This window comes from Athene noctua, chromosome 3 (genome assembly GCF_965140245.1).
Source record: "Athene noctua chromosome 3, bAthNoc1.hap1.1, whole genome shotgun sequence".
In the NCBI taxonomy this organism is placed as follows: Eukaryota; Metazoa; Chordata; class Aves; order Strigiformes; family Strigidae; genus Athene; species Athene noctua.
The window spans coordinates 7,731,722-7,853,617 of record NC_134039.1 but is presented as its reverse complement, the minus strand read 5'-3'; the positions used below and the strand labels follow the sequence as shown (position 1 = coordinate 7,853,617).

Below are 121,896 nucleotides of genomic sequence, written 5' to 3'. Positions count from 1 at the left end.
AGGTTTTCAGAGTTTGCATTCCCTGTTCTTAGACCCTGGGGTTCAGAAGTGTGTGTGTGGGGGGGGTTCCCAAACCCTTGCTCAAACTCCTGCTCCCAGTTTGAAGGAAATCAAACTGCTCCTGCTCCTGCAGCAGCTTCCATGACCAGTGCCATGGTCAGCTCCATACAGGGAGCCCTGCCAGAATTGGAGGCCTTGCCCTTAACTTCTGCTGTTAGCCCTTCTTTTCTTTCGCCACCACCTTTCTTCCTCTGCTGCCTGCTGCCCTGCCCCAAAAGACAGACAGCTCCAGCCTGCTGGACACCCTCCCCTTCCTCTCCCCCTCAGCGCCTGGCCTTCTGCCCAGACTCAGAGCTGCTGGTTCCAGCTCCTCCTTACCGCCTCCCTGTTTCCTGATGGGTCCTGGCCCCCAGCCCTTATCTCCTCCAGCCCCTGGGCTGTTTGCAGAGAGGAGTATAAAGGGGTGGACTCGGAGGGCAGAGGGGGAGTACAAGCAGCACTGGACCAGGCTGGGTGTCTGCTTGACTCACCACGACCTGCTCTGCACCATGGGGAAGGACAGGCTGCTCATCAAACCAATCTTCCTCCTCCTCCTCTTCTTCCTTCCTGGAGACACCTCGCCCGCCACAGAGCCGTAAGCTATGCAGGGGGGTCTCTGGGCAGGCAGGAGACCTGGGTTGGGTTCCGTTGTCTGTTGCTTTGCCTCTTATCTTCTGCCTACTTTCTTTCACCCAGGAATAAAGATAAAATACCAGGGCTGGGTAAAGTGTCTTCTACAAGCAGCAACTCTAGTGCTTCAGGGAGACCTGAAAGAGTCTGTGAAACGAGATATCAGTAAAACTTCAGGAAAAAAAAGATAAGGGGAAAAAAAAAAGGAAAAAAGAGGGAAAGGTCTATGAGAATACTTTTTACTGCTTCAGTGAGCTGACAAAATTTCAACAAGATTTTCAGCACAAAATTGGTTCTTTTGAAAGGCAACTTTTTATCACTGTTTACACATTCAGTTTTTCTTAAGAGACAGACCTTTTTGAAAAAGACAATGAAAGATTTCATTTTGGGTTGACTACCCTACTCCCAGGCTAAAATGCCCAGGAGATGGGAGTGGTTTTGTGGTTGATAATGACAAACCAAAAGGCACAAATAACAGATCTCGCATGACCAGAAATGGATTTATTTTTTAGTTCACATTTTTCAGCTCAGCCAATGGAATGAAAATTCCCTTCACACCCAGGGTTGTGTGGCACTGTAAGACTGTGACTTTTAAGGTCTGTGAGGGTATATTGTGTTGCATCCCTTCCTCACCCCCTTTTGCCCTTTTCGCATGCAAAGGGTGTGTGTGTTGTGTGCCTGTATGGCAGGGGCAGCACACGAGAGGTCATGACACCCAGAGACTTTGGTGTCTCCTTTGGCTTTTTGGCAAGGTCTTTTCCTCCCCAGCAAAGTGAGGCTGTGCTGCAGTACCTTCATCAAATGCAGGGTAAGCAGACAGAAGGGATGGGATCTGAGGGGCCAGGGCTTTCTCCCTGCAGACCAGCTGATGGACCTAAAGCTGTCAGAGCCTCTCCTAACCCTAAAGGGAATACCCTGCCTTACTGCTGAGGTGTTGAGGGCTCTTCTCCCAGCTGCTCGCTGCTCTGGGGATGCCTGTCAGAGGCCAGGCCTCACCCACCCAAAGGGAGCACTGTTGCCACTAGAAGGATCAGGTTTGATTCCCAGTTGCAGTGCTGGGCACCAGTCGCTCTGCTGGGAAGGAGGCTATGCAGGGCTGAGCAGGGCCCCCCTGCTTGGGCTGAGACAGAGGGGCTTGCTTCCCTGAAAACCTGAAATTTACTCCAATGTTTTTGCTTAAGATCTGGCACCACTCTGTGGCAGCTTTGGGTCTCTGCGAGGAATGACACTAGTGCTACAGTTTGCAGCGTGTAGTCAGTGGCGTTTATTCACTGGGTACCAGCACTTGTGTGGCTTCTGAGTCCTATTAACAGCGTCTAGCAACTAGCAATCTAGTGACAACTGACTTTTCCTCACAGGTATTATTCAGGCTCCCAGGAGGAAGTGCTGCTGTTGTGCCAAAACCTGGAAAAACATATCCGTTCCAGACATACGAGTTGAGGATTTCCTGCAGTATTTTATTTTTGAGACTGCCCTCTCCTGCTGTTACAGACATGCTGGAAGTCTGGTTACGCTCCTAGAAAAGGCACCTCTCTCCCCATACACCAAAGGCAGTAGTCATCATCTGATCGATTTATTTGTTCTTTCTGTACGGCTCCTGATCTTCTGACGTGTCCTTTTCCCCTCTTCCTAGGCAGTATATGGTGCTACTGCCCTTTCTGATACACACCGATTCTCCTGAGCAAGTCTGTGTTCAGCTGACCCACCTGAACGAGTCCGTGACGCTGAGTGCCACACTTGAGTATCAAGGGGAAAACAGGAGCTTGATTGATGACGTGGTGTCCGAGAAGGATGTGTTCACCTGCATCCCTTTCTCTGTGAGTGCCCATCCTTCGGGGTGATGATCCCTTTTGCCTGGGATGAACTGTAAGGGCACTGAGTAGTAATGACCAGTGTCCTGTGTAGGTATTTACTTTCCTCTTGGACAAAGGTATATTCATGTCCGTCCTCAACACCTTGCACTGCTGAGATCTCCTTAGCATGCTGCTTGAATAGGAAACACTGTGTCCTGGAAAGCCAGTCCCTCTCTAGGACAGGAGGAAGAGAGGCCAGGAGGAAGAAGTGGTTTTAGTATTGACACTCCTGATGGCTATTTGCTGAACAGCTTCTTCAAATGGCTCTCCACATCATCCTTCAACAGCCACAGATTGCCACTTGAGTGCCTTCAAATTGGGGTAGAGCTTTTGGACATCAGATGCTTTTTGCCTTGTAGATATAGTACACTGAATTTATGTAAGAACATAGGCCTATGGTAGACTGTGTCTGAAAAAGAGAGTGAAGGGGGGAAATTCATAGCTTAATGTAACTAATAGCTCCAGGGACTATAAGAAGTCCTAGGCAACTAGGAAAGTTGGTCACCTGGCTCAGAGCATAGATTACGTCTTTGGCCTCAAAGTTGAAGATCTGGCCTTAATGACACTGAACAGGTTGGCATCTGTGTCTGGGTTTGCCAGATAGAGGCTGAAGATTGAATTTTGTCACTTGGAGAGAGATGTATAGTGATCTGGCGTGTCTGGTTTGGAAAAGTTCTGCAAGGACTAGGGACGTTATCCGAAAGAGAAGGGGGATCATTCCATTGCCCCTGTGAATGTCAAAAGGAAAAATATGGAAAGATTTTGGTCAGGGTGATAAGAATTTCTTGAAATTGGATGACAGAGCTGGGAGTTCCTTTGCTGCACAATACTTGCACAATCACTGCACAGCAGTAGGAATAAGTAGGAATATGGGACAAGTAAAGATCCGTCCCTTGTTCCTGATTAAAGTTCCCCTCACCTCTGTGTTGGGTCCATCAGGATTATATTAGATCTCTTACCTCGTGAAGGCTGATTCAGTTCAGGAAGTCTTTAAAGGTGGTCCCTAACATAGTTGCATTCTTACTCTCCAGCTTCCAAAATCAAATAGCACATCCCCAGTCACATTTATCACTGTGACGGTGAAGGGGGCAACGCTGCAGTTCAGGAGCCGCAAGTCAGTGCTGGTCAAGAATTCTGAGAGCCTGGTCTTCGTCCAGACAGACAAACCCATCTACAAGCCAGGACAAACAGGTACTGGGGAAGGGGTGGAGATTTGCATTTGAAGAAAAAATTCGTACTAAAACTGTTGGACTGTGCTGGCCAGATGTTGACTGTTTTCAGTGGGGTCAGAACTGCAGCTCATGGCTGAGGCTTATGTTTTTCATGCTCTGTGTAGGAACAACCTGGGGAACCTTAAGATACATGCAGGTGTCTGGGGCACCTGCACACACTCCCTCTGTCACTGCAGGCTCTGTTGTTGTGGTCTATGCGGTTAGAGTCCACATTAAAATCAGAGAAAGATTGATATTTGCCTTATAGAGAAAAGGGCCAAAACTCAGACTAAGTAATGAAATAGCTTTCAAAGTGGCAGCTGATTTTGCTCAATGAAGACAGAGACAACTATATAAGCCATTTATTTCTTCTGGGCCATTGATCTCCTAAATTTGGTCTGGACAGGAATGAATGTCCTAAAAGAGGCACTGAATTCTCTATCCATTCAGAGCCAACACAGACTTGCAGCCAAGTGCTGAAATAATTTGCTTGCATTCAACCTCCCTAAGAAGCCAGTCTAGTTACAACAAAATTAGAAGACCCATGTGAATTCCAGTGTAAAAATGTATCCTTGCAAAGTAGACAAAGGCAACTTAAATTTAGCTTTTGTCCCAATTAGTGAGATTCTGATGCCCATGATCAGTAAGATGTTCACACTGCCATGGATTTGCTCTTAACATCCTCTTATTCGTGTAATTTCTTACATGGGTAACCTTCTAGCATGACTTAACTTTCTAGTGCGTAGAATTTCTTTAGAAGAGAACAGCTCTGTGCTCTGTTGTACCATTTGCTTTTGCAACTGCTGTTATCTGGTTGGTGGCTGCACTGTGGAACCTCACTGTCTGCCTTTCTCCATCAGTCCTGTTCAGAATTGTTTCTCTGGATAAAGACTTCCGTCCCTTGAATGAGGTGGTAAGTATGATATCTCCTTTTCGTTAGTTGTTTGGCCTTAAGTCATCTATGTGGGGAAAGGGAGGAAAGAAGTGTCTTTTGGGGTGAACTCTCAGTACACTGAGATAATTGTGCAATTCCTGGGTTACCTCAGGTCTTGTTAACAAGGTCTGTTCTCCAAATTTCTGCATAAGGCTGCCTTCTGCACTCTTGGAAAGGCTTGACAAGCTGCAAATGAACAGTGCTGGTATAAACACCTCAGTGGTGAAGAAATCTGCCATTATCACAGTGTACACCTGCTCTTGATAGATGGGAAGTCTTGCAGATCATCCAGAGTCAGTCATTTCAGCTGACTTTTCTGCCTGAGACAAAGAATTGCCCCTCCTCTTGATGTACCTCAAAATGCTCTGTTGCTCCCTACCAGGAACTTTTTTCCTTATCCTACTGTGTAATCAGCTTGTTCCCTGAAATGTGGTCATAGCCCTGGTCATTTCTGATGGTATTGCTTGCACTCTGTCTAAATATGCTGTTTCCTTTCTTCTTTTTCCAGTTGCCGCTGGTGTATATCGAGGTATGTACAGGCATTCATGTTCACCTCTATTGCACCTCAACCTGGGCAAAATAACTACCAGTCACCTCAAGATGATTTTTGTCTGTTTTATGTATTAAGCAGGTCCATATAATTAAGTCAAATATACAGAGCTTTAACTCATATTGTGGCAACCATGTACTATGGGCCCAGGTTACAGCTCCTTCTATGGTCCAGCCCTGGGTTCCCCACACAGCTCTCCTAGTCCCCCCTACTCTTGCCCTGCAGCCTCCTGAGACACTGGGGCTGGGCCTCCCCTCACTGCTTTTGCTAGTGATTTGTAGTTCTCATTGCAGACTCCCACTGTTCTCACAATCTCCCTGTGATCACATTATCCGTAGGACCCAAAGAGAAACCGTCTGTACCAGTGGACAAAGGCAGAGTTAAAGAGGGGATTAATCCAGCTGTCCTTCAGCCTCACCTCTGAGCCTATGCAAGGGACCTACGCAGTGGTGGCACAGAAGGCCTCTGGGAAGACAGTTCGGCATCATTTCTCTGTGGAGGAGTATGGTAACTGTCCCTGTCCTCTGGGGAATAAAAGCTTAACAGAGCAGGGTGGTAGATCTGACCAGGATGTCTGCCATGGCTGTAAAAATATCTCCATGTCCTCTCCCTCCCAAGCATCATCCCTTTCTGAGGAGTGAAGACTGAAGGTCTTGAGCTGCCTGTCTCCACTCCTCCTTGAGTCCCAGGCCATGCAGTGCAGCTCTCCTGACTGCCCACCTCAGCAAGGCTCCCATCATGTGCTTGGATCAGTCTGTGCTGGCAACCACGAGCCTCACCACCTTTTAACAGTGATTTCAGCAACAGCCCCATCTCCAGTTGGCTACACACCTGCCAAGTGTCATGCCATTAGTCTGGGGGACCCCTGCCTGAGGCCCAAAGTCCCTAGATTTCTCATTCATTTTGGGGTCTCAGGCACTTTTGGTGTAGGCTGGGGCTGTCTGTAAATTCAGATCTTACCTTTCCTTCCCCACAAGCTAAGCCTGTAACTAGCATGACACTTTAGTGCCTTAACCTCTCTCTGCTGCTCTTACCCCTACGCCAGTTCCATCTGCTTGGCTAGAAAATGGTATCCCCATACACACCTGCACACAGTCACAACCAGCACGACTTCCCAGCCCAGCAAGGTAGCTGCAGCTCTTGTTACGTGGTCTGACATGATCTGGCTCATGCAGCAGAGACAAGTCCCGGAAGATGAGTCTGGAAGTCTTTGACCTCTTTCAACTGCAAGACTCTTCTTGTGCCCTGTGCCCTGAGTCCTTCCTTGTTCTCCCAAGACAGTCACCACCCATTCCCCTCCTGCAGCTGGGTTTGGAAGCAATGTCACCCTCTGCTAAGTCACCAGGGAAGCTATGGGGTTTCCCTTTTTTGAAAATTGGTAAAATCTACATGCTTTGGAAATGCAGAGACCAGGCTGCAGTCCCAGCTCTGTATGACTGTGGGAGACCTCTCTTCACTTAACTCTCTATTTTACTGTATCCTACTGCTGTGGGACTGATAACCCATGTGTGATCTAAGATCTGCTGTATTTTAATAGCCAGTGTAATAATCCTGTCTTCTTACCTGGCACAGTGGTCGGCTGTGTGCCTGTGGTTTTCACTGACTTCAGTGGGATATGCAGATGGCAGAAGCCTCGAATATGTGACCATTTAGATGCAAAAGGGTTTCAAGTCATTTATAAGAATAGCCTTTGAGCAGCCTTTATGTCTCATTCTTATGTTACTTCCTACCACATAGATTGTTTTCCTTTGGTTCTGCTGCAGTGCTGCCAAAATTCGAAGTAACAGTGAAAATGCCCAAGGTGATCACCATTCTTGATGAGAAGCTGACAGTGACAGTTTGTGGTTTGTGAGTGTCATTCTTTCAAGTCTTTCTGGGTTTCAGGTTTTTCTTCAGCTGAAAGTCCGTTTGGGACACTGAGATATAATACTTCACCATATTCCTCAATCATTTTGGGGTCCCAGGACCAAACAGACTACATCTACCATTAGACAAAAGGCAATAACTATTGCTTGGGGCACTTCATATGTAACATGTAGAAAAGTACTATTCTTCTGGTTTTTTGGTAGGGTGGTTTTTTTGCTTTTTTTTTTTTTTTTTTTGAGTTATAGGATTTCAGACCAGCTACAGTGTTAGGGAAGAGTTCTTCAATGTAGTGTACCTGGGGATGATGTTTTAACCATGGCTTCTACTTGTCATTGCCAAGAGGAAACTGTAAATGATGCATCTGCCCTTTTTCCTTCGGGCCACCTCATTAAATTCAGCATAACAATGTTCAGGCATCCTGCAGGGAGAGCCACAGCTCGGGCTGAAGAACAAGCCAAAAAAGCCAGTGCACGTACATACACAAAACTGTTCCATCAGAATTGGGTGGTGGGGTAGATACTTGCAATGCGTTCTCCAAGATGAGGGGTACTCTCAACTAAATCAGTGTTAGGGTAAATGAAGACTGAAGACGTGTGTGTTATTCCCAGGAATTCAGTCAGGACTATAAGATTCAGTGCTTCTGCCCCATTGCCAAGCTTGATCCTAAAATGTTACCAAATTTCTTTCTGCTTTTTATTTCCTGTGATGACCCTGCTGTATCCTGGAGGCAGCTCTAGGGAAGAGTCCTGGCTCCAGCAGGGGTGAGCTAGTAATTTTTCTCCATCCCACTTCCATTCCTAATGGCTCTCTTTTTTTTTCAATCCTCTCTGCTGGTAGATACACATTCGGGAAACCTGTTCCTGGCCTCGTGAGCTTCCGTGTCTGCCGGAAGTTTGAACGTGCAGCCACCACCTGCTATGGTGAAGAGGCTAGAGGAGTGTGTGATGAATTCTCTGGACGGGTGAGTCATAACTATTTTTGTGGGTAGAGTGGTAGGAGAAAGTGTGGTTTATTGAGCATGCCTTGTAGGTACAGGCTTGCTCTGATTATGTACAAGCACAGTGTGAAGAGGAAAGAGACTCCCATGTATTTTAAGGAAGCCCAAAGGAGAGAAGATTCGGTGCAAGATGAAATGTGAAAGATTAAAACAAGGTGAAGGTCTGTGCAGTTAGCAAGTGTGTGTAAAGGCAAGAAGCTGATGGAGAAGGAAGAGATGGAAGAGACCTAAAAAAGATCAGATTGAGTGTAGAGAGTATAAGAGAAGTGAGATAGGAAAGGCACAAGCGATGAGAGCAGAGTTGGGGTTGGCTTACACTGGAGACTGTGTAGGATCAGAAGCAGGAAAGGAGCAGAAACCAGGGGAGGGGTGATTAAGTCTGAGCAAGAAGTAAAGGAATATGAGTTTAGCAGCAGTGGTTAAGACAGACAGAAAAAAAACCTCCATGTTTTTCACTCTTCAGACTGTCAAGTCTACAAGTGAATAGTGTTTGGAGCATGGACAGGTCAGATGGTGCTAGCTTAACTGACAGAAGCTGAGGTAATAGCAATTGTGGAAATATTCCAGGACAAGAAAGCAAGCAGAAGACATTCTTATGGTCCTTGGGGTCTGCTACAGCATGTTCCCCACAATTCCCTCTGCCACTGCTGTTGTTATCCGTGTTAAAAGAAAATACGAACACTCCGGTGCTCAGCTCTGTTTCAGGCATTCTGTGGTGACCTGCCTCATACATGAAGATGCTGAAGAGAGGTGGCAAGCTTTGGAAATACTTTTCCAGCTGTCATCTTCTTTCTACACATACACAGGCTTTGGTTTATGTACCACTTATATGGCTTGTGCATTTTAAGTAAGTCAGCAGCTATATTCTAATGTGCCTGATGCCTGGCAAACATTTCCTGCGTGGCGTACATTTGAATAATTCCCTGTGTTTCTGTATCAAGTGTTTGCAATTTCAAATTTCACACACACATACACAGAAATCTTCTGGGTTGCAAAATCTTTGCTCTGATGTTGCTGCAAGTACTTCAAAATGCTCCTAGCCAAGTTATTTATGCGATTTTCCAGTTTTGATAAAAACAACAGAGGGCATGATCTGTGAAGTTGTGGGCTTCTCTTCCAGTTCAGAGAAATGCACAGTTATGGATTAATTAAGTTGGATAAACATTATATAAATTAGACCATAATGGTTTTCTGTTTTCCTCCAACAGACAGACAACTATGGCTGCATTTCTGAAACAGTAAAGACCAAGTTATTCCAGCTCAAGAGAAGTGGATATGAGAATAAGCTCCACGTGGAGGCTAAGATTAAAGAAGAAGAGACAGGTAGGAAACATCTGGACCAAAGAGCTGTGTAATAAGCCCAGGAGAGACCAACAGAGGGGCCTGCCACGTAGGAATGAGGGAAAAAAGCAGAATGTTGTTTTTCTGGAATCCTGAAGTTTTCCTACCTGGAGGCCAGAAGCATCAACAAGCTTGTTCAGCAAGAGAGGGTTGGTCTGGAATAAAAGTAATTCTAGTCAGGCAGAGGCAAATTGATTCGTCACTATTCTTCCTGCAGGAGTGGAGTTGACTGGAACAAGCTTCTCTGAGATCACAACCACCATCAGCAAAATCACCTTTGAGCATTCAGACTCCCACTACAAACCTGGAATCCCCTTCTTTGGGCAGGTAGGGAAACCACGAGAATGGAATGCCATGAGCACCAATCATGCTACTGAGCCTCCTGGACAGATACATGCCCTCCCTCTGCAAAGATGCTGGACCTCAGTGCTGCTAATCCCTATGGGGCTCCTCTCCTCTGCAGGCTCTCAAACTGGGAAACAGCATCTGAGAGCAGAGCCCTCATTCTGCTCACCCCTCTGTCCTTCTGCTTCTGCCAGTCAAGTAGAATTCTGCTTTTCCAGTCACCTGTTTAATAGGAGGCCTAAGGGGTGTGAGTGCATGTCAATCACATTCAATCCTCTGACCCAGAGGTGGAGATAAGAAAGGTCCAAAGAAATAAGATTCAGAAAGTCTGCAGCTCTCTCTTTCAGAGAGAGGTGATACACATGTAGTGAAGGCTGCCTTGTCTGACATGAGCCCAACATCCTTACCTTGGTGGTCTATCATTCTGTTCAGGTGAGAGGCATTCCTCTCCTATACTGTTTTTCCTCTTCCAGGTGAAACTAGTGGATGGGTCTGGTGCTCCAATTGCCAATGAAGTTGTGAGGATTTCTTTACAAGGAAGCCAGACAACCAACTACACAACAGATGAAGAGGGCAGGGCACGGTTTGCTCTGAACACTTCCACATTTCACTTCAATTCTGTTGGAATTAGGGTGAGTCCTGCGGGCAGAGGAGGTGATGAAGTGATCCACAGGGCTGGAAGGGGAGTACCTCTGAAGTTTCTACTATATCTGCAAAAGCACTTTAGCTACTTCTTCCTGGTTAGTTGTGCCAAGCCTGACAACATTGTGGTAGAAGTAATCATACAACAAACCAGGCTGTCATGTCACGATTGCGCTTAGCTTGTAAGTATTGGATTTCTGCTTGGCAGTAGCAATGTAGGGTTAGAAGGAACATCAAGAAATCACAATTGTCCATTCTGCTCGAAGGATTCATCAGCCCTACCTAGACAAGTCTGTTTCAAGGGTAGGTCTAACTCCCATGGTGGAGTGCTGATAGTGCTTCGCTGTCTTTTCAATTAAATAATTTCCCAAGTATCTCATCTCAATATCCTTTGTGATCAGTTAAGGCAATCCGCATGTCTCAAGGTTTAATTTGGCATTCTGAGTTTCTAAGTGGTCCATTTTTTTTTTTTATTTTATTTTTTTTTTCTTTTCTCTTCTTCCTGCTATAAAGAGAAAAGAGTGTGAACCATTCACAGAAATTCTCTCCCTGGTATGGAATTTGTTTATCTGGGAAAAATAAGTGCTGCTGAGCATCCTTTTGTTAGTGGAAAATGAAGAATGTAATACGCACATTTCATAATATCTCACCCTGGAATAGGGCAGATTGTCTAGAATTATATTTGCTCTTCTCCCTATAATTCTTTTGTCACAGATTAAAACCATTAAAAATTATCCAGATGTTACCACTAGGTGCTTGAAGTTTTCAGAATTTTGCAGGGTAAAGTCAAAAATTCCCAAGTATAGTGAGAAAGATGAGGAAGTAAGGGTATATGAGGACATGAAATGCTGAAGTAGCACCCTTCTAAATGTGAAATATCTTCCCCTTGCTCTCATTTTTAAGAAGACCTGAACTCTCTTAAACTTCTATTCAATTCATGTTTTGAATTCTTAGGTGGAGACTCTTCTTCCTTTTCTATAGCATCCTTAACCTGATTTTGGCACTGTTAATCTCCAAACTGAACAGCACTATCCCTTCTCCAGTGGCAATTAATGAGAAGAAAAATGAAAATCAGCTTCTTTTCTCTTTAAACTAACGGAATATTAGAGAGGGCAAGGTGTTGGGATAAAGAGCCCTTGAGGTGATACTGATAGTAAACAAACAACTGATATGATTCAGCTTGTTTGAGACAAACACCAGCTTCTCTGGGAGTGAGATCATTCCCAATGATTTGCTAAGGATACCATCACCCTGTCTTGCATCTTCCTCATGTTGTCTGTTTTTTTTGTTTTTTTTTTAATATTGTTGCTTCAATACAAAAAATACCAAACCTTTAATACTAGGCCATGAATTTTGGCTCCAGTTCAGCCACCTGTGTTTGAGGATCTATGTGTGTATTTCCTCCTTTTCCAGGCAACACATAAAGTACAGCCCTACTGCTATGACCGTGCCTGGGTTGTTCCATATTATGAAGAAGGCTATCTCCATCTAAAGCGCTTTTACTCTCCTAGTAAGAGCTTCCTCAAAATTGAGCCCAAAGCTGAAACACTGACCTGTGGCTCCTCCACAGAGGTCCGCGTACACTATATCTTTACTCCAGAGGCCATAGGAGAGCAGAAGAAAATCGTCCTTTACTACCTGGTAAGCTTGCACCTGCCATACAGTGAGGTTGTCACTGCTAATTGTAGAGGGGCTGGAGATGGAAATTGTGGTTTGTGGCATCAGGCTTTAAACACTTTCCCATCATCTTTCATATGTTCTTTCCCCACAAAAAGGATAGTCTGGGTTAAGAACAGAAGAGTAAGGATGTCACAGGGCCCCCTGCTATAGGGAGGCAGAGAGCAGCTGAGCAGGGTGTGAGCAGCTCAGCAGACACACAGCTCAGTTGCTCTCCTCAGGTTCCCCCTCTTTAAGGTTTGGCTCATGCATAACCTCAATCACAGCAGACTTTATCCTTCCATTCAGGTGATGGCCAAGGGAATCATTAAGCAAGCGGGCACCCACATTCTGGATTTGGAGCAGGAAAGTGGTGAGTTCCTCTCTCCTACCACATTGTCCCTGTTCTGGGAGGGTAGGCAACCGTGGCAGACATACAGGCTGCTTCCATATAAATACAGGGATCCACATCTCCATGTCCCCTAAGATATGTGAAGAGTTTGAACTTTTTTTTCTCTGCCTCTATTTAGGCTTTGCACAGATTTTGCTCTAATCTCCTGTGCCAGCTGTCTTTCTTCTGACACTGCATTTCTGGGGCTCCAGTGCTCCTAGGAGACACAGACTGATGGTCTGGTTTTAGAAGCTGAAATAAAATTCATCATGCTTATGCACTGGAAAAGAGGACTTGAAACAGGGCTTTTCAGTCAGGCAGTGAGATTTATGCATCTTTGTGAGCACCAGTTCATCCTCCTTGGACACTTGGAGTTTCATCATGGCTAGGATTAAGTTCAGCATGAAGACAAGCCTAGAATTTTGGCTGCTCCAAGAGCAAGTTTCCTGTACCTTAACTTCTTGCTCTTATTTTTTTGTTTGCTAGCCAATGGGATCTTTTTGCTACAGCTGCCTGTACAAGCTGATATTGCTCCAGTGGCCCAAGTGCTTGTCTACACCACTGCTCCCAGCAGAGAGGTGATCGCTGATACGACCAAGTTCAATGTAGAAAAGTGTTTCAAGAACAAGGTAAGTGTCCACTTCTTTAGGGAGCAGCCATCAGACTGCACTGTGGTCAAATTCATTTATTTAGATTTAGCCTGGTTAAATTAATTTCTTTAGATTTACTAACGCTGGACAAGTCACCTATCAATTGTTCTAGGTAGCTTCACTGCTTACTGGTTTGTGCTAGCTTGGAGGAGATCAACTGTTGGAAAAAAGGTGCTAGCAGAGTGTACACTGATAAAAGTCCTCTTAGCAACTAGCCACAACCACTGATCTCACAGGTGGTCCTGGGTAAGAAAAAGGGGGTCCTCATGTCTTAGGTCATACTGCAACACATGTATTTCACTCCTCAAACTCATTCCAGCAACGAGGTGGCTGCTTCTGGGGTCACAGAGCAAAAATAAAACACAAACAGCCCCAGTCCAGTGGGCAAAGTTAATACTTGTCAGATCTTTCAAGTTCCATACATCTCATCCTGTCACTTTGATTTCTGTTGTGGATGGAGATAAACCTTGCCTGAACCTGCTGAGCAATGCACAGTGGTGCTTCAACAGCAATGGTGAGACTGAAAGTGTGCAGAAAAATAAACGTTCTTTCTGTGAGCACGTGGACCATTGTTCTCTTATAGCTCCACATATTCCCTATACAGAAGAGCAGATTGATGTATGAGCTGCCCTAAGAAGAGAACAACCTCAAAAATTCCTGTTGGGACTTCAGAATAGACAGGACACTGCTAAAGACAGTCCCCTGTCCTGCTAAAACCCAAGCTAAATGAGTTCTTGAGACTCGTGTTACTGTAGGAGCTTGGTCATCTGAATTTTGTTCATATATTTAAGGTCAGACTATTCACTGCATTGTCTGGGTGCAAGCCAAGTGCCGAGTGATTTACAACATGCTTAGGCACTGCTTTCCTCTCTGAGAGCGTCCTGAATTCAAAACTGTTGTCAGATGGGATAGGACAGACTTTGGGCTATCTCTATGCTAGACAGATTTCCTAGTTAGCAAGCTTGCTACAGCCCTTGTTCAGCCATTTCCTCAAGAATATTGTTTGTGTAGTCTCAGAATGAGGAGTCCACCCTGGAAGAGGCGGGGGGATGTCAGCAGAAGGCTTGCTGTGGTCTGGTTGGGGCATGAGGGAAGCTGGCAGCCGATGCTGCTTTGTCAGGCAGTATGTTTGCTCTGAGGATGCTTTGATCATTGCATGTTAGGGGAGGGTTTATACTGCTGAGGAGAGGGAAGATTTATGTGGGTCAGCCATCTTATTACAAAATCATGTGAGATGGTGATGACAAATTCTGCTAGCAAGAACTTCCAGGGCAGAGGTTGGTAGGGAGTGGTTTGAACAATGAGTTAGGTTTTGGGGAAGACACACAAGTCTGGCAGGCCTCAACCAACAGGCCAGTTCTTCAGAACCATTACCAGCCAGTAGATACTGCAGTATAGCTCCAGGGCATCACTGCTTCTCATGTTACCAAAGAATCTGCTAAGCAAGGTCTTTGCAAGCTTGTTTTCTCTCCACATACAACATCTGCAGCGCAGAGACTGGACCTGGTTCAAGACCATGCTCAGCTGCCTGAACAGATCTAGCCACTATGTGGGATTATCTCATCACATTCACAAAGGCCATAAAATGCAAAACTGCCTTAAAAGTTTTATGTGCAATTGCGATGCTGCCAAGAACTGTTAGTGCTGATTCTTCTGGCACCGCAGGAAGGAAGGCCAGCTCTGCAGTAGCACAGAGGGAGTGTGCACGCGCGTGTGTGTGTGTGTGTGTGTGCGCACGCATACGTGGGCTTTCTAAGGTTGGAACTGATGTGCTTAACTGGATGGAGAAGTCCTGCAAGGGCAGGGCATCTGTGACATAGCTTTTCCTGTGACTACAGGTAGACTTGAACTTTTCTGCTTCTGAAGGACTGCCTTCCTCTGATGTTCACTTGCTGTTCAGAGCCTCCCCGAACTCTCTCTGTGCTGTCCGTGCTGTGGACAAGAGTGTTCTCCTCATGAAGTCAGAAGCTGACCTGTCACCCAGCTCTGTAAGTGCTTAGTCTGTGGAGCAAGTCGGAGTCAGATTAGAGCAAGTTCAGCCCAGTGCTGGAGTAGAAACAGTGACACAGGAAAGCTGCCCTGTGCTGTTTCTTGTCTTCCTCCAGTGTGTAAAAAGATGAGAACTGGGCAGCAGTTTCTTAGGGGCTTTGCATAACTGTAGGAATGGCAGCTTTTAAAGGGCCTGCTTCTCTTGGACAGAGCCAAAACACTGTTGTGTGTTTGATGATCATTTTTCAGTTATTCTCTCCAGCCATGGATTAATTTTCTTGGAGTAACATCTGGAAGTGTCAGTTTATTCCCCTCATGCCAAGCAGCAAACAATGATCCCTGAGTATGGACAAAGTACTGCAGATGGGCTGGCCAATGTCATTTTTTATATATTTGAGCCATAATAACCAGAGTAACATGCTGTCCATAACAAGAGGCAGCGTCTCTGAATTTGGATCTCTCTTTTGACTCCCAAATTCCCATTGTGCCTACCACAGAGAGAACCATGGCAGTGTAGATGTATGTGCAGGTGTTGGGACTGTTGGGGTACTTGCATCCAATTCCCTCAGTTGTGTTTTGTGTCAGTGGACACTAAAAATGCCAAATACCCTGGCTCTTTCTGCCTAGGTGTATAGCTTGCTGCCAGTGAAGGAATTGCGTAACTATAACTATGGTCCAGACACGGTCTCAGAGGAGCCCCCGGAGAACTGCATCCCCTTGAAGAAGATAGTTGTGGATGGGATCACCTATTCTCCAGTAGTGGAGGTGAACGAAGAGGACACTTACAGCATCCTAAAGGTATATCCCTCTTGCATGGATAGGGAGTGGAGTGGGAGAAGGACTGAGAATGCTTAAGCCCTCTGTGGCATAATGGAATGTAACAAAGGAAGGGTTTGTGAATCTGAATGATCTGACACTAATTTTTATCCAGAGAAAAATTCAGTGAGGGTCATAAGCTTCAACTGTCTTGCCAGCTTTGCTCCCCACTTAGTGGAAAAGGGATCAGTCTCAAAGTTTTCTTCTTACAATAAAAGCTTTGAGGTTCACTTGAAATGAGGTTCTAATGGAAGGTAAATAATCCTGTACCATTACAATTACCCCAAATAAATGAATATGTCCTTGAGCTGCACCATAGCCACAGACATTTCCTTCTGGAGAGAAAACTCTGTATCTACTCTCTGGCTCATCCTGACCCCTAGGCTGGAATTGGACAGGAACCAGTGCCCTAGAAACAGAAACCAGAAACAGAACGGATTTATCCTTTGATCTCTGAGCCACCCAGGCACCCAGACTCAAGGTTGGGGGGATCATCTCAAGGTCCAATTACATTGGTTACAGACAGTAACAGCTTCTCCTTCTGAGGCAGTAAAATACCAACGTTAGGTCTGCTGTGGAAACCTCAACAGGAATCAGTGACAAAAACCCATGTTTGGTTTCTCTCCCACAGGAAATGGGTTTAAAGGTTTTCACAAATACCAAAGTGAGGAAGCCTTGGTACTGCAGCACTGACAATTACATGACTGCAGAAGCCCGCTTTGCATCATCTCCAGTCATGTCTGCAAGACCTATGCATGCAATGAGGACAGGCGGTAAGGGAAAGGGGGTTTGTTATCACCTCCGTTCTGAACAGAGATCCTGTCTGTATTTTGGGGTGAACGCTTAAACAAGAGCTGGGGTTGAGAACTGAACCCTTGAAAGTAGTGCTGAATTGGTGGGTTCACAGATTTCAGCTTCTGCATGTGTGGGGATTATCTCTTTTGCTTGGTTGTGAAGGTCCACAGACAGGCTTTGATAACTCCACATGAGAAATCAGCGGGACCAGGTATTTTTCAAAGACTCTGGCGGAGCAAAGGATATTATTCTGCTGATGAATTCTCTGTTCACTAGGTTTTTACAGTAGATTTCTTCTCTCAGATATCACTTAAGGGGTCTCCAATACCATTGTCAGTCTGTCCTCATTGACTCATCCAGTTTTATGTGTGGTCAAAACCAGATGAAGTGAATGACAACATTTTCAGTGACAAGTTGGCAGATTTTGGGGGCTTAGAATGGTAAGATGTGTGTGGTGGAAGTCCACTCTGAAATGGACACACCCTATTTCTAAGAGCTATCTCAACTCTTACACTGTAGCTGTTTGGGCAACAGAATTGGCTATATCATCCTCCAGAGTCTCATATTAAGGGAAATACCCTAGAAAATCTAAGTTATTCTAGCTTATTCAGAGAGTTTTTCCTCAGCCCAAGAACCTGTGCTTTTGTACATGTTCAGTTTTAAGACGATTTCAACTTCTGACACAAGTTGCTATGATGCAGGATAGTGCTTTTAAACTATTTTAAACTGAAATAGGCAGTAGTAAGAGGAATGAAATATCACGAGAGACAAATATAAGCAAGCCACCTGTCACTCTTGCTAGGAGCTGTGATACAGCTCTCATAGCATCTTTCACTCATGTCCTGAGACCTTCTCAGACTCTGGTGGTGCCTGTTGCACAGATAGTATGGATACTTGATAGCTACACAATTGTTATCCAAACATAGAAAGTAATTTAGCCAAAGTAGATGACCAAAACTAGAATTTAGTTAAGAACTTTTCTTCTTTATCTCTTGGGGTGTATTTCTCTTTCTGTTTGTAGAAGCCAAGAAAACCAAGTCCCACCTACCCCATCTTTTTTTTCCCCACTTGTTCAAAACCAAAGCAAAACAAAGGCTTAGTTTGTTTTTTTTTTTTTTTTTAACAAATTTTCATCCCAAACTCAGAATATTTTCCTGGGAATGTTTTGCATGTGAAAATTTTGTTTTAGTCAAAAAGTCTCTTTTTTTCCCTCCCAAATTCTGGCTGCATGTTTTTAGTTTGAACATCTTCAGCCTAGCCCTTGAGGAGGCCATAGATGTGGAAGGTGGTTTTCTGAGTCAAAATGACCCTACAGAAAACAGTGCAACAGAGGGATGTTCCATTGCTGGCTGGCCTGATAGGATGGAGAAGGTTGTCACATCAAGACTGTACCTGAAAGCTGCTTGCACAGAAGGTCATAAATAGCTCTGTGCTCTAACATCCTTGTTTTAACCCTCTGAAGTGCTGCCCCACAAACTCTGAGGTTCGCTGGTGACCAGCAGGAAATACTGGAAGGCTAATAAGCCCTGGCCCTGAAACTTTGCTGCTGTTGGTACCAGTCTCACTACAACCACAACAAACATTTGCTGCCAATACAGCTCCTGATTGACACATAGATGGCTGCTTTTTCAGACCAAAGCATGATGTTGATGCAGATCTTGCTTTGGAATTATCAGTAGTTGATTTCTTTTCTATCTCATCACATTCAGCTGTTCAGCCACAGGGACTTTATGCCACGGCAAGCACTCCTGAAGAGGTGACAGAGACAATCCGAAGGTACTTCCCAGAAACTTGGATTTGGAGTTTAGTATCTATAAGGTGAGGACCTTGGTCTAGTTCCTTCACTTTTAATAAAACTGGTTTTATAAGGTGAAAACGTGAATCCTCACATGTTTACCAAGCCTTTTCATGCCAAAAAGTCCTTCATTGTTTGCAAAGATCACTTGGCAGTACTCTGAGATCAAATTACCTTCAGCCGTGGTTATGTTTGTCCAATGAGTGCTTGTGGGTCTGGTAGAAGACATGGGGTGGCCCTACAGCAACAAACACACTGTGCCCCATCATTCAGAGGCAGTACTGTTCAGTAGGCCAAAAGGGGTACAGATAGTCACCAAAATGCCATCAAAATCATCCCTCTGTTCTTGCTGTCTGTGCTTCACCAGCTCGGAGGGAAATGCTGATCTAGATGTGACCATCCCTGACACCATCACCGAGTGGAAAGCCAATGCATTCTGCACTTCGGCAGACACGGGCTTTGGCCTGTCCCCGACAGTGTCCCTCAGAGCCTTCCAGCCCTTCTTTGTAGAGCTCACCCTGCCCTACTCTGTGGTGCGTGGTGAGTCCTTCACGCTGAAAGCCACCGTTTTCAACTACCTGGCTGCTTGCATCAGGGTAAGGAAGGTTTAAATCCTTCTCTGTACTTGTGTACCTTCTTGAACACCTCTTGCCTTCACCTAGCCCTCTTATCTTATCTCTGAGTGTCCCTAGACCCTTCAACCCTGAAATTCTTACATTATTCCTCCTATATACTACAAACACAGAATCCACAACTCCAGCTCCCTGCTCCTTTGCTACTGAAGAAATAGCTACTGCTATGGCTTCCTAGCTCCCTGTCCCTCATGATCACCCTTCCCTGATTGCCCCTCTCTACAACTGACAGGTCAGCGTGACTCTGGCTCAGTCTACTCATTTCCTGGCTACTCCGGTGGAAAAGGAGGAAGAATCTCATTGTCTCTGCGAGAATGGAAGGAAAACCGTGGCTTGGCTGGTGACTCCCAAATCTCTAGGTAAAGGTCTCAGGGTGCTGAAAACTGCAAGGAGGGTTTCTCTGTGCTGTTCTCCCTGTTCAGTATTGGGTGTTAGAACAACACAGTTTCCTGGGAAGCACTGCAGCTGAGTGTCTGTCTCATATGGGGTTATTTGGAAGAAAAAGGCTGGTGGACTCATAGTGTCCAAGTCTGTGTCTGGCACCATGTGCAGTACCATCAAGCCTTACAGCTCTTGGACAACATCTTCTGAAGCCAGAGAGATTGCTGGCCAGCAGGGATGCTCTGGCAACTCCGTTCCTCCCAGAGATTAGACGACCACCCTGTGGGATCTTCATACTTTGTTTTCACTGCTGTTACATGCTGTGGTAGCAGCAGTAGTGTTCATGCAGGGTAGCAGTGTGGTGAACAGCACTGGGGCCAGTGAGTCCCACCACTGTGGTGTCCCAGGTTCTGGAATAGTCACCAAAAGAGAGTCACCTTTCAATGGTAGTGCAGCTCATCTGCTCCAGGATGGCTTCTGATATAGATAGCTCTGTTCTTGTGGGAAAGAAGCAGGACCCAGGTGTGATAGAAAATCCCCATCCATGAGCCTGTGAGTTGAAATTCCTGCAAGTGGCAGTGACTCCCACCTCCTGGCTCTGCCCGGCAGGGCTGGCTGACCCCTGTTTCCTCCAGGGCAGGTGGAGTTCTCGGTGAGCACTGAGGCCCTGCAGAACCAGCAGCCTTGTGGGAACGCCATCGTGGAGACCCCTGAGAAAGGGCGGAAGGACACGGTCATCAGGCAGCTGCTGGTGGAGGTATGTGGGCTGTGGGAAGGGAGAACTGAGCTCTCCCACAGACTAGAGCAAACACTGTGATGCAGTTGGACAGAATGCTGGATAATCTCATCTAGGCTCCCTTTCCCATGACCAGATGATTTTTCGAGGTCCCTTCTAACCAACGTGGTCTATGATTCTGTGACATCACTACACAGTGTGGCAATATGATAGTCTTACATTATCTTTATATTTTCACAGGGCTGCATAAAGACTGCAGCTTAATAATGCTCTGTAATGTGTCTCCCAGTACTCCAAATCTTCCCTATCCCCTACTGTGGCAGGACTCCTACTCCAATCCATCTTTCTGTTTATTTCCTACCTGTCACCTCCTGTTTCAATACACCCTCTTTACAGCCTCTCTTCTCCTTTTGAGACACCCCCAGTAGGTTTACCAGTCAGCACATGCTGCCTCTCTGCTAGTTGAGCCAAGTAAGCTGCCTCTTAAGCTGAGTGTTAGGCAGTTCTGGTTTGCCACCGTAGCCTGGCATCAGGATGAAGGTGAGGGATTCACAGGCACCTACAGGATTTTGATGCCTGTAGAAGGGTCCCCTCAAAACTCCAGATATTAGACAAGTCCATGGAAACATTTTAAAATTTTACAGCTTATCCATTTTGTGTGGCAAGAAGGGTCGCTGATGCGATGTGGTACAGAAGGGAATATTATATGACAGTATTACATATCCTTTATAGGAAAATGGTAATTTATTATACTGGTGTGGTAATCTGGCAGGCAGATTCTATGTTCTTAGCTTTTCTCTGTATCTTGCCTACTATGTTGTATGGTATCAGTAGTGTCTCCAGGTATTACAGTAGCCAGTATCTTCCCTTTCTTTTATTAACAGACACATTTTTTTTTCCCCTAAAGTACCTGCAGCATTATGATAAATAGCACTGCAGACATTCTTCAGGACAGCCCTCTAGAGCTACTGTGAGCTTTTGCTAACAAAAGCACTTGCTGTAATGCTGCAGTCCTTTTGTTACAAGGATGTTAAGTGCTTCTGCCTGCATATAATAGTTGCAGGTCATCCATGTGATAGTCCTGCAGTGTTCTCCTCTCCCTTTCCTGTCCTTCCTCCACGTACAGCACCAGTCACTTAGGATCATATTTCTTTTACTTGCTTAAATTATTTCAGATCTCTGTGTTTCAGGGAGTGTTTGTGACTGCCTCTCCTTCTTCAGTTCACTCACTTTTCTTTTCACGTATTGTGTTCAGGATTCCCCTGTCTGTCTGTATTTCCTGTCTCACTAACTTCTCACCTCTCTTCTTTTCCTTTATCCCACCCAAGCCTGAAGGAGTCGAAAAGGAAACAGCCCAGAACTCTGTGCTCTGTGTAAAAGGTAAAGACCACTCTCCCCACCCTCTCCATTTGTTCCTGTGGGGTCTGATGGGTGGGACGTGCCTGGAGAAGGAAGACAGTGCTGCCTCTACCATATTCCAGACAGGCTGATACTTTTAGGTAATCAAAACATGCCCTAACAGTTGGGAGCCTGAGACGTAAGACATAAGGAAATCCTAGAGAATGGACCATCCTGGCTAAGTATCAGGGTATGAGCTAGGGCAGACTTAGCATGATGGTTTGTATCCATGTTCTCTCGTGTGCTGACACTGGAGTCACAAGCACTGTCTCCTGTTTTATAGCACATCCAGGAAGAAGCTGTAGAGATGCAATCTACAGTGCCTAACAGTGGCTGGGGTAGTTTCATGCAGAGATTGCCTTATCGCCATGGAAAACCGAAGTGCCTGAAGTCAGGGGATTTCTAATAGGAAATGTTCCTGTTGTTTCACTGAAGTCCCCTCTGCTTCCATTAATCATTTCTTGGGGCTGTACTGAAGCTGTCTGGGTCTTGTTTCTCCCTCAGGAGAGCCTGTGAAAGAGAAGTTTTCCCTGTTGCTACCCTCAAATGTGGTACAAGACTCGGGCAGAGCATATTTCTCAGTGCAGGGTGAGTGAGCAGCCTGGCAGAGGAACCATGTGCTGTTTCTCCCCCTCTGTGGTGGCCTCCTACCTCACAGCTTTTCCTCCTCGTTTCCGGCACACCTCAGTCCTGTCTTTAGTACCTTCTGTCTTGAGCACTTTTCCTTCCAGTCACGCTCTTCCTCTTCCCATTTCTGCATGTCCTTTTGTTCAGGGTTCTTTGCCAGTTCTCTAACCTCTCATTTCCCTCTTTTCCTTTTCTCTGCTGTTCTGTGTTTCATTCCAGGAGCTTTATCAATCCAGATTTTCTTTTGTTCTTCTCTGCCATCTCCTGCTTCTCTCTTCAGTAGCTCCCTCTGATTCTGGTAGCCAGCCCTGAGTATTGTTGATATCCCCCTGCTCCCCAGGTGACATCATGGGCACTGCCATGCAGAACCTGCACCAGCTCCTCCAGATGCCATTCGGCTGCGGGGAGCAGAACATGGTCCTGTTTGCACCCAACATCTATGTCCTGGACTATCTGAACAAGACAGAACAGCTGAGTGAGGAGGTGAAATCCAAGGCCATCGGATACTTAGTGAGCGGTGAGCTGAGACATGGCTTTTGCTTCTGCTTTGGCTTTTTTCCAGATCCTGCCTGGGGTGCTACTGTCAAATGTTGGCCAGATGTGGAAAGAGCTTCTTTCATGCACAGATGGTCTCTGCTGTATGCCTGAGAAGGCTCTTTGCTGCTTTTTCCTTTATTATTTTCTGATGCTTAAGCATCAGGGTATTTGATAATTTCACCCACTTTTCTTTGCTCCCTGATTGCATTGCAATGAAGTGCAGAGTTGTCAGGTGATCTGCTACAGTGACCTGTCCACTGTCATTAATATGTCCTGCCTTCCTTTTGAAGAAAGGTGGGTGTTGCTTCTCCTTATGCACTGCAAGCAGTGCATGGAGATGGGGATGTACCTGTACTTTTTATGGCTAGGATAGGACTGACCTACTCCTCTGTCCTTTGCCTTTGCTGATACAGGTGGTTTTCTGTTCCTCCACACCTCAGCAGGCTTTGGCATCTGAATCTTACTTTTACTCTCCATTGCAGGTTATCAGAGGCAGCTAAACTACAAACACCCAGATGGCTCTTACAGTACCTTTGGACCACGTTATGGCCAACTGGGGAACACCTGGTGAGATTTCAGTGCCACCTATGCCTCCCTTATATGCTTCTCTTTCTCACCTACTCATTTATAATAAATGCTGTGTGACAGTAAATAGGAAATGCTGTTGTAGACCATCAGCCTTTCCAGAGTGGGTGTGGTCTCTGTGCTGCCTTCTACCTGATGAAATAGGCTGCATCATCCAGTTAGGTAGCTGAAACACATCCTCCTACCAGCAGCTCTGAGGACCATGATAGATAAGAAGGAAATGGAGATCAGCTGGGGAAGAAGGGAGCAGGGGTTTCACATTCTGACTGAGGAAGGCTGAAGAGTTGCAGTGGCAGCTCTTCTAGACTAGCATCTGTGGAGAAGGCTGCTGGGAAAGGTGTTTCCATATAAGTGGAAAGGATGATAACCCAGGAGCAGTGCTGTATGTATTTTTTCAAGAGTGTTTGTGTGTTACTAAGCAAAGAGGAGTGTGTGTGTTGCCAGTGTGACTTACTGCAAAGTTTTGAGTTGATCCAGTGTATTATTGCTACACATTTTCAACTTAAGGGTAAGAATGGATGATTTCATCACCTCCAGTTTGCTTTTAGTTTCTGAAACAGGTCTTGGCTCTTGACAGCATGTTGGCTTTTCACCACATGCCTGCTTCTTTTCCATAACTGCTTGTAACAACTGTAGCAAAAACTCTTTTAATATGTGCTTCTTTACTTTAAAACTCTGGGGAGTTCTGGGAAACCCACGAGGCATGGATTTCTAGTGCAAGAGTCCTGCCAGCAGACCATGAGCTAGCAGGGATTTAATTATTCTTCCGTGTCATTTTGAGTATTACTGTTATGCAGATGTTGAGCTAACTGGCATGCAATTCCCAACTTTTTCCAAAGAGATTTTTTTTAGGTACAGATCATCAATCACTGTCCTTCAAACTGTAGTCTCAACAGAAAGGAATCACAGGGTTTTATGAGCCAAGAGAGGGACAAGAAATCAAGGTGGGAGGCATTTTTTTGACAGATATTTGAGGTGAAGATATAAAATATATGTGGTCTGACTAATTGGCCCAAAGTTCCCCAGGCCTTCTTGCCTTTTTCCAGACAGATGATTTGCACATGGTCCCTGTCACCTGAGATGGACAACAGGCCTGCTCAGGCTGTTTCATTGCTTTTTTCTCTCAGGCTCACAGCCTTTGTCCTCAAGTCCTTTGCCCAGGCCCGGCCTCACATCTTCATAGATGAGAAGCACATCCAGGATGCTTTGGTCTGGCTGTCCTACAAACAGAAGGAGAATGGCTGTTTCCGCAGTTCTGGGACACTCCTGAACAATGCTATGAAGGTAAAATGTCGGCCTGGTTGTTTTTTTGTGAGGCTAGAACTTGACCATAAGTCAGATGGGTCCAGCTGAGCTTCCTGAATGTACAGGCAGATGGGAAATTCCCATGTCAATGGCAAGAACTAGGGAGCAAGGTGCCATTCTGTATGCATGCCACAATAGGAAGGAGAATGAAGGCTAACCTGCACTTTATAAGTGGTATTGGTACCTCCACATCAGCTGCAAGGGGGAGGAGGCAAGCTAAGGGTCTACAATGCAGAATAAAGTATTCCCACTATAGTGGGAGAAAGGGCTGAAGATAAGAAGTTAGGTGTGGTCAGCTTCTACCTTTGTGTTTCCCTGCAGGGTGGAGTGGACAATGAGATCTCGCTGACAGCCTACATCACTATTGCACTGATGGAGATTCCTCTGCCTATAACTGTATGTGGCTGCACCCTAACTGAGTTGGTTATGTTGTGTCAGTCTGTGATGACAGTATTGCCCAGAATTTGCTTGATTGGACAAAATAATTGGTTGTTGAGCCTTGTGATATAATAATGATGTCCTGTCAGATTTGGAATTTCTGGAACACATTGTAGCCTACATGTACCTAGACTTCATCCTAGCAGACCCCTCCTCAAAATTCAGTGGAATGATGTGCCAAAAATAAGGCAAAAACCTCATTTCTCCTCCGCCTTCTAATCACGAGTTATCTCTCCCCAGCACTCAGTGGTGCGTAACGCTCTGTTCTGCCTGGAAACGGCAGCAGATGAGAAAGAAAACCACGTGTACACCAAGGCACTGATGGCGTACGCCTTCGCCCTGGCGGGGAAGGAGGAGAAGCGGAAGGCATTACTTGGCTCACTTGAAAAGGAAGCTGTGAAAAAGGGTGAGTGCTCCTGGTGGGACACCTCTTCCTTCTAATCCACTCGCCTTGCATCTTCCCTTGAGAAAATGGCTTTTATTGGTGGGGCAGGGGCTGCAGGAAATGGCTTCTGTGGGAGCGGAAAGGTGGAGGGAGAGGAAGGACTTGTGCAAAGGGGATGCATTCTTGAGAACTCCCTCTCAGTGCCCAGTCCTACCTCTGTGCTCCAAAGGAGTCCATCAGGAAGCACCAGGCACCATCCGCACCGGTGCTGAACTAAAGGGTAGCTCTGCCAGCGTCTCTGCTCAGCCCGCTCCTCTTGCCACACCAGGCACTGCTTAGCAAAGGCTTTGCACAGCACGTGGGACAGGAAATCAGAGGAGACCTGGATGTGCTGAGAGAGAAAATGAGCATACAGGCCATTTTGGAGGCCACAGCACAAGCTGTGAGTCTCCCAGGAAATCGTGTTATGACTCGCAAGCGTTCTGGTAAAGTCAGGCCGGACAGCGGGTTTGCCCAAGCGTTGGGTAGCAGGGCTGTGAAGGAAATACCCCCGGCACCTTCTGCCGTCTCTGCCGGCAGGGGACTCTCACGCCCTGGTCACATTCTTTGGGTTGTTTTGCCTCACAGAGCTTGTCAGTGCCCGACACCGGCACCTCTACTGAACCAGGCAAGGAATGCCAGCCTGGTGCTCTGCTCGTGCTGGAGCCCATCAACGTCCGTGTGAATCTGGAGTCTCGGACAAAGTGGTGTCCAGGCCTGGGGACTGAGCCTCAGCAGACTCAGACTAGTTGTAAACCTGCAGCGAGTCCACACCTAACCCTTCCCACTTCATCCTGCATGACAGATGCATCCTGGAGGCTCTGTCCTCCCAACTGCACCGGCGCCAGATCAACTGCTCCCTTGCAATAACTACTAATAATTGCTTCTTGTCTTGTCTCTGCGCTCCCTGCCTCCTGTGAAGATGGGTCTGTTCATTGGCAGCGGCCTGGGAAAGAGCCGGAGGTTGATCTCCCCTACTATCACTACCGAGCTCCCTCTGCTGAAGTGGAGATGACAGCCTACGTGCTCCTTGCTCACCTCACCACGCAGCCGGCACCCTCCCAGGAGGAGCTGTCCTTTGCATCTCTGATTGCAAAGTGGATCACTGCCCAGCAGAATCCCAACGGAGGCTTCTCCTCCACCCAGGTGAGCTGCTTCCCTCCTGCCACCTCACACATCAGCGGCACAGATGGGGGGTGTCAGCGACCCAGGTGGGAGCACACTGAGGCTCGCCAGGGCAAGCACTAGCCCCACAGCATACCCCGGGTTGACAAGTTCCCCAGGGGCTCGAGGCAACTATGTCAGGCACTGCCTCGGGGAATGGCCGGTACTTTGATTAATGACCTGATTTCCTCGACACAGTGGGGCAGAACAGTAGGGACGCAAGGGATGTGTGTCTGTGCTTTGGGGAGGGCTCCCGCTGCAATTTGTTTGTGCATGTGAAGTTGTTGCTTCACCCTGTGGAGAGTGAATGAAGGCTGCGCAGAGCTCCACACCAGGGAGCTCAGGGAACATGCAACCGCTGCGCAGAGGATGTGGGAAGGGAATGGAAACGTGCAAAAGCTGCTCTTTCCCTCTGTCCTTGCTGCTTAACCCCAGAGAAAGTGAAGAATGGAGGGGAGGGTGCCTGCCGACAGCGAAGGGCAGGCTGTGGGAGGACGGGCTGTGGAAGGCTCACTGCATCCCCCTGGGTGCTGGGACCCGTCTCTTTCAGGACACAGTGGTGGCTCTCCAGGCCCTGTCCCTGTACGGAGCTGCCACCTACGCCAAGAGCGGAGCAGCTTCCACAGTGACCCTGCAATCTGGAGGGGACTTCCAGCAACACTTCCAAGTGGATTCCACAAACCGGCTGCTGCTCCAGCGCGTGGCCCTGCCCCAGGTGCCAGGGGAGTACAGCACGGAGGTGTCTGGACAAGGATGCGTCTACGTGCAGGTGAGGGGGTGGGGGCAGGTGCCACCCTGGCAGGGGAGCCCCTTGCCAGGCAGAAGCCAGGAAGGGGGCCACAGGGACAGGGGAGAGGGGAGAAGTGGGGGGGAAGGCTCTGGGGAAGGGACGACGAGAAGAAGAGTAGAGGTGTGTGGGGGAGAAAGAGTGTGTGGGAAGGAGGGAAGGATCCACAACGTGGAGGAGCTGTGGGAATGAGGGAAGTGGGGAGGCTGGATGGGGAGAGGGTCGTCTCTCTCCCGCGCTGAGCACACACACACACACACACACACGCTCACACAGAGCTGCTGGCTCTCCCCTAGACAAGCCTGAGGTACAACGTGCAGCCCACACAGGAGGATGCACCCTTCATGCTTCACGTGTACACAATCCCACAGACATGTGCCGACTCCAAGGCTCACAAGGTCTTTGACATAGGCGTAAACGTCAGGTGAGTCTGCGTTTGGGTCTCAACCTTCCTGAGAAGCCACGGGAGCTGCAGGGGGTCTGGTTGTCCAGGGTGAGTCAGTCTTGGAAGCCCTGGAGGAGCGGTGCATCTCCTGGAAAAGTGGGCATGAAGCAGCTGTGCTGGGAGGAGAGGCTGTGGAGGAAAGACTTGTCCTGCAGTGCTGGAGCTCTGTGGATGGCCCTGGGCTGGGCTAGCGAGAGGCTGCACGGCTCACCAGGAGACCCTGGCATAGCTGGAGAAGAAGGTGCTGGACTGCCAGGACTTGGTGGGGTGCCGGGTGTTATGGAAAAGATGGAAGTGCCCCCAGCTTGGACTTGAGGTGTGCTCAATCTTTGTTGCTTGCTTCCTTAGTTACACTGGGGAGCGCAATGGCTCCAACATGGTGATTGTTGATGTGAAGATGCTGTCAGGATTCATCCCTGTGAAGTCCTCCGTGAGGAAGGTAGGAACCTGTTTGTTAAACAAGCAACATCCACCTTTTTATCTTCATGACCACTTCCAATTTTCTGTAGTAATCTAGAGGGCTTCAGCGGTTGAATCATCACCTTGACCTTGCCATTATCATCTGCACATTTTCCCTGTACAGATTATCTTTTCATACCTGGTTTAAGCCCAGCCCAAGGGGAGACAATGTGGTGAATCTAGGAAAAACAGACTGAATAATTTTTTCTTTGGAGTGGTGATGGGCACCTTCCACTGTGTCCTGATAGCTCCCTAAAAGCACTGGGTGCAGAGGACATTCAAAAGTAAGCACTGATTCCTTTTTCCCTCTGCTGATCTGACAATACCTTATAGCAATGTTACTGTTTAGATCTTGGGTCACTGAGATGCTGAGCAGATTCATGCTCTGGAAAAGGAAGTTGATGATAAGATGCTGCAGAACTGGCAAGCCAGAAGGAATGTATTTTCATTGAAGTGTTCCATTACTGTGCTTGAACCAGTGCCCAGTCCCTGCTGGCACCTGCTGTATGTCACCAGCCAGGCTGGCGAAGGGAAGGCCCAGGGACTGTGATACCCACCGAGGTAGTTCCATGCTGCTAACAGTGCCCTGAGTGTTTCACCCGCAGTCCATCCCATCATAGGGCTGTCCAAGGGGCACGGGGAGACCAGCTTCAACGCAGTAACATCCTACTCTTCTTCCTTCAGCTGGAAGGCCGCCGTGCTATTGAGCGCACAGAGTTCAGTACCAACCACGTCCTAGTGTATCTCGAAAAGGTGAGTATCCATCTGGGGCGAGGACAGGTCAGGAACGGAGGCACTGAGCTATTTGGCCACACAGGACAAAAGATCTGGGACTCAAAATCACCATGGCTCTGACAAGAATAGGACTGAATCTTTCAGATTTAGTGGTACCCTCCTCCCAGCCCTGCGCAGGCCCCGGCGCTCCGCCCGCCCTGCAGCCCCGCACCCCCCGCGGCCCGGCAACGGGCGCCAGGGCCGAGCCGGGGAGCCCGGGGGCAGCGCGGAGCCGGCCCTGAGCCTCCCGCGCTTCCCTCCCGCAGCTGGGCAGCGAGACCTTGGGCTTCTCCTTCGCGGTGGAGCGGGACGTCCCCGTGCGCGGCCTGAGGCCGGCTCAGGTCAAGGTCTACGACTACTACGAGACGGGTGAGCGCGGGGCCGGGGTGCCCCGGGAGCGAGGGCGGGCGGGGGGACGCGCCGAGGGCCGGGGGGGCCCGCAGCTGCTGGGTAGGCAGGCATCCTGCTCTGCCCCCGGCCTCCCCGGGGAGCGCAGCCACCCCGCGGGCAGAGCCGCGGCCCCAGAGCGCCTGCCGGCGGTCCCGCCGCCCCCCGGGCCTCCGCTGGCCCGGCTGCTGCGCCCGGGGGCAGCGACGGAGCCGGCCGCAGCCCCCCGGCGTGCCGGGAGAAGGGGCCGCAGCAGCCCCGGGGGACGCGCGGGCGGCGCCTGCGGGGGCTGCCTGTGCCGGGGGGCTCTGCCTGGCTGCCGCGGGCCCTGCCAGGGCCGGCGCTGGGGCTCCCCCCCGCCCAGCGGGGATCCCCGGGGGCACCCGCGGGTGCCGGCAGCGGCCTGCGGCGGCGCCTGGCAGAGGCGTCTCTCGGGCACCCGCCCCGCTGCCGGCGGCGCTGACAGACCGCTCCTCCCTCCCTTCTCTTTTCCAGACGAGTTTGCCACACAGGAGTACAGCGCTCCCTGCGCCACAGGTAGGATGCGCCGGAACAACTGAGATGCTCCAGCACGGGCTTTTGCAGGTTGTCTCGAATGAGCGGCTTTGCAGAGCTCGGCTTTCCTCAGCCGGGTTGGACCAACAGCATTTACCTTGCTGTGCCTACCGCAGTCTCTAGCCATGCCTCGGTACAGAGATGAAAGGCAATGCTGCCACCCGATGTCCCCTGTAAGCCTGGCTACAGCTGTCATTTTGGTTCACTGAGAGTAGTAGTCCCGGCGTTACTGCCTCCTTTTGCACACTTCGCGCACGTGTCACTCCGTACAACAAATAAGATTGAAATCTCCCTTGGGACTGAAAACCACACTCTTGTGTCTCTGCCCTTTTCAGGGCCACATGTGCCATGCCGCAAACACAGAAGGGTACTGAGGAATTGCCTCCCAAAGATCAGTGAAATCTTGTCATTATTCACATGTCTTTGTTGGGGACCTTTCAGACTCTGCCCTTTATTTTTTGCCTTCCTTTGAGAAATCCAGGTGCTGAGAGAAAATGTGTGTTAGGATAGCTCATGTATGTCCAAGATAAATCTGAACTCACATCGCCACCAGAATACAGAGAAGATGTCCAGGGCTCTGGACACTGCTTCACTGGGATACCTGTCTCACTCTGCTCTTTTCCCACCCCCAGCTGAGGCTGAACAGGGAAACGCCTGAAGAGCACACCTTGTCTGAACCTGGCTGGATCAGCTTGCGTGTCTCTGTCCCTAGAAGATCTTGTTGAGGGGGGGCTACTGAAATGCTAGAGGAGGACACGTCAACACCAAAAAGGAAGTAACGCTATAAATAAATTAAGTCTTGATTCTCATCAGATGCCTTCGGCTTTACTTTTTGTTACTGTGTCTTGTCTCTTCTCCCAGCCATAGCTCAGACTGTGTAATGGCCTGAGATTTAAATCCAGAGCCATTGGCAAGGTGGTGTTTGGCAAATCCTCAGGAACACCAGAATGCAGACAGCTTTTGGCAGTGGGAAGGTTCATTTCCATACTTGCCAGTTCTCCAGGAGGAGAGGAAATCCTACCTCATCCATTATGCACTGAAAACTTGGCTTCCTGCCTCTAAAAGCAGGTGTTTTCTGCAAGATAATCCTCAGACATAACCCTCTGATCACATATCACCTTTGATCCCGCTGTGAAATCACTGCTGTGAGGTGGAAGGATGGTGTGAATCTGTCCAGTCTGATCTTTCACAGCAGGCCAGATAGAAGTGAAGAGCTGTGGACTTTCCCAGTCTAGCAGTGAAGACATGGTCTGCTTGTTCCTAAACAGTTGAAGTGAAAGCAGAGGGGAATCAGGAACTTAACAATGTCATTAGAATTTCAACCAAGAACCACCTTATGAGCTAAACCCCTTGTGTTTTTCATGAGGACTTTATCCTCTTCCCCTCAGTGGAGGCCCTGTAGGCCTCTGGGGTTTTTTGAGTAATTTTAATACAGGTTTTTTTTTCCCTCACAACTAGACTTACAGTGCTTTGGAATTCAGAGGGGCGGCCCTGGGTTCCCATGTGGTAGTTTGGGTTAAACTTTTTGCATGTCAGTTTTCCAAATGATCTTGTTCTCTCTAATCTAGATCTCTCCCAGAGATGCAGAGGCAATCAGCTCTAGTTCAGTGGGTTGTATATACCCTATTTTATTTACGTGGTTCTGTGTGCAGAGGTGGCTTTGACCCTGTAAGCTTGAGCAAACACACCTGTAGGAGTCCCTCACGGAGCTTCTTTTACACACACAGACACAGGTTGTCAAAAATGTAAGTCACCAATGCAGCAAAGAACTCGTTTCAGTGACGCTGAAGCTCTTAGCATTGTCATCGTCCACATGAGTGTCTCAAGACCCTCTTTCCCCTCCATGAGCTGGCATTCCTCACTGTGTGAGGAAAATAGTTTGCTCTGGCCCCTTTTATAGCTGTGCCCTGCTATGGGGTCATGAGAGACTGATGGTACTGGAGACACAGTCCCAGCTGAGACTGTGACTTAGGGGCAAGCAGATTCCAAAGTGCCAGGTCTGCAAACTTGTGCATACACCCACAGGGCTGCAAATAGACTCTCCTGTAGATGGAGAGCAACAGCTCCTTCATTTTCATTTACTTTCTGGAGAGTACTCTACACGTCTATGGTGTTGGATCTTTCCTGCTCAAATGAAACAAAGTTATCATCATGATAATTTAATTTAAAAGTCTGTAAAATCACTGGAGTGTGTTCCATTCACAAAATTTGGATAATGGCTTTCTACCATGGAAAGAGTTAACACAAAGTTTTTCTGCCACCTGTTTTTAAAAAAGACACCACCTAACTGTTGCCCATGGGCAGCCACATGCTTGTCATATGGGACTCCCTGGCCAGCGCGTATCTGTAAGGCAGTTTAACATCTCTCCGCTTGACTAGGCTGTAAATTGTCAAAGGCTTGTACTTGCAGGTCCTCCACAGCATACTGTGTAAGAAACTTTAGCAAGGCTACCTTAAGGAAGTACAGGAATGTCTGAACATTGAATTTCTATGCCCATGGAGCATGCATGGCATGCCTCAGAAGCAAATCACAATGGTCTAAAATCAAAACAGTTTAATTCAGCAACAAAAAACTATGTTGCTTTGAGAACTTGGAAAAGTAATTGACTCATGGTAGGAAATTAGATGGTTTTACTATTTCTAAATCAAAACAAAATGCAATTAGTATTCATGCTTGATTAGAAATTTTGCTCAGCTTTCACTGAAGCTAGTTCATTCCATAGACTTCTCTGAATATGAGGTGTCAAAAAGGTCTTGAGTAATCACCAAACACCACAGGAGACAAAGTGATGTAATATTAATATCTAGCAAAATAGTTGAAGAACTTTATTTGTTCTCGATAACACTGTTTGGACAGGCACACTAAAAAAACCTGGATGGAACAACTAGCTGTGTATACTTTGGATACACAATAAGCTGTGAAACCTAACAGTAAGCATCTCATGAGAATAAACACATCAGATCCTTCTGCCATTCAAAAGTTAAAACTGGAAATTAAAGGGACAAAACCAAGAAAAGGGGAGCATACCTGGAGATATCTAAGAGGACAGTTTCACCAAAGCAACTCTATGATTTATATAAGTGTGCCATTTAAATTAGCTCTCGGTAGGTAGGTTACTGGCAAACGCCATTAGCTTCTCCTTGGGAATCTCCCAGAAGCAGCAGGCACAAGATAGGGAAGTTTCCACAAACAGGCCCAGCTTCAGCTGGAGAACAGGCCATTATAAGTTAGCAGCTGAAGGCACAAGGCTGGCACACATCCCTCCTGCACCCCCATGCACACTCTGATCTTAGAAGGCGACAGACTGTGGATCTCCTCCCACTCTTACACAAATAAGAAACAATCCTGGAAGGGCTGTCTGTGGGGCACATCACAGAGGTTGAATTTCATGTAATGTTAGCTGATCATCTAGGCTGCCTACCACTGGGAGACATGGACAGATACCTGCAGAGACCAATGCAATCAAGGTTGTGGTTTCTAAGCCAAGGGAGAGAAATGGTTCTTAAGAAGTACCTGCCCTTATTCATTGATTAGACAGGATCTTGGATGACAAGTTCAGAGTATGTAATGCTGAGAGGGTTACATTAGAAAGGCTGACCTCAACTTAAATCATTCTGTCTTTTTTTTTTTTTTCTTACTTGTCGGCTTTGTTGCCCTGCACACAGCATGGCTGGATAGGATGCTCTTCAACCTAAGAAGTTGGGGGGATTAAAGCTGTGACTGGAGGCTGAGCAGGAAAAAACACAAGTGGGAATAAACTGTTCAAAAATCATTGGTGACTACAGTTAATTTATTTGTAAAGTTCACTTCCCGTTCCTTGCAGGCACTATTCATCTCTTACTCCGTAGATGGTGGTGGTGGTAGTGAGGCAGGAGGGTTCCAGCAGCTGGGAGTGTTCTTCATACATTGCCCTGGTCTACTTCCTCTGCAAGGATGGAAGAAGAAGGGTACGTACAGGAGTTAGAAAGATATATGCCAGTTCCCTCTCTCAGGCCGAGACAGAGAGAGAAAAATGTGGGTTTGGGAAGCCAGGTTGTGTGTGAAGCAGAGCACAGGAGAGTGAATTGCTGTTTGACCGGAGTTGAGGGCCATCCATAGCACTCAACACTCAAGTCACCTTCAAAGCTGTGTGAGGTTGGGAGAGGGCTCAGACTCTTTCTGACCCACTGGGACAGATAAACAGGCTGGGATTTGTCACCGCTGGGATGGACACGGGAGCACAATGCAAACTGGCAGCAAGGATGTTCACTGAAGCAATGAGACATGCTCTTAAAGTGTATTTATTTCCCTGCAGAAAGTGGAAGGAATCTGCTGCAACCAGTACTGTTCAGGGCAGGGAAGAAAGCTTTCTGCTTTGTAACCAAGATCTGCCTTTTAGTCAGTGCAGACCACCTTTGGACACCTAGACCAGTGTACACACCTCTTAACTAGCAACTTCCCATCTTCCTTTCCAAGGAAAATAAAATCTCTGCCTTTTAATGGACACGGGGAAGAGTAGCCTAAAATCTAAAGCCTACCTACTAGTCTAAGACTGGATAATCAGACCACACCAAATTATCCTTTGGAAATGCTTTACTGTCCACTCTGTGTCTGTCTTCTGCCTTAGGACTTATGCATCTTTCTTCCATTAAGGGAGGCTGTAGGCCTCAGCAGAACACAGCTATACCTATGGACACAGTTCAGGTTATCAAGCAGTATGGAGTAAAAGCTTGGGAGTTCAGGCTTTTTTCCAAGACACCACATAAGAACACAAAAGGAGATAAATTTCACCATTTACCACCATCAAGAGACAAAGCTTTTGCCTCTCCCAAGTCCAAATCACTTTTTCTCTGCTCTCAGATGCCACAGTCAGGCCCTGTGAAAAACCAGTTCCCAGGGTCTCAGTGCTTCCCAGAAGCCTCCATAGTCTAAACACCTGAAACCGCAACTGATGGGAAGCTAGACCTGCCAGTCTTCATACTGGAAGATTCCATATACAGGAGAAGTATACCTGGTCAGGGCCTTCCACTGAAGCTCCTAAATTACCTCCCAAACACTTACCTCTTCAATAGCAAGGGTTGGGAGGGATTCCTCTGCAACGAGGCCTCCCTACTGCAGGTATGGCTCCATGCTCACAGTAGGAAGCGAGAGGCTAGGAGCAGCACCGCATTACAGCTTTAGTGAAAAGGAACGCCAGGCTTGGGCAGGAGGTGCTGGAACATGGCATGAAACGGCATGGCATGAAATCACCGTAGGTCAGACCATGACATGCTGCTTTATGGGTTATCTTTTGGAGGTCCCCGATTTGTTCCATTGCTCCAGACAGAGCGCTTTTGGGGAGGAGCGTGCCGGGTGGTTTGAAAGAGCCACGTCCTCTCAGCATGATCCATAGCTACACTAGCTGGAGTTGGGAAGGATACCCCAAATCTGAGACAGTGAGAACGATGTAAGAAATTTGAACTCGGTAAGTCCAAGGGGCAGTAACAGAGCAATAGGGACGCAACCTTCACTCAAACCAGGAGAACCTGACTATGAGAAACACTTTGAGAATTCAGGGCCGGTGGATTTTGAATGAGACAACATTGTGCCTCCCGTGCTCTCAGTTTTGTGTACAAAATGTGTGCCTGTGTGTTGGGCCAATCTCAATTCAAATCACCCATCGAGCAGAAAGACACAAGCACAGTCTGAAACACCAAAAATACAGTGAAGGAGATGTACAGACTGTGGAGAAAGGAAGGGCTCTCAGTAGCCTACCTGTGGCGCAGGGAGCGCTGTACTCCTGTGTGGCAAACTCGTCTGGAAAAGAGAAGGGAGGGAGGAGCGGTCTGTCAGCGCCGCCGGCAGCGGGGCGGGTGCCCGAGAGACGCCTCTGCCAGGCGCCGCCGCAGGCCGCTGCCGGCACCCGCGGGTGCCCCCGGGGATCCCCGCTGGGCGGGGGGGAGCCCCAGCGCCGGCCCTGGCAGGGCCCGCGGCAGCCAGGCAGAGCCCCCCGGCACAGGCAGCCCCCGCAGGCGCCGCCCGCGCGTCCCCCGGGGCTGCTGCGGCCCCTTCTCCCGGCACGCCGGGGGGCTGCGGCCGGCTCCGTCGCTGCCCCCGGGCGCAGCAGCCGGGCCAGCGGAGGCCCGGGGGGCGGCGGGACCGCCGGCAGGCGCTCTGGGGCCGCGGCTCTGCCCGCGGGGTGGCTGCGCTCCCCGGGGAGGCCGGGGGCAGAGCAGGATGCCTGCCTACCCAGCAGCTGCGGGCCCCCCCGGCCCTCGGCGCGTCCCCCCGCCCGCCCTCGCTCCCGGGGCACCCCGGCCCCGCGCTCACCCGTCTCGTAGTAGTCGTAGACCTTGACCTGAGCCGGCCTCAGGCCGCGCACGGGGACGTCCCGCTCCACCGCGAAGGAGAAGCCCAGGGTCTCGCTGCCCAGCTGCGGGAGGGAAGCGCGGGAGGCTCAGGGCCGGCTCCGCGCTGCCCCCGGGCTCCCCGGCTCGGCCCTGGCGCCCGTTGCCGGGCCGCGGGGGGTGCGGGGCTGCGGGCCGGGCTGCGGGGCGGGGGGAGCGCCGGGGCCTTTCCCCACGCCGGGGGAGGCTCTGCCCGGTGGGGAGGTGCGGGCCGGTCAGTGCGCGGGGCGCAGGGGAGCCTGCGCAGGGCTGGGACAGAGGCGTCTCTATGAGGTAGAGACAAAGTTTATGTTTCAGGTTTAGGTTTCGTTTTTCGAAGCCCCTCCGAGCGTTGCTCTCCACCTCTGCGCACGATGTTGCCGTAGCCAGCTGCAGAGCTCACCGAGTGCCACACGGCCGCCCCGGGTCAGTCCTCACCTGCTCGATGTACAGGAGAACGTGGTTTGTGCTCACTTCTGTCCGTTGGATCTGGTGAAACCAAGTGTTTGAGAGCTGGAAAGAGCAAACATGAAGGAGGTTGCTGATCTGAAGGGAACTTTGTCAACCTCCTTCAACTCATCTAACCTTCCTCCAACACCCAGGGCCTCAGCAGGTGAGTGCTGAGAGGCAAAGCACAGGGAGAGTCGGTCTGTGTGAAGCCCTGCACAGTAAGTCTTCCCCCAGATCCCACATCTCATGCTTTTACACTTCCTCAACACAAAAATGGAATGAGGCACCAGCATTATGACAACTGCCCTACATCTCCCAGGGCTCCCGAGTCCTTGAACTTAGACTTTACGGTCTCATTCCAGCTCTTGGACTCGGGGCCAAACCAGATGCATTTCAGCTACTGCAAACTACCACAGGTGCTTGAGGAGTGGGAAGAGAGTGCTGCTGCTGGCATCCCTCATTCACCCCTGCTCCACAGCTGAGGGGTGGAAGACCTGGAAGGAAAAGCATGACAGGAGTAACAGTGGAGAAGATAAGAAGAGAAGAATTAGATGCCCCTTTAAACAAAGAAATCGATGCCCCTGATAAAGGAGAGATATACACAAATAAGTGCTTCACACAGGATCCTACCTTCCTCACGGAGGACTTCACAGGGGTGAATCCTGACAGCATCTTCACATCAACAATCACCATGTTGGAGCCATTGCGCTCCCCAGTGTAACTAAGGAAGCAAGCAACAAAGATTGAGCACACCTCAAGTCCAAGCTGGGGGCACTTCCATCTTTTCCATAACACCCGGCACCCCACCAAGTCCTGGCAGTCCAGCACCTTCTTCTCCAGCTATGCCAGGGTCTCCTGGTGAACTGTGCAGCCTCTCGCTAGCCCAGCCCAGGGCCATCCACAGAGTTCCAGCACTGCAGGACAAGTCTTTCCTCCACAGCCTCTCCTCCCAGCACAGCTGCTTCATGCCCACTTTTCCAGGAGATGCACCACTCCTCCAGGGCTTCCAAGACTGACTCACCCTGGACAACCAGACCCCCTGCAGCTCCCGTGGCTTCTCAGGAAGGTTGAGACCCAAACGCAGACTCACCTGACGTTTACGCCTATGTCAAAGACCTTGTGAGCCTTGGAGTCGGCACATGTCTGTGGGATTGTGTACACGTGAAGCATGAAGGGTGCATCCTCCTGTGTGGGCTGCACGTTGTACCTCAGGCTTGTCTAGGGGAGAGCCAGCAGCTCTGTGTGAGCGTGTGTGTGTGTGTGTGTGTGTGCTCAGCGCGGGAGAGAGACGACCCTCTCCCCATCCAGCCTCCCCACTTCCCCCATTCCCACAGCTCCTCCACGTTGTGGATCCTTCCCTCCTTCCCACACACTCTTTCTCCCCCACACACCTCTACTCTTCTTCTCGTCCTCCCTTCCCCAGAGCCTTCCCCCCCCACTTCTCCCCTCTCCCCTGTCCCTGTGTCCCCCTTCCTGGCTTCTGCCTGGCAAGGGGCTCCCCTGCCAGGGTGGCACCTGCCCCCACCCCCTCACCTGCACGTAGACGCATCCTTGTCCAGACACCTCCGTGCTGTACTCCCCTGGCACCTGGGGCAGGGCCACGCGCTGGAGCAGCAGCCGGTTTGTGGAATCCACTTGGAAGTGTTGCTGGAAGTCCCCTCCAGATTGCAGGGTCACTGTGGAAGCTGCTCCGCTCTTGGCGTAGGTGGCAGCTCCGTACAGGGACAGGGCCTGGAGAGCCACCACTGTGTCCTGAAAGAGACGGGTCCCAGCACCCAGGGGGATGCAGTGAGCCTTCCACAGCCCGTCCTCCCACAGCCTGCCCTTCGCTGTCGGCAGGCACCCTCCCCTCCATTCTTCACTTTCTCTGGGGTTAAGCAGCAAGGACAGAGGGAAAGAGCAGCTTTTGCACGTTTCCATTCCCTTCCCACATCCTCTGCGCAGCGGTTGCATGTTCCCTGAGCTCCCTGGTGTGGAGCTCTGCGCAGCCTTCATTCACTCTCCACAGGGTGAAGCAACAACTTCACATGCACAAACAAATTGCAGCGGGAGCCCTCCCCAAAGCACAGACACACATCCCTTGCGTCCCTACTGTTCTGCCCCACTGTGTCGAGGAAATCAGGTCATTAATCAAAGTACCGGCCATTCCCCGAGGCAGTGCCTGACATAGTTGCCTCGAGCCCCTGGGGAACTTGTCAACCCGGGGTATGCTGTGGGGCTAGTGCTTGCCCTGGCGAGCCTCAGTGTGCTCCCACCTGGGTCGCTGACACCCCCCATCTGTGCCGTTGATGTGTGAGGTGGCAGGAGGGAAGCAGCTCACCTGGGTGGAGGAGAAGCCTCCGTTGGGATTCTGCTGGGCAGTGATCCACTTTGCAATCAGAGATGCAAAGGACAGCTCCTCCTGGGAGGGTGCCGGCTGCGTGGTGAGGTGAGCAAGGAGCACGTAGGCTGTCATCTCCACTTCAGCAGAGGGAGCTCGGTAGTGATAGTAGGGGAGATCAACCTCCGGCTCTTTCCCAGGCCGCTGCCAATGAACAGACCCATCTTCACAGGAGGCAGGGAGCGCAGAGACAAGACAAGAAGCAATTATTAGTAGTTATTGCAAGGGAGCAGTTGATCTGGCGCCGGTGCAGTTGGGAGGACAGAGCCTCCAGGATGCATCTGTCATGCAGGATGAAGTGGGAAGGGTTAGGTGTGGACTCGCTGCAGGTTTACAACTAGTCTGAGTCTGCTGAGGCTCAGTCCCCAGGCCTGGACACCACTTTGTCCGAGACTCCAGATTCACACGGACGTTGATGGGCTCCAGCACGAGCAGAGCACCAGGCTGGCATTCCTTGCCTGGTTCAGTAGAGGTGCCGGTGTCGGGCACTGACAAGCTCTGTGAGGCAAAACAACCCAAAGAATGTGACCAGGGCGTGAGAGTCCCCTGCCGGCAGAGACGGCAGAAGGTGCCGGGGGTATTTCCTTCACAGCCCTGCTACCCAACGCTTGGGCAAACCCGCTGTCCGGCCTGACTTTACCAGAACGCTTGCGAGTCATAACACGATTTCCTGGGAGACTCACAGCTTGTGCTGTGGCCTCCAAAATGGCCTGTATGCTCGTTTTCTCTCTCAGCGCATCCAGGTCTCCTCTGATTTCCTGTCCCACGTGCTGTGCAAAGCCTTTGCTAAGCAGTGCCTGGTGTGGCAAGAGGAGCGGGCTGAGCAGAGACGCTGGCAGAGCTACCCTTTAGTTCAGCACCGGTGCGGATGGTGCCTGGTGCTTCCTGATGGACTCCTTTGGAGCACAGAGGTAGGACTGGGCACTGAGAGGGAGTTCTCAAGAATGCATCCCCTTTGCACAAGTCCTTCCTCTCCCTCCACCTTTCCGCTCCCACGGAAGCCATTTCCTGCAGCCCCTGCCCCACCAATAAAAGCCATTTTCTCAAGGGAAGATGCAAGGCGAGTGGATTAGAAGGAAGAGGTGTCCCACCAGGAGCACTCACCCTTTTTCACAGCTTCCTTTTCAAGTGAGCCAAGTAATGCCTTCCGCTTCTCCTCCTTCCCCGCCAGGGCGAAGGCGTACGCCATCAGTGCCTTGGTGTACACGTGGTTTTCTTTCTCATCTGCTGCCGTTTCCAGGCAGAACAGAGCGTTACGCACCACTGAGTGCTGGGTTGAGAGAGGGAGAGACTGAGCTGGAACATCCAGAGCTCACACTGAGGTCCATCCATTCAATACTGGATTCCATTCAATAGGAATTGAATGTTACCTATGGACCCTTGATGTCCCCACTGTCCTGTCTGCCAAAGATTGTGCCATTGTGTACTCCTCAAATTCAGGTCCAGTACCCCCTGGAATGAATGGGCAGCCAAAGGCTCTTCCTTATCTTGTATATGATTTTCTTTAATACATCTTGCTGTAATGTTTTATCCCATTCTGATTTAAAGACTGTGAATCTTGGCTCTAATCCTTCTGCCTTGAGAATAGCTGCTGACCTGATTGTGTCTCAGTGCAGTGGGAGCTCTCTGACGTACTTCCCCTCTGTAGATGTACTGGATACTTGCTTTCCTCCTCTAACTATCACCCTGAGACTGCTCTGTGCTTTCACCTTCTGCTCTATCCTTTCCTTTTGAATGTTTAATTTTTCAGGGCCTTCATTTTGCTGGAGCTTGATGACATAGCTTCTAGTTTGGAGGTAAATTCTATCTCTGTACAAGGAAGAATATTTTTTTTCTAATTTCTGGGATATTTTTTGTGACACATTAACATCAACAATGCATGTCTTTTTGAAGCCAGATTCTCCAGTATGGTTTAAGAGTGCAATCGCCACAGCAAATCAAAATGTAGCTACTTTACATAGCTAGACAGTGTCTGTTACTTAACAGTTACTTAACAGACACCGTGACTCCACATCCTTTCTGCAAGACACGTGACTGTTTCTCATTTGTGATAGAAAAACTGATATAAAACTGAAGCAATAACACTGTTGGGGCAGGGGGCATGCCATGATCTGAAGCCTAACAGCAGATTTACAGTTTAATCAATGGTCGAGAAGGAAAAGACTTATTTTTCATTGGCTTTGTACTTTGACTTCAGTGGGTGTCTACTAGAAGATGAAATCTTCTGTGGTCACTTTTGGAGAAACAGTTAAACTGCTTTTGAGAAATCAAAGAATAAAACTGAAATTGGTTGGGTCTATGCCTCACCTAATGGTTCCAATGCTTACTACTGTTTGTAAGATAAGTGTTGGGGAGGAATTCAGTCTAATGATAGGATGTGGCAGTAAATACACATGCTTAGGACAGCACTAATAAGTTTTATATGAAGGGTCTAATATGGCTTATTTTACTTACAGAAATACTCTGTATGCTTGCCTGTAGCATTAAATACCTAAGGGCTGTGCTATGCTCAGGAGTTCTTACAGCTTAACTTGAAATGCACCGATATCCCAATCAGATTCTGCCCCGTCACATTCAGTGACACATTTAGTCTCAGACAGAGAGATGAAAACCATCCTTGTTACCCAGTACAGTTCTGCCTGAGAACTAGCCTTCTAAAAACAACACATACCAAAGAAAGAATACCCTTTTGGTGAAGTTAATGTCATCCATGTCACCCTTCTGACAAAAGAATTCCTTCTGCTGCTTCTTACTATACAGGCAAAAGACTTTCAACACAAATAGACCATACTCCATTTGGAGCAGAGGGATTACAGCAGCCCAGCAACCATCCTGGCTCAGCAGTCCTTCTGCTGCAATTCACACCCCAATTTTACCTGCACCAGGAGCTTGTCTCACAGTGAGAGGATCACAGACTCGGGGATCAGAATGACCATATCCACATCACTTTTAAATAGGCCTCAGGCTTTTCACAGACTACCATTTATGATATTCTCTATAGGTATACCTTACTACCTATAGGTATAGTTTATTCCCCAAGTGTTAAGAATGAGGATTTCCCATAAAGCAAGCTAGAAGAGGCAGAGAAAATGAGAATGAATCCTTGAGCATGCCACTTTTTTTACAGACCTGTGCTGTTGTGTCAACACAATGGTCCCATACAGGTGGTTCAACAGGAGTTTACTATTCCAACAGAAAAAAAGGGGTTTTTTTCAGGTGTAGAAAACCTGTTTGGCTCATTTCAGAGATTTAAATATATAAATATTTAAATATTATCCAACTCACTGTTAATCCAAGCTGTACTCTTTTAAAGGAGCAAAAGCATGATTCTCCACAAAAGAACTCATAAAAAGGTTAAGTGAAATGTGTATATGGGAGACAGGATTGGACAGGGGAGAAAAATGGAGGAAAAGTGTTATTCCAGTCTAGGCTTGAATGGAAGGAATATTCAGACAGGATTTCTTCTTTCAAAAGGTAAAGAGACCTGATAATCTAGCGGGCCACTAGTAGGGCAGGCTAGTACCACCTGTGACTCGGTCTAGGGTGCAGACACGTACGGTTACAGGCAGAGGAATCTCCAGCAATGCAATAATAATGTAGGCCGTCAGCGTGATCTCGTCGTTCACCCCACCCTGCAGGAAACCACAAAAGTAGATGTTGATCCCGCACAGCACCACTGGTTTCTTCATGTGCTACATATCCTAACTGTAGGAGTTTCAATGAGGCCAAATGCCGGGGGCTGCCCTTGGGCCACAACAACCCCCAGCAGCGCTACAGGCTTGGGGAGGAGTGGCTGGAGAGCTGCCAGTCAGAGAGGGACCTGGGGGTGTTGATTGACAGCCGGCTGAACAGGAGCCAGCAGTGTGCCCAGGGGGCCAAGAAGGCCAATGGCATCCTGGCTTGTGTCAGCAATAGCGTGGCCAGCAGGGACAGGGAAGGGATCTCACCCCTGTACTCGGCACTGGTGAGGCCGCCCCTCGATTCCTGTGTTCAGTTTTGGGCCCCTCACTACAAAAAGGACATTGAATGACTCGAGCGTGTCCAGAGAAGGGCAACGGAGCTGGTGCAGGGTCTGGAGCACAGGTCTGATGGGAGCGGCTGAGGGAACTGGGCGGGTTTAGTCTGGAGAAGAGGAGGCTGAGGGGAGATCTCATCGCCCTCTACAGCTACCTGAAAGGAGGGTGCAGAGAGGGGGGATGAGTCTCTTTAACCAAGGAACCAGCGATAGGACAAGAGGTAATGGCTTCAAGTTGCACCAGGGAAGGTTTAGACTAGATATTATGAAGCATTTATTTCCAGAACAGGTTGTTAGGCATTGGAATGGGCTGCCCAGGGAGGTGATGGAGTCCCCATCGCTGGAGGTGTGTTTAAGAGTAGGGTTGACACAGTGCTGAGGGATCTGGTGTACTTGGGAACTGTCAGTGTTAGGTCAATGGTTGGACTGGATGATCTTCAAGGTCTTTTCCAACCTACATGATTCTGTGGTATCTACATCCTGCAGGGACAAATTCTTCCTAGACTCCTTCTCATGGTAAGTCCTCAGAAGCTGCTGTTGGCTTCTTCCTGCTTCTGTGATAGCTCACATATATAACTCCCCATCCCCTCCCCAGCCCCCAAGTGCTGAAATAGCTCTGTTGGTCCCAGAGCGATTTATGGTCAAGTTCCAACTTGACAAAGCCCACGTGGAGCCAACCAGGCAGACACATTACCTTCATGGCATTGTTCAGGAGCGTCCCAGAACTGCGGAAACAGCCGTTATCCTTCTGCTTCTGAGTGAGCCAGACCAAAGCATCCTGGATGTGCTTCTCATCTATGAAGATGTGAGGCCGGGCCTGAGCAAAGGACTTGAGGACAAAGGCCGTGAGCCTGAAAGAGACAGAGGGAACTGAGACATCCTGAGATAGCCCTGTATCCATCAGAGGTCATAGGGCCCGTGTGGGCATCACTGTTCTGGAGGAAAGCAGTAGAGACTACAGGATTTGATCACAGTGGGCTGCTTGGAAACTGAGCTAGCTTAGCGACTTGGTGAGATAGGGACGAATGCTAAATGGGGCCTGCCATGCATAGCCCTGAGGGCTGCAGCTCGGTGGGACTCTGGGGATTCATCACCATCTGCTGCTAACAAGAACTAGCTAGGGCATCCTGGAGGTCACCCTCACTTAAGCTGAAGAAGTGTTTTAGGGGAGGTAAGTAGCTATCAGTGCAGCACTGCAAACCTAAAAAGCATCTCCCTTAGCATCCTTCCCTGCTCCATTATCCCACATGATTATCCTATGATGTCCTGATCGCAATTTCATCTCCACTTCTATTTTGAACTCCAGAGTGACCAAGCACAAGAGAACAGCGAGGAAAGGGAGGGCATGAAAAGCAGAAATAAAAAGCCAGTGGTACTTACCAGGTATTCCCAACTTGCCCGTAACGGGGCCCAAAGGTGCTATAAGAACCATCCCAGTGTTTGTACTTCAATTGCCTTTGATAACCTGAAATGGAGAGTGGAGGAATATCTTAGCTGTCACAGGACTTTTCAAGGAGCCATGCAAAGGAATTGTAGTAGACATGGGACACAGTGTCCCCCTTCTAATGGTAGAAGTGTGAGCTACGCTGCTCAGTGTTACAATGCAAGTTGGGGCAAACTCCCATCTTCGAGTACATCCATCCTCATGCTCCTCCTTTCTCCTAAAGCACCTGGAAACTGTGTATCTGTGGTCATTGCCACTCTCTGCCCTAGACTTGATGAGGAGAGGTAAATGTACCCCAGACTTGAGAGAAATGGTAAAACAGTTCTCAGAGAAGAACTGAATACAATGGTGAGCCCCACACAGGATGGTGATGAAGAAAGCAGGATCATTTTCATTGGAGGAAGTGCAATTTTTCTGTGAAATAGCTAAGTAAAACCAGTTCCTTGTTAGTCAGCAGATACTCACCATGTCTATATGTACCGATGTTATGTCTGCCAGCATGTCCTAGCTAGTGTGTTCACATTCTAACCTAGTCAAAGGTGAGTGACATAAGTCTACATAAGCAGCTGCCACGATTAATGGTTACAGTCTGATTTATGTATCTCATACATCCTTTCTTACGGAGAGAACTCTTGAGTTATTGACAGTCCTGGACTTTTTCTTTGTTCTTGTTTGGATGTTGTCCTCTCACCCTGCACCTCCACCTAAGCACAGGATTCTGTCTTACAGATGCTGTATTATATACACTTGACCTACCACAGTATCATATTCCCTCTAGAGACTGCACCAGGACATCCTCCCCCAGATCATACATGCCAGTGGCCAATAATGTCCTTACCCTTGCCAAGGGAAGGAATGAACAGAGAAGCAAAAGCCATGTCTCAGCTCACCGCTCACTAAGTATCCGATGGCCTTGGATTTCACCTCCTCACTCAGCTGTTCTGTCTTGTTCAGATAGTCCAGGACGTAGATGTTGGGTGCAAATAGGACCATGTTCTGCTCCCCGCAGCCGAATGGCATCTGGAGGAGCTGGTGCAGGTTCTGCATGGCAGTGCCCATGATGTCGCCTGGGGAATGGGACAATTTCTAGTGTGAATTTGCACAGTTCAGGGCTTGCCAATAGGCTGAGCACAGCCTGAAGAAACGTGACAGTGCTTCAAAATAGCATGTGACACTGTAAGAATGCTTCACTTACCTAGTACTGAGAAATATGCTCTGGCTGAGCCATCCACCACAGTCTCTGGGAGAACCAAGGAGATTGTCTCTGACATTAACTTCTCTGGGATAAAAAACAGATCAATTTGGTTAAAATTCCAGATATATCTACATGCATGGGTAGCAGCTAAGAGTGTGAGACACCTCTGCACCGGGGTTTCCTGCCTTCAACCAATTTATTTATCTGTAATTTTGTTGTGGAAGCTTCCCACGCTGCAGATTTTTTGTTGGGCCTGCAATACCCTCATACACAGACTGTCATGGACTTCTCTCACCTGGCCTTGACTAACAAATACACTTTCCAGTCTATTTTTTATCCTGCTTTGGTGCATAGACCTGGGTTACTGCAGAGTCAGGTTTGTGATTTTATACCCACTGGATAAAAGAGATAACGCTATTAAATCCCAGATATTGTCTCCCTGCAGGGACCTAGCCAGCCTCAGTTCCTGAGGGATAAGCTTCTGCCTCTGTAATTGCAGGGACCGTTACAGCCTCGGCTCTTCTCCTTTAGGAAGAGTTAGTTTCACTACCAATTGGACATTTATCTAGTTTGTTCAATTTTATCAGATCCCTACACCTTTCTTCTCATAGCAGAGCATTCACAAACCTTGTCTTCTCCCTTTGCCTTTAGTATCTACCTCAGCAAAGAAAGTCTTAGAAAGCAAAAGGCTCTTACCAGATGCACAGAGCACAGAGTTGTAGGTTGTTTCCACCTCAGTTCCTTCCGGCTTGGGGAAAAAGGCAAGAAAAAAAGCAAAAACTGAGAAACAACAGCAACAAAAAAGAAAAATAAGAAATCTCAAGAGGGAAACTAAAAGGGGCTCTAAGGAAATTAAATACTTATAAATTCTCCTGTGGTAATAACTTCATTATACTGAAAAGTCTTTAGAAATTGCTTACAAAGTTTCTTCTTCTGTATGCTAAACTGAGGATAATGAAGGACTATAATATACAAGCTTTCAAGCATGAAATTTAATACATGTTCTTTCCTTTCTTATTACTGAGGGAGGCCCTGTAGCTTCACAGGTTATGATGCAGATGGTAACATGCAAGAAAGTTGATGTTACTGACAGTGCTAATAGAGCCATGGGGCTCTGTCATCCAAGGCATCACCCACCTGGCCCAGTCCAGCAGAATTCTTCCAATTGGGATGATGGCTGAGTGCCTGGGACACCGGTAGGATACGTATGCAAGCACTTTGATAGGTGGCAACTAGAGCACTCCAGTGCACCCACAAGTAACACGTTACCACACCCAAAGTTTAAATACATGCCACGGTCAACTGGTGATTGTATCCCTCTGTTTCAAAAACTTTTAGCCTAATTTTTGAAGTCAGAAAAGAAGCCCTGGCTTTTGTTGAGCTGGTTGAACACATTCTGCAGAAAATTCAGGAATCAAATATTTACTAGAAAATGTATTTTGTCAGAGTGTATTTCAGTGAGATCCTTGTATCAATTTTTTTAACCTCAAAATAGGAGAGTTCCCATCGCTTCACTACTGGTTCCCAACTTTTGCCAGCTGAAAATTTTTTCCAGCATGTAAACAAGCAAACCTTCACTTTCTCACACAGTTAAAATACATTGTCTCTCATTCTTCAGTATGAAAAGACAAAGATTAATAGAGTAGGGGAAAAAAAAGAAAAAAGAAAACCAAAAAAGCTAAATGCTTCTGTTTGAAAAGGCACCTTCTTGTTTGTTTCAGTATGTCATTCTGAAATGCAACTGAGAGATCCATTGTTTTGTTTGATTTTGAACATATCAACAGGAAATTAAAACATACAAACTGTAACTATTTGAAAGATTTTCCTTTCCAGTCGAGACATTCCTGGGTGAAAAAACATCCTGTTTCCCAACTAGCTCTCAGCAAGGCTTGGTTTCCCAAGGGGGAAGAGGATGCCCCAGGGGCTCTGGCAAACTCCCTTCTCTCTCTCTGGGATGCACTGTCTCTGCAGGGGATATTCAGATCAATATGTTTGGGACAATACAGCTGCACCCCAAGCAAGATCACATTGTATCCACCCCTGCTAATTAATTGTTCAGCCTTGGATGCTAATCTCTGATTCTATCCAGTCAAGGTTTGCTGTAGATTAATTACCTTATTACAATAACAGGATAAAACCAGTAATCTCTCAGACACCCCAACAGAAGTAATTTTAATGCTTATTCAGTTATTTTCACTCTGCCACCATGTGGGAGGAAAGACTTGACATTTCTGATCTTTCAGTATCTTCAAAGATAAACACTCTTTTTTCTGAAGGCATATATGAAATGAAGATGCTTTCCTGAAATGTTAAACAGTTATTCATGCCCTGATGCACAAAATGCACTTTTACATTCAAATTAATTTGTAAGTAAGTGAAAGTAAAATAAAGAAAAGCAACCTAACAGAGAGGATTGTTGTTCCATCATTATGTTCAGGTTAGCAAAACATTTTCTGAAGTTACATATTACACGAATCCTAGCTCTGCCTTACCAAAAATTGGAATGTCTGCAATGTAAGGAGTTGCAATGTTATATATTACTCCTGACTTAATTTTGTTAAATGTGATTATTCCTTCCTGTCATGCATAGGATTGACAATATTATGTCATGTGATATTTTATAGATTTCACTATACGACAGGATAGTGCTCTTTGTTTGCTATTAATAATACAGGGAGTCTTCTACTGTGGATTAATTTTATGACTGGCTATTTATCATGGGAAAAGCTGTGGTTTTATCATTGCAAAACATTGCTTAAGAAAAAAAAATGTACAAAAGAACTCAAAAATTAAAAGTTAGTTTTTGAACATTCTTAGAAGTGTAATAAAACCAATTCAGAACAATGATGGTAGTTTTGTTTGGAAGTATCTGTAGATTGTGGTGGATGTTCCATATTCCGGAGTACTGGCTGTGCTTTGCTGGAGGAGATGCATAAGGTTTCTGGCAAATCTTCCATTTACAACCTATCCCTATGATTTATTAGAGGTAAAACCAAGGAGTTCTCATTTATCTCCCAGATGATGTGTCTGGGACAAACCTGTCATTATTGCCTGACTGATTATTTCTGTCCCACTGTGTAATGTAAAACCATGCTTTTACTATGACGTGGCGACATTGTGAGTTACGGGCTCTATTGGCCCGTGAGAGATTTATCAATGCTTCTTTTATAAAAGTATGCAGAAGAAGGGTCACGCAAGCCATTATTGCTGCTACTGTCATGGCTAAAACAGAAAACCTTTACTCTGCAGCAATTGTTTCTGTGGAGCGTGAAATTATTATTACTTTTCTGTGTCACCAAACTCAGCAGCCCACATACCTCCACCAGCAGCTGCCTGATGACCGTGTCCTTCCGCCCTTTCTCAGGGGTCTCCACGATGGCGTTCCCACAAGGCTGCTGGTTCTGCAGGGCCTCAGTGCTCACCGAGAACTCCACCTGCCCTGGAGGAAACAGGGGTCAGCCAGCCCTGCCGGGCAGAGCCAGGGAAACATGGGTTTGTGTTTGTGCTGGGCACACTCTGGTGTGTTAGAGAAGATCTTCCAAGAGAATGAAACTTGAGAGAGTGTTTTATCTTGATCCAGGCCACCTCCTTTGTGATGGCCACCAGAGCATGTGTTAGTCCATAAGCAAGAAGAGTAGCGGAGGGGCAGGTCTTGTAAATCAGTCTTGTTCTGGGAGGCTTCAGAGAAAGCAAGCTTTGACTGAAATATTTCAGACCCAGCCACTTCAAGCTGAAACATTCTCTGCTCCACAACAGGAATGAATGAATGCTTTGCATGCATTAAGGGAGTTTGTGATTTCTAATCAAATGTTAACAAAACTATGGCCCATAAGACTTAAACAGTCTGTTTAGGGCTTGGAAACAGCATCCCAGTGTAGTGTCTCAACCTCAGAGTTGAACTTTGACTTTTTACGCTGACAAGACCCTTCCAGACAGGTTTGGAGTCACCTAGCTCCTCACACCGAAGATCTGATGTCATCCACAGATATCTGATCCCAGTATTTTCTTGTTGTCTGGTCTCTTACCTAGAGATCTTGGTGTTACTGCCCAAGCCACAGTTTTTCTTTCATTCACGCAGATGCAGTAGGATTCTTCCTGCTTCTCTACCGGAGTAGCCAGGAAATGAGTAGATTCAGCTAGAGACACACTGACCTGCCAGTTGCACAGAGAGGTATAATGAAGGTTGGAATTGAAGAGAAGCTGGGGTTGCTGGAGACAGTGCAGGACATGAAAACAGGTAGTGGAGCTGGTTATACCATGGTACTAGGAACTTACGGATGTGGCAGAGCAAGAACTGGGTGATAAAATGGGAAAAGAATGAGATGTGTACAATTGTAAGAGATTGGGGATGTAAGTGTAGAGAACAGGACATGTATCTTTGGAAAGGAAATAAGATTCTGGGAAAATGGAGAGCATGGATCTGTTGTGTGAGTAAAGGCAAAGCAATGACTACAAATTTAACCATGAATAAAAGACCCCCCTCATGATTAGTTAGGTGAAGAGGTAAACCACTCGCAGTGGGAAAGCTACTAAGGGAACAAGGGGGAGTGGAGTAAGGACCCTAGAAATATCAAACAAAACAGGGAAATAAATGAGAGTGTATTGCAATGGCTGGATCAGTGCGCCTCTTTTCAGCTTAATTCCTTTTAGAACAGGTTTGGATTTTTTTTGTAAAAAACTGAGCAAAGTGATTGAGATTTTGTTTGAATCACCTCCCAGATTCTCTCTTCTTTGTTGGTGTAATAATGCAGATAAGGATAGTAAAGCTATATAGATCTGCTCTGAGATGTTTATGTGAGATGAGACTAAAGGCTGAACACAGGTATCCACCCTGGTGAACCTGGAGTCTGTGAATAACCCAAGTTTCACATTTCTATAGGGCAATGACATATATTTGTGATGACAAGGCCAGGGGCCTCGTCAACAGGGCTTTAGGTTCCAAGCCAAATGCAGCTTTCAAAACTTTGTAGGAGAAGCATGTTCCCCCTTTGTTAAATACACCAAGATTCCTACATACATACACCTGTATGAAATTATAGTCAGAGATCAATTGCCTGGCTTGGGAAACCGTGTTATAAGTGACTCAGTGTAGCCTTCCCTAAGCTGTCAGACCGAGCAAAGTTGTGAATGTCTCTTACCCTGATGCAAGCAGCCAGGTAGTTGAAAACGGTGGCTTTCAGCGTGAAGGACTCACCACGCACCACAGAGTAGGGCAGGGTGAGCTCTACAAAGAAGGGCTGGAAGGCTCTGAGGGACACTGTCGGGGACAGGCCAAAGCCTGTGTCTGCCGAAGTGCAGAATGCATTGGCTTTCCACTCGGTGATGGTGTCAGGGATGGTCACATCTAGATCAGCATTTCCCTCCGAGCTGACGAGGGTCAGAGAACAAGATTTCAGTTATATTCTGGTGATCGTTTACGTTTTTCTCAGCCTACTGAACAACACCTGCTGACAGTAAACTCCTGACCAGCTGGGATATGGGCACTGGCTTTTGCATATCCTCCCAAAGCATCCTATACTTAGTGACCTTAAAAAATCCCTCTGTCTACTGAAATATTGATATTTCCATTTAGGCTTAAATATCTGCTGAAGTTTTCCCAAGTGACCACACTCTACATTCCCATAAACACTTACTTCACCGAAACTATGTCCCAGATCCATGTCTCAGGGAAGTACTTCCGAACGGTCTCCATGGGATTGCCAGCACCCATATGATCTGTCATGTCATCGTCAAACTCCTCAAGCAGATTCAATGCAGTGACTAGTAAATTTGTTCAAGGATAGGAAGGAAGAAGAAGACATGTCAAACTCCATTCTAATTCAGGGCACTTTCCTTCCAGGTAGTGGTTATTCTTAGCTAAAATTTTAAAACTGAAAGAACAATTTGAAACCTTGGCCACTGGAAACAAATGTATTTCTCTGTTGTCATCTCAATATTTAATTTTTTCTAACGTTGCTGCTCTTCTTACAGAGATTGGATGGGGTTGAACATTCTTCCCCCACTGCCATCAAAGCCAGCAGTTCCAAAAGAGCCATGTATGATGATGTTATTGAGAGTACATTTTTATTGCAATACAGAGTCAAATGTGGAACTTACTGCCTCTGGATATTACAGTTGCACATAATTTATTACATTTGGTTGAAGAATTGATTGTGTATATACATGACCAGAAACAGAAGCCACACTTAACCTGCCCTTCCTCTATCTGAGATTCTTTTGAGATGAATATGGGGCTTTACATCTCTGGCTGGTTCCAGAACAGGGAGATGCTTTCTCATACTGTTGCATAGTGTTGTGCCTTATGAAAGGCTTTCCATCAGCCTTAGAAGACTTTACATCTTCTCAAAACAGCCAGCTGTCTCAGGCCATTCTCTGAAGACAAACCCTGCATTTCAAAACCAAAGACCTGATCTGTTATGAATAGAAGGCTAGAAGCTATCACCAGACCAAAAGCTATCACTTTTTAATAAGAGCTGGGATACTGCACCAGAAAAGTCAGTGACTGGAAGCGGTACAGATGAATGTTGTGTTATAGGTGAGTGTAGCTTTTCTAATCTGAGAACTATTGAGGAAAAAAAATGTATTATCATTATTCTGTCTTCACAGTCACTGAAGCTGCAGAGAAGTGATGTGACCTACCCAGCCTCTTATAGTCATGTGAGTGGGAGAGTTGGGAACAGAACCAAATCTCTCAGCCTCCAGTGGTGAAATATCTACCCATGGAATTGTACCACCTTCTTGTTTGTCTTGGCCCACTTTTGCCCTAGTTGTTCCTCCAGTTACTGCTGGAACGTGACTGCCTAGGAGTAGAGACTTCATTTTTTAGGTTTCTATAGCTGGACTCAGATCTGATGAAAAAAAAGCCACTACTTGGAGCTGGCAGGCTGTTTTAGTGCCTACAGGATCCCTGCTGTAGGAGCTGGCATGGGAGTCACCGAGCACACACGGTTCTAGTCAGGCACACCAGTCTAGCTGGGGATAAGCAGGCAGAGGCGGAGCAATTTCATATTTCAGGACTGAGTCCAGAAGGAGTGATCCTGAATTAGGTCAGATATCTGAACAAAATCTGACCTGTCTGGTGTAATTAATATTCAAAGAAGTAGGGGGAAGGAAGGAAACAGGGTGGTGAATTTTAGGTAGTTGTGGGGGAGGTAAAATGAAGGAGGTACTAGAACCACTGTAACTCCTTTCCATCACGTGTCCTGGGTAATGCTGGCAGATTTCAGGCTTATGGATCTTGCTGCTAGTGAAGACTTTTAAGCCCAATTCCTAGTAAACAAAGAGAAAGAACAAAAAATATGCAAACACACTTTTGAAAATAAACTATTTTTAGTATGTGAAGAATAGATGTACTTGTCTGGTATCGATCAGAATAACAAAGGTTTGTATGTAAATGCCAGATAGGCTGGTTCAACCCAGATGTTGAGGCTTTAGCATGTTTACACTCCTGCTAAGGCTAAATCCTGGCAAGATCAGATGGAAAGCTAAGGCCACAGGTCTGCCTTGGGGATGTCTGCCTGGGTGAAAATGACACGTGTGAAAAGCGTTAGATTGAAGGTACCCAAAAAGTCTTGTGCAGGACTCTGTAGATGGGCATAGGTGGTTTTGTGTGTTATCAAAGAAATTGGCACTTTATTAAAGACCTATCTACACCAGATAGAGAACATGCATGACTGAGAAGGGAAAGTTTCTAGTATTATGGCACCAGAGGTCACTTCTCAGGACTGTTTCCTTACTCAAGCCCATTTGCAGGTGTCTCACTAGCAACGAGGAGGCTTTCAAAGTTTTAATGGTTCAGAGAAATACTCAAGTACCATGGGCTACACAGATGCAAGACCTGGGCCTGATTATTATCTTGTGTGCAAAAGTTAGCAAGCTCACAGCAAATTTCATTAAAAAGCCCTTCAGAACAGGTGAGAAGAGGAGAGGAGACTGAATTCCCAAAAGGAATAACAAAGTAAAACTAAAGGCTGGCACTTACTTTGAGAATGTCATAGGCATCACCTTCACCGTCAGGAGAAATGGGTATGTAGACAAATCCATTTAATAATATGTTGTCAAGTGACACACAAGGATTTACGTTGTCTTCTTCCAGGTAGTAGTCCTTGAAGCTATAACCCCGGATTTCTTTCAGTGGGAGAAGATCATACACCTGGGGAAATGCAAACAACCAGGGAAAAATGTGGCAGGTTAGCACTCACAGGCACACAGACACTACCTAACACTCCATCAATAAAAGCCAACTTCTAAAAAACAAGTGTAGCGAAAGCAATTACAAAAATACATGGCCCCTTGTCTATAGCGGTGTTAACAGGTACTTGGTTGGGATTTGTACTTGCTCATTACCAGGAATAGACAAGACTTACCGAGCTGGGAGAGAGCTCATCTTCAGGCTTCATAAGGAGAACGCTCTTGTCCACGGCACGGAGGGCACACAGGGACCTTGGTGAGGTATGGAGCTGCAGGCGTGTGTTGGAGGCAGGAAGACCTTCTTTGGGTACAAAACTCAGTCTGACCTGCAACCCCGAAAAGAAGTTAAAGCAGCCACTTTTCCAGATGCTGTTGCATGCTTTTGCACTGAAGCATCTAGCCTTGTGAACTGAGCTCTGCTAGTGCCTTGCAGTTCTTCTAATATTTATTCAGCTTTGACCAATGTAATCAATAATGATCAATGATTCTTATTCTGTCTTGCTCCACTTTTTATAGTTATGGCTTTGTACCTTATTCTGGAGTTTCAGTCACTAATCCTCAGTTAACATCTCGTCAGACCATTTCATGAACCCATTGTGAATTCTGCCTCCATTTTGGAACTCGTAACTGAACTACTAGCCTCAAGAGAAACATGGGTTGCATTAAACCCTGACTTATACTCACTTTATTAGGAAGGCAACTTTCAACCTGGAAATCTGCTGAACTGGCGATGACTTCCCCACTGGGTAAAATGGTATACACAAGCATCCGTGCCAGGGGAGCAATTGTTGCCTCAACAGGGAAGGTCAACTGAAATGTCCCATAAGCTATCAGAGAAAAAAGGCTAAGCAACATACAAGAAGTTCCAGTATATACATTTGCCTTCCCCGATAAAAAAATCAAGTTCACTCATGCTGAACATTTTTAGTTAGGAGGGGCAGGAATACGTGACTGAAGTCTACGGCTGTTGCTGAAGACATGTGCATTCAAATAGTGATTGTGTAATAACCAAATGAAATGAGTTTGGGGGTCCTCTACATGCCTTCAAGATTTTCTAGCATAATTTCTTGATGTTTCCAACCCTTTTTTTTCCTCAGATCTGTAGTCTACAAAAAATAAATGAGGGAAAAAAAGTAGAAAAAAGGGACCATTGTAATGGGTGTCAGCAGTCAAAGTTGCAGGGTGGCTGGAAGAATAACTTTGTGAAGTCACTGCTAAACACTGGACTATCACTCCAATCACGATGGAAAATGTCACTCTGTGTTGAAAGACTTTCTTGCTGGGCCTGAGCTTCATGTCACAATCTGAACAGGGTGATAGAACGTGTCTTGATATGAGAGAGGGTGTTAATTTAGTTACTGCTGCTAGTAAGGATGCAGAACTTTCTGTGAACATGCAGCACCTTTTCCTTCCCTCTACTGTTTATAGCCACTGCAGTGCAATTCCTTGTCATAGAGTTCCAAAATGTCTCCCTGGTCTTATTGTTGAAAAACTTTTAAACATGAATTATAGCCAGTCTCAGTTACTGAAATGTGTAACCCTTGGACGTTTATATGAATAAAATTAAATGTATTGGGGTGTGTGTGTTTGCCTGCTTGTAAGGGAGAAACAACACCCCAAAAATGAAGGAAAGTGAGAGAGAGAAAGAAAAGGAGACATGCCCTTCTTCCTTCTCACTGTACATGTGAGTCTCACAACACTGGTAAGCATCCGCAATCTGAATAGGGTGGAGTGGCCAGCAAAAAGTGTTGGTTTGAGGAAAAAATGATCAAAGCATTATGCATGGTTTTTTTGTCTTAAAAAAAAAAAAATTCGTCAAAAAATAACATCTGACAGAACTCAGCAAAACTAACCCAAGTCACTTAATCTACAAAGATTTAATTTTGAAAATACATTTCTCTATGCCCCCCCTGACCCCAAATTATCATCGGAGAGGCTAAAAATACATAGTTCTGCTCACCATCTCCATTATTCACAGTCAGATCATAGGTGTCTTCTAATATAATGCCTCCCTTGGCCATCACCTGTGTGACAGAGAAATCTTCCTGTAATTGTTGCTACCGGTGTTGAAAGGAAGGAGAATGAACATTCACTGGGTTAAATGCAGAGTGTGTATGAATAGCACTGCCAATGGTGAGCAAACCCAAGAAGATATAAGCAAGTGCCAGACTGGACTTTAACAGGTCTTTGGAGACAGAAATATTCACTCTTAGGAGGACCGATGTTTCCTCATTGGTCAGATCTGTCTTCCCTTTTGTACCTATGGTGTATATAGATCAGGTTCTAATGCACTCAAGTTTGGGGTCATACGCGTATTTCTAACAATTTGGAACAGACTGAGGATCAAAAGTTCTTCTCATTCCACTTTCAGTTGCAAGGTGAAACAGTCTGGAGAAAAATTTAATCAGGATTAGTTTCATAACTCACAGAGTTGGAATAGAAGAGCACAGGCTGGAAATAAGAGTTTGAATAAGGTATCTGAAGTCAGGCAGTAAACAATAGCCTGAATCCTACCTTCAGTTTCCTCATTTCTAGAAAAAGTTTTCTTTTTCACAGTCAAAACCACCTTTTATACAGTTACTTTCCATGTAGGATATCTATTCCATAGCACCACATTTTAATTTCAAGGTGTGGGATCCATGCCTATAAAAATTCCCTCGCTGTTTCATTACCTGCTGTATGTATAAACTTAAGTTTCCCAGGCTACCAGGATAAACAGGAATCTTGTGCTTCAATTTATTGTTAGCAGTCTTGAAAATAAGCATATGGACATCTTTACCACAGGTTTCTGTTTTTTTTTTTTTTTGTAATCTCAGTCTAAATCCTCCCCCGATGTTCTGTACAATCCATCAGGAGTGTCTGTTCCACTTATTTCTTCTAGTTCTCCAAGGTTACTTTCACTTCTTTTGCTAGTGTCATTAGATGGGATAACCAGAAAAATAAATGTAGGGGGAAAGAAGTTCTATTTGAATATTTATCTGATCCTTCCTGTTCTCCCAAGTGAAACTGATAGATCGTTGTTCAGTCACAGCTGAATTAGTCTCTTTTCTCTGCCCTCCAGAATGAACTAATTCTCAGTTTTCAATGCCAGCATATTACAGTCTGTTCCAATTACTGCGATATCCCAAACTTTCCGTCATTGCTTGATACACAGCCTAAGCTCTAAGCTTACTGGGCTTTTCTGGTACTGTAGTTAGAGGTGTTGCTTTAGTTTCAGTGGTCAGATGACTACCAAAGGACAAAACTGAGTAGGAGACAGCTTTCCTCCTCATCTTTCATCTTCTTGTTGTGGGGTGCTGGTTTCTGAGCTGTGACCGTATATGAACCAGAATTTGGAATGGGGGAAACTGGGAGTGGAGTATTATGAAATGAGAGTCTTGGATGGCTGCGCCCAAGACAATGCACTCTCCAGCAACTTTTTGTCTCTCTTCTGTTCTTAATAAAACATGTACACCCTACTCATGTCTGCAGACAGAAGACAACATGAGAAACATTACTGAAATGTGTTTAAATCTCACTACCACAGGCCAAACTTTCTGCTTCAAACTCGCTCTATCATTACTGGCTAAGGACTGACCATGTAGCAGTGCTGTGGTTACTCATCATGTAATGTAGCTATATGTGCCATAGTGCTCTCTGGCCATAGATCAAAGTAGCCACAAATAATTCTTACCAAATAGTAAATCACAATTTTCTTCTGCTCTCCTATGGCCTCTGGTGTGAAGATATAGTGCACCTGGATCTCCGTGGGGGAACCACAAGTTAATGTCTCAGGCTTTGGCTCAATTTTGAGGAAGCTCTTACTGGGGGAGTAAAACCGATTTATTCTGCGCATGGCATGCTCATATGAAGGTGTGATCCATTCGCTGTCATAGCAGTTCAGTTCAGGTTTATGATCAGCCTGATAGAGAAGAAGAAGAAGTTCATAGCTGACCAAAACCAGGTAACAAGTCACATGAAAGTCCACAAAAGAAACTGTGTATGTTTTATGTTTCCCATTCTTAGAAGAAGGTAGAAAACATACATAGGAGACACACAGAGGAGAGGTGACCTGCCAAGAAATTTGCTTTATCTTCCAATTGGCAGAAAGACCAATAACCCATGGACAGATATTTCCCCTGCTGATCAGAAAGACAGAGGCTTACCCCAGTTCCTCTGCCCTGTCTCTGCCACTCACTCGGATTTCCAGGGAGGCTTGTGTGAAGGTGGTAGTGTCTATGGAAAACCAGGATTGTCCCTGCTCATCTGTAGTGTAATTCCCTTCCACAGAATCCACAGAAATCGTGATAGTTTCATTGGCAATTGGAGCATCAGTGCCATCTACCAGCTTCACCTAACAGAGCAAAAACAAACTTCAGATTTTAGACTAGTAACAGAAAATAATTCCCAAGTCCTAAACCCTCTTCCTTCTTTTTCTCCTTGCCAGGCAGGATGTTTCTTTACAGAGAAGAACAGAAGACATGGACATGTGTGAGGTGAGTCCCGAGTTGTGTGAGGCATCGACTGAGAAAATTCTCAGCAAAACAATCTGATCAGTCCAGGGAAATTATCTGTCAGGGTCCTAAGTTCCTCAGTAGGTTTTGATTCCCCTGGTCAGCCTCATATGGGACCTCCACCACCTGTCATTTACCTCTTGATTCAGGAACTCTAAGTTCAGGTTTGTGCCTTGCTGCAGTCCTTGTCTACAGCTACATTGGAGGTAGACCTACACCCAGCTCTTTCTCCTGCTGTTCCCATCTGGTTAACTGGACTTTCTTGGTCCAGCTCAGCCTGGACTCATCACCTCATATTGTCTGGTGGTCACTGGACTGTTGGTGGAACCTGTTACCGTCACCACCCCTGCTCTGCTCAGTCTGTTTGGGTACTGTGGGTCTGTGTCCTTGTTGATGAGGTCACTACACCTACCTGCCTTGTGGTCAGAACTGTGTCAGAAGAACAGGCCTTCTGTTCTGTGCTAGGCTGATGTCAGGAGGTTCATGTGTCTGTTAGACTGTCCCAACTATCAGTAATTCACCTGCCTGTGCAAAGGCAGAGGAAGGTTGACCGTGTCATTTACACACACTGCTATTCCATCTGATGGAATTCTGCACTTGTGGGTTTGCTAGGCCGTTCACTGTTCAGGGTTTCAGAAGCTCCCTACCTTCCCAAAGAGTGGGATCCCTGGTCTGTACAGAGAGTCCAGCAGGTCAAAGCTGATTTTGCTCATGACAGGTGTGATTCCACAGGACCCTGTTCCAGTCATCTCTATTCCTGAAAAAGAGAGCACAATAAAGAGGGATCAGTAATGAATAGCAGCATTTCTAGACATGTTACCTCACATTCCTCATCTTTGCCAGGCCCTCCTGTTATGGCCTGCCATCACTTTGGCACCTCCATGTGATACGTACCTGTGCCATCTTCTGTGATCTTGCCTCGTACCTCAATGCTCATCTCATATCCCCTCCGCTGAAGCTGAAATATCTTGGTCCTTACTACACCAGAAGCACACCCACGAGCATCTGCCTAAGCAGGGGATTGGAAAGAAAATAGGAATTCCATGAACAAATTTAGTGCCTTGTGGGACAGGAATAGATAACCCAAACCCAACATGCTTAAATTCTGTTCATGAAGTTATGTTCTAGGTTGTCTCCAAGACCAGAACTTGTTTATAGCCTGTTTCCTAGTGTTTCATCCACACATTTTCTGTGTTCTGTGAGATAGTTGACAAGTTCTTGAGGTTCTCCAAGGTACACACCAGTTTTCTTGCTAACTCCCTCCTTAGTTCTGTTTTTCTTGCTGTTTCTTCTATTGTCTTCACTCTCTTCCTTGTTGCCCTTTCTCCTTTCTCCTGTGTTTGACGCATATACAATACTGCTTTCTTGTTTTCTCCTCATCTTCTTTGCTTCTTGCTCCCTGACAGTCCCTCCCACAGTTACAAAATCATTTCACATATTCTTCTCCCAGCTGGGGATCAATAGCAGGGACCTCACAGCTGTTAACTAGAGATTTGTCACTAGTTTCAATGGAGTCAGGATTTCAGCTGTGGGGTTTTCTTCATCAGTTCTGTTTCCAGTTTAAAGACTCACCTCTTACAAATGCCTTCCTCTGAGAACATCTACTGAGAACTTTTGCCTGAACACAGTGCTATCTATTTCTGATGTTCTGCTATCTCCCAACAGTCACAGATTTGGCCTCCCTTAGCCAACCTTGCCCATTACCTATAAGAAAGCCCCTCACCTTTGGGACTCACCTGCTTAGTGAATTCTTCACAAACAGCTTCTGCTTCTTTTCCATAACAATTTGAAGCAGAATGGGAAAATTTCCGGCACACCTGGACATGCACCAAACCAGGAACAGGTTTCCCATAGGTGTACCTATGATCACAAAGTGTTAATACGTTAGATGATGAGACAATTAGTCAGTCATACTCAGACACATCTGCTTAAAGATCTCTGTGGATGACTTCCTAATATTTCTTCTTAAAAGCTGAGTAATCTGATATTTTAATGATTCTAGTGATAACATTTCCATCATTTCCATGTGAGATTCTTCCATCATCAGAATCTGTTCTAGGTGGGAGGTCTCTGCAGGAATGACAAAGATTGTCTGAAGAAAATTATTTCAGCCAGCAGTATCCTTGTATCACAGACTGCTGAAGGTTCAGTGAAGTAGAAAGACAGCCAGAAGCTCAGGAGAAACAGTTTACAAATTAAAAATGAGAACACCAGGTTTGTGCCACCTGTTTAAGTGATGTCTGATCTGACATCTCTGAGTATTTGAGGGTTCAGGATTGGCAGAGGAGCTTTAACTGAAGAAATGTTAAAGACAGAAAGAGAAAATGTATGGTAAATTGGGAGGAGAGAGCTGCAGATCGGTTTGGAATCATCTATTAAGGAACATAAGACCCTTCACTTTGCCTGTTGGGGCCAAGTAGCAGGCTCAGGATTGGTAGGGTGGAAGAAGCCTGCACTACATGTCTGGGAAGATTATGACAGACCTTCCCCAGCTCTTTCTTTGGTCCTCAGCAGAAAGGAGAAGTGAAGGATAAGCAAGAGAGATTTACTCCAACTCTGTGACTCACAGACCACAGACGGACACTGGAAGCTCCTTGTCCTTAATAGTGATCATCTTGGGCAGCTTCACCAGGACCTCGTACTTGGGCAGCACTAGATGGGAGAGAGAAAGTCTGATATGAGAAGAGTGAAGGAGAGCTGTGTACTACACAGCAACCCCAACACAGAGCCAGGATCATCTTAACATGAACCATCACCTATCTGTGGTCTTCAGTTTGGCTCTGCTACCCCTTCCTTAGGTTTTTTCAGCCTTCACCACTGTTTGGGTTTAAAGGGAATTAAGGAGGGCTGTACCCTTACCTTCCCTCCTTTGCAGAGCATGCTCGTGGGGCCCCATTGGCACCAGACAGATGTGTAAATCCCTTACATATCCCCACTCGGACACACTGGTCCTGAGTGTTGTTTCACAACACATAATTTGAAACTAAGACTTGGAGCAGCACATTCACCACTTTTGTAATTTACCACATTGAAAAGGCTTGAATCATTGATTGTCTTGGCTGTTTCTTACTGTCCTGGAGATCCCAGGTTGCTCTTAGGCATGTGAAACTGTTCTGCATGTCCAAACAGTTCTAGTGAATCTAGCCTTCAACTCTCAGGTCTATATTTTCAAGTAGACGAGGCAGCAATAAAGCCTGATATAAGGGGTGGCAATTAAAAGGCATATTTTGCTCCTGAGTAGTAAAACACATACATCTTTCCATATTGCATCCTGCAACCCTAAGCCCCCAACTGCTCAAGCCCAGGATTGGACTGAAGCATATAATGGCTTGCTTCCAGGTGGTACACCTGAGGTTTTTTTCACAGTGAAAGGAAATAAGAGGAGGGAGGGTGCACACCCAGACCTAGGAACTGGAAAGAAATTCTGGGTTATACAGTTTAGACATATTTGCTTCTAGGATGGGAGGCAAAGCTCAATGTTTCAACCTCAGGACACATTTCCCCAAAAGGCTGTGAGAGAATTAGCAATAGGGGAGATTCAGGGGAATAAGACTAAAGAACAAATAAAAGAAAAATAAGTTTAGTGTGAGGCTAAGAAAGGGCCATACATCCTTGATTTGGAGGACATTCAGAATAAGAGGCAGAGCCCATCTGTCACCATGGCAGGCGGAAGCCTGTAGCCTGGTTTGTGTTGAAATTATTGACCATGTCCACACTAGGCACCATGCCTGACTCTACCAAATAACCCAGCTCCCATGGACTTCAGTGACAATCTTCTTCGGGTTGCACCTGGTTTCTTCCAGAAACAGCAGGTTCTGAGCAACATGCTGGGTCATTCAGGCTCCGGGGGGAGCCTGGAAGTGCAGAGCACCAGCCAGTGGTCTCCTCAGGTGCACAGTCTAGCCAGAGTACACATCTACAAACACCTGAGAAATTTTGTCACAGAACTGAGGGTTATGTGCTCCCTGGGGCAGCACATTTCTTCTTACTCAGTCTCTACTACTAGACTCTTTGCATCTGCTTATAACATTTGTGGAGTGTTCTTCTTCAAACTGAAGTCTTCTACCAAACATGTTTTCTGAGCTTTTGTAGAAACAAGGAAGAAGAGGAAAAAGAGAGAGGTCTGCAAGTGTATAAATGGAACCGATGCAGATGATGCAGCAAAACAGAGTTACCGAAATATTGTTAACTCTTACTCCGTATTTAGTGCTACTTGCAACAAGCTGCTGACTGAAAGGTGACTAAAACAAAGTTGGCTGAAGTTGGTGCCACAAGCCATGCAGAGGAAGCCTGTCAAACCCTGTACTCCCAAGAGCACAATGAGCAAAGACAAGCTCAGGCAGGTAGCAGAGATGCCTGAAAGTGAACAACCACCTCGGATACTCAGCACTTTCTGGGTCAGCCCCTCTGAACTCCATTGTCTATGTATTCAGTCCCTCCCTTCTCCATGACATTCTCCGAAACTCCAAATTGACGGGTCACAGTAAAGGCATTGATGTCAGCCCCACTTGCAGCCCATACCTCCTCTCCTTACCGTATTCCTCCACGCTGAAGGAGTGCTCCACATAGGAGGTGAAGCTCTTCTGCACGACTATTTTGTAGGAGCCTTGGATGGGATCTGAGGTGAGGGGGAAGGAGAGCTGTGCAAGGCCAGTCTCTAGTTCCACCCCTTGCCACTGGTACACACGGTTCCTCTGGGGATCCTGCAGGTGAGGGTAACTCAGGGTCACAAGGCAGTACAGGAGGCTCCCAGGGACAGAGCAATGGAGTGCCCAGTGTATGTACATCCCAGCTGAGAAATGCCCAGCCATAAATATTCAATAATCTGTGAGGGTCTGTGAGCACTTACCTGTCAATTCTATATAACTAGCACACAAGAAAGCTTTTTAACCCTGGAGGTCCTGTGTTGTCTCCCCCTCAGCTCTATCTGCATGCTTAAGAAGGATGGGGCCAGGAAGCTGGGAAAGACAGACTGTCAAAGTAACATGGCAAAGAGATGGATAGCAGGAGTAAGTGGAGCACAGGGAGAACGGAGGGAAGTTTCAGTCTCCTTCACTTGCTATACAGCCTGCTAAAAGGTTTTTTTCAATGCCTGGAATAGAGATGCATAATCTGCTGAGGATTGAGACACCTGATCTGTCTGTGGGACAGAGAAATGTAGATATGTAAGAGTTCAAAACTTGTAGTAGGGTGGGGAACTGGGGATAGGAACAGAGGAAAGTATATCCCACATATGTGCATCCAGCTAAGAGTCTCTCCCTGCCCCTAATGCTGGAGCTGAAATCTCATCACTACTACAGCTGAGTATTGCTCATTGCAAACTATCAATAGGCTGTGCTCCAAATTCATCAGCTGAGTCCCAGATTTCTTGTAGAAGTCACTGAACCAGTGCAGTGATGCTGCATAATTTGATGCTCGCTTTTCAGGCTTCTCAGCAGGATGGTTAATGTTTACAGTCTTTTGTTTTCTGCTTGCTCCTTGCATTGTACCTTGACTGGCACCAAAAGTCTATTTACTCTAGATTGGTATGTGACTCAAGGTATGTGACTGTGTACATTTACTTCACTGAGATTTTATCTCAGGGTTTAGGGAAAAGGGGATGTGAATGACATCCCACAGCTGGAGGTCACTGGTCAGGGGACAGAAGAGGAGGCCTTCTTCCCAAGAAGAAGGAAGGCACAGTCAGTAAAATGCACCCTATGGATCTGACCAAATCCTCTTCATTGTCATATTTCAACCCTGCTGAAAAGCTCACCACTTCTTGTGAGGGACACATCCAGGCTTCTTTGGAAGAGGAATTCAAGAAACTGTTTACAGTTGGGCTTGTGAACTTGTTGCCATTTCTGTCATGTATTTATAGGGAAGGCCTGAATGTCAGTTTGTTTGCTTTTCCTCAGAAACACTTTTTTTAAAAAAAATGTCAGAAGCAATAGGTCAGGATAATAGTTCAGAAATAATAGGCTCATACTAACTTCTACCTTTGTGGCTGGCTATGATCAGTTAGTGACATTAAGGGTGTGGGCTGATGAACATTTATTTCCTTAGCACTGCTGACCTTAAGATGTCATCTTTCTTCACTCCTGCCACCCTTTCCTTTGGGCCAGTCCAAATCTCATGCAAGCATGTGGCAAACTTCACTGGCAGTCTGATCTGGTCGAAAAAAACTCTAAAGAAAAATGGTGAATTTGTTGCCAGGTGAGTGTCCCACTCTACAAGACTGCCTTGTAGACATCTGTGAAATCCAAACAAAGAGCAGTGCTGGACTGAGAAAGAGCATTGAGGAAGGGCAAGGTGATGGTGGGATTGGAGAACAAGGTCTACATAAAATGGCCTAAACAGCATGGAGAAACACCATACCCCACAGGCTGGAGCTGTAAACACAAGATGGCCTTCCTAGTGATTTTAAATTGAAGCCTTCCATGGTACTGACACACACAAAAAAACCCCAAATTATTCAGCTTGTTAAGCAAAAGCATGGGATTTCTGGAGGCAGTGGATAGGATTTATTTCTTCTTGCTCCTTCCATGAAATTCCTGTACTCAGTGAAATATTGAAAGGGAAAAGACCTGTTCTACAACCCCATGGGAGAGCCTTAGCAGCAGGTAGTTCTGAGATGTTCTTCTCCACCTGCTATTCCACACCACACACTCTCTTACTCTTCTTTCTCCAAATATTCACAGACTGTCAGTGGCCTACCAGCTCTGCAGCTCTGTTCTGGAAGTTTGCTGACGGGAAAAGAGAGTGACAGCACTGTGGCAGGAGGGTAGAAAAGAGGAGCAGAGCCTGTTTCTGGCCCACCTTCTGCCTCCCCAGTTGTGACAACACCCCCAACTCTAAGAGAGAGATGATGCGGAACGGAGACAGCAACCCCAAGCAGCAAGAAACAATGACAGGACTGACTACATAGGACCCATAACCACGCAAACCAGATTAAGATTTATGCACACCAGTTTCAGTACTCTCTGTACTGTTATTATGGCTTCAGGGTCCATTGCTGGGTCCTTCCCATCAGTTTTTTACCAGAAGATGTCCCAGATAATATTTGTAAATTTTGCTTTATCAGCTGAAAAAGTGAATACTTGAATCATTAACAGAAACATCCTTCCTATTAACTTTTGTCTGTCACTGAAGTTCAACTGTTTAAAAAAAAAAAAAAAAGAGAAAAAAAAGAGCATGCTTGGGAATGTAGGGGACATCTACTTACATAATTTTGTTTCTTTAGTTTTGTTGGTTTTTTTAAACACAGTTCTGTGGTTTCAACCACACTTGGCAGACAGAAAATCTTAGTTCTGCTTGGGAAGAGGAATAAGCCATTCTGATATGACCTGTAGGCAAGTGTTACTCTGTTCACAGCATGGCTTGCCCTGATTAACTATTTTGTTCCTACAGCACATTCCCCAGTCAAAGAACCATTGTCAGAACCTATTCTGATGCCCAACTGCTCAGCCTTCTTTTACACAAATGAAAAAAGTCATACACCCATTTTTTTCCCTTTCACCTCAGCCTGAAAACGTCACTGTGGGAGACTACTACCTCTGTGCCTGCACATTTTGTTGGAATAATAGGCATGTAGTTATCCACTCACCTGAACATAGACAAATGGAAACTGTGGGTAAAGAACAAAAGAAAATCTGTGTTAGAAATATTAGTCACATATGGATGGAAGCAATTTCCAGATTTGGACTGAAGGGCAGAACAACCTTCTAAGAAGTCCTTTGAGTTCTTCCTTTTTTTGTACTTGCTCTGTTTCCTTAGTTCTTCATGGCTAAGGGAACCTCCTCTATAATATTTTAGAGCCCCAACTTTTTGTTTTACCACAATATGAAAATGTAACGAAGGAAGAGTTTTCAAAGAACTTGTCTGCATGAGGAACTGATTGCCAAATAAGCTAAGAAGTGGACTTACACCACTGACCAGTTCCTTAAAACTAAGTCCTTGTCATGCTTCACTCTCTACCTCTAAGCACGTGGTTGCATCTACTGCCAGAAATAGCTGCACATCTGCCACTTTCAATGGAAACTTGTCCCACCCATTTTTTCAGTAAGGAGATCCCTGCCTACATGCTTAGCTCCATACATTCCTTTGCAAATCTGGTTCTAAACACCTTGAAATAGGGGGCATGTTTCTCAGTCAATAGAGACAGGTAGAGCGTGTTCCAGGACAGGACAAGGAATGGGTCAGGGATGGTGAGAGTAATAAGGGATCATATGATTTAAAGGCTGTCTTCAGTGGTTCTGAGTGATGACAGTAATGGTGTTAATTGTGAATTAAGCCTCCTGGTTAACAACAAGGAATTATGGCTCTACCTTCTCGTTCAGCGGGTAGAAGTCTTTGTCCAGAGAGACGATCCGAAACAGAACTGAAGGGTGTAATGGAAAAGAAGGAAATTCCACTGTTAAATTTGTAGGCATTACCAGGAAATGTCAGTGTTTCAAAAATTTAAAACGCGGATTCATTCCACAGATCAACAGGCTCTGAACTGAGATCTCTAAGTTATGGAAGCAATTACTTCAGGCTCTTTCTCTTGCAGATGGTGAGACCCAGATAAATTTAGAAGAATAACCAAGCTGAATTGTCACTTGGGCATGCCTGTCCTGCTTTGTTGATTCAGGTGCAGCTAAGGGAGACTATGCTTTGAATTCATCCCAGATTTGTGCCTCTAGTTGAGTAGAATGAATCTGAGCCTGTGCCTACATCTGTCTGAGATGCTGTGCCTGGAGGATGGAGAATAAGAATGATGAAGGTACCACATACCCTAGATCTCAGTTGACAGAAAAATTTACTGAGCCCTTTAACTCTCCCCATGAAGGAGTTTGAAAACATTAATAAAAGACCTCAGGGGAATGAAACCCTTAAGTTTTTTGGCTGTCAGAGTCACCACCAACCCAATTCCTCGTACCTGTCTGTCCTGGCTTGTAGATGGGTTTGTCTGTCTGGACGAAGACCAAGCTCTCAGAATTCTTGACCAGCACTGACTTGCGGCTCCTGAACTGCAGCGTCGCCCCCTTCACCGTCACAGTGAGAAATGCCACAGATGTGCTATTGGATTTTGGAAGCTAAGGAAAATGAAGAGGATAACTTCTTTACTGATTCACCCCACTGCACTAAGCCTTTGAGGGACATAGTATTAGCTAGGTCTGAAAGTTTACTAGAAGGGACACCAAAGACTCAATGCTGGAAGCAAGAGAAAAACATGATTTTCTGATATGAACTTGTCTCCTCTGTCTCAAAAGAATCTTTTTCATTCAGGAATTGTTGCAATGATAGATCTCGATTTCCTTGAGTTTTCTCCATACTGCTTCTTTCTCTCCTTCCAATACCAGAAGCCTTTTCCCTTCCTTCATTTATACACAACACTCTCCTTAGAGAAATATTGAATCTGATCTTGTTCCATCCTGTGATTTATCAAAATGGAAATCAACCCAGATTTGTTATTTAGTGGGTGGGACTAGTTGCTTACATCACTTACCAACCAGCCTTCTGCAGGAAACAATAATTAATAAGCTCCAGAAGGAGATGAATGACCTCATGGATCTCACTGTCTTTAACCATTCCTCAGCTTCTAGAGTTCTTGTTCCACTACACTATTTTTCCTCTGAGGTTTACCAGACCAAACAAACATGGGGTATGTTTCTTCAGTCAAAGTTCTAGGATGAAGGATCCCAAAAGAATTCTCTGAACCCTGCATGCACAGAAATATCACGTGGGACAGAATTTGATAATGGTAGAAAATTATTCCTCACAAGGCTACCACATTCATTTTTTCACATCAAATTAATTTTTTGTTTGGCTTAGTTTGCAAGTCTCTGATTGCAAAGTGTCTGATTATTCATTTCTGGTCTGTTTAGATCTACTACAACACATCGGTAAACACAAGGGATCACCCCGAAGGATGGGCACTCACAGAGAAAGGGATGCAGGTGAACACATCCTTCTCGGACACCACGTCATCAATCAAGCTCCTGTTTTCCCCTTGATACTCAAGTGTGGCACTCAGCGTCACAGACTCGTTCAGGTGGGTCAGCTGAACACAGACTTTCTCAGGAGAATCGGTGTGTATCAGAAAGGGCAGTAGCACCATATACTGCCTAGGAAGAGAGGGAAGAAAGAATCAGAAGGATCAGAAATGTGAAACAGTTTTAAAGAAACAGTATTAAGTGAAAGGAACTTAACAAATCAGCATGCCTAATCCATTACTGTCCCTGTGAACTGCACTGCACATACACATGAGCATTCATTTTATTTTGGGTTTATACATATTAAACTGCCTAACTAATTAGCCTAAAAGCAGGAAAATGCTTGCAGTGGAAGGAACAATTTCTATGCTAATAGAGAGTCCTTTACAAAGGATGTTTTGTTCGGCTTCACAGCAGGGCATAAGGATGGTGTGAAAGGTTCCAGGCTGTTAATTGATTTTTGTATATCCCACAGTCTCCTATTGAGAGTCAAAGGCACTAGCTAAAAGAGGTTGAAAATTCAGCAGTTTTAGGGTTGAAAAAACCACCCACTTGTCTGGCTGCTCCTGTCTTTGCCTGTCCAGGTTTCCAAATCCTTCTCATGCTGAGCAAAAATGTGAGTGCTTGCAGTTCGGAACCTTATTAAGATGAGCACACAAAGGATTTCAGAGAGTAGTGTTTTATTGCAACACAAGTGTACTTGCATCTTCAAAGAGCTTTTGACAAAGGTCCCTGCAAAAGACCCTTAAATTAAACTGTCATCCAATAAAAGGGATTATTTTACTATGTTTTTATAATAAAACAAATTATTAATTCTGACCTGGATGAATTGGCTGAAATATAAGACTCAAAGGGTAGGAACCAGTGAAAATCTCCAGTCTGTCTTGGCACCCTTGTTGTTCAGGACACTTTTAAACAATTTGGGAAGTATAATTTTCTAATAATTGTCCAGGAGAAAAAATATTTTGGAAAACTTGTCATAGGGTGGGACTGTGTAGCAAAAATGGCAAATGAACTGTTCATAAAGGGAAAATAATTAATAGAGAAAGAAAAAATTACTCCAACAGTATGAATGCCATTGTGTGTATGCTGTGTTTATAAGTGGGCTATTACCACTCAGACATGAGCACTGTTGATCAGAACTGAAAATTCTCGTTCAGTGACAAGTAACAGTGGACTGTAGGGAAGTGTTCAGAAGGAAACAGAGGACAAATCAGAACACATTATTTTGCCATTCTGTAATTGCAAGGTACTTCCACATCTCACATCTGACATGCACTTAAAAAATGGATTTAGCAGAAAAAAATTAGTGAAAGATGGCAGAGATGATCTGAAATCTGGAATAATTTCCATAGGAGGAGACACTACACAGATTAAGACTCTTCAGCTTTGGAAAAATGTATGACAGAAAGCTCTTAAGTCATGACATGCACAAAAGAAAGTACGGTTTGTTCATCACCTGTGACAACACGCGTAGTAAGCAACACTAGGTGAAAATACTAAGCAGCTGGCTTAAAAACAGAAGGAAGTAGAAACTTTTTCACTAATGTACAAAATTAAACTCAAGAACTTAATGCTATCAAGTGTACAATTCCGGTATGGCCTGTGCCTCTTGAGCCTTCCAGTGCTCTGAAGCAGTCCAAGAAGGGCACACATACCCAGGCTGCATCGGGTGATAGACAGCACCTGACTGTCCTTCCCTAGGTGAGGAACAAAAGGACACCATGAGTTGGGTAATTAGGGCCTTACCTGCCTGTCCAGCCACGTGCAGGCACATAACAGAAGCTGTCACTCCCCTCCTGCCAGTAACTCTCCAAGGCATGTGGTATCTGCCCTACAGCACTGGCTACATAAAATTTGGCATGAGGGTTATAAAGGCACAGAGATCTGCTACTCCTGATATTAAAATGTTGGCTATTAAAAATGTTCTGGGTAAATTCATTGCCCAGAAATGGCTAGAAAATATAGCAGCACAGGTGTAATCCTTGCCACCGTAAGACTTTGAACCTCTGATAGAAGCCTCATAAGGCTACAGTGGGTGGGAAACTCATTTCTTGCCTTGCCCCTCTACTCTGTCCCTTAACAACTGACTGACCACCAAAGCAGACAGAATAAAGAGCCAATGTAGTCATCTTGTCTGATGCTGGACCATTTTTATGGGCCTGGTGTTCTTTTTTCATTGTGCACGTTCAGGCTATCCAGACGCAGCAGCAGGAGGTTCGGGTGGCAATGCAGTCCATGGGGTATATTAATGCATGGGATGACACCTGTGCTCAGGACTGCTCAGACCACTTTTCCATGGGCTCTCCACTGGGGAAGGCTGATGTGCCCCTTGCCAGGTGGTGCCAGTTCTGGGGAAAGGAGATATCTGGGCCCATCCAGAGCTACGCTATTGCCTGGGCTCTGAGGTTTTGGGACATCCTAAAGCTACTGTGAAGGCAGTGGGACCCAGGTGATACCTCCCTTTCCCTCACCACCAGGCAACGGGATAAAACATGGTAAGGAGCCAGCCAGCAGCTCTGGTCAGTCCATGCTGCTGCAGAAGCAGTGAAAGGAGGGAGCTCCAGCCACCCAGAGTGACTTACCGCTTGTGGCTATCTGGTTGCTCCAGTGCTCCCCTTCCTCCACAGCCTCACCCTGTGCCTGCTTCCCCTAATCTCATCTCCGCTGCCCCGTCAGTGGCACTGGCAATCTGACTATAGCATCCAGTCTACCCAAGGGACAGCATGACCTAGTTCGTGGGGAATTTGGCCTCATTCCTCTTCCTGTTCACTGTTCTGATGAAATTTTGGCCAACGTGCAGAACTGCCCCCTCCACCAGCTTCCCTGCCTTTGAAACAAGGATATGAAATACACTGCTTATAGACCTCCCTTTAGCTGTTTTGGGATGTGTTGATGAAAAGAGCTAGACAAATTAAAGTACTATGAGAGTTTTGAACAACTTGGGTCACAAAGTCCGTGTATAGACATTCCAGGAAAAAAAGCATCTGGGCTGCCAAAAGAGACAGCCTGCCTGCATGTAACAAACTGTTCTGACAACAGAAGCAGTGCATCTGAGGCAAAAATGATGAGTTTGTCTGTATAAAGAAGATAGTACTCTAGCTTAAGATGGACTAATGTCTGTGTATTGATTCTCAGCTGCTTCCTAGAACAAACATCCAACCCAAGAAGGCAGCTCCATCAGTCCAAACTCATACCTGCCAATTCAAGTGCCATCATGACCCTACGTTTCTGATCATGTGCAGTGTATTCCCAAACATGCACACTGCATTGTAAAACAGGTGGCATGCACAACAACATACCAGAATAGCAGAACAATACCTCCTGTTGAATTCTTCCAGACTCAGACACAGAGCAAGAAAAAAAAATAATCTTGCTGTCAGTATCTTACAGAGTGATAAAATTTTTGGTTTCAAGTGACCTCTGGTTGTCTCAAGACCAACTCCTCTCCTGGAACAGGGCTGTTACAAAGGACTCTACAGATGGAATTTTCACCATCTGTCTGGGTCACCGGTTCCAGTGCTGCACTAACTTGGTGACTAGGTTTTTTTCTAATATGGAGCCTGAACCTTGATTGTGTTTGCTGTGCAGCAGCTCACACCTGAAACAGAAATATCAGCAACTGCTGCTGCTCAAAGAAGTGATCTCCCTACTTGTGCAGGGCACAGTAAGCAGGTCTTGGTTAGAAACGTCATTGTCTTCTGTACAAGCACAGCTTCCCTTCTACAGCATCTGATCTACCCTACAGCATAAAAACCAGAACCAGTACTCTCGTACTAACTAGCAATTCACTGCTCAGACTCCACCACCTCCCTGCCGGGCTCCTATCTTCATTCTGTGGACCCCAGCTACACCCCTCTCTCTCCCACCTCTCTCAGCCCTTTTTCCTTCTCCCATCAGCAACCAAGGGCAACATGTTGCTCATAGGAGAGGTCTGAGCAGTACAGATTCATTCCCTTTCCCCTTGATTTTGGACAGGGATGAATTAAGATTACTTAATCTTATTTACTTAATTGCATCAGATTATTGTAGGGACACCAGAGAGCTCTGCCTGACCTGCTGATCTACCCCAGAAGCACCCAAACAGGGCAGATGAACGAGGGGTTGATGATACCGTGGACTCAAAGGTCCTTCAGTTTGAGCTGGTGACCACTTCACCTCTGGCCACACAGTAAGTGGCAGCAGTAATGCTGCACCTTCTGCTACAGCTGTTGCCACTACTGTGGTGTTTGTGGCCATGAAACCTCTTTAGGCTGGCATTTACGAGACCTGTGCTAGTGAGAACTGCGCTTCTGCCAGCACAGCAAGAAGCACAGCCTGTGACAGCAGCCAGGGTCTGAAGAGGAAGGCTGCTCCCATCCAGATTAGAAGCTCCGGAGCAACCCTCTCTGATAGGTGAGGCTGGGGTGGGGATGCCAAACTCTGGTCAGTCCACACCATCCCGGGCTGCCCCTCTGCTCGGGGCCCTCAGCAGAGTGGGTGCTGCAGCCCCAGGGCTGGATGCCCCAGGGGAGGGTGCCAGCACCAGGCTCTGCGCCGGAGGAAGAGAATCTAGGTCACAGATCCTTTTTGGGAACAAGTACATCTGATGCTGCCAAGGGAAACAAAGTGAATTGAAAGGAATAGGAGAAAAGGGAGAAAAGCGTCTTGAAAGCAACAGGAGAACGGGGAGAAAAGACTCAGTGACTGAAACAGGGATAATACAGGAAAGGTAAGTACATGGATTCTGGCAGCATGCCCACAAAACCCCAGGCACCTGACGGTTTCTAGGAATGAATATACTTAGACAAAGATGTTGTGAGGATCCAGGGCTGGACTAGCAGACAGCTGTGGGGGGTTGCAGGGTGGGAGTGGGGAGCACTGACAGGGCTCTGCAGGAAACTGAGGGCTTTGCTAGAATTGGGATGCAGGGCAGGAGTGGAAGAAACGGACACAGCTATTTGACAGAAAGGAAGAAAACTGAACAGAAAAAGGAGCACTAAGACCTCCCTCCCCCTGCTCTACATGTGTAGCTTACGGTTCTGTGGTGGGAGAGGTATTTCCAGGAAGGAAGAAGAGGAGGAGGAGGAAGATTGGTTTGCTGGGCAGCCTGTCCTTCCCCATGGTGTAGAGCAGGTCGTGGTGAATCAAGCAGACACCCAGCCTGGTCCGGCGCTGCTGTTTTCCTGCACCTTGTATTTCTCCTCCACTCTCTGCTGGGTCAGCCTCTTTATAGCTTCTCTCTGCAAACAGCCCAGGGGCTGGAGGAGATAAGGGCTGGGGGCCAGGACCCATCAGGAAACAGGGAGGCGGTAAGGAGGAGCTGGAACAGAGGGACAGTATTTGGCCAGAGACTTTTCAAGTGGGGGAAGGGTATTTACTGGACAGTGCTTATATTAGAAATGTGTGAGTGCCTTCTTTAAGCCATCAGAAATCCATAGTGTTGGGGAAATGAACTATGTCCAACACAGAATAATATTCCCTGTGAGCAGCATCCAATCAGGGCACTCTGATGTGGAGTACTGTGATATTTTAAAGTCAAAAGCCAGGTTTATAGGTATTTTAAGAACAAAAGGAAACCCACAGACAGAAACATTGCCCATATTATGTTAACAGAATACTGCTGTAGTTTGCTGACACAGTTGCTAACTGCTACTACGGGTTTGAAAATTAATGTCAGGAATATAACCCAAAATGAGGTGGGGTACTGGTCTAGATATGGAAATAAGTTCTGTTTCCACTGTGAATATGCACAAATATTACACAATGCCTTTGGGAGAAATCCTTGCCTCCCCAGCATGATGATCATCTCCTGTCATTCAGTGTCACCTGGAGTGCAGATGTTCCAGGTGCCTCCTTCCCTTTGCCAGATTCAGATCTGTGCTGCTGTGAGTCGTGTTTATAAGAGAAGTCACTCAGAAAGAGTGCTGCTCACTTCTGCACTCTTCTGCAAACCTCTGGTTGTAGCAGCTTATCCAGAAGCTGAATCTTGTAAGAAAAAAACTTTTCTAAATTCTGCTGGGTCATTGAACAGAAATACTCAGTCCAAACTATGACCACTCGCTGAGAAGTTTAACTAGCTGGGGCGTTTGCACCAGTCCATGGAAAACTGCAAAATTGCAGCTGTAGGGCTGTCAGCATGCCCTCCAGTGCCTGTGCAGTGAAAGGATTTGTAACACTCTTTGTAGGGATTCATCAACTCCATGAAGATTTCTGTTGTGTACAAATAACCCCGCAGAGAAAATGCTTCAGCACAAACCACCTGGAATGCATCTACATGAAGCCACATTAATGGCAGAGATTCTCTGTTCTGTACAAAGGAGCCTATTAGATCACAACAGCACAGGCAGCCCTGTTTGCTCTTTGCCTGAAGATTAAGCTTTGAAAAAGAGTGAACGTTAAGGCTGAATGTTAGCTGTACAGTCTGTCTTGACTCTGATGTAGTAGCCAGAAAACTGCAAAGAAGAGCGTGCAAAGGACCAGGAGATATGTCTGGGGATAAAAGGAAGTTTAAGATGGTGCTCAAAAATCAGGCACAGTCTGTCCTGGAATAAAATTTGACACCTATTATAAATCACAAAAGTTAGGAAAACAGTCAGGAGGCAGCCAGTGTCAGCTGGGGGGAAGTTATAGAAGAAATGAACACATACTTACATAAACCAAAATATTTAGCAGATTATCAGTTAGAGATGGAAGTACTGATAAAAAAGTGGTTGCATAACTACCAAGTAATAAAATCCATTCAGCTCTTACTCCAGAAATGCCCTCTATCATCTACCCTGTCACTCCCATCTCCCACTTCTCCCGTAAATAACTCATGCACAATAGCAGTTTTCAAAGCAAGAGTGTCCTGGGTGTTTGGAAAACATGACTCATCCCAAGTTGCCTGTTGTCATTCAGGCTGCTGTAAACTGAAGCCGAGAAGAAATCCGAATGGACACATGCAAAGTATGCTTTAAAGATGAGCATGTATAAATCTAAAATTCATACATCTACAGGGCCATCAAAACCAGCAATTCAATGGAGATCCTATTCACTATCATCGTCTTCCTTCTACTAACCAACTTGCCATCCAAGGTATAAAATAGCTGCTTCTCAGTCCCCCAGGAACCACTTACCAGCTCGCTGACAAGCACTAACTGCCCTTTAGCTCAGGCAGTTGGTGCTTCAGCTGGTTTCTCTCTCACAAGTCTCAGAACAGGTGTCTGAACTTGTACTTAGCTTGAAAGCTTTTGGGTGCTCTTTCAGACCTGAAGGAGAGATTGTGCATCTTCCAACAAGGCTAGCTGGTCTAAGAAAAGATACCGCTGCTGGAAAAGGCATGCAGCATCTTTGCCGTACACGGTGATGGCTCCGGTGACCTGGCAGTCATGAGTTTAGCCACAGGAAAGATGTTTCCTCTTACGATAATACTTCATATGTGTCTGAAGTTACTGCACATCTGGCAAATCAAGAGGCAATCCGTATGTATCTAATATCTTCTGTGACTAGACCCCATATTAAACTGGTACAAAACCTGAGTGAATCACTGTGCCTAACTCTTGACCACAAACAATTTAAATTAGGCCGCATCACAGTAAATGGTTGATATAGTCAAAATGCCTATATCTAATTTCTTATAATCCTCCAAGCAGAGTGGATTTCTGTACTAAATGATAGCAATTAATTTTCGTTCATCCTGCTTGGATTACACATGTTTACTCTCATGTTTAAAGGTAGCACATCTTTTGACTGTTCCATAGAAGGTTTTTGAAATGTATTTATTTCCAATGCTAAATTAAAACTCTAACTTTATTCTAAAATTTTATTTTGTTCCAAAGAATACTTGGGAAAATTATCTTAATTTTAGATAAGTCTCAGAGAGGTTACAATGATCTACTGATAACTTACATGTGCTGACACACTGGATTTCCTTTCCAGGCATTATCGTATCAAAATCAAACAAGACACCAGGTCAGTAAGAAATGGATGTCCTGGGAGCACTTCTACTTTGCCTGAATGTATCATTATGACTATTTTTTTTAATTTTGTGAAGCATTTAATTTTCCATATTATTTCTTTTGCAGGTTCCTTTCCACTCGCACTTTAAAATATATTATTTTAAGTTGGACTGACTGACACAAAAGGTGCAATTAATAAGTTAATATAAGCAGTCATAAATATTGATAAATTTCAGTCACAGCAAATCTTATTCTGCAAAGTTTCCTATAAGTCGTACAGTCTTCACTGCATTGGCTAGCAAAGATGACAGAAAAATATGAAGTGTCCTACACCTTCAAGTTTATGATGACTATAGAAAACGTATTTCCCCATGAAAATAAAGTAAGATATTGAGCTGTGCAATTTTAATCACCTTAACCCAGTTCTGGGTTTTCTCTGACTTCTCTTCAGTTTCTATCTTTCAGCTTTGTAGACAACTACCAACTGTCCAATAACAGACGTGCTCACCGGTCACTGCAATTGCAAGAAGAAAAGGTGTCTGTGGGTGGGTGTAAATACCTTTAGTACTATCACAACACTATTGTGTGCAGGAATCCTTGTCTGCCCCAGCATTCTTAAGCAATTTTGGAGCCACTGTCACCAAAGGTAAATAATCCAAAGAAAGACACCTGCTTCTCTACTGTGTTCCTGTTCTGCCTCCCCCAGGACTGTAGCACAATGCTCAGCCCTCAGAGACAAACCAAAGCAATAAACTGAACTTCAACCTTTGGCTTTTAAGAAGAGGCTTGTGTTAGAGAAAAAGCTGAGGCAACAGTTCTTGGTAACACTGGTATCATCCCCGGTGGGAAGCAGCATCTCTATGAAAGGAATGGCTTTTTCCAGTACCTACATCAGCTTTGTATGGGGACAGCTGAGAAAACAGCCACTGTAAAACCTGACATTGATATTAACAGCTCCAGTTAACAAAATTGTGTTAGCTGTTCAGCTCAAGGCTGAAAAAAATCCTTCAGGAGAAAAAAGAAAAAAGAAATTCAATACCTTTATTTTAAAGGAAATCCAGAGAATGATATTAGTTTCCCCAGCCTATGTATTTAAAGCAAAGAAACCCAAAGCAATTTATTTCAAATGACAAAAAACATTACAAGAAAAAGTACTTGCATAAATTAATAGGAACAATAGCAACACCTAGAGAAATAAAGAAAGGTTTATTGTTGTGTGAGAGACAAAATATTTCACAGGCCATAGTGAAGGTCCTCTATCAGAAAACCTCAGATAATATGAACATTATACAGGTTGCAGCATGCAGATGAAGGAAGATATGCAGTGTAATGAAACACTGTTAAAAAGGCTTCATCAGCTAAATTTCAAACTGAAAATAGCAGAGGGAATAAAGATTATCCACTTCAGTGGCCTATTGAATATCTCAACCTGAGAGAAGGGCCTGGTGGCAGATTAACTGCCCTTCCCAAGCATGGACAGCTGGGCTGCCACATATAACTCATATTTCTGTGATGTCATATGAGCAAGTAAGTAAATTCAGGCATGGCAAAGACATCAATTAATTACTCTCATTTTAATACACTTTGTAGATTAAATTACAAACCAAACTGTCATCTGAGTTTTATAAATAGTCCTGTGACTCTATTTTGTGTGATGTAAGGCCAGCCCATTTGTATGGTAAGCCCTATACGAAGAAGGGTTTATCCACTTTTCCCAACTATATTATAACAAACTACACCTCTATGTATAAATTTTATCTTGCCTTAAGAGAAAAGTTGCTAAAAAGGCTGCAGCCAAAGCTGTTAACCCTCTGGCATGATAAATCTGCAGTGTGATACTTACAGGGCACAGTACACAGAGGGTAGGATCAGTTGTTGAAATCCCACTATTAAATCCATTAAAGGTAATTAATGAATTATATCGAACATTTTAAAAATATATAAACAGGAAACTAGCTGTTTGCATGATCACAGGTATTTGTTGGACGTTACAGAGAAATGAATATAAACCCTGATGTAGTAAAGTATGAAAAGCTATTTTCATTTATAGATTTGTGTTACAGACTATTGCCAAGGAAGGGGAGAGAAAAAGCCAAAGCATTTACAAATGTGTCTGAAGACAGCGTTTGGGACAATTAACTATACTCTTTTTGAGTTACATGACTCCTCTTTTCAGATAAAACTTTGCCACATAAAAATACATACAAAATGCATATAGACTTTGTGTTTAGCTTTATCTTTAGCTGTGGTGTTATTGCCTGGGCTCCCTGTCTCCTCAGATGAAGTACAGGCATCTGATGATGGCCCTGAGGCTGATGTTCAGGGCAGGTGGAATGAAGTTGAAGCCGGTCTCTTCTCAGAGGTGCACAGTGGCAGGAGCAGAGGCAATGGGCCAATTTGCATACAGAGAAACGCTGAGCAGACAGGAGGAGATAAATGCTTCCCCTGCAGGTGATACAACAACAGAACCTGTATGCAGAGGCGCCGTGGGGTAGCCATGCCCAGAGACCATCCCAACTTCATGGCGCAAGGGCACGAGCAAGAGCGTCAGCAGAGAAAAAGACCATACTTACACAGCATAGACATTTCGAAGGTTTTTCCTATTTAGATTTGATGTTCATTTAGCTGCAAAAAAGTGAAACCCCAAGTCACTGCCCTGCTCTGAATGGCTTTACTAGGAGGTGGCAGCAGAGGGCTGTGCCAATGCCACCCATGGGATGGCCACACTGCGCTGGGCCAGTGCAGCACCACTTGCTGCGGCGGCTGTGCAAGGGGACTTGATCCTCCAGCAGTGCCGGGGAGGCGAGCTGGCCTTGCACCGTGCGCCCAGAGCCTGCTGGCTGCGCTGGAAGAGAAGGGAAGAGCTTTATGCTTAGCTCAGTTACTGGCTTGCTGGGTGACACCGGTCAAGTCTGTGCCACAGCTAAGCCAAAGCCATTTGGTGTCAAGACATGGGTCTCTGCCCAGTACAAAGAGGCTGACAGGTGTTTGTTGAGATTTTTGTGATGGAGGATGCAGACAAGAAGTCCTAATCGAGTGTGAGGCCAGAGAATCAGATATTCTTATGTTTAACCCTTTCCCCTGCACCTCTGCTTTGTTCTGTAGCACCTTAACAGGGCAGAGCTGGTCATGTTTGGCCCTTCAGGTCAGGGAAAAGCATATGAGCCATGACGCTGTAGCACAGCTGGAGAACATGCTGTTTATCAGGACCGTTTTGAACATGGTGTCCTGCTACAGACCCTGTCCTGGCTGCATTACACCACTGCACTTCTCTCCTGTTTTGGGGTACCCTGCACTGGACACAAGTGGTTGGAAGGGGTTGAACAAGAAGAAGACCTTGGGGCTGTGAGGAGAGAGCCAGCTGTGCAGCACACACTCAGTGCACAGCCCTTCCCAGATGAGCTTTACCACAGCAGAGACTTCAGGTTACTGAGTACATGTAGACGCACCTCGCCTTGACAGGAGGAACAGCGAGGGGAACCAGTGGGGCCTGGACCTCGTCACTTTTAGTAAAGTGAAGTAGAAAACATGTGGTGTGGTTATGCAATTGCCTCTGGTAATAACCCAGCCTTCACCTCCCCATGGGTACTGAGCCAAATAGTGGGAGGCTGAAAAAAATGTGCAAGGTTAGCACTTCAGTAGCATGCACACAGAGCCCTGTCAATAGACAGTATGGTGATTTTTATTCCACCTACTGCTGACTGCCTTGTTCATATTTACCTTCCCTTCACTCTCAAATAAGATTTTTTAAATCTCCCAGCTGTCAGATCATATACACAGTGTGACAACATGGGATCCAGGAGCCCTGCTGAAATCACGTTCTTATGGGGAGTCCTGGTTTGCTCAGCAGGAACACTGGTGTGGCAGGAAGGATGCCAGAACAAGATCAAAAGGCATCAGGAGATCAAGTTTGGTGATCTTGCACACTGCAGGGAAAGAGCAAGAAGTTTCTTCAAAAGGGGAAGAGCGAGAAGTTTCCCTGAAGGAGCCTTGTAGGTCCTGTATTCAATGTAATGCCTTGCTTTTTTCTTGACGCTCAAAGGGTGACCCTTTAGGAGGTCGAACAGAAAGAAACTTTCTCTTGCTGCTGAGCTACAGGACTAGCTGACACGAGTGGCTTCTCCACCTGAAAAAATTTTGATAAAACTTTTCACTGTTACTCTGAATAAAAAAATTAAAATGTACATGAGTGATGTTCCTCAGGAAGCCTTCTCTGATGCTACACGTTTCATAGCCAGTGGTGCCAGAGATCTGAGCATGCTCCTATGCCACCTGTCTGATGAATCAGATGGTGGCAGTCATTTAACTGCAGACAGAACCCTACCTCCTTAATTGCCCACCAGGTAGATGGCAAATGAACTCAACAAAGAAATCATCAGAGAGCAAGGCTGAGTTGTTTCCTCCAAGCATCTTGACACATCATTGTTTCTTGATTGAAGGTTCCTCTGATACATTTCTGGTCTTCTCTGATCAGTAAATTGGTTGGTCATCACTCACACTTCATATTTGACAGAGGGAGGGTGGTGAGGAGAAGACCTGAACATCAACAAATAGGTAGCAAGATCTGGAAAATAAAAGTCAGACAGCTGAGGTCTTGCTGTGCCATTGCTTAACAGCTTGGCACTATTGCCTGTGACACTGCATTCACAGGCATCACAGGGATCACAGAGGATTTTAGCCAAAAGATGGGGCAACCAAATTCCCTGGACCAAGGACTCCTTTGTCTAATGAGTAAAAATGTAAAAAATAAAAAGCTGGGTAAAAAAATGAGGGGCCTAAGCAAAATGCTGCTAGACTAGATCTCATCTTTCTGGGAAGATCCGTTTGTTTTTTAGCTAGATTTTGCATCCTGCTGCCTGCATTGTGAATGAGACTCATCATCTACAGTAAAAAAGCTTATGTTTAGTTTCCAGGACAAGTGTGGTCATTATAAATCCTCTTCTTCTTAGCTAGGCCATGACATCAGCCTTTAGCTGTTCCTTCAGTCTGAACTCCACATGAGCAGCAAAGCAATTCCCACGGTGCAAATAAACCCTGCAAAGAAGGATTTAACACAAAGGGAAGTAAGCTTGACAGAGCATTTTAGTCAAAGACATTCTCATGTGATTATACTCTGTTATCTTTATTTTATTCAGAAGAACTTCCATTTCAGAATAGCTTTTAATGTACTTCTAACAGAGCCATGCACAGACCTATAAGAGATCCAGAAGCTGCAGGGCAGGCACGAGGGCACTGGCAGAAAAACATAGTGAAATTTTGAATTCCCTATTTTCTCATGGTGTTGTTGTCTCAGTCCAAGGATCTGCATAACTGTTTCGGTGGATACTTATATATATCTCCATTCTCTGGCAGCTTTTTAAAGATGAGATTTGGGACACCAAGCACAGCACATCAGCATCTGTACTTTTGAGGAGGCAGCAGTATGGTACCTCAGAGCACCTCTTGGGCCAGTGAGACTGATATTCTAACACTTGGGAAAACAGTTTACTAAGTCTGTTAGCCTTGACAAAATTAAAGTAATTCTAACCTTCTGAGACCCAAAACACTCCCCAAGTCTCTGAGATTTAATGATATGATGCCTCAGGTTTATCAGATTACAGAGGAAGAAATGACATGCGGTTTAGTGGGTGTCCCTGTCTTGCTTAGTCAACAATTAATATACTTGCTTCAGTTTCAGGTGCATGCCACAAAACATGTAGCTGAAACAAGACACCCAGTTTCCAGAAATCTAGGAGATGTTGGAATACATTTTGAAGAATATTGCTGTTCCCTGTAGGATCAGGAGCCAGGGACAATATGGCTTAAAATTAGGAGGAAGAGTATGAGCATGGGATGCTTATTATCTGACTGCAATCAACAATTAGCAGTTTGAGTCACAGGATAAAATCAGGTAATAAACATTACATTTTCAGCACACAGAGGAGACGTCTGCAGTGGGAAATATGGTCTTGGTGTTTTAATAGTTCAGGTTTGGCCTAAGAGGAAAAGGAGGCTCCAAAAGAATTTTAACAATGCAGCTTTTTTTCTTTTTTTTTTTTTCCCAGGACCTTGTTTCTTCCCAGAAAATGATGTTTGACTGAACAGAGTAACATTTGGCCAGACCTGGGGCAGATTTTTATGAGTTCCATGTGGGATGCTGAAGCTTTGGCTTAATTGGCCTCAAATCCTCCAGAAAGATGCACATCCTGTATCCACATCCACTCAGCCTGGTCTCCTTTTCAGCCTTGTTGTTGTAACTGTTGATTTCTCTTTCTTTAGTCCAGCCTGCTGCTCGTGTAAATTGAGTCAATTGCTACAGTTTAGGGTGTGTTAGGAAAATAAAACTCTTTCTTACTTCCCTCCTACTGTCAGTGAAGTTTTAATTTTGGAATTTAGCACAGAACTCTGCACTCTACACAAAGCAATTTCATGCCCCACAAATTCCTCATCTGTGAAACTTAATGAAATGGCTTTTTATAACATCAATATCATGCATATCCTGGATGGCCAGTCCTGTGCAGTACTAAAACTCACACATGGCTGATGGATCCTGTGAGTATTTGGTTACCCTGCTGCCTGTGGAGACTCAGACATCTGGTTTGTTGAGGAGCCAGGTTGAGTAACTCAGAAGCACAAATCCCACCGACTCAGATTATTTAGTGTCTTTTGCAATAAACAATAGATTTGGGAAGAGGGATATTCTGTGTTGACATGATGATTAATTTACATTGGAAAAAAATGCAAGTCCACACACAACTTTAGAAAATTGACTGGTGAAACGGATCCTTTCAAAACACACACTAACCCTCAGCACTTTAACAGTTTGCATGTCACTTAAATTCTTGTTCACACCCTTGCATGGCAGGTCATTTTTTGCCCCTACTCCATGACAGATCCATCCTTTTCTCCTCATTCCTCCATGGTGGATGGTCAGTCCCTGGTGTATGGGAAATAAGTCGGCATGGGGCTGGATCCCAGCACCTGTGGACTGCGGTGGGACTAACCCCGAAGCCCAGTGTGCCTGGTCACGGCCATCAGAGCCTCGTGGGGGTGGGCGAGGGCTACCAGCATGGTTGTTGCTCCTGGGTAAGAGAAGCCACATCCATATTTCTTTCCTGAGGCCTCCTCCCTCACCTCCAGCCATGGCTCCCTGACCCTTTGTCCCTTCTGCTGGGGCTCTGTAGCTCCACGTGCTCTTCCCACCCGTCTACTGACTCTGGCATGCTGCAGCCCAAGAGTGTTTGAAGAAAACACCGTGACTCCAAGCATAATGAAGTGGGGAATGACAAGAGGTGCAGGAAAATGGGGAGGCTTGGGACAGGGCATCGTGCTCCAGGCTTATCTCTTTTGAACAAACTCTGGACAGGCTGGTGGACTGAAGGGCCTGGCAGGGGGAGATGCAGGATGTGGGACCAGGCACTAAGGCAGCCTGGACTGAAACGTGCCCCTTTCTTCACCCTCTCCTCTACTGAGCATAATGTGGGGTCATTCCATGATGTCCATACATAAAACCCTACTTTTATGCCACAGGGGCAGAGGCAGTGCCCTTGCAGGACTGAGGAAAGGTGAGGGGCTGTTCAGCAGTCATGGGCAATGAGTCCCACACTCCAGCGGTGGGAGGGACTGAACACGCTGCATATCACAGCAGTTGCCAGTGGTTATCAGCTGTAGCTGGGAGAGGAGGCTGAGTGCTGCAGGCAGGACAGATATATTTCTCTCTTCATCCTCCCCCAGCCAGCAACCATTACATGTGGACTGTCATTACAGTGCCTGGTCTGTGACACTGAATAAAAGCCAATAACCAGTGTAAAAGGGAGGTTTATTGATGGAAAGGGATACATGATTATGATACAGATCTGGAGAGACGTGCCATGAAAGAAAACAAAGAATCAGACACTAGCTCAAATGATGTCATAGCCTCCTGCTGTGATTAGTAAAAGGGCCTGAAATGGCCTTTTTCAGGTCTTAATGACAGAAGAAAACAGAGTGCTTGACTACTTGTTCATTTATGATGGTCCTGCAGGGGGAAATCCAAAAGAAAACATCCTCAGTGAGAACAAACCAAGAACTTCAGGATTTAAAATATGGTTTCAGCATACAAGGCAGTCCACCACTTCTGTGCAAAACAGACAAAAGCTGGACCAAGGCCTGGCAGCAAGCTGTGCCCGTACCCCTCCGGAACTGCTACAGCAGATGACATCCAGCGTAACTGCTGTGCTGAGCAGGACACACACCAAGGCAGCATTGTACCTCTGACTAGACAGCACACTGCCTCCATGATACATGTCATCTCAAGTGTTTTCCTCAGATAACCTATCAACTGTCCAGGAAAGGCCTTCTGCACCTTGCCCGTGCCCGTGACACATACACTTCAGAAAGGAGGCTTTCAAGGATGGCTGTAGGTCAATTATTCCTTGCTAAGTGTCAGTGCTTTTGAGGAAACTCTGAAAGTATTTCCCAGTCTCTCTTATTCTGCATTTTGGCTTTCATCCTAGAGGCTGAGCTCTTCTCATGAACAACAACATGTTTTTTTTTTCTGGCTTTCACTTACCTTTTTTAATCATTAGTCCATTTCTGCAACAGCGTCTTTGCAAGGTGACATATACTGAGCAACAGCATACTCTTCTGGAGAAGGAAAGTAATATTCCCATTAGCCTGGAAACTACTTCCCGTGCCTTTCCTGGAGGTGGATATACCCTATGCATGCTTAAACCAGAGATCCTCGAAATCTCCTCTTCATTCTGACATGCACATTTTTGTAACTTTTAGTCATGTCCACTTATCAACCTGAGCATGAAACCAAGCTCACTAAAGTGAAATGAATCTCTCCCCTGGCACTAGATACAGATTCTGATAGAGTTCAGAGGAGTGTTCGTTCCAGGGGGGCTGGTTCTGGGTTTCCCTTAATGCACGTAGTGTTTCTGCTGTCCCTGTCCCTTGTCCAGACTTCACACTGGTTAAAATCAAAGACCTACCTGTTTCATAGTAATCATAGATCTGCACAGGAGATGGCTTGGGATGGGTCACTACAAAGTCCTGCTCAACTGAGAAAGTGATTTCTTTCCTTTTCTTCTGTGAGATCTGGGAATGGAGTAACAGGGATCACATAAGTCCTTTTATTCGTACAACACCATCTGGAGCAGACCAGTGCAGCAACTGATAGACTGTATATTCCAAACCCCACTGGTGCCACACTTACAGATGTGAGACATCATTACGTAAAATATGTTTGGAGAGTCCAAAGTGAAACTGAAGCGAAGAGTTGTAGGTTTCTTATCCTGCTTGTATTACCTGATTCTGTAATTACTACACATCCTATTGCCAGAGAGGGAAAAAATGTCCCAGAGCACTGAAATTAGTTCTCCAGGACTTCCCAATGGACAGGATGAGAAAGTGTGGTATTCCAAACTCCCTCTCATTTCAGACGTGAACATTATGTGCCACCAGGAAACTAGGAATCCGTGCACATCACTGGGATATTGGCTTCTGTTATTACTTCTGCAAAGCCCTAAGAAAACATACTTTTACTATGTAAATTCTGATCCAGGGATTAGATTACAGTTTAAATTTCAGAATGAACATAAGAGAGGGAAATCTTTCCAGAGGAGATCAGAGTAGTGTTTCATGTCCTGTTGGGAGGACTGAGGTTTATGAGAAGCCTACCAAGGCGAAATACACACAAGGTAACCATTTTCCTGGTGTTTATCTGGTATTGACTGAAAGGAGAGAGAGTTTTGGTTAATTTCTGTGCTTTTTTTGTTTAATTTATTTCTGGTTGCTGGTAGGGTAGGCATCAATTTGAAGATGTTTGGAAGTTGGGATGTTACATGCGGTTTGAGGAGTAAGCAGCTTAGTGATTACAGGGGAAAACTGTTGAGGAAGGGAACATGATAAATGCACTTTGTAGAGTGTATCCATGCTGTAGCTGCATCTGTTATATGTTGTTTGCATCCTTTGTGAAAATCAAATAGAAAGTGATCAGAACTTACATTTTGCAGATAAAGGAGAACATGACTTTTCTTGTTTTCTACTTGCATCACTGTTTGACTGCCAATGAGCTTTAAAACAAGGAAATGGAGATAAAGATATTTATAACCCATTAAAAAACAAGTGCTACCTCAGACCCTGCCACTGCATGGCTGTGGGATTCATTTTAGACCGGCACCAAGGGCTGGCAGCTGTTTTTTAGAGTTCAAATGTTGCTGAATAGATGGAGAGGACTAGGCAAAACCTGCCACTTGACTTAGTGGGGGGCACAATCACTTCCCAAGTGCATGAGAGGCACTGCAGTTCATGTGGGGAATGCTGCCTGACTTGGGTGTTGTATAGTTTTCAGAATCAGTCTGACAGATTTCCCACCCTCTCCCTACCTGGGCAGTGCCATCTCCCAGTTGCAGCTGCCAGCTGGTCAGACTCTAGCTGGAACCCTTCCTAGTTTTTAATGTGGGAAGGTCTGTGTGCTCACAGCTCCCCTCAGGACATTCCCTCCACCCAGTGATGAAGATGGTGCAGCCATGCAGACACCTCACAGGGTTTATGGGTGAGTGATTCTTAACCAGGACTCTTCATCACGACCAGTCTTCTCCTCTGTCCCTGGGGTGACTTGTTTAATCTTGATCCTATAGTTTACCTTATCCAGGGAAGACTTCACAGGAACAAAGCCAGAGAGCATCTTCACATCAATAACGACCATGTTGGAGCTGCTGCGCTTCCCTGTGTAACTGAAACAGCAAAAGCCCCTGTCAGTCTGGACCATGCCTGGGGAAGCAAACCTCATCTCTCTGCCCCTGGACTCAGTGTGGGGAGGTTGGTGCAAATCACAGGCACATGCTGACTGGCTCAGATGGGAGGCACTGGGGAGGCCACCAGTATGAAAGGGCCAAGTATGTGCTACCCCCATCAGTACTGTCACAAGGCCTTTTGGGGTATTGTGTCTTACAGGATGATATCATCAACACATTGATCAGCTCATGGTTCTTGACTTTATAGTCAAAACTAAATATACACAGCAATCTTCTCTGCATGTCTTGTCACCTGTTTGTTGATGACACATTACCTGCTTGTAAGGACAATATCAAATTTTGCTGGTCGATCCAGTGGGCAGGAAGCATTTGATGTCTGTACTGAGAGTGAAAATCCAAAGGCCCCCTCTGGAAGGTGAATGTTATATCTCAGTGCTGTCTGGAAAGAGGAAAAAACCCTTTTGTTCAAGCATGCCAAGGGTTTTTCTTTGCATTCCAAAAAACAAGTGTCAGGCTTCGGGAAGTTTTCTGGCAAAGTTGCTCTTGTTTTGTTTTCGGGTTTGTGGGTTGTTTTTTTTTTGTTGTTTTTTTTTTTTTTTGTGGAAGATCCTTGCTTACATCAGTGACAGATGCATCAAACTTCTACTTTTTCACAATGAAGGTGTTTGTACCCAGAGTAGCCTCCAGAGAGGAATGAGCTGCCAGTCAGAAAGCACTCTTTTTTTGCATGCTGTGCCTCCACAGGAATCACAATGTGGGATGGGGAAAAGAGTGTTTAAAGTTTAGGGAAATCAAATAATTAGGAAAAATAAAGAGAAGTTGGACAGAGAATAATCAAAACCACAGCTGTGTTGTACACAGAATGTGAGATACAGTGAAGAGGAGAGCAGACACTTACTTGCATAAGTACACATCCACTGCCATTCACTGTTAGGCTGTATTTCTCAGGGACCTCAGGAAGGGGAGTCTGTTGCAGCAGGAGCCTGTTCGTATTGTTGACAATAAATACCTTCTGAAAAGGCTTTTTGGAAGCAATCTTGACTACATTTTTTGTAACAGAATTGTAGGTGGCCTCACCATAAGCAGCTAGGGCTTGAAGAGCAATGACTGTGTCCTGAAGAAAAAGAAAAAAGACAATTAGCTACACAGCATGAGTGGTGCAGAGGAGGTCAAAGTCACAGTTCCAGTACAAAGCACAGTCATTTAATCCTGACTAAAGAAACCCTGAATGTTTGTATAATCCCAGGGTTCCCATATATAAGGAACCATTTCATTCTGGCATCCATGTTTTAGAGTGGAAGAAATCTCTCTACTCATATGAAGGTCTCAGAACATAAAATCTGATCACTAGAGCACGGTTCTCAGTGGTGAGGTATGTGTTTTCTAGGGAACTTCAGAGCACTTCTTGGTCATATAACAGCTGGGACTTGGTGTTTTCTTGTTCATCCCTGACACAAATACCTTATTTGCTGCTAGTCAAATTACTCTTGTATGGCTTTAACCTTTCCACAGTTAAGAAGAGGAAAAAAGTATTTTGCTCTCTCTGAGAGAAAGGCTTGGTCTCTGTGTGTTTGAGACAGCAGATACAAAAGGAAAATAAGACTCGGTAGTCAAAGCCCCACTGGGACCCTGAACCAGTGCCCCAGTTCCTAGGACTGGCTGGGAAGTGGAAGGGAGTTGTAGCACCTGGGTGGAAGAGAAACCTCCATAGGGATTCTGCTGCCTGATGATCCACTGCACAATCCCCGAGGCCTTTGTGAGATCCTCTTGATTCCGTCTGGGTTTGCAGAGCAATGCCAACAGCACGTAACTGGTGATCTCAACTTCAGCTGATGGGGCATGGTCAAGGAAGGAGGGGGATTTCTCTGATGGAGACCTCTGCACCTGCTCCCAGTGCTGTGAGCCATCTGAACAAAGAGAGGGTGAGGAGCAACCAAAATAGATTACGGGTGTCTGTGCTGCCTCAGAGACCTACTGTGTCCTGGCCTCTTTCTCACAAGTACTCTCTACAGAGCAACAGGTGTGCTCTAAATGAACTCCATAGATTATTGGTGGAGGTTGGTTCATGTGTCTATATTCTCAATATTGTCAAGGACAGACCACATGCCATCAGCAAAATCTGTTCCCACTTCCCAAATTCCCAAAGTGGCTGAAACTCACCAGCTTCCTTTGCTGATTTCTGTAATGCTCTAAGGAATGATTTGCATTTTTCTGCCTTGCCAGCTAAGCAGAAAGCATACGCCATGAGTGCCTGAGTGTAAACGTCACTGATAATCTTCTCAGATGCAGTTTCCAGACAAAAAAAGGCATTTCGCACTACAGGGTACTTCAGAAAAATGAAACAAAACAAAAATACAGATCTAATTGAGGACAATAGTCTTCACCTGGCCAAACTTCTTTTTCTTTAAACCTGTTCTTCATCCTGTCACTATCACAGCAATGAGAATGGGACTTCAGTTTGTATAGTGACTTCAGGAGAGAGAATACAGAATTCTTTAAGGAGGGATTTCAGAGAAAACATCAGATATATCAAACAGCTTTTCAGTGTATTCTTGAAGATGTCAGTCTATAAACAGAAAACTGAGGTTTCTTTCACAGCTAATTCCTTCTGCTTATCTCCATGATAGTAATTCATGGTCCAGTTCTGTAGTCAAGAGTCTGTTTAAATACCAGCGTCGTGCTTTAAGAGGTATAGAGATGGGGAACCTCTCTACCATAACAACTAGTGCAGATACAGAGCAGGATCACATTCTCTGGGAGCTGTCTCTCTCCCTCTTTCTCTTTCTTTACTACCTAGACAATTTGTAGCAGACACTGGAGCCAAGTCAACAACTGGGGAACCAACTCCAGCTGAATACCAGCAGCTAAAGGTCTCCTTACCGAGCTGGAGTGCTGAGCTTCTAACATGGCAATGGTGATGTAAGCAGAAAGTGACAGCTCGTTATCTACTCCTCCCTGAAAAGGACACAGAGAGAAGAGCAATCAGTGAATGCCATGACTGAGAAGTCTTTAAATATGAAATGACACATCCCAGATGGGGAAGTGTGGCCAGTTCTGGAGGCAGGAAAGCATAAACATAGCTCTTAAACAGCTCTCAAATCAAGAGAAGCCTGTTGCTGTCACCTCAATGAACATCACTCTCAAGCTTAGAGTTCTGTAACCCTGTCTCAGGTGCTCATAAGATGTGAAGTGTGCGGAAGCTGACTGAGCTGAAAATAGTCATAGTAAGGTGTGGAGAGTTAGTAGCCCTCTGCAGAGGACAGGCATTTGGAGTATAGTTTTTGACAGTAATGAAAGATCATGTTCTTAATGAAAAGAGTGTAAATTTGACCAAGAAGTCGTTCTCTACCACCTTCAAGGCATTGTTGAAGAGTGTCCCAACACTTCGGAAACAGCCATCTGGCTTCTGTTTGCTTGCCAGCCACATCAGGGTTTGAGCCTGGACATTGTCATCAATATAGATGAAGTGACTAGCTCGTGCAAATGATTTGTACACAAAGGCAGTGAGCCTGCAAGGGAAAGATGAAGCTGTGAGATGAGCACTGGAAGTAGGAACAGAAAAATTTGCCCCTCCCATTCATTCTATGTGTAAGCATGAAGAATTACAGCTAACATGTTGGTGGCTTGCTTTCTCTTCGTGTGCTCCTCCAGGAGAGGATGGTTAAAGGGATGGGACACATCTGTGTTGAACACTGAGGCTGATCCTGGCCACAGAGCACTGCAGTGCATTGGGCTTCATGGGTGACAGCAGGAGTGTGAATAAAAAGTCAGCTGGGTCCTTAGGGATCACCTTCTTTCTGCAAACCCTCCTGGCAGGGAGCAGAGATCCATTTTTCTTAGTACAGAGTCCCAGTCCTAGCCAGCTCTGTACATCTGGTTTAGCTAGTAAAGATGTCTCTGATCTGCATCATGTAAATTCAATGCAAATTCATCTCAGCCATTTCTCCCAGTCACTCACCATGTGTTCCCTTCTTTATCCCTGGTGCCAAAGATGCTGTAGGAGCCGTCAGGATGTTTGTATGAGAGCTGCTTCTGGTAACCTGCAGAAGCATGGAAGAGGAAGTGTTCCCTAATTTAAAAACAAAGCTGTATTCTGTTTGCTATCAGATTTGTCTGAAACCACAGTGAAAAGGAGTGGAAAGGCAATGTATATCTACCAAGCATCAGGGGAGCCCTGAGGGAGCTTAGACGGAAGAATGGAACATCTTGTCCTGCAGAAACAGAGTCACAGAACAGGCAGAGCTGTATAACCTCTGTTCTCCAACTAAGCTAACAGGATTAGGATACATGCTGTACCAGGGTGGCAAAGTAGAAAGGCGCTAAAAGACAGAATCTCAAAGGAAACATGACAGTTGAGTCTCAGCAAAATAAGATAAGAAAGGAAAGAAAAAACAAAGATAACAAATGTCTTGATCAGAGCATCCCCTTGGGTCACTGAGCTGTGCTACAGCAGCAGTGTTGTACTGCCAGCATAGCTGTGCTCCTTCTGCTCACTGGGCCCAATGAGGGTTTCAGCATTCATTTTAAGGGAAACACAAAGTTCTCACCGCTCACTAAGTATCCGATGGCCTTGGATTTCACCTCCTCACTCAGCTGTTCTGTCTTGTTCAGATAGTCCAGGACGTAGATGTTGGGTGCAAACAGGACCATGTTCTGCTCCCCGCAGCCGAATGGCATCTGGAGGAGCTGGTGCAGGTTCTGCATGGCAGTGCCCATGATGTCGCCTGGGGAAGCAGAGATGCCAGGTGGAATTAGCACAACTCATAGTCACTGAAATAAACAGGCATGTACGTTCCATAGGCAGAGTCATAGAAAGCCTGGCTGGGATTGCGTGCCTTTCCAACAAGAATGAAGCCATTAGTGCCAAGTGATTTGTTCTGTTCTGCCTTGCAGTCAACAAAGAAATCCCTTCCCTGCTTCTCCTTAGTTAGTCTAAATTGCCCACACCAGAAACACCACCTATTTTAGTGCCACTTCAAGCAGATACTTCTTATTAGAAATGAAAAGAAAAACTTTCATGAAACTTCTGTTCCCAGAGGAGGGAACAGGAACAGCCCATAGATGCTACAGTGAGCCATATATTGCAAAATTAACAACTAATGCTGAAAAGGGACATTGCTTACACAGATTTATTGTGGACCACCTCTAAATTGTTATTTTTAGGAAAGATAGCAGAGAGCCAGCAAGGCGTTTCTGGGATGAGCTGAAATCACCCACATTACAAAGCAAAGATTTTATGACTAGTGAGTCATGTAACAAGTCCATGTCCTTTTCAGGAAAAGGCTGAAAATATTCCACTAGCATCTCTGATTTACAGATGAGTGAGTGGAAAGAAGTCATACTGGCACAAGTCTGCCTGAGGTCATAACTCAGAACTGTGTTATTTCAGAGCAAAACATTCTGATGCAATAAATGTAAACAAACATGAAGAATGACGTAATCAATATTTAAACTTAATTTCTCTGAAGTAACAAAGAGCATTGCTGGGCAAGATCAGAGTCAGTGTCTTTGCTCAAAAGTTTCCCACGCATGAGTGGAAACTCACATTTTTGAATCCTGAAAAAGGTTTCATGTTATATTTTTACATTTTGTTTCTTTTTATGTTTTATTAATTATATATTTACCAACAACAGAAAAGGAAGCTCTGGCTGATCTTTCCACCACATTTGTAGGTAGATCTAGGGTAACCTCTTGAGTAGACACATCACCTGTGGAGAAAAATATTAAGTGTTTTGTGGTCATTTGTATAGGAATATGGGTTACAGCGGTGAAATGCTCCTGGTAGAAACTGCACAGTGCAAAATTGCCCACCAGAGAGCAATAGACAGAAACTCACAGCTGTCACCAAGAACATCAAGAGAGAGGGGGGCACAGCAAAATCAAACTTGTGAAAAACAGACAAAATGGTGCAGTAACTGTCATTGCTCAACGGAAATCAGTTGAAGAGGGTAAGGTTGGTGCTCACATGCAGTAGTGTCTGTGAATCCTGGGAATTTCTTCAGTGAGACAGTGAGGAGAACTGGTCTGTGAGGGTCAGGGCTGCTTTTGTGACTCTTTTAGGCAGACTTTCCAGGAAACCTTGGAAACTCTTTGCTGTCAGCACCGAGATGGTGTGGAAGGGAATGTTACAATCCCTCTCCCATTCCCACTAGAAGTGGAAAGCTGCAAGCTAGCTACCATACAGATGACAGAAAGGTCATCTCCATTTGATAGCCTCATGGCAGTCTTCCTTGAGCAACGGAGCACTGCTGACTGCAGTCTGAGTGACATGCACGAGGTCACAGAGATTGAACTGTAACACTCACACTAGCTGTCATTTGGGCAACTCCACGAAAAAGGGGAGGGAGAGCATCAACGAGCACTGCAGGAAAGCGTTCAAACTCCAACCTGCCTTTCGGTTCCTCTCAGGACAACAATATATAAGACCCTTACCTTTTGTACAGATTAGGGAGTTCTGGGTCTTTTCCCTTCTGATGCCTTCAGGCTGTGTGGTGATGGGAAGAAGACACACATGTGGTGGGTGAGAACAAAGCATGTGGAAGAAATGCAGTGACAGAAGAGCCACCACCCCACCACATCCTCCTGCATCATAAGACAGCTGGGTTGAAACAACAGTTTACAGGTTCATACTTGATGTGGCTGCTACTAAAAGGGAGTTCCCATCAGATGGAGTCCCTCATTTCCAGTTTCTCCTCTACATGAGGGAGACGTGCACTTACCAACACCCACTGATCCTCATGGAAGAGGACATCAGATGGGAGTGGACTTGGTCTTAGATTGAACAGCCAGACCCTGTCCCAGCCAGATGAAGGTAGAGCCAAACCAGGAGTTCTTTAGGGAACCTGAAAAACTTTTACTTGCTTTTGGTACTTTTGCTGCATTTTACTTTCCTCATGGAAGGGCAAATAGTAAGAGTTGTCAGCAGTACCTCAACCAACAGTATTCTCATCTGGGTGTCCCTGTAGTCAATACTTATGTTCCTAGGTGCTTTGTCTCCACAAGCTTCATCATCCTTGGTCTCTGCAGTAATGCTGAATACTACATTACCTTAAATAGTAGCAGAAAGGGAGAAAAAAAATGAACCTCTATCTTGCAGAATGATGGCTAAATTAAGACATTTCATCTGATAATGAATATCTACAGATATTTAGTGCAACATAACGAATCATCAGTCTCTCTAGGTGAGACATATGGGAAGAGAACTGATCTCTGAAAATGGGAATGATAAACACACTGCAGTTGTGGAGGAGCACTTTAGCCCAGACAGCTGGAAAAACCAGTGGTAGATCAAGTTCTCCAGGTTGGAAGAAAATTAGGTTTTTCAGGTGAGGTATAAATTGATTAATATCAATCTCAGGACAGAAAACCAGGTAGATTCAAAGGCACTTACCAATTTCTTTGGGGAAAATATTCCAGGCATAGGTCTTTCTTTGTTTGGCACATACACATCCATCATCCTCTGGAGATATGAGTTTGGCCTGATAATCAAGGGAATCTGACAACAAAACATCAATCTGGGAACAGAAAGAGGAGTGTGATGGAATGAAGATTTTGTGCCATAGGCAAATGGTGCTTTATTGTTAGAGGGGGTGACAAGGTCTCTGCTTATGTCCACTGTAGAGCAGATTTAAGGCCTGGAATGACGGTGTTAGAAGAATCAGACATAACCTTAACTTTTGCTTCTCATTGCATTCTCCATTGAGATGTTAAAAATCCTATGCATACATTAGATTCCTGATCAGGATCCTAAGTTATGTTCAGCTGACCTGGTGCTAATGGCTTGCAAAGCAAACCACTGATTAGTGTTTGGTTTTCTGTTGTTGTAGAAATACTTGAAAAACAAGATTAAGAGATGAAAACCTCAACAGTGGAGACTTTTTTCTAGGATTTTTTAAACCCTAGGGTTTTTTGTACTGTTAGGTCAAACTGTTAACAGAGTTTGCAAAAAGAAAATCCTAAATTTTGTCTTGTTTTTTCCTCCTTTGGTGGTGATTGCCTTGTGAGACTGGAGAGCTGATGAAGAAATCTAGACTGTACACTTGCCTCTTTTTTCAGGATTCCTAGATATAACATAAGAAGCAAGAAACAAAACAGAAGATCCCTGTTTTTCTTTTTTCAGGTATCCTTTAAACCATGTGTAAGCTCCCTCCATGCAGAGGTGCAGCGCACCTGTGATCTGGAACCTTTTTGCCTGGAAAGTACTGAATATTGAGAGTACAGCCCTCCAGTTCCTGGGAGCAATAGAGCCTTTAGCTGGACAGATACTCTGTAGGGCAAGTACTGGACTTTTGTGCTCCCTGTTTTGGTACTTTTGGGAACTTTTGCCCCAGAGAAGAAGGGTTTCTCTGCTCTCCTGTTGTTGCTCTTCCCACTTTCTTGTGTTTGGCAAGCACAAGCCTTTCTCTTCTTTACACTTTCACATAGATCCCTGAAGAAAAGACCCCACTAAAACCATTGATGGATTGCATGACTATGGATGGTGAATGATGCTCTGCAGAGCACTTGTTTCTTTCTTACATGGATCTCAAGGCTGTTGCTTATACAGCCATCCAAGACACAGTTCACACAGATCTCCCTGTGCTTTGTAGTGGTTTAGGAGAAAAAATCAGGTCAGGAAAATCTGTGATCAGATAGAATGAGCAGTGCATCAATCAAGGAACAGATCCTGTCATTTACACCAATCATTTTGCTGCAGCTTCTTTGGGATGGGTTAAGGTCTGAGAATGTGAGCAGAAGTACACACCTTAATGCAGTGCTCAAGGTAGTTGAAGACATTGGCTCTAAGCAGGAAATCTTCTCCTCGGATGATGGAGTATGGCAAGGTCAAGTCCACAAAGAAAGGCTGGAAGGCTGTCAAAGTGGTAGGCACAGACATACCAAATCCAACCGACTCTTCCACACAGAAGGCACTGGCCTTCCATTCAGTGATGGTATCGGGGATGGTGTAGGAGATGCTGGCTTTTCCAGTAGAGCTGATGGGAACGGATAAAGCATGAGCTTAGAAAAGGTAAGTTTCATTGCATCTCAGCAGAGGCCACAGGTTTTGGAAAACAACATAACCCCTATTCTATCTGCAGAAATCCCACATCCAAGTTCCCCTGGAACTTATCACCCATATCTTCTGAGAAAAGCCCATTTGAAAGTTCTTCTGCCCCTTATTTCCCTGAGTTTGGAAAGAAAACTCAGAATTCTTGTTTTGCAGACCCATATTTTAATTAGATGTGTCCCTCTCCTTAAGAAGGGAATATGACTTATGGTACACACATAGAGGGAAATGTTGTCTATGAGGACAGGGTAATTTTATCATGGAAAAGAGGAGAGCAGGTGATAATTGAAAAAGCTAGATCTTCCAGACCAAAAAACAAGAAGACGTGGCAATTCCTTGCCACCTTGCAGGACATCAGAGAAAAGATTGACTAACTCTTAAAAGCAAGAGGGAAAAAGTACTCACTTAATTAGGACTATATCCCAAATCCAAGTTTCAGGGAAGAATTCCCGAATAGTCTCAAGGATGGGTCTCTTCCCACGTTCCTCTCTAGCAACTTCAGCTGGTAAGAAATAATGGGAATTTAGTCAAACCTGGTTTGTGTAATGAAGACTCCCAAAAAGGACAGGTTTTAGTATGCATGGGCCAGCATGAAGGTTGATTAGTGTTTACCCATTTCTTTCTAGCTGAGACTATTGGTAGTGCCACAAAAATATTGTCACTAATATATCTCTGAGTTAGGTACAACCTGGTGTCATAGAGAAAGAAAACATTCCTTGAAGTGCTTTGGTCTCCTGATATGAGCACGAGACCTAGGGCTAGCACTCAGGTCACTTGGCAATTAGATCGGTTTGCTTTCACACTGTTGTACCATCTTTTCAAACAAGCTCTGGTCAGAAGGGAATCGGGTGCTGTGGTGTTAGATTTGTGTGACTCTACAGATTGCCAGCACTTCCCAGCATGAAACTGGATATGAATCAGAAAGGTAGACCTGAAAAGCTTTTTTGGGCCTTGGCCATTATCTTAAGCAATCTCATTCTGTGCCAGACCAATATTCAACATCAATACCAATGTGATTCATGACTACTATCCATATCCATGTCACATGAATACCACTTAATTTAAGGAGAAAAATAAAATCCCTTTCTTGACCTGTATTACCTGATGATTTGACACGGTTTGTAGAAGCCATGAATCCTGCATTCAAGAAATATGCTGGAGGTCTCAGTGTCTCACTAGTACACACAACTGGTTGCCGAACCTTTGAGTTGGTAAAAAATTTCATGCCCATATCCTGTAAAAACACATTTTATTGTGGGCCATAACCATACTGTAGCTGAGGTTTATTCCATTCCTCTGTTTCCCATTACTGCCCTTCTACCACAGAGATGTCCAAAGACATTGTGACAGACTTGTGCACAGTCTTGAGAGCTTTGTGCATGCTGGAAAATCACAGTAGGCACCAGAGTCAACTGATGTCCATGAGAAGAGTTTTTCATGTATAATTTTTACTAATAGTTTTATTTGCAGAAATATCTAAAGCTACATTAAGTGGAAACTCAGTTCAACAGACTTAAGTAATATACAGGACATTTACCCTCAGGAACTGATACACATCTGGGCCTAGTCCAGACATTACAGGTGTGTAATACAAGCCTTTGTGAAAGATGTTGTCAGATGAGACACAGGGGTCTTGGGGGTCATCTTCTAGATTAAGCCCATCAAAGATGTAGCCTTGAAGGTCTTGCAGGGGATGCAGGTGGTATATCTGTGAGGGGGAAGGAAACACAAAACCTGTGCTTGTGGAAAGATCAGTTCTGATTGCAGTGTCATGTGCTGTAGATCGCCAGAGCTGAGATGTTGGCCTGTTTGAGACAGTGATCTGTTTCCTGGATTGAAAACTGGCTGAATGGCTGGACCCAGAGGGTGGTGATCAGTGTCACAGAGTCAAGTTGGAGGCCAGTAACTAGTGATGTACCCCAGGGGTCAGTACTGGCTCCAATCCTGTTCATAATGATCTGGATGATGGAGCAGAGTGTGCCCTCAGCAAGTTTGCTGATGACATCAAATCCCACATGAAAGAGGAATTCCAGCTGCCAAGACACAAAAGCTGTGTATTGCCTATTACAGATGGTTTATGCCCAGCACATGCAAAAATGCCCAGCACATGCAGTAGAAGTCTAACACAGTCTGACAATCTCAAGTGGAGATTTTAATGGAGGAAAAGGAGGAGGAAGCAGTGGAAGGAGGCAATGCACTTGTTTGAGCACCTTACCATTTCTGCAGACAGCTCGGGCTCGGACCTCAGGAGCAGCACGCTCTGATCCACTGCCCTCACGGCACAGAAGGAGTTGGCAGCAGCTTCAATGTCTAAACTGACGTTGGAAGATGAGCGCATCTGCTTGTCAGAGAATTGCAACTGGACCTGGAATTCAGCAAACAGATGTTGGTGTGGCTAATCCCTGCTGCTCTGGATGTGAGTGTGACTGGGGGGCGAGGAGAGCAGAAGGTTCTTCTGTTAAAGCCCAGGTAGCTGCTGGGAGAGGGATGTCTAGGCTCCACTGTCTCTGTTGACCAGGCCTCTGCTATAATGGGGATTTATGTAATAATCACACCTAAGACTCCTGTGCTAGCTGAAATGAAGTTTAACTTAAGTGACTTAAAATAAAGTGTGATTCTGTGGTTGCTATTATCAAATCTTATTATGATACAGACCACATGTAATAATCATTAGAGAGAAAAAAAAATCACATTTTCACTAGGTCCATGGTCCACCTTAGCAAATATTTAAAGCAGGTTCTGTTTTAAATCTATTCAGAGCAAAATTTATTTTACATTTGTGTTAGATAAGAGGAAAAAAATGGAGTCAAGGACCACATCAGGTGACTGGAAACTTTTTGTTTGATCTCATTTGTTTTGTTTTCTCTTAATGTTTTGTGTTTCTTGTTTAACTATTAGAAAAATCTTCATGGTGAAACCTGATTTCAAAATGACAAATAAAAATGTACTCATGGAAAGAACATGTAAGGAAAACTTAAACCCTGGATTACTATCTTTGCTTTCTTTTCTATAAGTATTTATTTCCAGTAAACTCAAATTGCATTTTTCAACAAAATGTGCAAAAAAATTAGATTAAATAACAAAGTGGAGTAAGGCTAAAGTGTGTTCTCTATGTTAAACAGACTCTAGTTTAAACTAAGCGAGTCTAAACTCCAGTCTAAACAGACTAGTATATATATATATTGAACATAGTATAGTTCAATAGAGGCAGGAACCATCTGGGAGTAGTGTGGGTTTCCTGTAAAGTAGTTTTTAATGTTAAGATTTACCTTTTGACAATAAGGCCAGGAGGTGGTGGTAGAGGAGAGAGATAAGGCCAAAGAGAAAAAAGGAGAATAAGAGAATAATGTTAAGAGAAGTGGAAGGAAGCAAGAAATAAAACTGGAAATCTGTTGTGAACATGTGCACAAAGAAATTGCATGTTTCTGACCACAGGTAAGACTTGCTGTATGTTAGTGTCTCTCACCTTGTTTTTGAAACACTTCTCGACTGGAAATCGGACACTGTCTGCCACCAGCTCCTTGGCAGGGTGTAAGGTATATACCAGCAACCGAAGGGAGGGAGCCATTTCCTCATTGACCTCAAGTGGGATAGTGAAAGTGCCATTTTGGTCTGTTAGAAAAGAGAAGGGGAACAATAGAGAAACTCACAGATCTGCTGTACTAGTAGCCATCCTCCACTGGTATATAGCTGTACCAGTCACAGGTCAGTCTGTACTTAAACGATAAACTGAAAAATCCTGGATTTGCCAAGAGGTGACATGCCTGGGTTTAGATCCAGATGCTCTCAGATTTTTTGTGGGTTTGAACATGTGTCCAGATTCAGATAGCCCCCTAAGCCATACAACCCACATGCCCCGCATTATCCTTTAGGAAGGTCTTTACAGGACACTACTTCTTGACTCATATCAAATGAACTAGTTGCTGGACTAAATCTGACCTATAGTGAAGTTAGGGGCAGTGTTAACATCATGCACACATGCAGGGATGGAGAGAAATACTTCCCTCCCAATAGCTGCTCTATACATCCAGGAAGTCTTGCCTTGGTCCTCAGTTCAACCATCCCTCTTTTTTTAAATGCAGAAACATGGACTGGCAACTTAACTTACCAGCTTGGATATTAACTTTCATTTCCCCTGTGAGGACAATCTTGCCTTTTGCCATGCCCTGTGCAGAGAAGAGCGATACATTTATGGGTTGGTAGAGGTTGGAGGTAGAAAGCAGTAATAAAGTTCAACGTACATCAGCAGGACAATCAAGGCATGTACATTGAGATGGCTTCAAATGCTTAAACATCAGCCTGAGGGCATGCTGGATGCTGCCACTGCTGCTGCTACTGCTGGGGGCCTTCCCTGGTCAGGAAGCAGAAGGATAGGAAGGGAAGGGGGAGGCAGAGAACACCATAAAGAGTTCCTTGGAGGGAAGAAACGAGAACCCTGGCCTGAGACTTTATGAAAGTGGTTCCTTACTATGAAATAGAGTAACATAGCCAGAAATGGGGGTCATTTTCTCTGAGCAGGTAATTTTGACAAACCACCTCGGTGCTGTTTCTGTCCTTGGGTTGCTGGCTGTTTTGCTGGCTGGTAATCCAAAATCTGTATCACTCACTGCCGTAATTGCTGTGGATGAACTGCCAGATAGTTGCCTGGTCAAGCCTTTTCAGCAAACTATTGCAACAACCCTACACTCACCACATAGTAGAAATCCATGGTGTTGATGTTCTTGTATCCTTCTGTGTTCAAGACATAGTGCACAGTGATCAGCTTCTTCTGCCCACAGCTCAGATCTTTCCACAGAGGGTCAATCCTCACAAAGCTGCTAGTCCAGGAGTAGAAGCGCTGGATGGAGAAAGATGCATCGGGGTAGGAAGGCTCTATCCAACCATCAGAGTGGCACTGGTCACTGGTTTTATAAGTTGCCTGATCAGGAGAAGGAGTGGGGAAGAAAATTAAAACAAACATATGTCACTAGGGAAATTGTTCTCTCGTACTGATATCAGAATGATTAGTTCACACAATACATATATTTAAGAATTGCATCTAAAACCAAACTGGTAAGGAAAAAGCAGCAAGCCATTTCCTCACTTCTTTCATAGTGATTTTTGAGAGATCTAGAACATGAAATAAACCAGAGGAAGCACATTTTTGTTACCAGAATTGAAAATTCATTCCATCTTTTTTGGGTTCAGTTTGAAAGAAGCCATCTCTCTCTGTGTCTCTATTCAGCCTTCTTTTGTACTCACTTTCAAACTGATTTCAGGATCAAACATTTCAGACGTGTCAATGCTAAACTGTGCAATGCCATTATCATCAGTGGTGAAGTTGTCTGTGTTCTTGTTGTTGACAAATAGATGAACAACCTCACTGGAAATGGGAGAGTCGTCTTTGTTTACCAGCTTGATCTGTGGAAAACAATGTGAAACATTCAGCATCTTTTTGTACATAGATGCTAATGTTTTGTACACCTTTGCTCTCCACACAGCAGAATTGCTTTTGCTTCTCCATTCAAAGCACTATTTCAGAACTGAAATACCTCTTTTCACTTTCTGGTGGCTATCTGCTACATCATTGATAATGTCCTTTTGTGGAGCAAGAACTGCTTATGTCTCATCTTTTTTTCCAGTAAGTCCCTTCTGACTACACATTTCCAGTTTAAAGATACACTTCCTTTCCCACATTTTTTCTTTCTTAGTCTTGAGAGTCTGCTAGTGATACTTTCAAGTGTCTGAATGAGTTTTCTCCAGATCTTTGTTTTGAACACTTTTCTGATTCTGACCCCACTGTCTATGCTGTTTATGTCTTAAATGAAAATTAAGACACCATTAGGTAAACCCTAGGTTGCTAGAACTGAGCATTTACTTTGAGGTTTTTTTTTCAGAAGAAAGATGGCAGAGGTAATAATATATTAAATGCAAGCTTAAGACATGGACTATCCTCACTGCCCAGAAACAGCTGGAGATAAATGACCTCTGAAACAAAAATAACGATTTTGTTAACAAGTAACTAAGTACAATTTAGTTAACAATTTAGATAACAGTTTTAGAGAACTAGAAGTATTCATGTGGATGTTGACTTCAGTGGGACCGACTGCAACAGAAGTGAAGGCATACAACATATGGCCAGCAACAGATGCTTCATAGCACTGGGAAGGACTGTGAATGGCATGAGATGGCACCAGGACAGGGACTGGGGTCTGCTGCACTTTAAGTATCAGTGGCTTCCAGACAGTAGTTCCCCTGACATGACCCTCAAGGGTTTGTTGTTTTTTTTTTTTTCTCAAAAGCAAAGCTGCTGCCTGAAGCCATGGTCGGCAGCTTTGTCTGAGATGTGACATCCCAGCCTCCTACCTCATGTCTTCCAGCATGTTCAACCTCTAGTGCATGTGATAATGTGTGTGTTTGAGGAATTCACTGTGGCATATCACCCCAGGGAGCCTGTTGACTCCCACCCTCCAGTAAGACATGGTAAGGTGCACAGCAATCTGAAGAACAGAGCAGGAGCAGGGACCAAGCGAGAAAGCTATAGAGACATCTTCCAGAGTGGAAAAAATTCCTTGAAAGACAATCTGTTTTCTCTTTTCAGTACTACTAGTAAGATGTCCCCTTATCCTTTTCTTGCTGAATAAAGCTGAACTGAAGGAAAGAGGGATTTACCCCTACCCTTTAAACCACTGACTGAGTTATGTGGAACATAACATAAATCAATGAAAAATCTTGTTGAAACAGAAACTGCTGTTCTTTCCTTATTTTTTTTCTTAAATTCCTTTCTTTCTCCCCTCATGCCCCTGCGGTTTTATTCATCTCTTACTGGCATATGATGGTCAATTCTGAAGGGAGAGACAGTGTTTTATATTAAGCTTAAAATGTAAATTAAAATGTAACTGTGTTGCTTCAAAGTATTTCTGGCAGAATCACATTCAGAATAAAGTAATTCTCTTCAATATTCACAACCACCAATAGGGCACTGTATTTAAAGAAAGAACCTCGGGGAGAACACTCTCCACCCCAAACAGCCCCCCAATGTTCCCATCACTGCTGTTGTGTGATGGCCTGTCAGTCACCTTCAATACAAGCCCTGTATGCCCTTGCTTACCTGTCCAAAGTAAGGAATTCCTCTTCTGTAGTGGCGATCCATGTTCTCAAACTGTATGCTGCTCATCACCCGAGTTATGGAAATAGACTGAGTAGCTATAAGTTGCAGGCCTGTAAGACATGCCCAGAATAAAGAGAAGATATACTTTGCCTTGCATGTAGCTTCAACAGAGTTAGTGTTTGCCTGGAGATGGTCACTGTGCTTATAAAATGGATCTTCTTCAGGAAGACACCCTTGTACAGCAGGCAGAGGCTGAATACCTCTTACTCTCCTTTTTGACCACACCACTGTTGCTGGTTTTGACTGTCTAGAAGGGATTACCTGTTCCTTTCTCTGTGACAATGGCTTTCACATCAAGATTCCTCATGTAACCAATGCGATTTAGCTCAAAGATGCTGGAGCTGAAAACCTGGGAGAGGCAGCCCTCTGCCTCCAGCTGGAAAGGGAAGAAAACAAATCCTGTTACCAAGGATCACATCCTTCAAAGGGTGCTGGCAGTACATGGGACCCTTCTTTTGTGAGTGAAAACTTTTCCCACTACTTTTAACATGATTTATACAGGACTGATGGAGACATTATTGACTCAATTTTTCATCTGAGAAGTGTAAACATGAAGAAGCAACATGTCAGTCCTTCAGGCCTGTAGGAAAGCAAGAAGAGAAATGAGATGCCCTGAGTTTCTAGCTGGTGATTTAAGCAAATAGATGAGTGAAGTGAAGCATGAAAAAGGGAAAGAAAATTGTGATGAGCAAAGGGAGAGAAGCAAGAACACAATAGAGAGGACAAGCACAAAGATTAATAATAATTATGTGTCATACATCTTTGGTAAATGACTGACAAACTGGGCTTTTCTTGCACCTCCCATATGAATCAAAATCCCTGCACACACTGAGATGGACTTTCCCTTCAACAGGTTGGCCATAGGTGTACCTAGGGGAAGAGGAAATAGGTCCATGAGCTGAGGCTTAAAATATTGACTTAAGATAACATGTGCAGGAATAGACCCAGAACAAGCAGTGAGCTGAGAAGTCAGAGAATGGAATAGTTTCACAGGCTTTTTCCTAACTCTCCTGCTGTTACAAAAAGATAATACAACTCAGAAGTTAAAATATTAATGAGTTCTTTTTCACCCCTAAACCCATGAACCAAAACCACACCTTAAACACAGAAATAAATACCTCTAAAAGCATGAAGGACAGACATGGTTACCAACCAAGTTATGACTGCTGTCTCCACTCTTCAGCTTACTGGAGTTCTAGACTCACTGAAATCAAAGCAAAACTCCTCATATCTGCAAGGAGATCAGGATTTCCACCCTGAATTCTAAATTACAACATCTTGGTGTTAGAGTAAGCAAAGTGTTTCTGAACACTAAGTTTGGAGGGAGATTTTAAGACAGCTGGAACCCTAAGACCCCTGCTAGAATTAACAGTGCTATGGTGTATTTAGGTCTCCCTCTGAAGTGGGAATTGGGAGTGGACACATCCTACTTTAGCAGGGGACCTCTTAAAAGATTTATTCAACCCACTGGAAGAGAATACTCATACAATAAAATGATATGAGCACACAAGCAAATGAGATCTCCAAACAAGTCAGTCCTGACCAACATCTTCTGAGGTCCTGTTTATTCTGATCTCTTCTCTAAGCCCTGTCTCTTTCCCCAGCTTGCTCTTCAGCATATTTCTTAACCACTCTGCACCTGGTACTTACACTCCACAGACTTTCACTGTGAACTCTGAATCCAGGACTGTAAGTCTTTCTGGTGCAGTGACTGTGACATCAAACTTCGGCAACACTAGGACAAAGAATGGAAAGAAAAGAACACTCAGCACTGGCACATTGTAAACTTGCAGGCCCTCCTGAGATGAAAATCAGCATATATGATCAGTGTTAGACACAGATGGAATGGGATCTCAGAACTGGGGTCCCAAAATGATCGAGAAGTGGCCTGACCTGCAAAGACTCACTAAATTATTTCTACAAATCTTTGAGGAGAAATTGTTTTGCCAATTATCAGGCCTAGCATAAAGGACACAGCCAGCATAAAGATGAACCAATAACCAAATTGTATTTGATACAAAAGGGTCAGTATATGGGTGAGCCCTGGGGGTACAAACAAGTCAGTCACATCATACATAATCAAGATCAATCCCACTGACCCCAACAATGACACCACACAACCAACAATGGGTGGAATAAATGGTGACATGCAGTCTCCCATAGAAGGGACGGGAGACAAACAAGCCAAACACATCAGACCAAGGAAGCCACACACTGAATCTCTACACAGCCCACGTTTACAAAAGCCAGACCTGAGTGGAGCCCAGTCCCAGGGAGGCAGGAGGTCCTTCCCCAACAGGGAACTCTGCACAGGGCACCCACCTCACACACAGACACTGCCCCTCCTGCAAGGGGTCCCAGCTTTGATCCCTCAGTGGGACACCTGACCTTGGGTTACTCACTGCAGACACCTGGGGCTCCTTTACCCAATGGCTCTGTCTGCCAGGCCGGCCCCACCCTGGGGGGAAGCCTAAAGGGAAACTCACCCCCCTTTGGGAAGGGCTGTGGGAATCACCCAGATGTCAGCCTTAATTTGGGGCTTGGGGTTGAAACCCCAGCGTTTTAGAAATCAGGACTTCTGAGGTGAATCCTGTGATGTCTAGATGACTTGCAGAGCTTTGGTCAAGAAAGTTTGTGGATGTGGCTGGGAGGATGTTACTTTGTCAGAGTGAAATTTGCAATCTACTTATTGATTTGTTATGCAGATTTTCCTGTTGAATCTGTGCAAAATAGTTAATTTATCTTCTTTAGATTTTTACTGTTCTTTTTTTTTTTTCCCTCTCCAGCTCTTAATTTCAACTAATTTAAGTTGCATTTGAGTTTTAGCAGTCAAAAGGGTTGATTAATAGGGGCTCATCTCTAATAATGTTTTTTACTCCAAATAAAAACAATGGGTGACATTTACCGTATTCCTCCACAAGGAATGAGTGATAGTTTTTGTCTCCCGACTTCTTTGCTACAATAATTTTGTAGTTCCCCAGCATAGGATCTTCAGTTAGTGGGAATTCAATTTGGATAATGTTCATCTCCGATGTCACATTTTGCCACTGAAAGATCCTGTTGCCCCGTGGATCCTGAAGAAAAAAAAAGAATATGGACTTACAGTTTGCTTGCCTTGGAAATCTTTTGCTACTCACACACAAAACCAGAAACAAAGACGAAAATAGGACAAGTTGCTTAATGCATGTGCATTGAGGTAAATTATGCCTTTGTACTCTGATTACTAATGTTGCCAGAGTCTCATCTGTTGATCTCAGATTTAGGCATGCTCTGACAGCCTAGGTATTAGTCTCAATCATCAGGGGAAATCGCACAGTGCTGCTCTTCCCTGCTCTTTCGTATACGTTGCTCTAGTTTTGTGTCAAGAGGGGAGAGAAAGAAAATCTCCGTGCTTTCCCTCAGCCAAGCTTATCCCACGCAAATCTTGGCCTTTAGCAACCCCAGCTTTTTTTTTTTCAGCTGCCAGAGGAAGGAAGAAAGCATTTCTTCTGCATTCACTGGGGTGTAATTTGCCTCTCGGTATATGTTATGCTTGTTAGACTAAACAAAACTCATTCACACCATTTCCTTGAACTTTTTAAAGCACTGACTGCAGAAAAATGCATGTAGAGCTCAAAATAGGTATGTTTCACTGGGGAAAAAAAAAAAAAAGTTACCTGACTTCACAGTATAATATGAAAACCTGCAAGAATGCTATCTAGACATGGACTGCAATTACTATTTTAAAGATCACCACAAAATGCCATGGAAGTGTTAAGATAGCTAGCAATTGTATCCACAGTCTGTATTTGTTCATAGTTTCAGCAGCACTTAAGCTGTGAAAAAATATACCCTAAAATAAGTTGAGCCAACTGGAGGAGGTGGAGTGGAGTCAAAGGCAGGCATAAGAACAGTACAACTTTTAACTGTTGAAATGAATGTAGTTATGCTTTCCATGTTAGTAAGGCTCAAACAGCATCCTGGCATTTTTATGAAGTTTCTTTTAATTTCTGCCAGCGTACTCAGGAGTAAGATCTGGCTGTGTATAGACACATACAAACCGATGAAAGCACATGTGCCCTAGAATTTATTTTTAGATGCATAATACAGTACAAAGAGAAAAAAATCTTACCTGAATTGCAATCAGAGGGTACTGAGAGAGGAAAAAACAAAGTGGGAGAAGAGATTAGGTGGATGAATAAACACTAATTATCTTTCTCCAGGACTGTGAGAAATGTATAACCAATGATCAGTGTAATACCAGTAATCAGAGATCCTCATCTCTTATTTTAATCAGTTTAATAGCAGTTTTACTACAATAATAAGATTACATAAAGGAGGGAGATGACATGAAAATGTTGGGGCAGTTTCTGATCACACTGGATTTAGTGCAATCCCAGAGCAGCTGAGTAAGTAGAGTTATAAAGGTGTGTGTAAACCATGACTGGGGCTTCATGGATCTTATATCCTCACGCTGCTTATTAACACCAGCCCTTTCGGGAACACTATGCTGTCTTCTGCATTATAACCACATGAAAGGAGGCCAGTGAAGACTCTCCCACTTCTTGACATATGTATTATGAGTCAGAAGACAGCTTGCTGGTGATGAAAAGAGTACCTCTGATGAGATAAACAACTGTGGTAACAACTTTCATTTTCATTTCCCCATTTCTAAATTGGGCAAAGTGCCAGGTGGATGATTTATCAATTTTGGCAAGCAACAATTGCTGAATAGTAATAGCATGAGACTGAAGCAGGGGCTTTCTGGTCAGAGCTAAAATAAAGTGTGCAAGCACAAAGTGGGGGGATTTTTGAGCCTCCTTCCCAGCAATAGCAGAAGGTGTTGTGTCAGGAATCCCAACACACTTGCACTCTTTGCTGTGACTCTAATGGATTATAGCATGTGTTTAGGAAATCATGTTAACTCTTTGGCATTCAGTCTCTGCAATATCTCACTTTATCCACAGCAGCTATTTTTTTTTTTTTAAATTTGAGAAAGGGTTATCTCCCAGAAACTTTAAATACAGGGGGATATTACTGGTCACTCACCATCTCCTGAACAGGTTTAAAATTGAAATCCAGGGCAACAACACGAAACATCACTGGAAAGACAAGGAACAGCATGTTAGCATTAACTCTTTTATTTGGCTGAGCGTGATGTTTTGCATTCATTAGTGCCCCTAGTTTCACTGAATCTTCTAAAAGTCCCACTAGCACACGATGCAAGTAGTAAAATGCATCTGAAGGTAAAAGAATCCTATAGAGGCTTTGCTGAGGGGACTTTTCCCCAGCATCGAGTTCTCACACTCTCAGGAAAGCTTGCTTAACCTCAGAGAAAGGGGACGGCCGAATGAATAAGAACTGCCACGCGGGTCAGGCAGTCTCAAGTGACAGCCGTAACTCTTTCAGTGGCCATCTGCACGGTGTAGGCAAATTTGTTCCTCTTCATTTCCCCATCTCTAAAGCAGGGTTTGTTTCTTTGAACATATGAAAGTTCCAGATATTACTGGAACTAGGTGAAGTGTCAGTTTTTCCTAATTAGTGTCAGTTTTTCCTAATTCAGTGTAATTCTTCTTAGTTTGTTCTCAACTTGTACAGGTTTTTGCCTTTCTTTCTTTCTTTCTTTCTTTCTTTCTTTCTTTCTTTCTTTCTTTCTTTCGGAAAGCTGAAAGGAGAATGATGAATTACAGCACAAGGAAAAACACAAAAATGTGTTTCAAAAATATCCTTATAAAGCATTACCTTTTCAGCATTTAATTTAGTTTATTTCTTCCCCCACCTCAAAACCAAGCCATTGGACAAACCATCAAACCATGTTTGCCGGACACCGTAGTGGCAACATTTTCTGACTGGTGAGCTTTCTTTCATGCTATGTATCTATGTAGATAGAACTCATTCCTAATTAAAGTATAGCTGATCCCATCTAATGGCTACATTATTTGGCTGACCTCTGGAAAGAAGCATTCTTGTAGTGTTTCCTACAGTTTTCTAGCTGTGTGCTAGAAGCCTTAGAGCCTAGAATCAAGTTAAGGAATGGATCTAGATAAATGATTCTTTGCATAGCTGGAGCTCTGTTTGATGGCCAGATGAGAAGTAGGAGAATAACATAAGTGTAGGAAAAAACCCAAAATGAAAATATAAAGTCCAAAACCATCAGAGCCCAGAAGGTAAACAGCATGATTTTGTCTTTAAAACCTTGTAATTCATTTTAAAATAATAGATCTCACTCTTGGTTTTTAGACCAGCATCACAGAGAGAAGACTGTGGGAGCACTGTTTTATACCAGGAACCTAAGTAGTGATCTATTTACATCTTTCCACTGCCTTGACCTGGCATCAATAATGAAACAGCAGCAGTAAAAGCTCCCCTCTTTTGTCAGCTGGGAGGAAGGGACAAAGAAAAAAATAGAGACCGTGGGATTACAGTCTCCTGCCATCCTGAAGATGACCTTGAGCTCCACAGCAAATACTTGTAATTGTTAAACAGAAATTCTGAAAAACTGCAGCTCAGTCTGAAAAGCGCCTGGCAGAGAAATTCTACCTGAAGAAGCTGCTTCCTAAGGGATATGTTATAAACTAAACAGATATTCACCACTCTGTCCTGGTTTGTAGATGGGTTTGTCTGTCTGCACAAAGACGATGCTCTCCGTTTTCCAGATCATTACTGACCGCCGCTCTTCTAGGCTGACTGTGGTGCCCTTGGCAGAGAAGGAAATGAAAGCCAGTGGGGCAGAACTGACAGGAGGAATCTGTGAGGAAACAGAAAAACAAGGAGAGGTTGCTAGTCTTGAAGTAGGTTGGTAAACCTGTGGCCTGGGCTCCTACAAAGAGACACCCATCTCACATCCACCACCTTGATCACCTTCGATCACCTTTCTTAGACCTTTTTTATTTCTTATGTCTATTAAAAATTCTCCTTCTCTGTTACTATATATTTCCCTCCTCTGCTTCCTTTTTCATTCAACAAGTCTTATTTCTTCTGTTACTTGTTTCTCTCCTGTGCTCTCTGATCTAATTTTCTTATCCCTTCTTACATTTATTTTCCACTGGGACATAAATTAAAATCAATTTACCTTGAAGTTGAAGCACTGTAGACCATTGCTTGCTGTCATGGTTTTCTCAAAAATAGTGGTGTTAACAGCACCATATTCTAGGATGACTCTGACAGATATTGTCTCATTGAGGTTAAGGAACTGCAGGCAAATCTGACCTGGAGAGTCAGTCTGGAGGACAACAGGCACCATCAGGACATACTGCCTGTGAGATCCAAACATCAAAGTGATCACATCACAGAGAAAGTAGAAAGGAGAAACACTCTAAAGAGGATGAAATAAATACCCACCAATTATTACAAATTAAATATAGGCTACTCTGCCAATGCCCTGCAACTCCCAACTACCCCAGCCCTGGGTTCCCCATGCCAGCACCCCCAACTCTTGCCTTTTTGCCCTTTCTCTGAGTCCTGGACCCACCTGCTTTTAGCAGAGCACACTACTGCTACTACTGCTATTGTCTTTTCTGAATGTAGATGTCAACTTCTAGGGAAGTTCTGTGATAGGCAGAAGGTCCGCTTCATATTAAATGAAAACCATTCACATTCCAGTTTAACTTAGCTCTCCAGATACAAAAGATGAGTCGTGGCAGTATTTAATATTTAAAGTAAAATTAATGGCACTAATTATCACTGTATTTAAAGCCTTATCATTAATACTATTAGTAATAATATGGTAGTTCTTACAGCTCAGGTTCCTTTGCAGCTGTTACGTGCAGGAGAAGAATAGCCAAAAGGAACTTCAGCCACATTTTTCTCACTGGGAGACAGAAGAAAGAGATCATCTCTCTTCCCAAGAAACAATTCATTGCCTACTGGTTTGACAGCTCTGCAACATTCCCCACCAAACACTCCAGAGGAAAGGAGTCAGTCCTTCAACTCCTCCCTGGCTCTTTTCTTAGATGCTAGTGCCTTTATAATTGCAGCAAGGGGTGGAGATCCCAGTCTATCCTACTCCTTGCAAGAACCTCCCCTAACCCTACTGGAACCTAAACCAACCCAGTGTCTTCACTGTAACACTTTACTGCATTTCTCAGAATGTCTGCGCAAAATGTCCTTTGTGGTCTTGTTTTCAAGGTGAGGGGCTTTGCTTTTTACACAGGCTTGGCACAGCACAGAAAAGCATAAAATTACCTAAACCAGAACAAGCCTGCCAAACCAGATTAACATTTGATGGTTTTCCCCATCATTGTTGGACTTCACCATCTGGATTGACAGTCTGTGTGAAGTAGACTTGACTTTCTATATTTTGACACCCGATTCTGGTTAAAATAATGTATTGGCCTCTCTTTTCCCTTGCTTCAAAGATATTTTTAATATTGAAATGGAATAATAGAGAAGCCAGAAACACAAAGAGATCTAAAAGGTCTTAACTATTTCTACCTTAGCAACTGACCACTTTACAGTGTTATCAAAATTTGATTTATTTCAGCTTGAAATTAGCCAGTTGACGAGTCCATGTAAGTTTATTGGTGCTCCAGGTTTTTAGTTTTTACACCTGTGTGGAAGATAATGATCTTCTTCTAAGGAGGAAAAAAAAAAAATCTGCTTTCATCCAAAGACCTTATTTTAGAATAAAGGATTACCTTCTTCTTTTGTTCTCTTGTGCTCTCAAGACAAAATAAAGCATTCTGTGTGCTGCTCCCCACAAGAAAAGCAACGTTAGAAAGCAGTTGTTTGATAACTGTAATTCAGTTTTTTCCATTCCATGGCTGGGAGGAAGTTATGAAGCCAACTTTCTTCATAGTAGCCTGTATGGTGCTGTGCTTTGCATTTGTGGCTAAAACAGTGTTCATAATTCACCAGTGTTTTGGCTATTGCTGAACAGTGTCAAGGCTTTCTAACTTCCCCACCTTCCATTAAAAAAACCAGTAGTCTGGGGGTGGGCAAGAGATTGGGAGGGAACACAGTTGGGACAGCTGACCCAAAGTGACCAAAGGGACATCCCATACCGTATGACATCATGCTCAGCAATAAAAGGTGGGGTGAAGGAGGAGGAGAGGGGATGTTTGTGGTTACGGTGTTTGTCTTCTGAAGCAACCACTACACATACTGAGGCCTTACTTCTCAGTAAGTGGCTGGACTCTGCCTGCCAATGGGAAGCAGTGAATAAATTCCTCTTTGTGCTTCTCTTTCATGTGCACCTTTTGCTTTCCTTATTAAATTGTCTTTATGTCAACCCAGTAGTCTTTTTGCCTTCCTTCTATTCCTCCATCCCCCAAGGAAAGGGCAGTGACCAAAAGGTAGGGTGGGTGCTTGGCTACTGCCTGGGGTCAACCCACCACTGTATGTTATCAACACGGTTAAATTTTGTAGACCTAAAACCACAGATGTATGGCTTCAAAGGCAGAGGGACCATGCTTTTCTCTAATCACCTGATACATTGTGTGACAGCCTCTGCTTATCTCTTGCTAGTGTGTAATGCAGGGAATGGTAATACCTGCCACACAGGACAGCTGTGAATCTTTCTTCACTTATGTCCTCAAATTTTTCACAGAAGTATCAAACCATATGACACCGGGACAGGGCAGCAGCAACAGGTGGTCCCCCAGAGGTCTCTCTGTGGCATGCTGTGGTTTCTTAGACCACAGACAAGTCTGATGTTGTGCTCTGAAAGTCCAGCTCCCTGTCATTTCTATTAAAGAGGATCTCCACCAGCTCCTACAGTTCGGGAGCTTCACTAGGGATCAGGCTTGATTTTCTCTGCAGTGGGATATCCACGCCAGCAGCTGTTAGGAACAGAAATTCAGTGACGAAGGCTTGAACTCGAGTTGACATTGTAAAAAAAGTAGATGATCAGTATTGCATGTTCTTGCTCTTCCTGGCTTTCTCATGTTGTTACGAATTTATTACAACATAATAAAGTACTAATCCAAAACAAGCCAATTTGATTATCACAGTCCACATCCTTACACAGCTATAAGTTTTCTGAGGCTACTTTTGAAAGTTTAATCAAAAGATCAAGTGGGTCAGGTGACATTCAAAGGCTGTATAGATAGAGGAGGGTAGCTGGTATAACTTAACTCTTGTAATGAGCAGGGGTTTTGGCCCAAATATCGATTGGATTGTGGCTTTGGTTACAAAGTCCATACTCATATTTCCAAGAATTGGCACCAGTCATGATGTTTTCTGTTCATATATGCCTTCTGAACGGTAACCAACTGCAGGACAAAAATGATCCAGGCATCCTATATCGAAATATCTCGCTGCACTAATTTAAAATCTCCACTAACCAGAATGGAGAAGGTACATCTAGTAATGAAATAAGCAAACAAGAAATGCAGGTATCTGGAATAGAGAAGTTATTGGAATAATATGTTTGCAATCAAACAAATACCCTGGATGAAAAAAAGCAACTACACCTTATCATAATAAAAGAAGCTAGAGGTCATCCCATATTTTCAGCTATAGCATATAATCACTTAGCTTTCACAGGAAAATCAATCAAATTCCACTTGATGCATCAAAAGGGTTGTTTTCAGGACAGATATTTACAAAACCATTGAGATATGGTTTTCCTGATTTTTTTTGTTGTGTGTTTTTTTTTGTTGTTGTTGTTTTTGTTTGGTTTGGTTTGGTTTGGTTGTTTGTTTTTCTGGCTGCATCTCCTTGCTCTTCACAGAGTCACAGAATGATCAGGTTGGAAAAGACCCTTGGGACCATCGAGTCCAACCCTCAGCCCGACTCTACAAAGTTCTCCCCTGCACCACATCCCCCAACATCTCATCCAAACGACCCTTAAACACACCCAGGGATGGGGACTCCACCCCCTCCCTGGGCAGCCTATTCCACTCTCTGACCACTCTTTCTGTGAAAAATTTTTCCCTAATGTCCAGTCTGACCCTCCCCTGTTGGAGTTTCAAGCCGTTCCCTCTTGTTCTGTCACTGATCCCCTGTGAGAAGAGACCAGCACCAGCCTCTCTGCAATGTCCTTTCAGGGAGCTGCACAGAGTGATGAGGTCTCCCCTATCCCACCCGTTTTGTTTAACTCATGTGCATATGTGTAAGAAGCCTGTGGAGATTGCTCTATTGAGAAATTAGAGATGTTACTTCATCTCCAGGTCGAGACTGTATTTGGGGTTCTATTCTTTCCTCATAGAAGAATCAATTCAGATAACTAGCACCTAAGTTAACCTAAACCTCCTCCCCACACATGCTGACATAAAAGGCATGTAAGATTCTCTCCTTAGCCCTCTGTCACTGAGATTTCTTGGAGATCGATCTCAAGGCTGCTGTGCTTTGTAACAACAACACGATCCCTTCCCAGGAGATTTTGGAAGAACTCATTGATCTTTATGGGCATATATGAGGAACTGTGAAGTAATGTCAGTGAAATATCTGTATACAGATGGATTATCTTGCGTTCTAGACTCAAAATTACTTGTTTACCAGCCTAACTTTGAATGTCACCTAAGCCATAACTTCAGACCTCAACTAGTCTTGTTTAGTAATAACACCACATTCGGCTAGATCTGTGTCTTTGCAGATGAACAGCAATGAGAGAGAGCCTTGGCAATAGTAGAATAAGCTGACAGATTTAGTTAACTTTGTTAAGAAACGACCCACCACCTGAGTATAGATAGCTTTCTGCCACTTAAACAGCCCTGCTGCACTCATGTAAAAATTGTGCCTTTATGCTTGTAGCTTGATTTATTTGGGGCACTAGATATATTCTACCAGTAAAAGCTTATCTTCATGAATAAAAGCTGTCCTGTTATGACAGACTATAGCAATACTACTCAACTGCAGAATTATTTTCATAAAGAACTGGTCACAGTGATTTCTCCGTCAAGGAATGACCTGACCTCAAATTTCACTCACTATTATTGCAAAGAGGCCTATTTCTTTCCTGTTGGAGCAATAAAATGGCTCTAGGAAAACTCCAATGGTCTCTGGAGCTACATGTTTTTCTTGGTTTTGTAGCATTTACAGCTGTTCACATGTAATTTCATTATGGTACTCCTTACTCTTGCAATTTATTGTCATCACTCAACCATTCTTTGTGCTTGACTGGAGCTGTGGAGGAGAGGAGAGTGGTAATTCTGTGAGAGTTTGCCCAGCCTAGCAGAACAACTCTGAACTAGCTAGCTGAGCACTGCAGTAGGTAGTGGCATGACCTCTGGCAAAGCCCATCTGAGGAGTTCCATGATTACCTTTCCTAGCAGCACCCCAGCTGGCAGTCAGAAGCCAACTTGGATATGTCTGCAAGACCCGTAGCCGTATCTTTGAGGTGTAGTTGCTGACACCTTTCTCGTAAATGGGTTAATTGCTGCATTCAAAGGAGGCTCAACACAAAGAAACTTGGTCATTACAGCTACAAATATTAATTGAAAAGCACTGAAGCGGTCTGCAACTTTGACTATGAGTGCTTCCTATAAAACCTTCTTTAAGCAGATTAGATTGTAACAATTTGTTTAGGCATAGTAAAGGTCGAAATGCTTGGTTTCGCCCAGGTGGTTGGGGAACAATGCTGAAGCATGGTAACTACAGGTGAAGTCCTGCTTGGTCAATAGGGTCTCCAGTCAAGCATGCAAGATTTCTTTCATTGTTCTAAGACATGTGGGCCCTGGCAAAGTTCTCTAGTGGTGAGCTCATTAAAGAAGATAAGTATATCCCTCGAGGAATAGTCACAGTCTGCAGTGATTTTGATGAGCGATAGGATTTATTTCAGAAAAATGGGTCAGGGGGAGGGGGGCTGCAATTTATTTCAGCGGTTCATGGTGTTTTAATTCCTGGAGAAGGCAGTGGTGTAAAAGATGAAGGTATGTGAAGGTCAGCCAGTTGCAAGGAGTCTGATACTCCAGTGACTCATGTGAGTGTGGATGGGTCATCCAGAACCTATTTTCAAAACTGGGATCTTCATCCTCCTATGTGAAGAGATGAGGTCTGAGCAGGAATAGCTCTGTGTGAGCTAAAGTATTAAGACTTTGCTGTGCAGTTTTGATGGCATATGTGCCATTCAAAGATGAGTGAGGCTAGAATATGACTACTGTCAGAACACCTGCACAAGCCTGGAAGTGGATACTGGTGTACTAATGAATTTATCTTTCCGGGTTATACACAGTTTAGCTGGCAGAGCTCAGGCTAAGCTATAAATTCCATGGTACAGTTAGGCTATCGAGTTAATCTGCACTTCTTTTGGGAGTGCTTTGTCATTTTACTGTCCTTATATGGATAGGACCGAGTGTTGTTCGACCCTCCTTTCTTCATGGTCTTGATAGGCAGCAGCAAGGGTTGGGTTCAAATGTAAAGAAGTCACTAATAAAATAACTGAAGAAGCCCCACAAAAAAATCTCTGGTACTTAGTAAGTTCATTCTTCATACTTGAAAATGTAAGTCCAGTGTTTATTAGAGGGAAAAAGAGAATATTTAACAAGAAGTATCCAGAGGGGAACATTTTACATGTAATTTAAAAAATACAGCTAGTTAAGCCCTCTCCTCTAGTGGGACAACTGGGCTGGCTGCACACTCCCTCTCATGCTAGCAATCACCTCATGGCTGGTACTGAGAAACCATCTGGTCTACCAAAAACTGTCATGAGCTGCATATCATGTTGCCGTATATTTGCTCTCCTGACTACCAGAAAGGTACTTGAGGCTAAACCAGCCATTTTTAGCATGCTGAAGACTGCCAAACCTGTTCTCTGACCTTTTAGCCTCTGAGGAGAATCCTAACCCTTTGTTTCTGTTTCACAGCTACGTACAACTCTCATCTCTTCTGAGCTGTAACTCCTTTATGTACAACTCTCCTCTCTTCTGAGCTGTAACTTCTTCACTCCGCAGGTAGAAGTTTTTGCTTTAAGTTCAGGTGACAACTCTTGCCAGTCACATGTAGAAAGAAGTAGCTGTCTGAGGCTTTCACATTGTTATGGCTTTTCTCTGCTTTATGGAAAGCCTGTGGTTTTAAATGTCATTCTTCAGAAATGCCTCACAAATACATTGTACCAACAGATTTATAAGTGTTTGAGACTCCATTAGTCCCTCTTACGTTCCTCTCTGTCCCCCCACCAATTTACAGCCTTCCCTGGCTGATGGCCCTTCTTATCTGGAGTGATTTTTGAGGGGTCATCCAGGAGTTTTTCTTCCTCTTGAGATCTCAGCTATCAGACTACAGAGCCTAGAAGGGCTTTACTGACATAACTGTACCCTTAAAGCCCTTTTGTGGAGTTGCAACAACTGTTGATGTAATAGATCTGAATCCTCCCTCTCAGCAGCAGGTTGGGCTGTCTGTGAGAAGGGAACTGTGGAGGAGTAATGTCTTTACATGCTTCTTTGGACACGGTTACATGAGTGCAGCTTTGTGGTATGGGCCTGGGCCAAAGGAAATTTCTCAGATGTTTTTTAGGGAAAATGCTTTATGGCTGTTCCAGCTGCTCTGAGAAGGGAAGTGTGGGTCTTGGTGTAGACACTTCAAGGTTGTAAAATGAGGTTTACAGAACTGAGAGTTCACAGAAGATGACTCTGAGGAATGAGACATCTTTAAGAGCAGGTGCTATCTCTTCTCATTTCTTTCATGTCTGTCTTCTGTGTGTGATATTGCTAGGGATCAAAATGTGAAAAAGAGAGTGGACTTCGGAGTCTCTCACAACTGTGTTGTAAAGGCTACCGTCCCTTTGTGAATACGAGGGCATCACTTTGACCTTTTTGCTGTTGACCAACATCTAGCTTCTAAATCCATTATTTGTTGTTGCAAAGGCTTTTTATTTCCACCATGACATACCAGAAATTGAACTTGTTCCAGACACATTATGGGAGGCATGCAAAATGCTATTTAGAGTCTGCAGCTTTCTCTCCCTTTATCTATTATTGTTATCTACTTGGCAGCACAATACTGCACAACAATACTCTTGTGTTACCCGGTATATTAATTGTGCTACTTTAAGGATGCCCCCCAGGGAGAGCCTGTTTGTGCCTTCAACCCCTGACCTTATGCCTAAAAAGTTTTTTTGATTCCTTCCCCACACATAAAGGCTATTTCTGTTTCATCTCCAGTGGTAATATATTCTGCAGCTGTATATTGAACTACTGAGCACTGTAGAGAGCAAGCTGGAGGATGTGTCCTTGATGAAGAGCTGTCCTTTATTATCTTCTATTATCTTTCTAAACAGCTGAGGCTTTCAAGTCTGCTCAAGGCAAACAAACCAGCCTCAGGCAAACAGGGAGTCAGAGAAAGTGCTCATTGCACAGTCTTCCCTTTTAAAGAACTAGGTGGTTTTTAAGGCTAATGCCTCATAAACGATCAGTGCCGGGCAAAACTGTCTGCTGGAGAGTGGAGGTGAGGGAGTGACTGGAGCATCACATCTGTGGCTAATGCCCCCTGCCCGCAGTTGCCAGCCCAAGGGGAGCACAAGCTCTTTGCTGTCACACGAAGCAGTGGCAGAGTCCTGGCTGTCCACACTGCTGAGGACAGCCTCCAGTCTTTCATGTCACGTTCCCATGGACTGCAGCACATGGATCCCACAGGAACTGCTGGAAGAAGTGGAAGCAGATGGGTGACTTTTTCTCACACTGAAAGTTAAAGGGATAAGTGATCCATGGTCATTTTCAGGCTCTCAAGCATCTTCCTAGCTATAGCAATCAGAGCAAGAAAACATGACTCAGCTGACTTCTTTTTAAGACAGACCATGACAAGACTTGATGGCATATTTGGCTGTGACAGCAGAACCATGGGTCCTACCAGCCCCGTGCAGGGGCTCAGCAGGCTCCGAATGCTGCCAAAAGCCAGGGAGGTGGAAAGGAAGATTCACACTGGCTACGATAGGATCCAGGCTCTAGAAATGGATGGGCACAGCAGCACTGAAGCCCAGGAGAGGCGGCTCCCTGGAGCTGTGCTGAATAGACAGAGTCTGTGTGACTTGCTCTCCAGCTGCATCGGTGGCTGTACCCCAGGAACTGCTCTGAGTTCAGAATGCTCTAATGTTGCTCCATTAAAGATACAGTGTGGATAAAAAAAAGTAAAGCCACTGTGAATCTTCTTGCTTTATCTGACAAAAATAAAATGCAGGAGCAACCAGGCACTATAGGATCCCCCATATGTACTCTCTTTATAGCCTCCAGCATACAAGGCCTCAGCCTCAACATTACACTTTGCTGGCTTCTTGGGCACTTTGCTGGATTTTTGATTCTTCTGGCTCCCCTTTGGTCTGGCTTTCAGACATTCTTGTTTCTTGCAGTGTATACCAAGAGGCTTATGAGTCTTTAAGCTATTTTGTGAGACCTCCACTAACACTGGCAAGACTTTATATTCCTGGAAGAGACAGAAAAGGTCTTGTTAACCCCATCACACCTGAAGAAGTCTGGAATTAGTTTGAAAAGGATTATTTAGCAAGCTTGCTAGTCATAACTTGTGTCCAAGACAGACTACAAATCACAGATCACAGAATCGTCTAGGTTGGAAAAGACCTTGAAGACCATCCAGTCCAACCATTTACCTAACACTGACAGTTCCCAACTACACCAGATCCCTCAGTGCTATGTCAACTCTACTGTTAAACACCTCCAGGGATGGGGACTCCACCACCTCCCTGGGCAGCCCATTCCAACGCCCAACAACCCTTTCTGTAATGGAATGCTTCCTAATATCCAGTCTAACCCTTCCCTGGCACAATTTGAGGTCATTAGCTCTTGTCCTATCGCTTATTACTTTGTTAAAGAGGCTCATCCCCAGCTCTCTGCACCCTCCTCTCAGGGAGCTGTAGAGGGCAATGAGGTCTCCCCTCAGCCTCCTCTTCACCAGACTAAACAAATCATGAAGCATGTTTTCAGAAATGCGCCTAATGTCAGAACAGTGACCAGCTGGTTACTGAAATGGTTGAGAATGTTGACATTTTTCTGAATACCTCTGGCAATTTGTCCTATCACTTTATGTATGGGCTGGCCTCTTCTGATAATCAAAGGTAAGAGTCATGTACATCCAAGAAAGAAGCAAGAATCCACCTCAAATTACTTAGTTTCAGTGCTCCATGTCTTCTTCCTAAGTTTCACCTAGTCTTTCTGGGGTACATAACTATGAGAGCTAGGGGCAGGTATAGTTTCACTGTTCCCACTATTTACAGGATCACATCTCAGATCGTGCTAGTCCGTGTCATCGCTGTTTGTTTGGGGCAAAAACAGTAGGAGCGTAACTTGAACAATGCTAAGTCACTGAATCCCCTCCAAGCATTCACATTCAACCAAACCAAGTGTCAACAAGAATGAAAAAAATTATGAGACAACAATGAAAAAAGTCATGGTGGATGACTACAGCAAGCAATAACTGTTAAAGGGAAGAAAAACTGCAACCTAATTGTTGGAGACAAGTTGCAGAAATCAAGAAGAGTGAAACAGAGCAAGTAATTCTGTGTATGTTTGCTCTGGGACAGGCTACTGAGCAGGGCAAATCTACTGGCCATGAGTTCAGCAGAGCCTCCTACACTGATCAAGAGCTTCCACGAGGCGCTGAAGGTTTCATGATGATGGTCACTGAGTTGGAGGCATTTCCTGAAGTCTCACCTGGCAACCAGATGTTGCTGCTAAAAGGATTGGACTATCACTTAGGCTCTTAAAAAGGCAGACCATTTCCAGGACTTGTTTTTATAGGAAAATATACATACAGAATACATAAATATACAGAAGACTAGGGTCTGTGTTCAAACTAAAGACCTGAGCATAAACATCTTGTATCTGGCACCTAATAAGAAAATATTTGGCATTTTTGGAGATGGGAGGAAACCTTTACCATTTTGTCTGATTGATTCACATGATCCTAAAACCTCAGTATCTGGAACTCCTGTCAGTTGTTACATCTTTTAACCTGGAATTTTAACAGGAAAATCCTTCGGCTCAGGTTTTCATGTATTTATTGCAGTCTCAAAGAGCATTTAGGATCACTGCACCTTCCCCGTGCTTTAGGTGGAAAAAAGGTCTTCACAGCTGTTGTTGTAGGGTACAGACTGCAAAGAACACAGAAACAAACCTTTTAATTGACTGGCTGAGACAGGACCCTAAAGCTTCATCCTCTGCTTGTGGAAGAGGACGACGTTAACACGGCTTTTACTGACTTGTCTGAAACACCAAGAGTGAGAACCCTCCCACACTCTTAAATTGATCTCTCAGGCTTATGTGGATTTTCTAGAGATTTCTTCTGTACCTGCTCTGCATCTTTTGTATATTCTTTACTTCCATTAAGATTTTCATCAGTTCATTCCACAGGAAGGAGTTCCCCCTTGGTACGGCAATGCTAAGAGCTAGGTGGCTCAGCTGTGTGGAAACACTTAAGGAAAGAAATTGTAGTGTTCAACTGACTGAGCAATAGCAGGGTGTCCTGCTTGTTACTGTACACAGTAGGCTTCTGCTGTAGTCTGCTGTGCAACATCTAATTTTTTGCATAATTTAAAAATCAAGACTCTCTTATGGAGCTCATAAATCAATTCTAAGTAAAATTTCTTAGGT

General features: G+C 45.0%; 3 protein-coding genes across 7 annotated transcripts; 1 reads left to right on the top strand and 2 right to left on the bottom strand.

The window, feature by feature from the left end:
• Positions 1–395: 395 nt before the first annotated feature.
• Positions 396–30,943, top strand: LOC141958882 (alpha-2-macroglobulin-like). Its single transcript, XM_074901872.1, has 36 exons — positions 396–634; positions 2,303–2,486; positions 3,554–3,713; positions 4,594–4,646; positions 5,176–5,196; positions 5,556–5,724; positions 6,981–7,065; positions 7,921–8,044; positions 9,289–9,403; positions 9,639–9,748; positions 10,240–10,398; positions 11,822–12,049; positions 12,374–12,437; positions 12,942–13,084; positions 14,944–15,093; positions 15,722–15,892; positions 16,542–16,683; positions 18,415–18,523; positions 18,868–19,096; positions 19,365–19,491; positions 20,149–20,270; positions 21,578–21,629; positions 22,152–22,235; positions 22,615–22,791; positions 23,294–23,378; positions 24,524–24,680; positions 25,023–25,097; positions 25,380–25,545; positions 26,486–26,709; positions 27,278–27,496; positions 27,811–27,938; positions 28,308–28,398; positions 29,103–29,171; positions 29,459–29,561; positions 30,075–30,116; positions 30,767–30,943. The coding sequence occupies exons 1-36, from the start codon at positions 396–398 to the stop codon at positions 30,790–30,792; spliced, it is 4,602 nt and encodes a 1,533-aa protein (XP_074757973.1). The 3' UTR covers positions 30,793–30,943.
• Positions 30,944–33,747: 2,804 nt separating this feature from the next.
• LOC141958877 (alpha-2-macroglobulin-like) lies at positions 33,748–73,862 on the bottom strand. 5 transcript variants are annotated; one of them, XM_074901867.1, is made up of 36 exons: positions 73,620–73,862; positions 68,551–68,734; positions 67,546–67,702; positions 66,953–67,005; positions 66,232–66,252; positions 63,181–63,349; positions 61,214–61,298; positions 60,383–60,506; positions 59,541–59,655; positions 59,294–59,403; positions 58,331–58,486; positions 57,827–58,054; positions 56,114–56,177; positions 54,838–54,980; positions 54,330–54,479; positions 53,945–54,115; positions 53,133–53,232; positions 51,597–51,723; positions 51,102–51,330; positions 49,989–50,115; positions 49,281–49,402; positions 46,660–46,711; positions 45,964–46,047; positions 45,659–45,835; positions 44,705–44,789; positions 44,019–44,175; positions 42,867–42,941; positions 40,414–40,579; positions 39,250–39,473; positions 38,463–38,681; positions 38,020–38,147; positions 37,560–37,650; positions 36,918–36,992; positions 36,424–36,526; positions 35,869–35,910; positions 33,748–34,060 (listed from the first exon to the last, which is right to left on the bottom strand). In XM_074901867.1, exons 1-36 carry the CDS (start codon positions 73,703–73,705, stop codon positions 34,035–34,037), a joined length of 4,425 nt encoding a protein of 1,474 aa, XP_074757968.1. In that variant the 5' UTR covers positions 73,706–73,862; the 3' UTR covers positions 33,748–34,034. The 5 variants fall into 5 exon arrangements, with proteins under 5 accessions (XP_074757968.1, XP_074757966.1, XP_074757964.1 ...); XM_074901865.1 differs by having other exon boundaries at positions 59,541–59,651; positions 60,379–60,506; positions 73,620–73,810; XM_074901863.1 differs by having other exon boundaries at positions 53,139–53,232; positions 73,620–73,810.
• Positions 73,863–85,063: 11,201 nt separating this feature from the next.
• Positions 85,064–111,276, bottom strand: LOC141958879 (ovostatin-like). The gene is made up of 35 exons (XM_074901869.1): positions 111,155–111,276; positions 110,490–110,673; positions 110,009–110,165; positions 108,467–108,519; positions 107,550–107,570; positions 106,344–106,512; positions 105,089–105,173; positions 104,197–104,308; positions 103,700–103,814; positions 103,379–103,488; positions 101,530–101,688; positions 100,979–101,206; positions 100,397–100,454; positions 99,755–99,900; positions 98,504–98,653; positions 97,826–97,996; positions 97,390–97,522; positions 96,694–96,790; positions 95,986–96,214; positions 94,633–94,756; positions 94,171–94,289; positions 93,675–93,726; positions 92,867–92,950; positions 91,790–91,966; positions 91,201–91,282; positions 90,595–90,751; positions 90,123–90,197; positions 89,403–89,568; positions 88,929–89,149; positions 88,141–88,356; positions 87,557–87,681; positions 87,131–87,221; positions 86,490–86,558; positions 85,476–85,581; positions 85,064–85,125 (listed from the first exon to the last, which is right to left on the bottom strand). The coding sequence occupies exons 1-35, from the start codon at positions 111,274–111,276 to the stop codon at positions 85,064–85,066; spliced, it is 4,425 nt and encodes a 1,474-aa protein (XP_074757970.1).
• Positions 111,277–121,896: the final 10,620 nt, after the last annotated feature.

Excerpts from the sequence above, each read along its gene's own strand:
- LOC141958879 (XM_074901869.1), bottom strand. The coding sequence starts at position 111,276 with ATGAATTGTTTCTTGGGAAGAGAGATGATCTCTTTCTTCTGTCTCCCA. Across the intron at positions 103,815-104,196 it reads GTCAGTCATTTACCAAAGAT|CTGGAGGCAGAGGGCTGCCT; the intron begins GTATGACACATA and ends TTCCCTTTCCAG. Across the intron at positions 89,569-90,122 it reads AAGCTCAGCACTCCAGCTCG|TACCCTGTAGTGCGAAATGC; the intron begins GTAAGGAGACCT and ends ATTTTTCTGAAG.
- LOC141958882 (XM_074901872.1), top strand. The coding sequence starts at position 396 with ATGGGTCCTGGCCCCCAGCCCTTATCTCCTCCAGCCCCTGGGCTGTTT. Across the intron at positions 5,197-5,555 it reads TGCCGCTGGTGTATATCGAG|GACCCAAAGAGAAACCGTCT; the intron begins GTATGTACAGGC and ends CATTATCCGTAG. Across the intron at positions 8,045-9,288 it reads GTGATGAATTCTCTGGACGG|ACAGACAACTATGGCTGCAT; the intron begins GTGAGTCATAAC and ends TTCCTCCAACAG.
- LOC141958877 (XM_074901867.1), bottom strand. The coding sequence starts at position 73,705 with ATGGGGAAGGACAGGCTGCCCAGCAAACCAATCTTCCTCCTCCTCCTC. Across the intron at positions 56,178-57,826 it reads AAATTGTGATTTACTATTTG|GTGATGGCCAAGGGAGGCAT; the intron begins GTAAGAATTATT and ends TCTGTCACACAG. Across the intron at positions 38,682-39,249 it reads GAGGCTTCTCCTCCACCCAG|GACACAGTGGTGGCTCTCCA; the intron begins GTGAGCTGCTTC and ends CGTCTCTTTCAG.